This window comes from Gopherus evgoodei, chromosome 18 (assembly GCF_007399415.2).
Source record: "Gopherus evgoodei ecotype Sinaloan lineage chromosome 18, rGopEvg1_v1.p, whole genome shotgun sequence".
NCBI classification, from domain to species: domain Eukaryota; kingdom Metazoa; phylum Chordata; order Testudines; family Testudinidae; genus Gopherus; species Gopherus evgoodei.
In genome coordinates, this window is record NC_044339.1 from 5,096,070 (window position 1) to 5,236,041 (window position 139,972).

The following is a 139,972-nucleotide window of genomic DNA, read 5'->3' on the forward strand; positions in this document are numbered from 1 at the left end:
GGGAAGAAAATGAAGCAAGAAAGAATACTGTTGTGGGTAGGAGAATGGACATAAGGAGGAAGGGTAATAATAATAGGAGATATACCAATCTCCTAGAACTGGAAGGGACCTTGAAAGGTCATCAAGTCCAGTCCCCTGCCTTCACTAGCAGGACCAATTTTTTGCCCTGATCCCTAAGTGGCCCCCTCAAGGGCTGAACTCACAAACCTGGGTTTAGCAGGCCAATGCTCAAACCACTGAGCTATCCCTCCCCCCGGGTACTGTAAATACAATTCTAATAGGTGATACTGGTGGTAGAATGTCTGGGCCTAATCGGGTAAAGAATATGAGTAAAGCCAAACAGCAAGAATTAAGATGTTTGTACACAAGTGCGAGGAGCCTAGGTAACAAAATGGAGGAACTAGAGTTACTGGTTCAGGAAGTGAAACCAGATATTATAGGGATACCAGAAACATGGTGGAATAGTAGTCATGACTGGAGTACAGGTATTGAAGGGTGTGTGCTGTTTAGGAAAGACAGAAATAAAGGCAAAGGTGGTGGAGTAGCATTGTATAGCAATGATGAGATAGACTGTAAAGAAATAAGAAGGGATGGAATGGATAAGACAGATTCTGCCTGGGCAAAATCACATTAGGGAAGAAGGCTACTAGAGCCTCCTGTGTGATAGTGCTTGGGGTGTGCTACAGACTGCTGGGATCTGATTTGGATATGGATAGAGACCTCTTTAATGTTTTTAATGAAGTAAATACTAATGGGAATTGTGTGATCATGGGAGACTTTAATTTCCCAGATAGACTGGAGGACAAGTGCCAGTAATAATAATAGGGCTCAGATTTTCCTGGATGTGATAGCTGATGAATTCCTTCACCAAGTAGTTGCTGAACCAACAAGAGGAGATGCCATTTTAGATTTGGTTTTGGTGAGTAGTGAGGACCTCATAGAAGAAATGGTTGTAACCTTGGTTGTAACCTTGGTTTGAGCGATCATGACCTAATTCAGTTTAAACTAAATGGAAGGATAAACAAAAATAGATCTGTGACTAGGGGTTTTTGATTTCAAAAGGGCTAACTTTAAAGAAAAAAGGAAATTAATTAGGGAAGTGGATTGGACTGAAGAACTTAGGGAACTAAAGGTGGAGGAAGCCTGGAATTACTTGACGTCAAAGTTGCAGAAACTATCATAAGCCTGCATCCCAAGAAAGGGGGAAAAAACAATAGACAGGAGTTGTAGACCAAGGTGGATGAGCAAGCATCTCAGAGAGGTGATTAAGAAAAAGCAGAAAGCCTATAAGGAGTGGAAAATGGGAGTGATCAGCGAGGAAAGCTACCTCATTGAGGTCAGAACATGTAGTGATAAAGTTAGAAAGCCCAAAAGCCATGTAGAGTTGGACCTTGCAAAGGGAATTAAAACCAATAGTAAAAGGTTCTATAGCTATATAAATAAGAAAAAAACAAAGAAAGAAGAAGTGGGACCGCTAAACACTGAGGATGGAGTGGAGGTTAAGGATAATCTATGCATGGCCCAATATCTAAACAAATACTTTGCCTCGATCTTTAATGAGGAGCTTAGGGATAATGGTAGGATGACAAATAGGAATGAGGATATGGAGGTAGATATTATCACATCCAAGGTAGAAGCCAAACTCGAACAGCTTAATGGGACGAAATCAGGGGGCCCAGATAATCTTCATCCAAGAATATTAAAGGAACTGGCACATGAAATTGCAAGCCCATTAGCAAGGATTTTTAATGAATCTGTAAACTCAGGGGTTGTACCGTATGACTGGAGAATTGCTCACATAGTTCCTATCTTTAAGAAAGGGAAAAACGTGATCCGGGCAACTAAAGGTCTGTCAGTTTGACATCTGTAGTATGCAAGGTCTTGGAAAAAATTTTGAAGGAAAAAGTAGTCAAGGACATTGAGGTCAATGGTAATTGGGACAAAATACAACATGATTTTACAAAAGGTAGATCGTGCCAAACCAACCTGATCTCCTCCTTTGAGAAGGTAACAGATTTTTTAGACAAAAGAAATGCAGTGGATCTAATTTACCTCGATTTCAGTAGGCATTTAATCCAGTTCCACATGGGGAATTATTAGCTAAATTGGAAAAGATGGGGTTCAATATAAAAATTGAAAGGTGGATAAGGAACTGGTTAAAGGGGAGACTACAGTGGGTCGTACTGAAAGGTGAACTGTCAGGCTGGAGGGAGGTTACTAGTGGAGTTCCTCAGGGATCGGTTTTGGGACCAATCTTATTTAATCTCTTTATTACTGACAAGGCACAAAAAGTGGAAATGTGCTAATAAAGTCTGCGGATGACACGAAGCTGAGAGGTATTGCTAACACAGAGAAGGACCGGGATATCATACAGAAAGATCTGGATGACCTTGTAGACTGGAGTAAGTAATAGGATGAAATTTAATAGTGAAAAGTGCAAGGTCATGCATTTAGGGATTAATAACAAGAACTATTATTATAAGCTGGGGAGGCATCAGTTGGAAGTAACAGAGGAGGAGAAGGACCTTGGAGTATTGGTTGGTCACAGGATGACTATGAACTGCCAATGTGATATAGCCGTGAAAAAAGCTAATGCGGTCTTGGGATGCATCAGGTGAGGTATTTCCAGTAGAGAGAAGGAGGTGTTAGTACCATTATACAAGACACTGGTGAGACCTCATCTGGAATACTGTGTGCAGTTCTGGTCTCCCATGTTTAAGAAGGATGAATTCAAACTGGAACAGGTACAGAGAAGGGCTACTAGGATGATCTGAGGAATGGAAAACCTGTCTTATGAAAGGAGACTCAAAGAGCTTGGCTTGTTTAGCCTAACCAAAAGAAGGCTGAGGGGAGATATGATTGCTCTCTCTATATATATATCAGAGGGATGAATACCAGGGATGGAGACGAATTACACTGCTCTACAGCCAAAATGCTTCTGAAATAAATGTAGTCCAACTTTACTAATTCTGGGTCACTGAGAACAAAAATGATGCTTAAAATTGTTGATTGGCTCTAGTTTTCAAGATATGCTATTGGGTCAGTATATACGACCCTTGACTTGGGAATGGCGGAGGATAAGTGAGTTATAAAGGGAAGGGATCTCAATTTAAACCAGAAATGACTAAAATACATCTTTGACTGGATCTATGAATAAATCTATGACTGGGTTTGGACAGTACTTGCTTTTTAGGCAAAACAATGAATGATGCAATCTGAAGCTGGTATTGCATCATACATGATATGAATTGCATCATGTTATTCCTAGAAGTCATGGATGATGCAATCATAATGAAGCTTACATCACTCTGCTGAACAAATTGCCCTAGATCAGCTCTAGAAATCATACAGTGTCGTGCTCTCTTCTTTGTCAGTGTTTGATTTTGCAAAGGGACACATTTCTGTTTAGCCAAAGTGAGCAGAGATGCCTCATACTTGTGTGAACAGTGCAGATAACTTCTGCTATGTTTGTGGTTAAGTGACTTTTGCATCACAAAAGCGCAGTATAACCACTATGGTTAAGAAAGCCTATCACCTTTATTTTGGCTGCAAAATTGGAGATCAGGACAAGAGGTGGGCCCCACACATATGCTGCAACACTTGTGCAACAAATCTTCGCCAGTGGTTGAACAGGAAAAGGAAATCAATGCCTTTTGCAGTGCCAATGATTTGGAGAGAGCCAACAAACAGATCATACCAGCAATTGTTACTTCTGCATGATGTCTCCAGTTGGGAAAGGTGTGTCAAAGAAGAAAAAGTGGACTATACATTATCCAAACATTCCATCAGCTATACGCCCAGTACCCCACGGAGAAGGACTGCCGGTTCCTGATGCACCAGAATCATTCTCACTTGAGTCAGACGAGGAAGAGGATGAAACTTCTGGTCCTGAACCATCAATGTCACAGGACCCACATTTTCTCCCCTCCTCCTCCTCTGAACCACACCTCATAACACAAGGTGAACTGAATGACCTTGTCAGGGATTTGGAACTACCCAAGAGTAAGGCAGAGCTGTTGGGCTCCAGACTACAGCAGTGGAATCTCCTGGCAGGCTATCAGGGCAAATGGAGCCCATCACTGCTTGCAGACTATTGCTGGACAGTGACAAGAGATGCTCCATTTAATGAATACAAGAGACAAGCCAAGCAGCCCCGAGTAGACACTGAATAGGACTAAACTATGTACATAATAGTTTTTTGCCTTTTGTTTCATAATAAATTTTATTTATATAACCCTTTTGCTGATTTTTAAAGTGTTACATAAACAGGACAGGTGAAATATCATGTAAAGTAACCATAAACACATGAAAAGACCTAGGTTTACAATTTATGATTAAAACTCTACTATCTACACAATATACATAGACATAAAATGTAAAAACTTAAATATCTTAGAAACAGTAGCCAATCAGTTGTTTTAATTGTCATATTTGAATTCAGCACATCAAAATACATAATAAATATCATATTTTATCTCTGAAGCAGACGACTTCTCAAAAATTGTAGACCAGTGTTATTTAAGCTCAGTACCAATGTGGACACAAGAACAAATGGATATAAACTGGCTATCAGGAAGTTTATCTTGAAATTAGATGAAGGTTTCTAACCATCAGAGGAGTAAAGTTCTGGAACAGCCTCCCAAGGAGAACAGTGGGGGCAAAAGACGTATTTGGCTTCAAGACTAAACTTGATAAGTTGAGGGGATGGTATGATGGGATAGCCGAATTTTGGCAATTAATTCGTCTTTGACTACTAGCAGTAAATATGCCCAATGGCTTGGGATGGGATGGGATCTGAGTTACTACAGAGAATTCTTTCCTGGGTGGCTGGCTGGTGAGTCTTGCCCACATGCTCAGGATTTAGCTGATCGCCATATCTGGGGTCAGGAAGGAATTTTCCTCCAGGGCAGATTGGCAGAAGCCCTGGGGGGTTTTCGCCTTCCTCTGCAGTGTGGGGCACGGGTCACTTACTGGAAGATTCTCTGTACCTTGAAGTCTTTAAACCATGATTTGAGGACTTCAGTGGCTCAGACACAGGTTTGTTACAGGAGTGGGTGGGTGAGATTCTGTGGCCTGCATTGTGCAGGACAGACTAGATGATCTTAATGGTCCCTTCTGACTTTAAAGTCTATGTTCTTCTTCGAGTGATTGCTCATATCCATTCCAGTTAGGTTTGCTCGCGCTGCGTGCACGTTCGTCGGAAGACTTTTACCCTAGCAACACTCGGTGGGTCGGCTGGCGCCCCCTGGAGTGGCGCCGCTATGGCACCGGATATATACCCCAGCCGAGACGTTCTCAGCGGCGAGGGACTTGATCGCCTTGACAGACTCGGCACTGCCTCTACCCCCGGCACCGCCGGTGAGGGTAATTCAATCCATAGGCAAGCCAACCTTGATTAGACCACCCTCTGTCGGCACAGCGGATCGGCACCGCTCACGATCGCGGTCCCACAGACACTCCAGGTCCAGATGGCGCTGCTGCTTTCGACACTGCTCGCAGTTCCAGCACCATTCCACTACACAGTACCGATCAGACTCGCGGCACCGGTAGGTATCCCGTTCACCGGCTCACTACTCACGGCACCGCTCCAGATCTCACCACCGCTCCAGGCACCGTGCCTCCCGAAGCCATTCACGACGCCGAGATTCAAGATCTCGGTCGACCTCCCGGCACCGATCCGGTCACAGGTCCCGATCTCGCTCCCGGTACCGACATGCTTCCCGGCACCAGTCCCTGATACGTAGGGGAGCGAGGTCCATTGGAACGTCTGCCCAAGGCTTCTCCGCTCCTCCATGGCCATCCAGACACACGTCGGTGTCGTCCCACGTGGACAGCTACTATGCCCAAGACCGCGATTCGGATGTGCCCACCGGAGTTTTCCAAGAAGCCTGGTCTCAGGACCCAGGACCTCACCAGTGGTCCTTTTGGACACCTTGGGCGTACCACCAGGCCCAAGGTGCTCCGTTAGTTCCGGCCCGCTCTGCTTCATCAGAGCACCAAGCACCAGAGGCCACAGTTAGCCGTCCTCTTCCATCCCGGACGGAAGAACCGCTAGTCCACCCACCCGGTTCCCTGGTACCGCTGGAGCAGGAACCGGCGCAAGAGCAAGATGCCATACAGGACCCACTCATCCCTGGCATTGCATCTTCCTCTCCAGATGAGGCAGTGGCAGGGACTTCCTCCTCGGGGCCGCCTCCAATAGACCTAAGAGCCCATCATGACCTCCTCAGGAGGATAGCGTTCAATATGAACTTCCAGGTGGAGGAGGTCCCAGAGGTCGAGGTCTCTGTAGTGAGCATCCTGTCGGTGGATACCCCCACTAGAGTGGCTTTGCCCTTCATCAGGACCATCCAAGCCAATGCCGACACCTTATGGCAGTCCCCAGCCTCCATCCCCCCTACGGCAAAGGGGGTTGAGCGTAAATACATGGTACCCTCTCGGGGGTACGAGTACCTATATGTCCACCCTCCTCGCTAGTTGTCCAATCGGTCAACGAGAGGGAGCTCCATGGCCAACAGGCGCCAGCCCCAAAGTCAAAGGAGGCTAGGCGAAAGTACCTACTCGGCCGCAAGGTGTATTTGGCAGGCACCCTACAGCTCCGGGTGGCAAATCAGCAGGTTCTACTGAGCCGATATAGCTACAACATCTGGGCAGAGGTGGGTAGATTCACAGAACTACTCCCCCCAGGCTTCACTAGAGGAAGGGAGAAAGGTGGCCAGAACCTCCCTCCAGGCTTCACTAGATGCAGCCGACTCGGCAGCCAGAACTCTGGCCTCCGGTATCACCACTATCCCTGACGACAGACGCGTCATCTCTCGGATGGGGGGCTCACCTCGGACACCTTCGTACCCAGGGCCTCTGGTCATCACAGGAACTGGCGCTTCACATAAATGTCCGAGAGCTGAGAGCGATCTGCCTGGCGTGCCAGACATTCCAGCAGCATCTACATGGCCGTTGTGTCTCTGTGTTTACAGACAACACAACAGCCATGTACTATATAAACAAACAGGGAGGGACTCGATCTTCCGCCCTCTGTCAGGAGACCATCCAACTCTGGGACTTCTGCATAGCCCACTCGATAGACCTGGTAGTGTCCTTTCTCCCAGGGGTTCGGAACACTCTGGCGGATCAGCTGAGCAGATCCTTCCTGTGTCACGAATGGTCAATAAGACCAGATGTTATTCATTCGGTCTTCCAGAGGTGGGGCTTTCCCCACATAGACCTATTCGCCTCTCGCATGAACAGGAAATGCCAAGCGTTCTGCTCCTTCCAGGGTCTTTCACTGGGATCGATCTCGGACACATTCCTCATGTCGTGGAAGCATCGGCTGCTCTATGCCTTCCCACCGTTCCTGCTGGTTCACAAAGTCCTGATAAAACTCCGCAGGGACAGAGCGCACCTAATCACGATCGCGCCAGCGTGGCCCAGACAGCACTGGTACACCACACTGCTCAACCTGTCCATAGCCAGCCCAATTACCCTGCCACTCCACCCGGACCTCATAACGCAGGACTACGGCAGTCTCCGCCACCAGGACCTGCAGACCCTTCACCTCTCGGCTTGGCTTCTGCATGGCTAAACAAGTCGGAGTTACACTGCTCCGCTCCGGTACAACATATACTCCTGAGTAGCAGAAAGCCTTCCACTCGGTCAACGTATCAGGCCAAGTGGAAACGTTTCTCCTGCTGGTGTGAAACGCAGAATGCTACTCCCTCTGAGGTCTCGATTCCCACTATCTTGGACTACCTCTGGTCCCTTAAGCAGCAGGGCCTGGCGATATCTTCTTTGAAGGTGCACTTGGCGGCCATCTCCACATTCCATTCAGGAGAGGGTGGCCACTCCGTGTTTTCCCACCCTTTAGTTACTAGATTTCTCAAGGGCCTGGAGTGCCTCTACCCCCAAGTACGCCACCCTGCCCCTACCTTGGACCTCAGCCTAGTCCTAAACAGGCTTATGCTTCTGCCATTTGAGCCGTTGGCAACTTGCTCACTGCTATACCTGTCCTGGAAGACAGTTTTCCTAGTAGCCATTACATTGGCCAGACGGGTCTCCAAACTTCGAGCACTTACAGTGGACCCTCCGTATACTGTCTTTCACAAGGACAAGGTACAATTGCGACCACATCCGGCGTTCCTCCCTAAAGTGGTGTTGGCCTTCCATACCAATCAAGACATCTTCCTTCCAGTCTTCTTCCCAAAGCCTCATTCATCCCGATAGGAACAGCAGTTACACTCCTTAGATGTCCATAGGGTGCTCACTTTTTATATCGATTGAACGAAGCCCTTCCGAAAATCCCCCCAACTCTTTGTTGCAGTGGCGGACCGGATGAAAGGCCTACCTGTCTCCTCCCAGAGGATCTCCTCTTGGCTGACGGCATGCATATGCAGGTGCTATGACTTGGCTCATGTCCCCTCGGGCCATCTCACTGCACATTCTACCAGAGCTCAGGCTTCATCAGCCACCTTCCTGGCCCATATACCAATCTAGGAAATATGTCGCGCAGCTACCTGGTCCTTGGTCCACACCTTTGCTTTGCACTATGCTCTGGTCCAACAATCTAGAGATGATGCAGCCTTTGGCTCAGCGGTTCTGCACTCTGCCACATCTCACTCTGACCCCACCACCTAGGTAAGGCTTGGGAATCACCTAACTGGAATGGATATGAGCAATCACTCGAAGAAGAAAAGATGGTTACTCACCTTTGTAACTGTTGTTCTTCGAGATGTGTTGCTTATATCCATTCCAAACCCGCCCTTCTTCCCCACTGTCGGAGTAGCCAGTAAGAAGGAACTGAAGGGCCGTTGGGTCGGCAGGGGTATATATCCGGCGCCATAGCGGCACCACTCCAGGGGGCACCCAGCCGACCCACCGAGTGTTGCTAGGATAAAAATCTTCCGACAAACGTGGACGTGGCGCGCGCACACCTAACTGGAATGGATATGAGCAACACATCTCGAAGAACAACAGCTACAAAGGTGAGTAACCGTCTTATTCTAAATTAGATGTAGTCTTGCAAGATAAAGGGGAACTGATCACAGAGGTAAAAATTAATGGTAGCCAAGGTACAAGTGATCATGACTTGATCACATTTGTAATGTGCAAACAGAATAAAGTCAAAACCAGTAATATGTAGTGTGACGGGGCAAGGCCAGATGGCTATAGGAAAGTAGTGAGAAACAGGTATGTTAGCCCCAGGCTAAACAAATCCCTGTTACCATGGTAACCAAATGGCAGTTGCTCCAGGTTAATCAAGACACCTGGGGCCAATTAAGATCCTTCCAGAAAGCAGTGGAGACAGCTAGATTGATTGGGATACCTGAAGCCAATCAGGGGCTGGCTGAAACTAGTTAAAAGCCTCCCAGTTAGTCAGGGAAGCATGCATGTCAGGAGCTGTGGGAGGAAGATGTGCTGTTGGAGAGACTGAGCAGTACACACCATATCAGGCACAAGGAAGGAGGCCCTGAGGTAAGGGGGAAGTGGGGACTGCTGTGGGGAAGTAGCCAGGGACTTGTACGTGTCCTGTTTCTAAAAGGTCAGCTACCATAGCTGATACTATTAGGGTCCCTGGGCTGGAGCCTGGCATAGAGAGTGGGCCTGGGCTTCCCCCCTGATTAATCACTGAGACTGGGAGACAACAGAGACTGTGCAAGGAAGGATAGCTTCTCCTCACTGGCTTATGATGAAAATGGCTCAGTAAGCTGTGATCTTGCCTCCAGAGAGAGCAGGGCTACGTGGAGGGTCACAGTGAGCCTCTGAGGCTAGAGAAATCTGCCAGGAAACACAGGACCCACGGAGACAAGGACAGAGCTTTGTCACAGTATACTTTGTGCTTTAAAAGGGCCAATTTCACAAAGCTGAAAACAGATATCCTCCAAGTCAGCTGGGAGGAAGAAAGTAATCAGAAAAATATTCTTAAAAAGAATTCCCAATTATCATTCACATTTTACTAAATGACTCAAAAGCCACAATTGTGGAAGAAGGCCTTATTGGTTTAGAGGGGAAGTGAAATTGTGTGTGTGAATAAAAAAAACAAATGGAATAAAGGGAAAGTTGAAAGTAATAAATATATTTCAGAAGCTAGAAATTGTAGAAAATTGATAAGGGAAGCAAAGGAACACAACGAGAACTCTGTGGTTGGCAGAGTTAAAGACAATAAGAAGGTGTTTTTAAAATATATTAGAAACAAAAAAGAATCCTGGCAGTGGTGTTTGTCCATTACCAGATGGAAATGGTAGATTTATCAATAACAATGCAAAAAAGGCAGAGGTGTCCAATAAATAGTAATGTTCTATATTTTGGGGGGGGAATGGATTATGTAGTCATATAATGATAACACTCTTTCCATTCCACTAGTATCTCAGGAGGTTGTTAAACAGCAGCCACTAAAGTTAAACACTTTTAAATCTGCAGGTCCAGATAACTTGCATCTAAGAGTTTTAAAAGAGCTGGCTGAGGTGCTCACTGAACCATTATTGTTGATTTTAAGTAAACCTTTGAACACGGGGGAAGTTCCAGAAGACTGGATGAAAGCAAATGTTGTGCCCATACTTAGAAATGGTAAACGGGATGACCTATCTGGGCCTATCAGTCTGACATGGCTCCTGCTCAAGATAATGCAGCAGCTGATATGGGACTAAATTAATAAAGAATGAAAGGAGGGTGCTTAATGCCCCATCAACATGGATCTATGGAAAACAGAGCCTGTCAAAGTAACTTGGGTGGTTTTTTTATGACATTACAAATTTGGTAAGGCACTTGACTTGGTACTGCATGACATTTTAATTTAAAAAACCAGAATGATACAAAATTAACATTAAATGGCTTGAAAGGTAATGACCCGAACGGTCTCAATGTAATTGTAAATGGGGAATCAGGAGCGAGCAGGTGAGTTTCTCCAGCAAGGATCTATTCTTGGCTTTATGCTATTTAACATTCAATGACCTGGCAGAAAACACAAATTATCACTAATAACATTAGTAGATGACCCAAAAATGGGGGAATAGTAAATAATGAAGAGCACAGATTACAAATACAGAATAATAAAGTGGGTGCAAGCAAACCCTATGCCTTTTAATATAGCTAAATGTGTACATCTAGGGCGCACGGTGGGCCATACTTCCAGGATGGGGGATGCGGGGAAGCCATGATTCTGAAAGTTGGGGATCATGGCAGATAACCAGCCGAACATGAGCTCCTAGTGCCCAAAAGGGCTAAGGTTATCCTTGGATACATAACCAAGGGAATCTGAGGTAGAGAAGTTATTTTACCTCTGAATTTGGCACTGGCGCAACCACTGCTGGAATATTGTGTCCAGTTCTGGTGTCAAGAAGGATGTTGATAAATGGGAAAGATGTAGGTTTCAGAGAAGAGCCACACTCATTATTAAAGGATTAGAACATATGCCTTATAGTTAATGCTAAAAAATTTTCACAGTTATTTTCCGTAAAAGTCATGAACAGGTCACGGGCAATAAACAAAAATTCCCGGAGCCTGTGACTTGTGCGTTATTTTACGCAAAATGCAGAGTCCAGCAAGACCAGGACAACACAAGGCTGGGACGCCGCGGGGCTGGGGCACATGGCCCCCGCCAAGCCTGAGATGCCGCAGGAGTGGGGCAGGCAGACCTGGCTGCCCCCGCCGAGCGAGGGAGGCCACGGGGCTGGGGCGCACAGCCTCTGCCAAGCCAGGGACACTGTGGCACTGGAGCGTGTGGTCCCGGCTGCAGCCCGGGATGCCAAGGGCTGGGGCGCACGGCCTCTGCCAAGCCAGGGACACTGTGGCACTGGAGCGTGTGGTCCCGGCTGCAGCCCGGGATGCCAAGGGCTGGGGCGCACGGCCTCTGCCAAGCCAGGGACACTGTGGCACTGGAGCGTGTGGTCCCGGCTGCAGCCCGGGATGCCAAGGGCTGGGGCGCACGGCCTCTGCCAAGCCAGGGACAGTGAGGCACTGGAGCGTGTGGTCCCGGCTGCAGCCCGGGATGCCACGGGGCTGGGGCGCAGTCTGGCCTCCTCCTCCTGAAGCCCGAGAAGCCCCAGACTCGGTGATGGCCCTGCCTTGCCGGAGCTCCCGGGGTCCCCTCCCTGGCTCACCAAAGGGCAGCTGGAGCCAGCCCCGCTGAAGTCCCCCGTAACCCCAGAGGGTTTTTCTGAGCGAGGGGTGCAAGGAGCGGGGCCCCCGTCCTCCCCCTGTGCCCGGGCCAGGCGACCCACAGCCCAGCCCAGAACCCCCGCAGTGCGCGGAGAGCTCGGCCCGCCGGGGGTCCCCGCGCCCCACCCTGCCGAGCCCGGGACAGCGGCTCCCCGCGCCCCGCCAGGGGCCGGCTCTGGCTGGGAGAGGCCGCCGCCTGCCCCCGCCTCTGCCGCCGCGTCTCCCCGCCCTCCAGCTCCGGCCCCGTCACGAGGCCGGCCGCGGCGCTGCGCTGCCTCCCCTGCGCCGCCCGGGCTCCCCGCACACGGCGGAGCGGGCCGAGGGGCCGGGCCGGGCCTGCCATGGGCGCGCCGGGGCTCAGCTGAGGGCCCCCCGAGCCGGCAGGACGGAGCCCCGGGAGGGCGGCGAGCGGCTGAGGCCGCCGGGCCGGCGCGGGAGGAAGCGAGCGGCCGCCGGGGGCAGCGCCATGGAGCCCGGGGAGGTGAAGGACCGGATCCTGGAGAACATCTCCCTGTCCGTCAAGAAGGTGAGAGCGGCCGGGCCTCGTGTCCCGCAGCATCCCGGGCCGCTGGCCCCCGCCCGGCCCGGCCCCGGCTGCAGCACAGTCCGGTGGGGTCAGCTTCGCCCCCCATCGCCGGCCCCCCAGCTCTTACCAAGCCCTTGCCCTCCGCCTCTGGCTGTTGTTTACGGGAGGCTGGGCTGGGCTGGGCTTGGCAGGTCCCAAGTGGGCAGCTGCATGGCTGGTGCCAGCAGTGGGGACGCTGGTGTAGGCAGGACTCCCCGCTCAGCGGGGTTTGTAACACCGCCTTGTCCGGCGCTGAGCGGGGCTTAAACGCACACAAGTGCACTGGGACTCCAGCCCGCGGAGCTGCAATGGGGTTGGCCGCAGTGGAAATAATTTCCAAACCAACCCCCGGTTTAGACTCAGCCTTGACGTGCGCAAGTTATAAAAACCCGACCACAGTCAAATAGCAAAAGTCCCAGCTTGGGCTACAACTCAGCCCTCTGGCCACTGCATATGGAGCTCTACTTCCTCTAAGGCATCACTCTCCTCTAGTTATCAGGTGGCTATTTTTACAGAGCTTCCCGAATTCGTTGGTGTCTGACTTGGGCCCTCAGTCTCCAGCCTTCCTGTTTTACTCCACAGTATACATTAGTGTGAGATCAGAAGAGCTAGTTAATCCCTTGCCTGCTGGAACTCGGGTAGCACCCTTCTAGACCCTGGCACGGCCCAGACAGAGATCTGAAAATTCACCTTAAGCCTGACCTCCACCATCCTCGACTCTTCTCGTCCTGGTCTTTCCTGAGCAAGGCTGCTGATCGTTATGAATTGTCATACTGTGTAGCATGGGTTTCAATATCAGTAAGAGAGTATTGGATCTCTGGTTTTAACACCTCTCTGAGCCCTCTAGTCATACAGAAAGCTTACTTTAATATTTCCACCCGTTTGATTTATACAGAATAGCCAGGACTACACCCAGCATGCAAAGGCTGAAACAAATGATGAGTAGGAGTGAGGGAAAGCACCAGTGAAATCTAGGGCCAATAGTTCCAGTGCCTGACTCTGCTGCTCCTCAAAACTTCCTAAGCAATAACTTGTAAAAGCAGCAAAGAATCCTGTGGCACCTTATAGACTAACAGACGTTTTGGAGCATGAGCTTTCGTGAAGTGGCGACTCACTGACGAAGTGGGTATTCACCCAGGAAAGCTCATGCTCCAAAACATCTGTTAGTCTATAAGGTGCCACAGGATTCTTAGTCTGGATCTGAAAAGCAGCAAACACGGCTACCCCTCTGATACTAAGCAATCACTTGAAATTGACCTGATACTTCTTAGTTTTACTGTTTCCTACAGGTTCTGAATAGCAGCGGTGAAACGTGACCAGATTTTTGTCAGCTTCACATTGGGAGACCATGGGGCAAGGGCAGAGACACTGGAGATTCTGTGCTGCTGACTGGGACGTTCTGCATCAGGGCACATTCAGGTTTTAGAGTAGCAGCCGTGTTAGTCTGTATCCGCAAAAAGAACAGGTGTACTTGTGGCACCTTAGAGACTGGATTGGTCTTGCTTTGAGCAGGGGGTTGGACTAGATACCTCCTGAGGTCCCTTCCAGCCCTGATATTCTATGAAATTTATTTGAGCATAAGCTTTCATGGGCTACAGCCCACTTCATCCGATGCATGTAGCGGATAATACAGTAGGAAGATATATGTATACAGAGAACATGAAACAATGGGTGTTACCATACACACTCTAACGAGAGTGATCACTTAAGGTGAGCTGTTATCACATTCAGTGTGTTATCTTCACAACCATAAGGGCTAGAAAGACAGGGCTTGATTCAGATTTGATACTAGTGTTACTTGCTTGCCTTCAGTGGACTTTTGAGTTTCTCTGGTGTGAGATCAGAACCAGGCCCTCAAGCTTTTTCAGAATGAAAGGAGCCAGTGAATTGTACAGAAGTTGGTATTGGAGGTCCATTAATTTACCTGGGAGAGTATCCCACTGGCAAGTGGATTTGTGAAGCCCTGGAAAGGAGGCAAGAATACTTCTTTATTCCCCTCCCATTCAATGAAGTAATTAATGATCATGTGCCAAAGTATCATCAGTAGGTGAAAAATGTAAGGGAGTCAACTTGATTGGAAAGAGTAATTTACAAAGTTACAGCTCATGTAAGAAAAGTGACAGAACATAGACCAGTGGATCACAAGAAGGGCCTTGTTGAACTATCTTTTTCAAATCCTAGTGGAAGAATGTTAATTTGCCAAGAGAAGTTGTATCTTAGGTATGTAAAATGAGGGGGGAAATACCACAATGACACAATACCATACTTGTTTGAATGACTAAACATGGCAATTCTTGGTGTATTTAGCTTGCCAATTCTGCATCATTAAAGGCCAGGAGAGTTTTGCTGTTGACTGCAATGGCACAGCATCGAGTCCCAAACGTACAGAGGGATGGGCAGAGATTCAGAGTTAAAGAAATGTAAATTGTCGGCTTCATCCTGAGGGCTGCCAAGTGCCCTTGACTCCTGCTGACTTGTTGAGAGGGCCCCGCACTGGCAGAATAGGCCCCCACTTGCTGTAACTGGAGCAAGAATGCTGTGTATGACCTTTCTCCTTAATTGGCAGTGTACAACGGGCATTGTCTTTGGGAGTATAGGATTGTCTTCTGTTTCAAATCAGGTACCTGGGGGAATTGTGAGTGATGGGTTGATTTACTGTCTGTAGTTTGTCAGCTCTGTCTTCCCTATTAGATACCAGTTCATTCAAAGGAGTTTTTCTGGAGATTATTTGGACAACTTAGTGATATGGATTTCAATGTTTCTCTTTAGCTGCTCCTGCTTCTCTCCCTAGCACCTGGCAGGCCCAAGCAGGCATATGCACCCTACTTCCAGCTTCAAGAAAGGAATTATGTTAATTGCGGCAATTTATGGATTGTTTTTTTTAAATGAACATAGGACTTGCCAAAGCCACAAGGCCATCACTGCTGGGGTCTGAAGATCTCTGCACAGCCTCATGCAGTCAGTGACACCGCAAGCTTCCTCACTGGGTTCCTCAACCCTGGGATAGGTAGGGCACTTCTAGAGGTGACAGAGCAGAGTAGAAGTTGCCACTCTGCCATGGTAATTGTATGTACTGGGGCACTGGGTACTCACAGTACAGGAACAAATGAACGCAGTACAAATGCCTAGATTTCATATATGCTCCTGAACAACCATCAGCTGGTAGCCCCATGCAATCAGTGATGACCTTGGTCACATTCAAACTGGTGACCCAGATGTGTCCCATTATCAGAGTTCTGTGCCATCCTGGTAGCTGCAGACTCCATTGCAGAGGAGGAATTTGTTATCTGCCTGGCCCAAACTTGGTGCCAGGATGTGGATTCCCAGTGCTGCCACTTTCAAAAGTTAAGAAATCATGAGCGAGGCCCCAAATTGTGGTTTTTGATCCATCTCCAGGCGTGGTGTGACAATGGCAGTGTTGCCTACTTTTGCCAATCCATAACGTGGGTCTGGCCTGTGGTGCAGGAGCTCTCACTGAAAGACCCACCTGAGATCAGATCACACCACTGCCTGACTGGTGCAGGGGGCTTCCTGCTGCTCTCCAAGCTCCCAAACTGCCCATTTTTAATTCTGTCCCCTCCAGCCCTCTGTCAATTCTCTGCCCCTCAGCCCTGCATCAGTTAAATCTCTGCCACACATCTGCCCTAGACCTACATCAACTCGGCACCCCCCTCCAAGCCCCACATCTACCCTTCCCCCTAGCAGTCCTGCTTCTCCTATAGCTGTGGAGACTTTTCACCCCCGGGGCTTGGGAGAAGGGTGAGTGGGGAGGGAGAAGGGCAGCTTCAGTGGTTCTTCACCCCGCCACCAGGCTTTGGGACCAGCTCCAGTGTGGTGTTTTCCTTCTCCCAGGCCTGGTGGTGAAGGGGCTGAGAGGAGGACGAGAGATCAGCTGATTCATTTTTCATAAGAGAGGAGTGGGGAGATGGTGGTAGATCTTCCTTTCTCTGCTGGAATCTATCCCTCCACCCCCATCCTGTGGACGTGGTATCTGCTGCTCCGTCTCCTTCCTCTGCCCTTACCCCAAAACTTCTCTCTGCTCCTGGGATGAGCTTTGCCTGGATCCTGCAGCTGCTCGGATTGCCTGTTCTTTCCCAGGAGAGAAGTGGTGAAGGCAGCTGTTCAGAGCAGATTTCTTCCTTGGCAGTCTGATGCTGCAGCTTCTGGCTTCACTGGGAGGCTGCCTGCAGTGGCAGCCCAAATCCGGGTACTCTGAGTAATATGATGAGAACTGGAACCCACCCTTGAAGGGAGACAGTGGGGTGAGATGGCTCAGCGTGCCAACCTCCATGGCTTATGCTCTCTGGTCTACAGGGCCCGTTCCAGCACAGACTGATTCCTCCCAGTTACACGACATGATTGACTGAACTGACCACATGTACCGTACCATGTGGAGGTTAATGACTGTCTGGAATCTGCCTAGAATTGACATGGTTATCACCTTTATTTTGACAAATGCTATCTCAGGAGTTGTGCGGGGTGGGTGTGTGGCCTGCAGCATGCAGGAGGTCAGACAAGATCAGTGGTTTTCGAATGCAGATCGCGACCCAGTTCTGGGTTGCAGAATAGAAGGCAGTGGGTTGCGGCAGCTCTGGTCAGAACTGTTGACCGGGCCATTAAAAGTCCCGTTGGCAGTGGGGCCAGGCTAAGGCAGGCTAGTCCCTAACTGTTGTGACACCGCGCTGCGCCCTGGAAGCGGCCAGCAGCAGGTCCAGCTCCTAGGCAGGGGGGCCATGGAGCCGGCTAATGGAAGCTGGGGGGCGCTGCCTGCGGGCGAGAGCTGCGCAGGGCTGCTTGTGTGCCTCGGCCTAGGAGCCAGACCTGCTGCTGGTCACTTCCGGGGCACAGCACAGTCCGCGATGCCAGGACAGGCAGGAAGCCTGCCTTAGCACCCCGCTGCGCCGCTGACTGGGAGCTGCCCAAGATAAGCCTGCGCCCCAACCCCACTCCCCAATCCCCAGCCCCATACCACAGCCTGCACCCACAGCCCTGATCCCCTCCTGCACCCCAGCCCTGAGCCCACCCCAAACCCAGGTCCCCCTCCTGTACCCCAAACTCCTCATCCCTGGCCCCACCCCAAAGCCTGCACCTCCAGCCCACAGCCCTGACCCTTGCCCTAGCCCAGAGCCCCCTCCCACACCTTGATCCCCTCACCCCTGGCCCTGCAGCCCTCACCCCCGCACCCCAACCCTCTGCTGCAGCCACACCCCAAACCCCTCATCCACAGCTCCATTGGGTCGCAGGCATCAACACTTTTCTTCAGCTGGGTTGCCAGAAAAGAAGTTTGAAAACCCCTGGACTAGATGATCATGAATGTCCCTCCTGACCTTAAAGTCTGCGAGTCTTTGAATCCTCAGCATTTGCTATGTGTTTGCCTTTGTACTGACTATGGTGCCACTTCGCTGTGGTTTTTACTAGCCCTGCAAATGCCGAGCAGCCTCGGCAGCCCAGTTTGTGATTTGTGCCTACAGGCCAGCTCAAAAAGGGCTGGGGCTTTTTATAACCTCTTCAATTGAGACATTTTGTTGACTTACGGTAATAATCTATGGGTAGCAAAGTGCTCTGGTCCTTTCCGCTCATGCTGTTGACCTTGGGAGCTAGTATTTTTGTGTATTGTACCAAGAATCCTCTACTGACAAGTGTCCATTGAGTGATTTACACCTCGTTATGACGTCCAGAAGGCTTCACTTGAAACCTCTTGACTTATGAAAAGACCTTTCTCTCTTGTAGGCCCCTCACAAAAGGGGAGGTGACTCTAGAGAAAGTGTAGCTTCAAAATGTATCCTGTACCTTCTGCTGCCCTTTGAAAGAATCACCTGGAGTCCATCATCTGTATGAGGTTTTATTAATGTCAAGCTGCTGCCTACTTATTGTCCATGTTTCATCCATTCTATGTGCACTGTAGCCCAGTTCTTCAGCTGCATTTTTGTGTTCCCCTGATCCTGCACCAGCTGTATGTTGGCCCAGTCACCTGATGTTAGTTACAGCAGCTGCTAATTGTGCTGAAGGGAATGTAAATAGGATCACATCCTCTCTCTGCCGGTACTGTCCCCATCTGCTAGTGGAGAAAGCAGCAATGGTATTTTGAACCTACATAGTTCTGCAGACGGCTGGTGCAAACCTTTTCTCATGATGAGGATGACTTGTTAGGTGAAATTGTAACTGTATTGCTGTGAATCTGGTACAGTGAATGGTAACTGACATCCTTTGGTCTCACTGCTTCTGATCTACCATGGCTCCTACGCATGATGCCAGGTCAGCAATCTTCAGAGTAATCAGGAGGATGGAAACTCGTTGTCTGGGATAAAGAAATAGCATTTGAACAGCAAGCTCTTATCATTCCTTGGCTGTTTCATATTCATTTTAGCTTCAGTCCAGGATATCATATCACCAGACAGATTCAGACAAACGGGAGGGAATTCAGAGAAGAGCAACAAAAATAATCAAGAGGTCTATAGAGGCTGACCTGTGAGGCGACATTAAAAGTGCTTAATCTGTATTGTTTGACTAAGTGATGGCTAACAAGGTGAACTTTGAAGGAAGCAGACACCAAGACGGTAGAAGAATTACTACTTGCTGTGACTAGGAATAGTGGGATGAAATTGAGAGAGAAAAAACATCTCTAGCTGCTGGGATTCTGTGAAAGATTCCTGCAGTGCTGATCAGATTGATGAAAAATCAAAGGCTGCTTCTTTCTATAAAGAGACATGTTAGTACCTACATGATTTGCAGAAGCTTGTTGTTTAGCCATCTTGCTGTTGATCAGATTTCATTATTCTAGTTTTAGCAGTAACAGACTCCTGAAAACCAGTTAGCTTGTTCTAGCAGTGATTTCCAGCCTTGCTTGTTTTCTCTCCTGTGGAACCTGTGCCTCTGTTGTGCTCAAGAACTTGTGACTCTGTAACATCGGGAATGCTCTCCATTGCAGTCATGGGCCACCCCTAAGTCTTGATCATCTGTATCTGATAAACTGTACCAATGGCAGCTATTCAGACCTGGCTGTCAAGACTAGGGTGTGTTTCAGGCCTTATTTAAGATGCCAACCACATGTGCGATGACCAGTTAAGAGGCTGCTGTCTAGTACATGCAAACAGGTGTCTCCAGCACAAGTTAAAACCAATCTCCAGTTCATGTCTGGCTGCAACAAGGCTGTTTGTATAGATCCAGTGCAAACAATTGGTGCCTGGAGTCGAATCCGTCTGCCAGAACTAGCAAACCTAACCTAAACAAAGTCCGTTGGGTTTGAAAATCCACATGTGTAGGACACCCTGGAACAGGACAGTTCTAATGGAAGAAAATGACATGGGGGCGGGGGCTCGGGAGAGCTCCTAGGTAGATGGAGCCTGGATATGAATAATGAGACAGAAGTTGTAAGCTTCAGATTCCACCCTGTTGCTGAATGCTTAAAATTGTAGGGGCTTTGTGTTCTGTTCCAAGCTGTACAACTTCTACCCTCTGTGGGTTCAGCACCCTGTAATCAAGGCTCCTGTTCTGGTCCACCATGAACATGCATCTGTCTCTCTCCAGGCTGTTTTGTCATCAGTGAAAATTGTTTCTCAGGTGGTAATAAGCTATTCAGGGAAAGCCTGAGAGCAGATATCTGGACAATAGCACTATTGATTAGAGTGCAAGTTGTGTTGGTTACCTCTGTTTCTGGGGTGAGAAATAGAATGCTGGGATCATGGCTTTGTCACATGCTTGTTCTAAGAAATGTTGGGTCCGATCAGGTGACCAGAAGTGTGCACCTGCACCTGGATACCCCAACCTCTCCTGCCTATGCAAAAGTGAAGAGACTTCCAAGTTTTGCACGTTTTTTCATTTCACAGTCATCTCTATGACTCTTGCTGGGAGAAGCGAGTTTGGTTAGAACCCCGAAGATCAGAGGATTGATTGGCTAATTGGGTTGATCTTCAGGAGCAAAATGAGATTCTCCATCTCCCTAGTCAATTGAATCTCTACCTCAAGAACTGAGATCCAATAAAACAGACCGTAGTAATGACAGAGAGGGCATTGCTACGGGAGCTGTTCGCTGAAGAAACACCTTCTAGTCTCTTTGCTGCGTAGCTGGCCAGAGTCGCTTTGCTGTCCTTTGAAATTCACTTCATTTACTATAAAGCTTATTAATGAACATAAGACTGCAAACAGTTACAAAGGGATCTCACAAAACTGGGTGACTGGGCAACAAAATGACAGATGAAATTCAATGTTGGTAAATACAAAGTAACGCACATTGGAAAACATCATCCCAACTATACATATAAAATGGTGGGGTCTGAATTAGCTGTTACCGCTCAAGAAAGATCTTGTCGTCATTGTGGATAGTTCTCTGAAAATATCCACTCAATGTGCAGTGGCAGGCAAAAAAGCGAATGGAATATTAGGAATGATTAGGAAAGGGATAGATAATAAGACAGAAAATATCATAATGCCTCTATACAAATCCATGGCATGCCCACATCTTGAATATTGCAGGCAGTTCTGGTCGCCTCATCTCAAAAAAGATAGATAGGAATTGGAAAAGGTTCAGAGAAGGGCAGCAAAAATGATTAGGGCTATGGAATAGCTTCCGTATGAGGAGAGAGAAATAAGACTGGGACTTTTCAGCTTGGAAAAGAGACGACTAAGGGGGGATATGATAGAGGTCTATAAAATCTTGACTGCTGTGGAGAAAGTGAATAAGGAAGTGTTATTTACTTCACGTAACACACGAACCAGGGGTCACCCAATGAAATTACTAGGCAGCAGGTTTAAAACAAACAAAAGGGCGTATTTCTTCACACAGCGCCAGTCAACCTGTGGAAATTGTTGCCAGGCGATGTTGTGAAGGCCAAAACTATAACAGGGTTCAAAAAAGAACTAGATAAGTTCCTGGAGAATAGGTACATCAATGACTATTAGCAACCCCGTGCTCTGACTGTCCCTAGGCTCTGTTTGCCAGAAGCTGGGAGTGGACGATGGGATGGATCACTTGATGATTCCCTGTTCTGTTCATTCCCTTGGGGCACCTGGCATCGGTCACTGTCCAAAGACAGGATACTGGGCTAGATGGACCTTTGATCTGACCCAGTCTGGCTGCTCTTATGTTTTTAAATTCTAAGGCAGGCTGTGCCCACTGCCATTGCTCTGGTTCACCTTCTTCATTCTTGACCTCAACCCCCTCCCTCAGAGCTGCAATTGCTGGGCTTGGCCAATGACTAGGCAACTAACACTGATGCTGAGGCACTAGACAAGAGCTCTGTACCCCGTACTTCATCCCTCATGAAATCCAGAGTCACTCCTAAACCGTATTCTGCTGCGTTCTCACTGCCAGGGCGGATTAAGGCAGGGGCTTTAGGAGCTGCATCCCAGGGCCCCAGCTTAAGGGGGTCTCTGCAAAAATAAATCACAAGCAGCCATCTCCGACTCTGAGCCTCTAAAAGTCCTGCGGCGCAGCGGGGCTCAGGCAGGCTGCCTGCCGGCCATGGTCCCACGCTGCTCCCAGAAACAGCTGGCTGCTGGCACATCTCTGCGTCCCCTGGCAGGGGGGTGGGGTGGCGGCTCTGTACGCTGCCCCGCCCGCAGCACTTCCCTCATAGCTATGGGGGTGGCACTTGGAGTGTGGGCATCACATGGAGACAACCCTGTCCCCCTCCCGCCAGGGCCCAGAGCCAGCCGCTTCTGGTATTAGCGTGGGGTTATGGCAGGCAGCCTGGCTGAGCCCTGCTGCTGCGCCGCTGGCCAGAAGCTGCCTGTGGTAAGCACCTCCTGGCCAGAGCCTGCACCTCACACCCCCTCCTCAACCCGAGCCCCAGATCGGATCCCTCTCCTGCACTCCCTCCCAGACCCTGCGCCTGCCCCTGCCCCCCAGTCCCCTGCCCCAACCCTCTCCTGCACCAAACTCCCTCCCAGGAAAAAGACTTGTATACAAGGGCCCCACAAAATCAAATACCCTGTGCCCACAGGAGAGTTAATCCAGCCCTGCTCACTGCCAAGCCCCTGGGCCAGCTGTTAGTTGTCATTTTGGTCACATTGCTAGATTGAGCTTTTCAAACTCTGTTTATAGCAAACTACAGGCTTTAAAAATACATGGTTTCATTTCCACTGCAAAGGCTCCATACCAGTGTGGTCTAGCAGGTGACAGCCCTGCACGGGGTCAGTACATCTGTCACGGTGCTGGGTGAAAGAGCAGACTTGTGTATATGGTGCATCTTACCAATGGCTCAGGTGTACCACCAACCCAATTCCCTGGTCATGCTCTTGCTAACGATTGGAGTATTGTCTGTTCAGAGAAAGCTGCTGGCTCGCTAGCTTGGCTGAAGATGTTATGAGCCCCTCTGGAAGGGGCTGAATGGTGGGAAATGGAGACAGAAAGAAGCCCAGTGCAATTAAAGTTACATGATCAGCCTCCACTTCCAGTCATTGCACTGATATAAGCGCTTGTTTTGCAATCTTGTTGCAGTAGAATGATTGCTAATCTGGCACATCAGCAGGGAAGGGGCTTTATTGTTCCCCACTTCAAATCAATGGCCCTGCGAGAACACAGTGGTTAGAAGTAAGAGATGGCCCAGAGGTGTGGATTGAGTAGCCCTGTCTAGATGTTTACTTTGCTTTTTCAGAGTGTTTGTCTTGCCAGGGGATATCTCTGAAGCAGTACTCAAGAATTTCAAAGCCAGGTGAGCTGAGCATTCAGCAGCCAGTCAGAGCCGGAGACCACAGTTGAGTCATGAAGGTCAGTTCCAGGTGTGGAAGAAATTTCCAAATTCCAGTTTGGGTGTTGCTTCCAGTGAGGTTTTTTGTTCTCCTCTCCTTCTTTTCCCCCCATCTCCCTGGGTCAGGAAAGTTTCAAAGCTTCTGTCTCTTACTCCTGGGAGATAATGTGACCTAATGGTTAGAGCAGAGAGTCTGATGAGAGTCAGAATTTCTGTCCCAAGCTCTGCTATTCATTTTCTGGGAGAGCTTGTACAAATTGCTTAACTTTTCTGAACCTCAGTTAATACATGTGTGAAATGGGAATAGTAATTACTTATCTCACGGGGGTTTCTGGAACTTTTAAACTCCTTAAAAAACATCCTCCAGGCTTGACCAAGGCTGCAGTGCCATCTGGAGCTGTTCCAAAGCCTGGTATTTATTCATCATCTGTTTTCTCCTGGGAGAAGTGGAAAACCTTCCTTCATAAGCACCAGTGGTTTCTATGTCACTCAGTCTGTCTCAGGAATAGATGGCATTGACGCTAAGGACAGGGGCATGCCTTTTGTGAAGAACTTTGGTACCAATATTTCAGAAATTAAGAAGCCATTGATCCTCGCCTGCTTCTGTATTATCCATTCTCAGTACGCTGCCCACCTTCCGGCTGATCAGTCCTTAGAAAGGCTTTTGTTACTTCTCGTTACAACAGTTTCCATGTCTCTCAGTCCTGAAGAGACGTTCTTCAAACTTGCCATTGTGGTCTTGAGATTGTGGGCTGTGCTCACTACTACTTCTTACCTCTCCATTTGAGCAAAGGCTGCGCTGCATCCAGCTTTTGATGCCTGAAGTCCATGTTCTGTGTTGTTGCAGCCTGTAACATCTACATTCCAGACTTCTGAGGTGGGGGCAGCACCAAAGCTAACCTTGTAGCCAAGGCCAAAAGTTGGAAAGGAGGAGAAATCTCTATAGCTGGACATCCAGCATGTCAACTCCTGATCTCACCACATGGCAGATTTGGTTTTCCCATAGGCCTTTTAAACTTTCTCCAGGGTGCTCTAGGCTATGATCTCTCTTGAGGAGCTTTTCCTCCAAAGACCTCAGAATGAAATGACTTATCAAAACCAGTCCTCAGCATGGAGTAAACTGTGCTTTATCCACATGTTATCTTGCCAAAGGAACGGGGGTAGTGGGAAGAGGGCCTCTTCCATTGTACTCAATTTTTGCTCTACAGTAGAAGAGCAGTAAAAAAGTGGATTGAAAAGCTTCCCACCCACCAAGACTGGAGTTCAAAAGTCAATTTGTTTTTCAAGAGTTGGTCAAGTTACTATAAAGCGGTGTAGGGAATGTCCCATCCTGCCCTGTTCTAGGTGTCGTGCTGAATCTGTCACTGGTGATTGCAGAAGGAATGCACAACCCTCAGCTCGATTCTTGGCTGGTAAATGAAAAATGATTTTCAGTGACATTAGCTCCCCTCTTCTCTGAAGTTGGGTTATGTATGTCCCATCTCCTCTGCACCCCAGTTTACTCACACAAGTCCGCTATTCCCCACTGGACAAACATTTCTACTGTCCTTTGTTTCCAAACGGATCTAAATTTATATCCATATCATTATTTGGAACCTTGAGGACTTTTGTTTCTGTCTGGCTCCTCGCCTGGCTAGCAGGTGACATTGTTTTTGTTCGTAAGTGTCGCAATGACAGCGATCCGACCCTGTTCAGATCACGCTGTGTCCCAGCGGAACAGGGAAGCCAGGGAAGCCTTTTGGATGTGGACACCATTTACTTTGTCTATAGATAGCTTTGGCTCAGAGCTCATTTGAGCCAGCAGTCTGAACGGAGCGACGTCCTGCTCCGTCTCCTGTGTCGGCGTTGCTTATCGTGCTATCAGAGCTGAAGTTACCGGGTTAATTCCAGCATCTGCAGTGTGAATGAACCCAGGGAATGATGAACTGAACTGAACTGATGAGTGTGTGCGGGGAGGAGAGAGATGGCTAAGTGGAAAGCCCATAGAACAATATCTTTGAAGGAAATGCTACCACATTGTCAAAGCTTCCTGGCCCTCCTCCTTGTCCAACTGCTAGTGTCTATATTTAAGTTATCAGCTCAGCCCACAGCTACAGCCACAGACAGGAAATTACTTCACAGGAGAGTCACATGTGAAGGAGTATTTGATCACCACACTCCAAACAGTTTCTTTTGGCCAAGTGGCTAATTAGACTGAGAGGAGTTTGTTTTAAATTGTTCGTTTATGCTTTATAAGGATATTTGCAGGACACAGCTCAACAGGACATATAAAATGCACAGAGCTCTTTAAAGCAGGGGTGAGCAATACTGTGTGTCTTGTACAGCACGGAGCACATTGTTGAAGATCTGCAAGCGATAAGTGTACAGGTTATAAGTGTGGTATTGGTAAGTGCAGGTAGTTGGGGCTGGATTGCTGAAGGGTGGTTACATAGGGCTGGCACAGAGTTATTAGGGTTGTTCTGTTTATGTTTTTACCAGGTATACAGGTGGTGTTTGGAGACACCTTGGTGATCATTTTGCTAGCGCAGTTACAGAACCAGGGATGGGTGCTTATGATGATGATGATTTTCCACCTCGGGCTGTCTCTGGATAATTTTCAGCTGGTGGTGAGCCATGCCCAACCATTTCATTATCTGATTAAAGCATCCATGTTTCAACCTGTGTTAGCCAAAACTACCTTTAAAGGGTTGTCACTAGCTTGGTTCCCCCCCAGTCAGTGTGGACATGGGCTGGGTACTAACTAGGTCACAATCCCAAACTAGAGATGACCTCCAGAGGTTGGTCTGTACTGCCATGGGTTGGGTACCATGAATTTCAGCTAAAATCCTGTCCCACTCCACTTCCTTGATCCTACCACATCCTTTCCCTCAGCTGGCTCCCCCATGCTTTCCGAATTAAATCCAAGCTTCCCATCCTCCCTTTCAAGGTTCTGTTTAATTCTACCCCTGGCTGTGCCTTTGGTTTCCTTTCTTACTGCCCTCCGGTGCCTTCATTCATTCAAGCCTGCAGCCAAACAGCTTCCTTCACATCCTTTTCCCACTCCCGTTTTCAGGCCACTTTCCATGTTGTCTCCGACTCTGGGAGCTCCCTCCTCTAACCCACTGTCCCTGGTGCCCCCCCCCCCCCCCCAAAAAAAAACCATGTTTCTGCCAGGCTCACTAGGATTGACCCACCTGAGCTAGCCGGGCAGCTGCCCAGCTGTTTGAAAAATAAAACCCTATAATAATCCTAGTGTCTCAGGCCTGTCCTGTCTTGTCTCTTCATTTAGGCTGGAAGCCCCGTGGACTAGTGGCCACATGTGCCTTGTTTAGCACCAAGCCCTCGGCTGTGCTTCACTAAGAACTCTGTTCGATGGCTTTTGTGTGTATAATAGATGCTGTCTCCCATCCGTTGCACAGTGGTAGCACTTTATTCTGCCATGTGGAGGGCACCAGTTTAGTCACTAGATGCCCACTCCAGCTTGACGTGGCCTGGAACCGTTGTGGGCTTTGCAATCAGCCCCCAAGGGTGGCAGGATAGCATCATATCCCTTTGATGATAGGCGTGTGGACTGTGCCCTCCCTCCCAAGTGACTTCTCGTTGTTTTATTTCCTCCTTTCTTAAACCCTCCCAGTGTTGGTCCCACCTCTCAACTTAGATTGGAAACTTTTTGGAGAAGGAGTCTGGCATCCCTGCAAAGTGCCATGCACATCCATAGCGCTACGCAAGTAATAATCTGGTGACCGTCTCTGCAGCTGCAGCTCTGATGGTGTCTGCCCCACGCTGCCTGCTGGAAGAGGCTTCAGGAATGCAGGCCCAGTCCTCAGGTTGTTTGAAAGAGGGGATGTTCTACTTTGTTTCTGCAAGATCAAGGTTCCACTAATGTCTAACGCTGAGCAGGTGTGTTCTTCTTGGGTGTTGGGCGTGTCACCCATCCCTTGATGTATCTATGTGCCTGTAATTCAGCTGCACAGCTCTGTGTCCATTGATCCAGAGCGGTCGTGACAACTTCATGCAGTTCCCCATTATTGACCCCGGAAGTTCTTTCTTGTGGGTCTCCTGCTGGATGTGTTTGGTGTGGAGTTTTTGTGTGCGAAGTTTGGGTTGCATCCCCAGTGCTAACAGCCTAGCAGGCCCTAATTAAAATGGTGTGATTCAGAGGCCCTGAGTCACCCTTCGGAGGAATCACTGTGTGTGCATGTCTGCTGTGTACAGGCGCCCCACATTCACGGGGCTGGGTGCCGTCACATGACCATGAGCCTTTCAGCAAAAGCAGGTCACATGAGTGCGTCGCCCAGCTCCTGACATTACAGAGGAAAGACTCATTGCATGCACATGCATTTGCACTAGACTCGCCCCTGATGTCGCTGTAGATTGAATGTGGGTGTGGCAGAATGGTAGCAAAACAGGGCTTTGTACTATACAGGGCTACACCCCTTGGACAGAGAGTTATACCTGTGATATTTATCTGAGAAAAATATGTTTGTACCCATCCAGTTTGTCGCTGATACTAGGCTGCACGGGACCCCTTGGTGGTCTGTCAGTTGAGGAGTGCTAGCTTCCAGGGCAGTCTGGCCGCTAAGGAAGGGGAGGCTGCATTAGGAATCCTGCTCATGAAAGACTCTTGAGGCACCCGGTGTCAGTTCAAATAGAACCGCCTTGCTGACTTACTGCGTGCTGCCCATTGGAGCACCAGAATGCCCAACGCTGTTTTAAGGTGTTGCCAATGGACCGTGCCCTGGCACCTCTGCCACTGTGGTTCAGAAGGCAGGTTCCTCCTCAGGGCAGCTAAAGAAAATGCTGATGCCCTGTGTCAGAGGATCCTTAAAGAATGCAGGAAGCATGTTGTGAAACTTCTGTTTCTGCTGACGTTACCCTAGTGGAAACGCTGCAGAAACTCCTTGGAGATGTGTAGAAATCCGGATGAAAAATGCTCAATGGCCATCACAGTTCAGAGGCAGAGGAGATGATATAATCCTGGGGATTTGCTGACTGTTTACAAGCAGCAGGACAGTGTGATACAGTTCCCTAAATAAAAAAAGGTTGAGTTCTTGGGACTGCTCTCCAGTGCCATCAACGTAGCAGTGTTGGAGAGTCTCAAGCAGGCTGTAAGCTACGAATGGCGTTGGCTCATTTCTGGCTGTGCAAAGGAAGAACAGGGACGGAAACTGAAACAGTCTAAATTGGTTTGGGGAAAGAGGGGAAGAAAATGAGGAAATGCTTAAAATAGTTCAACCATTTGCTGCTGAGACCTGGATTCCTTTCCACACATGGGAAATTCCCATAATCGGGACAGTGAGGTGTTCAGGAGCTTTCAGCCAAGGATAATAAACCATCATGACCTTCCAGTGCTAGGTGTACATACGGAGACTCATTGCAAGGTGGGCAGGTGAGGTGAGATGGTCAAGGGAAGAGACATTCCCGACGAAGTGAGATAAAGATCATCCTTGCCTATGATAGAACCTCTCTGCTGGTGATCTCAAAGGACGTTACAAGCATTGCTACTTAATTATACCTCCTGACAGCCCTGTGAGAGAAGCGCCAAGTTATATATGTAACAAAACAAAAAATCATGAGTAAGATCCTCTGCTGGGGTAACTCAGCAAAGCTCCATTGATTTCAGTGGAGCGATGCTGATTTCCATCAGCTTGTATGGCCTCTGACTCATAGTTGGCTGAAAAATCATATGATAAGTCAGCAGAGGGCCTGATTTTTCTGGTTTGCTCAGCATCTGCTCCTTCCGCTTTCTCCCAGTCAGTGGCAGAGCCAAGAAGAAGAGCGGCAGTCCTGGCGGGACGTATGTTAGTGTCCTGGAAGGAGACCTGTCAGGACTCCTTGGATTCTACTCCAGCTCCCCCGTGTTGCATGAATTGTACGTAGCTGGGATGAGCCACGAACTTCTGCTCTCTAATTATGGGTCTGGCACCAACTTACTCTGTGGTAGGCACTTAACCTCCTTGTGTCTCAGTTCCTCGTCTCTAAAGTGGGGAAATGCTTGTACGTTGCGGGATGGAGTATTCCCTGAGCCTGTGCAGTGAGAGACCCATACTCTATGGAAGTGAAGTGTTGTTACTGTTGTAGTGGACATGGTGAAGGGAAGCCACTTTGGTAAAGAGAGCAAATGTCCATTTCATGCTTCCAGGGTGTGGCTTATAAATAAGGAGGGAAAACCCGAAGATGGGGAGTGCGCAGAATCTCCCAGAACGAGGCCTTTTAGGGAGAAACAGCAGAGTCTCCTGTATTCTGTTTAGTTGCAATATAATGATGAGTTTCCAGGTGGCTTAAATACAGACTGGAATGAGTCCATAACACCACTTGTTTGGTCAGGAATCCAACACTTTTATTCCCTTAATCAATGAACTCTGTACGTTCTGCTTGTCCCATCCCTGAGCAACCACCTCCCTCAAAGCACGGAGCTGCCATGGATAAATTTGTAGGGCCTATCAGAACCCACCCTGCTTTACATCTGTTGCTAAATGGGACCGTGTCTTTAAATGTGACTTTATTCCTGGCCCTTAGGCCTCCTCACTGTGGGAACGTGTTAAAGCGTTGGCTGTAGATAGTGTCTGTCATAGATGTTGAATAACTGAATATTATGCCGTTCGTCCTCCACCCTGGAACTGCCTATTAATAGCATAATCTTCCAGAGTATTTTCATCCATCAAAAAGCTGAGAAAATATGATTAGCTTTATGCCAAGGGGTGTGGGGAAAGGATTTGGAGGAATAAACTGGGATAAAGATTGAAGTGGGGTGTGAGTTCCAGGGGGGTTGAATGGTCTTTTTTCCAACATGAACGGTGATAGCTTTTTACCACTGCAGTCCTGCTAACACAGACCAGAGCCTGCAGGATGCATCGCGCTTACTGTACAAACTTCCAGAGAAGCCAGCGCCTCCTGATTACATTTAAAAGTAATTAAAAAGCTTTGATCCGTGTCTTAGTGGCACAGCCTTGTACATGAGTCATTCTGGTGGGGTTGTGGAGCCAGTCCTGCCTGGAGAACTCGCTGCCTTGGAAGGAACAAAGAGAACGACAGCACTAAAAAGCATCTGATTCCACCTGGGATCGAGCCTGTGACTAATCTGAGAACCACACCAGTGGCTTTATGGTGGGTGCCTTAGAATGATAGCGGAGAGCTCAGCCTGTGCCCAGCTCAGCTGAGAGCACAGAGGAAGATACATTCCCTGCCTCTAGGAGTTTCCATCTAGATTACATGGAACAGACAGACATACGCTGTGTGGTCAGATGAGTCAAGCTTCACGCTTCCATCCTAGGTTGGACTGGCTGCTCCGAGGCACAGCAGGTCTTTCTCCTGCTTGGGGGTAGGATTCCTTGGGTGGGATCAGTTCTACACAGGAAACCCTTGTTCTGCAGGGCTGTCTTCAGGCCTGGGATGTTGTCCTGAATTCTGTGATTTGTAAGGAAGTCTGCAGTGCAGTGGGGTTTTTTCAACGTTGAGACAAGACAACCCTTCCCCCCACCCCCCATCTACTTTGCTCTGTTACTCCAGCGTAAATCTGTACTAATTCCACTGACATTATTTGGGCGAGGCTGGGTTTACACCACTTGTACTGAGAGCAGAATTTGGCTCTGAATGGGAAGCAACTCCTAATTAATCCATAAACCAGTAACCATTTTAGATCCTACCAGATTTAAAGTCTCAGCTAAGATCTCATGCTAGAAAAAGCACTTAGAGAGAATCCTGCCCCTTAATCCATACAACCAAAGGCTTGTCTCTAATTATCTGAGCCTGACACTTCACAGCTACTAGCCACAACCTGGTGTCTGCCTGTCTAGCTGAGAACAGTGAAGCAGGGGCCACCTTGGCGCTAGATCGGAGGACTGCAAATTAGATGGGTCTGATGCTGGGACTTGATAGAATTCAGTCCTGGGCCAGTGCTGGAAAGGGGCTGTGTGCCCGAGGGATCAAATGTGGTTTTATGGTCTGCTGTCTTGTAAGCTGTCAGAGCTAGAAACAAGTGTTTTTGGCCACTGGAAAGCTGTGACCTGCGACTATTGCATAAAGCAGCAGGGCCAGCACTTCTAAACTGGCTTCTCTGTTGTGCCCATGTGGCACCGTTGGGATGGTTAGTGTCTGAAATGCAGGGGCTTTGTCCGTGTAGAAAATTCTGAGCACAAACGGGCTGCATCGAGGGCCCCTCAAAACCTTGTCTCAGCTTGTCTCCTGAACTGATAGCGAGGCTAATGGCTAAAATCACACTGGCATTGAAGCTGGGGGTAAAAAAAAGATAATAATCCAACTGGTTTTTAGCATTCATTATTAACTCCAAACTGCTGCCATTGGTCTGGAAACGGGGAACAGAACGGGAGAAAACGTCAGTGGCTGTGATGAATTGTCTGGCCAAGGCAAGTCTGCTCAGAATATGAGAGCTCCTTGTCTTCGGTCAAAGACTGAGTGGGAGGACTCTCTCTCTCTCTCTCTCTCTCTCTCTCTATGTGTGACATTGGATGGGCTCCAATGCTTTTCTGTTTGGGCAGAAGAAACAACATTTGCCATTTGTTGCACTTGATTTTGCAGACCCAAAGCATGACCAATCATATCTTCTTAATTCCAGTCGTTGGCTTCCTAGCCGAGCTAAGCAGGGAGACCTCACTTTAATTTTTCAGGGTCCCTCTTCTCTGGAAACTCTTCAGAGTCTGATCTGATATAGCTCAGAGTTGGAAAAGGTCACTGCAAACACCTGTAAGGCATGTGATTCCTTCATTTGTTACATAGAAATCGTGCTCGTGGGAGTCTGAGGTCGTAAGAATTAGAGCCTATTAGATCATTTCCCTCATTCCCTAGGAGCCTAGTTCAGGATCACATTGTGCAAATCACGTGGTTCCTCACTACCATGCTACCTGTGTCCTATAGGAGTAGTTAATATGAGGCATATGACTAAGATTAGAATGTAATCAGTAATCCTACTGTATGAATCTTGAGTATGTGTAAGAAATGGCCCCAAATAAGATGCTAAGCCATATGTATAATAGAAGACTGGCAAGTCAGCGTGTGAGAGAATTAGGATTTAGAGCTAAAGGGATTTCTAGTGTCTCTCAGTATTTTTTGCAAAAACAGAAAAATAATTTACAGTGTACTGCAAGAAATAAAAGGTCTGGGCCCTCTGAGCCGTCGGCTGGGATTCCTTGGCTGGAGCAGTCCCATACTGCAGATGTAGCCTCTCTCGGTCTCCATGTTCCCGTCCCAGTGAAAGTGCTGCCTGTGAAATTGCCTTCCTGCCTAAGTGCAACGGGAAAAGATAAAGATCCATTTTCAGGCCATGAAATCGGATCTTAATGGAACCCGGGGGCTGATGATGAAGACTCTTGTTTTATAAGCCCAATTATGCAACACTGTCAGAGACCAGTCCGGTGGGGTGATGTTTATCAGCAGCATTCTGTAGTCCAGTGGTTCTCAAACTATTGTACTGGTGACCTCTTTCACACAGCAAGCCTCTGAGTGTGACCCGCTCCCCCCAAATTAAAAACACTTGTTTATATATTTAACACCATTATAAATGCTGGAGGCAAAGCAGAGTTTGGGGTGGAGGCTGACAACTCGCGACCCCCCATGTAATAACCTTGCAACCCCCCTGAGGGGCCCGATCCCCAGTTTGAGAATCCCTGCTGTAGTCCTAGCAAGCCGTGGGAGAATGTGTGGAGTTCAGATCCTCGCTAACGAAGAGCCCTTTATCAGTATCAAAGACAAACAAATGTCTGACTTAAGCCAGTAATAGTAAGGAAAGGGGTCCTGCCTCTCTCTGTCCTTAATCTCCTCTTGTGATTCTTTCATGTTGCTAAGGTCTCTGATCCGTGTCTAATCTTAAAGTACGTTATGTGGTGCTGCAATAGCTAGGAACAGCCCTAGCTTTAACGGTCTTGTCTCTTCTCTGTTTACACCGATATCTGGTCTGATCCACTGGTCATTTAGATCCAGTGTGATTATCCAGATGGAGCTCAGCTGGATTTGATGTAGTAAAAAGTGTTGCTAGCCAGTAATATAATGTTCTTGTCTAGTTCCTTTCATCTGGTAATCCCAAAATGTCTCTTATGACTGGGACTGGAGCCTCACGACACACCTGTGGAGTCGGTGATGATTCTCCATTTTATACCTTGGGAAATTGAGACACAGCGCGGGAAGGGGACTTGCCAAAGGCCATACAGTGAGTCTGTGGCAGAGCCAGCAATAGCATCCAGACCCCTTGATTTCATCATTTCGAACTGGTTTTGTAAACTGTGAACCATGTAATCATGATTTGGTTTATAAACCCTCTGGAAAATCTGTGTCTACTGGAACCCCCAACATACCTTTTAACTCCAGTGCAGAGAGGTCTAGCAGCATGACCGTTGACCAACATGTTGAGTTGCATTTTCTGAAATGAGCGCATGTTTCTGAGGGTTATTTTGTTCCTCCCAGTGCTTCAGGGTGCTCTTGAAAACAAGTTGCTGCACCTCTCTGAGCTAGATCTAGGTGTGACTTATTAAATTGTGGTTTCTTAATGCTTTTCTGTAGTGCTTACGGAGTTTCAAGGAGGGTATTCTGTTGCCTGCATGATTACCAGCGGTGATAGTGTTTAGTGTATGTGAAGATTGGGGTAGAGATGGGCCATAAGCAACACCTTCGATCCAGACACACACATGCACTGCATCTGAGCTTTGCGACAGACCTGCTGCTAGGTTTGGAGAACACGCTGAGCAGCCTCCTACGCGTGTTTTAATGTGTGTGAGTGGAGGCTGTTGATATCACGGAAGGCGGCTCAGAGCCATTCTTTATCGAGGTGCTGACATCTGCAAGAACAGCGGCTGATGGTGAGAAATGACAGGATAAACTTTGCTCTGTTAAAAGCTTGCGTAGAACCCATCTGACTGTTCATGTGGGCAGACTGAACTGGAGCTGGGCACTTAAACCAGGCCGTGGCAGCTGCCATCTGAGTCTCTCTGTTTCCCAAGGCCATGGCAGTTCTGTGACTAACCAGGAGGCATTGTGGGAGCAGTGCAAATGAGCCTGCCTTTTGAAACCCGTCAGTGTAGAGCCAGCCTCTAGAATCCGATTCTGTTCTTTCCCCGTCTAGCACATTCGGTGTGGACGATCTCAGAGCACTTTACAGACCTTAAAAACTGAAGTCTTGTTACCGCCCTGGGTGGCAGGACAGTATCGCTACCTTTGTTTTATAGATGGGGAAACTGAGGCACAGAGGCAAAATGACTCAACCAAAGTTGCACAGCGAGTCAATCACCAAGCTGGGGATGGAACCCAGATGTCCTGGCTCCTGCCAAAGTCACAAGACCATTTTCTAGGCATGTGGGTCAGTCTGAGGCTTAGTACAGCCAATTAGCTGCAATGATACTTTACTGATTACAAAGATGCATGGCCATCTCGTTGCATCTGTGTAATAATAGTAATACTATGCGCTTCTCCTGGGCCTGTAACCTGGGGGGCCCTAACTGCACCACAAACATTAATGAATTAAACTCCAGCCCCTCCCTGGGTATTATCCCCATTTTATAGATGGGGAAACTGAGGTGGTGATTTGCCAGTGGTGCCCCAGTAACTCTGTCAGAGCCAGGACCTGAACTGCCAGTCCTGCGCCTAACCCAGAAGCTCAGCTGGTTGTCTAAAAAGGGAGAATTGGATTGATGTGTCATTACCCTTTGGAGAGATGCTTGGGGAGAGCTCGTGTTCCGTTTGAGCAGTTGTCCTATTGAATGATGAATATTGGTTTTATCGCACATGACCGGCTGTGAGAACCGTTACCTACACATCAGAGTTCCACACGCTGACTTTGTCCGGTGCTGAGCTCTGCTCACACCCCCGATAACCTGGTTTATTTAGTGACTTCCCCGGGCAGAAAAGCAGAGGGGACTGACCAACAGAGACACAACATCCACACCCAGTGAAGTGCCTGTCTCACTAGTGTCAGCGCAGCCATAGGCTCTGACTCTGTGGGTGCTCTGGGACTGGAGAACCCACGGGGAAAAATCGGTGGGTGCAGACCCAACCCAGCTCAACCCTGCCTCCGCCTCCTCCCATGAGCACGCCGCCGAGTCCTGCTTCTCCCCCCTCCCTCCCAGCGCTTGTGCTGTAAAACCACTACGGGGAAGGAGGAGGAACACGGCGCACTGGGGAAGAGGCAAGGTTGGGGCAGGATTTGGGGAGGGGTCCAATAGGGGCAGGGAGGGGGTGGAGTTGGGCAGGGGCAGGGGAACGCGAGCACCCACCAGCGCCAAGGAAAGTTGGCGCCTATGAGTGCAGCTCTTGTGAATCCAGTGAAAATTGTTGCCATCTCTCGCCCATGCGCACATATGGCATCTGCAGAGCAATGTTCTATAGATGCTGTTGTACGTCCATAAGCTATTTCAAGGCCTCCTTTGTGACACTGCAGATAACATCCAGTTCACCTCTGAAACCATATTTGAGGCACTGCATTCTGATTTGTTGGGTGGTTCGGATGTTCTCACCGCAGTCGCAGGAAGCAGAGTCTTTGATTTTCAACTTGTGCATCAAGTAGCCACATCACCCATGGCTGGGTCAGTAATAATATGCTTGTTTGGAACGGTAGATGAGGTCCGGAAACGTTGCCATTCCCTGGATGGATCCAGAGGCCTGGGGAGGTCATAATGCCATCTCCAAAACCAGGCAATTAAACAGGCTGTTTATTCAGTACTTCTCATTAAAAATGGGTCAAGATTGGCCTGTGTTTCCAAGTACTGCTGACTCATAAAGCACTGAAGTGAATGGCTGGTATCCAAAGCATAAGGAATATATATTTAGACACAAATACATGCTGGAAACATGCAACGACAATAAAGAAATATGAATCCTGCTGAGAAATCCCCTTCCCTTTAAAAGCACAGCCTTGCTGGCTGACCTGTGGTGCATGTCTCTGTGCCTCTTGGAAAATCGCCTGCCAAACGTACACATGGGTGCAAGCTGGTAGGTTTTTCAATGTGCTCAGCAAGCCATGGCACAGACCGAAGGAGAGTCTTGCAGTCCATTATGTCATCTGTCTGGTAGGGCGCTAAGGCCGCGAGGAGATAGGTGGATGCAACCCCAGTGAAGTCTGATGGAATTGCACTTGTTTGCCCCAGATCCAAATGTGGCCCTGAAATTGCATATGGGTGAATTAAGGGCTTGGGGTTTCCTTACGTCAGGGAGGGTCACTGAAGGAATGTATGACTATGGCCCTAGAGATTGTAATGTAATTGACTGAAACTTGGAGGGTTAGTCCCCTACTCGGTAGCTGACACCATCTCTTCTGTTTTCAGTTGCAGAGTTACTTTGCAGCCTGTGAGGATGAGACCCCAGCAATTAGGAATCATGACAAAGTCCTGCAGCGACTGTGTGAGCACCTGGATCACGCTCTGCTTTATGGGTAAGACCTACCATGCTGTGGGATTATGCATTCAGCTGGCCTGTGCCCCACCCAAGTTACAGAGCTGGGCTTGAAGAAGGGATGGGTGTTCAGGAAGGGGAACAAATGATTTCATTATGCAGTATCCTAGTGGGATTTCCCCAGATGCATATTTTGACTACCTGCTTCTAAACCCCTGTGTCAAAGTCATCCTAGCTGGAAAAAAATACTGCAGGGCACCAAGATTAGGGCCCCAACTCTTGTTTCCTCCTTTTCATTCTCTTCCATCTTTTGTCTTTCCCTCACCATTTGAAAGGTCTTGTCCTCTCCTCCTCCCATCTCTCTGAATTTCCTCCCCTTCTCCTCTCTGTTTTTTATTCAGAACCAGGTGCTTGGGTTTTGAAAAAGTTGTCCCAATTAGGAAACCCTCTGTAGCTCATCTTGTCCCAGCCTGACACTGAGACACCTTGAGTGGTGCTCCTGTGACACGACATTCAAAGTGAGGTGGTTTCCAATATGGACTATGGAGAGCACATCCCTCCCTCCACTCTTTCTAGGCAATAACTTACTTGCTTCAGGGTCTGAAAGCGATGAATTCTTTCCTTTCTGTTTCCATTCCCCCAGGCTGCAAGATCTCTCTTCAGGCTACTGGGTGCTGGTCGTTCACTTCACCCGCAGGGAAGCCATCAAGCAGATAGAAGTCTTGCAACATGTGGCCACCAATTTGGGGCGCAGTGAGTATTTTATTCTTCGCCTTCTAGAGCCACTCTCTCTGTGGGCAAGTCGCAGTTCTGGGAAAGCTGGCACGAGATCTGAGTCGGCTTTAATTGCTGTGTGTGAGATTCTGGTCTGTGTTCGCACCTGGCGTATGCAGGAAGTCTGTGAAGCAGGAGCCACACATGCGATCTCTGAAGCTAGCCCTGTGATACAGTCAGGAGTCTCCTCCATGTTTGCCTTGTCCAGACCAGGAAGTGCGGGGTCGTTGTGTGGTGACCATGGGTAGCACAGGCTGTTTGTTACAGAGGTGTGTAGATGACCTGGAATGAGACAATTTTAATAAAAAATACTGCAAGCCCAGTTACCAGCTGTTAATGAAATGCCCCAATCCCCCATTTGGATGCTCATATCTGGGCATAGAAGCCCAGAGATCACTTGGGCCCTAAGACCTGGTTGAAACATGCAAATACAGATTGAAGTATCAAAATGCAGGATTTGGACAGCACCAGCACTGGAAAACTGGGCCGGGCATGGCAGTAAAGTGTCTTATATGGTGTCTCCTGATTGTCCCCTTTTGGGGTTTGCACACAGATCTCGTAGTCAGGCTTTTCTGAATCAAAGGTCTGGATGTGATTCTAATGCATCTTTGAAACAAACCAGCCAGCCAGGCTGTGGATTTGGCTTGTAGGAGAGATTTTGGCAGGATGGCCCTAGGTGATTTGGATAGGCCCCTCCCATTCTGTCCCAGAAGGTTACTGTGTAGCTCCACAGGTACTGAAGCTCCTTTTACTTTGAGACAGACAGACAGGAAATATGTGAAATGTGCAGATTTTTTTCCCCTTTATTAAAAGTACATGGGACCTTTTTCACATCAAGGCCAGCTTTGAGCAGGAGTGCTGTCGAGAGCCCCACTGCTCTACCTGCTTATCCCTACTCTCTTCCCACCACTTCCTCCCTGCCCCAAGGAGAGGGGAGGAGAGCAGAGCAGAGCAGAGCACATCCATCATCCTTCAGTGAAATTCACCTCTCTTTCCGCTCACACATTGTCCTGCAGTAGCTCCTGATTGTCTAGTATCCTGCTCATTATTTGAAATGATTTAGGGAGTGATTCTTGGTCTGTTAGTCCTGCCTAAGCCATTCATTGTAATTATTCGCCATCTGAAATAACAGCTGCTATAGCTTTTGATTGCACTTGTTGGGCACACTGAACTGTTTCTGTTTTGTGATTGGTTGAGTACAGCTCTCTTTAGATTGTCGCTTACGCTGCAAACACTCATGATCATGAATCTGAAATTAATTTCCTGCTACTTCTTTCTTAAAATCCCTGCGTCCAGGAACATTCCTGCCAGTGAACTGATTCACTGGACTATTCATGGCATATGAATGCAGATGGGGTTTGAACAGCCTCAGCAAACTGGTTTAAAAATATGAATGAATATTTGTAGGTCCCCCCCCATCTCTCCCAGTATTTGCCCAGCTCTGGAAAGCAGGGTCTGCTGATAAATAACCTTTGATGCTTGTTTCAGGTCGAGCGTGGCTATACCTGGCCCTCAACGAGAACTCGTTGGAGAGCTACTTAAGGCTGTTTCAGGAGAATCTAAGTCTGCTGCATAAGTACTATGTCAAGTGAGTAGCACAGTCCTCTCAGCCCTGCCAGCTGTCTCCTGGGCTCCGCTGCTGGTTACATTTTCCTTTTAGGAAGCTAATCTCCATTTTGCTTGAAACAAACTTGCAGCAAATCAGGTTCCACTCCCTCTCCCAAGGTCTTTGGAAATGCTGAGTGCTCGCAACTGGGTTTCTAGGGAAAAACTTGGCCATAGACCTCAATTGTGCGGGCACTAGATTGACTAGTGCTGCAGATGGCATGCTGGGGCACTGTGCTATCCCAGGCAAAGAGGACGGTGTGACTGCTCTATGTAAATGTGTCTGCAGCCCTGCCTGGAGCGAGCCAGTGGACCTGCTCATGGAGTTTCAGCTGTATAGAGCCAGTCTCTCATGGATGATGGTGTATGGCTGCATGGCACTTGCTTGTCATGGCCAACACATCCTTCTAAACATTAACAAAAATATGGAGTATGTTGGAACGTGATTGTCTTTAATATACTAGACTAGGGGTAGGCAACCTATGGCATGCCTGCCGAAGGCGGGCACGCCAGCTGATTTTCAGTGGCATTCACAGTGCCTGGGTCCTGGCCACCGATCCGGGGGGCTCTGCATTTTAATTTAATTTTAGATGAAGCTTCTTAAACCTTTTAAAAACATTATTTACTTTACATACAACAATAGTTTAGTTCTATATTATAGACTTATAGAAAGAGACCTTCTAAAAACGTTAAAATGTATCATTGGCACGTGGAACCTTTAATCAGAGTGAAAAATGAAGACTCGGCACAGCACTTCTGAAAGGTTGCCAACCCCTGAACTAGACAGAGACCAGTAAGGCGGGGATAAGGCATATTCTCTTACTTCCTTTATTGACATTTGGTAACATTTTTAAAGGTGCATAAGTGACCTTAGGAGGCGAAATCCCTCTGATTTTTCAGTGAGGCTCCCAAGGGACTAAATCATTTTTGAAAATCAGACTTAGGCTCCTAAGTCACTCAGGCCCCTTTGAACACTTTACCGATAGCAATTATTATGTAGTTTATGATCCTGGCAGCCTCTCTGTATGTGTTCACAACTGTTTTTGGCTACTGCAGGTACCTCCTGAATGTCACACCTGCTTTGTGTTACTGTACTTTGCTTCTCGCTGTCTTGAATGACTATGACCCACTCTCCTGCCCCCCTCCATAGATGTGCAAAGGACCATAACTGTTTTTATTTTGCAGTGAGGGGCACTAGAGGGCCTGCCACTTGACCAATGCTTGTGATGAATTTGGTAAGCATGTGGGCGATACATTTAAAAAAGAAAGCTCACCAGCTTCTTGGCTAGTTTGATGCCCTCACTGCAAGTCAAGTAGATGTCTCTTGATCCTCAGGGTTTGCAAGGAGACTCCTTGTCTGCCTCTTTCATCCAGAGGACAGATGGTTACGGCATGCCCCGAAGGCTGATCTTAACTCAGGAAAGGGCAAATGTCTAAAGGAAGTGCAGCCGGCTGCCTCTCCTGAGCCTTGAGCCTTCAAGGGAAGTGTGCTGCCTTCACAGCCATTCAACCCTGGTTTGCTTCAAGCACAGATACCAAAGAGAAACCTTGACGTGCTAAAAACAATGTGATCCCACTTCGGCTGTCTGAGTCTCAGGTTGTTTACAGGGTTAGCTCAGGGTCATGTCCTGGAAACCAGATGGGTGGAGAATGTGTTTTGATTTGTAAGATCATGTGCTCGGTGAGGACACTCGCAGCTGTTTTGTCTCCATGCCAAAGCTGAACGTTCTTATATTTTATCTGTGTCACAGGAATGCCCTGGTCTGCAGTCATGATCACCTGACCTTGTTCCTGACGCTGGTATCTGGGCTGGAATTCATTCGCTTTGACTTGGATCTGGTGAGAATTACTGTCTTTGCTGATGGATAGAAAGACTGTAGAGCAGGAAAACCCCATGCACCATTTGAAGCTTGGGCCAGCTTAATAGTTAATAAACTCTGCCCCTTGGCTGTCCACGGCGCCTGCCAGAGAGATGCACCCTCAGAGTTTCTCTGCTGCAGTAGCTCAGATATAGCCCTTGGTCAGAGGCATCATTCAGTTTCACAAGTCAGCACTTCTATAGTTCTACAAAATACGACATTCTCCACCCTGGGCACGGCTGGGAGAAGGGAGCATAGGGCTGTCATGTTGGGCAAGGAACGGGTGCTTCTACTAAGGGAAATTTTTGCCAAGCTCTGGCAAAGACTCAGGGCTGGTGCAAGGACGTTTCGTGCCCCAGGCAAAGCTTCCACCTTGCGTCCTCCCTGAGCCGTGCGGCAGCTCCCTACCCCCCCCCCCCGAGACGCCCCCCCTGTGGGGGATGCGTGATACATAAACACGAGCATGAGGGCAGGATGGTAGAAGGCACAACAAATGGGAGAAGGAAATGAAGTGGGGGAGGACGGAGGTGGAGATTTGAATTGGGGGAGGGAGGGAGAGGAGAGATGCTGATAGGGATGAGCTGACATAGGGCCTTCCAGGTGGTGAAGGTGGATCTCAGGTAGTGAAAGACCAATGAAAGTGAGTCAGTGAGGGATTTCCAGGTTGGGGGTTTCTAGGAACCAAACATGTAGGTTCCAAAATCCCTACTTGTGGGGAAAAGTGACTGTAGAACTCAAGGAGCTAGAGCCCATCATGTACATGGATGGAGAGGAAAGAATGGATGTTGTTCCCCATGCTGTGCTGTTATCTAAGCAGCATTGAGTGTCTGTAGCCACTCGGCTGCCTGTCCACCCTAAAGCACAGTGCAAAGAACACTAGCCCTAAGGAGAGGAAGTGGTCATGATGGCGGATTGTCTATTGACCTTGCTGCATATGCGTTTAGAATACCATGGCTGTGAAGGTTTCTGTTTCTGTTGTGAGCTTCGGACATGAAGCTACACTGAAGCTTTCACTAAGTCCATTTGAGGTGTGATGTTTGGTTCCCTTTCTCCACTGAGTCTCTTTCCATCTGCTACTCTGTGGCTGGCACAGGTTTGCTTCCTGCTGCAGGTTCAATTTCCTGGTGGTGTCCTCTTCCTCCTCCAGTGTCCGGCCAGCGCAAGTGGCCTGCTGCTGGATCAGCAAGTCAGTTTTGTTCCCTTGGCATCTGTGTGCTATAAGAAAAGAGATTGTGTTAGCCAGAGTCAATGACTAGAGTTCCATGTATACGTGTGTGGAAATCTATGTCTGGCTTGCATTTCCTAGGGCTCCCTTTGTAGCTCTGCAGTGATGAGAACAAAATATTTGCCAACAGCCTGAGGGATAATGAAGTCATTCAAAGCCAGCAAGGCTTCCTTCTCAGTCAGGGGGGAACTTTTCCAAACAACGGTTCAGTCCCCAGCAGAGACTTAGTCAGATCATGAGCTACTGTACAACCCTAGTCCCCGTGCAGGAGTCTAACGTCGGGGTGCTTCAAAGGCAAGACTGAGGAGCGTTGACAGAGCTGTGGGAAGGGCTGGGCTAGCAGAGGGGTCAGGATTGAGGGGCATTGGCCGAGCTCGGTGGGGGAGCCCAGGAGAGGAACAAGAACCGGTCCTGCAGGGTCAGGATTGATGTGCAATGGTACATCTGTGTGGTGGAAGCTTGCTCGGTGCCGTACACAATTTGCCTGCTACTGGCTAGTGCTTTCAGAGTGAAGTTAAAACAAGGCACTGGAATGTCGTCATCTCTGCTCATCCTTTCGTTTATTAACCATGTGTAACCAGGTTATTTGCACATCTAATGTCATGTTTGTATTCCACACGGCTGCCCATGTTAATAATGTCATCACTGGCCGAGTTGTCAGAGGAAAGGCTGCGTCTGACGCAGTGACTCTCCTCTCTGTGGCTCTGCTCTCAGGACGCCCCTTACTTGGACCTGGCACCATACATGCCCGATTACTACAAGCCTCAGTATCTGCTGGACTTCGAGGATCGCCTGCCAAGCTCCATCCATGGATCAGACAGCCTGTCGCTCAACTCCTTCAACTCGGTCACCTCGACCAATCTGGAGTGGGACGACAGTGCCATTGCACCTTCAAGTGAGGGTAAGTGGCTACCCAGGGCAGACGGAAGGGGTGCATGTGCAGTTTCTGTTTGCACAAGAACCTGAATGCTACAGAATAATGAGAGAAAAGAGACAATACCCAACCCAGCAGAGATCTGATTGGCATGTCTTCTCGCTGGGGCTATGATTAAAGCTTTGTAGCTGGGCACACTCGTGCCTTCCCATATATCCAATAATGTGCTGTCCCATTTGCTAAGAATCCACTGACTCAGTGGGCCAGATGAGAGACAGGCTGTGGGAACGGGTGATAAGGAGCCGACTCTAGAGGCCAGGAACGGGGCCCCTAGTTAGCACTCTGCGCCACCTCAGTCTTGCATGCGGAGGTGTGGCCTGTGGAGACTACAGGTCCCAGCATGCTTTGCTCCATCTTGATCCAAGCTGCCAGACCCTCCTGCCTAGACTGAAGATAAAAGTTTTTCAGCCCACATTTGTCTTTGATGTTTTCTTTGCCTCAGGGCACCTTCCAGTTCTTCAGCCTTAAAATTCTCCCAGTGCTACAGGGAGGGATGCTCCTTTTTGCAGGAGCTCACTGTTATTCAGTGGAATTCTCTAGCGAGGAAGGTGGAGCGGAAAGGCTCTGATTCGGTTCAAAGCCCAGAGGATGGACACCCGTCTCCTTGGTTTAATTGCTCCCATAGATCCACCTGACCTTGGGCAGTGATTGCAGGGAGGCCGGGTTTGCGTCTCCCTCTTGCAGATTCAGCAGCTACTTCTTTCAGGCCTGAAGAGCAAAAGCCAGTCTGCTTGGGCATAGGCCTCCTGCTTCAATGTGGCATTCAGGTCATCGATCTACAGAGGTTCATGTGTAACAGTTACACATGCATGGTGGGTTAAATGGACCTGCGAGGGCTGTTCCCAGCTAAGCAAGGGAAATAAAACTCCAAGCATTAGTCCTCTGGGCTTTTTCTCTTGTCCACAAAACAAAAACAAAATCAGCTGAAAAGCCCTGGGCAATAATTCAGCCAGCTGGCAGGGGGCCTTGTCTCAGGCCCTGCTCTGTGAGGCTCTGGATACAGAGTCCATGATTAGGCCAGCTTGACAGGACTGGGATGACCTTCCAGTCCCTGTTGTCGGTTTGCAAAATAGAAACAAGGATATTTACAGATTTTAAGGGAGGAGGGTGGCCCAGTCGGGATAAATGTCTTCCGGCTACACACAGCAGTTAAGTTCACAGCAATATTAACGAAGTCTTTCCTCCGTTCTCCAGCAGGCTTCCCGACATCCACAGTACAGCCAGCCTGTTGTTACTGTCAGAAGGCAGTCAGGAGCACTGCTGAAAGCCCCAGCCGCACAGGTCGGAGACAGGGCAGGGCAGAGGGCAGACTTAGCAGTAATTAGTCCATTCTGTATTGATCTCCAAGCCCTTGTTCTCTGCCATTTTACTGGAGACTTGGCCCAGACTGCTGGCTCACAGCGTGTCAGGTCTCCATTGTAGGTGTAACCCACCCCCGCTCTGTCGCCATCCGCAGAACATGTCTGGGTCCCGGGAATACTCTTTTTTTATGGAATGTCCATTCGTCTGATATTGCTATTGTGTGGCCACAGTGGTTAATACGGTACCCAAATAATCTTAAGAGTTAAATGCAGGAGACGCAGCTGTGAGGTTGAAACTCCCAAGAAGTTGGAAGTGTGGTTGAGAAATGGGAACTGGGAATCCCAGCTGCTAGGTGCCAGTTTTGGCTCTGGCACAGATTCACTGCGTGACCCTGGTTAGTGACCGCTCAGCTCTGTGCCTCAGTTTCCTCATCTCTAGACAGGGATAATACTGGCTGTCTCATCCCCCTCCCACAGTGATGTAGGGGACTCAGTAAAATAAAGTTTCCAAAGTGCTTTCAAACCGTTGGCTGGAACGTGCAATCAGCACACAATGTTATTTACATGGGCTTGCTGCAGGATGTCAGGTGTTGGGTTCTGCGTTATATATGAGCAGCCCCTATTCCTCTCAGTGGGTTGTTGACTCTGAAGCATAACAATAGCAACTGGACATTAACTCACTAACTGTTTCACTGCTGATCATTGTAATAGGAACATCCAGCTACTCTGGGATTGTAGGTGGAGCTTGTTCAGAGGACCAGTTTTTCCCCTTCGTCTAGCCCCTGGCTTTGTAAATGTTACTGAATTAAATATCTCAATACCTCTGGGAGGCAAGTGTAAGTGGGGAAACTGAGGCACAGAGAGGGTAAGTAATCGCCAAGCTGATCCCTCAAGTCATTGGTGGAGCTGGGGTTGGAATTCCTGGCCCCCAGCCCAGTGCACATGCCATTAGGCTATGCTACACCAATCATCCGTTTTCCAATTTTAACTTTACAACCCCTAGCATAATGGGGCCCTGATCTCTGAGGGGGGCCTCAGAAGCTACTTTAATACAAACAACTGTGATGAGTAAGGCTGACTTCCTTTTACATACATGTTTCCTAACCAGTTTCTCATTCTTTTCAGATGATTATTTTGTTTACCCCTCACTGTTCACATGCTCCCCCTTTCCCCCATCCCTGCTGACTACTTGTGTTTCTAATCCTCCGTTTTATCCCTCATTTTTGTAGATTATGATTTTGGAGATGTCTTTCCTGCAGTGCCGTCCATACCCAGCTCAGCCTGGGAAGGTGGGACATAGTCATCTGTTACCATGTTTATCTCTTCTGCATCCTTTCCATACCAAGCTTGCTGCATGCTGTGGATTTTTTTAAAATAAGAACGAATATTCTAATCTTGGTGGAATTCTGTAGCAGCAGAAACAAGCTCTGTGTTGAATGGGTCTTCTGACCGCAGAGTTGGAGTCAGATATTGTGTCTCCTACTCTGTATGCTTGTGTGTGAGGTTTCCCTCCAGTTAGTGAGTGCCCCACAGAGATTCTGACATTACTATACATCACAGAATGTTGTGACTGTTTCTCCTGATTCTTGCACCTGGCATATGTGTCTGACCGATGGTTTTAAGATACTCTGCTCAGGACACTTGGAGCTGAAGTTTCTATCAAGTGAAATTGAATTTGTTTAATAAAATTATTAATATATTATCTGAGCTGGATTAACAAGGGAATCTTTTTACCAGACTAATAACGAAACCCGTTAAATGAAACTGACACACAGTGATCAGGGAACATCCCAAATGTATATCAGGTAGTGATAAACTAAAGTACCAAAGCATTCCTTCTCAGTATACAGCTGTATATTTCCTTCATGTGGTAAAGAACAGATGTGTTGATGAGCAGGTGTGTGCCTGGATGTTGCAAGAGATCTACATTCATAAATTACCCAACAGGATATTGCAAATGGCTTCTGATGGAATTTAACTTTAAATAGATTTTTTGTTCATTTATAGGCAAGTTGTTTTTTTTTCTCCCCCCCCCCCAGGCCTTGACTTAGGCTTTTCTCCTGGGTTAAAATATCTATCAAAGCCATAACCTTCAGCTAATGACCTTATTTCGTTTGGTCATTGTTCCCTTTTTTAACCCTGGCTGTCAGCAATCTTTATTTCTTAGAGTAAAGGGCACATCTTCATTTTATAGAAATCTGTTCTGCTTTCTCTGCGTGGAATACATCATCTCCGCTCACATAAAGACACGACTAGACAGCTCTGTGTATTGTTCATATATAATTGGATTAGGAAATCTGTCTTCTTTACTCATGGAGGAAATATACGTATATATTTTCTGTCATTTCTACCTAAAAGCTTGATAGATTCCTTCAGCTGAAATTTTTTTGTATTATCATCATCAAACCGATACCTCATACAGCATTTTGGTAAAGATCTGCTTGAATTCCATTAGGATGGCTTTTGGTCTCTAACATTCCCTCCTCTCTATAAACTTTCTCTCTCTCTCTCTCTCTCTCCAAGCACAACAGACACTCTTTGGTTTTCAGAGCACACTGAGTAGCTGAAAACAAAAAAAACACTGAACCTTTTCCTGTTGCAGTTGCATGTGGTTAACACAGGGTCTGTCCTAGCTCTGGAGTTCTCTGCAGCCAGGGTACTAACAGCGTCTGCTATTCTGACCATTCCTGGAAAGAGTGGAATGAAATAATCTGTAGATGTTTCCTCACAGCCACTGTTCCCTCCAGCACTTCCTACCAAGGGGTCCTGGACCTGTGATTTCCCTCCCCCCAAAAGCCAATGTTCCCCCCACCTTTACTCACAGCAGCTCCTTCTGGAAGAGGCTGTGAGCTTTTTAGCCATAATGTTTTGATTGGGCCCTTTGGTTACCATGGATGGAAGAAATTAGGTTTGATGCAGCTGTGGATTGCTGGACAGGGGATATTGGACAGCACTCCTGGTGGCTGGTTTTGGTGTTGGTGTGTAGTAGGTGGGCCTGGTGCTGTACGTATTATCAATTATTATTGTCATGTCATCTCCCCTTTCCTCCCTACCCCCAGCCAGGCAGCATCCAGGGTGTCATTTTATGGCAAGCCTGATTGGCTTTGAGAGGTTGTGATTAATTCTGGTGTTTCATACCAATATAACAATGGTGTTTGTTCCCTAAACTTGTAAATACACTTTGAAAATGCAGAGAATATTAATTTCATTTTTAAAATAAGAAACAATGGGCTACTTAGTAGTCTGTGTTGTTGCGTGGGCTGTGGTTTAATCCTCCTTACTGTGCGAGATCTGTGCTGCTTCTATGAGCAATTTCCATTCATGCCACTATAACACAGCCCCACCTGTGCAGTCTGATCCTTGGGGGCATGGTGCCACCCATGGGGGTCAGATTGCAAGGTCAGGCACTGAATCATAAGGATCCGATTTTGCAGTACTGATCAAACCTCACTGCAATAACCTTGCTTGCATCAAAAAGACCCTTCTCTTCTACCTTAGCTTACTAAATGGATTTTTAGCCATATACACAAAAAGCAAACAGTTAAGAATTTGTACCCCTCCGTTCATCCTTCCTCATTTAAATGGACCCTGTCAGAATAAAATCCTGTATTTTAGACAAAACCAAATAACCTTATTGGTAATAAAGGTAACAAATTGGTGGCTGAAATTGAAATAGAACTTAAAAAAGTCATTTAATTTTTCTGTTTTACTCAATTTGGATGGTGAAAATTAGGGTGACCAGACAGCAAGTGTTAAAAATCGGGACAGGGGTGGAGGAGTAATAGGAACCAAAAATCGGGACTGTCCCTGTAAAATTGGGACATGTGGTGACCCTAGTGAAAATAGACCAGTCAGTTTTACTTTTGCATCTATGCAATGGTATGACAGGGCAATGCTTAAATTTAAACAAAAACACCATTTCAACATTAATATTCACAAACCGTCTCTTAACATTGGATTTTATAAAAACCTGTTTGTTTTCCTAATGCAAAACCTACCTGTCAAGTGTAAATTACTGGACAGAGTCTCTTAATTCTGTTAAGCGTAGCAGGCTATTGTTTCTGTTTCTTGATTCGCTGAGCCCAATGCTTTAGGGTGTGGCTTCCACTGCAAACACTCGTGATCATGAATCTGAAATTAATTTCCTGCTAACACTTCCTTAAAATCCCTGCTTGCAGGAACATTGATAGATTCTTATCTGGCCTAAGAATATCTGTCTGAAGGGCATGGTAGTGTTCCTTTACCTGACTTGATTTTGTGGACAGATAACCCTGAGTGAGAATTGCGCGAGTCCACAAATCAGTATCTTCTGTCGATTACCACTAACATCGGCCCAGCCGGTTGTACTAAAACTTTTTCGTTCCCTGTGTCATTTCTTCTCTCTTGCTGCTGGATGAGTGATGTATTTCTCTGCCCACCCCGCAGACTCCTCTGTTTATTGTCTATCAGGAGGAAAGTAGCATCTGCTGTAACGGTCTATCCACTGCAATCTCAGAACTTCTCTTTCCAAAGCAGAGAGCTCCTGGCAAAGGGAGTCTGCGCATTAATGGAACCTGAGCTCCACAGGGAAAAGGCAGCTAAATCCACCACTACCCCTTTGTGGAGAACTGGATGCCCCTGCTCGGATAGTTTCTCTGAACTTTTTCTCTGATTTCTCATCAGAAACTTTGGTGAAGTTAATGAAGCTCTTTTTTTCTAGGGGTCTTTAAATCACCAGACCTATAAGATCAGAAGGATAATTTCTTTACTGGTTGGCCCTGGTTTGCAGTCACTGTGCTACCAGCCAGCCAGTTAAGATTGGTCACATCAGTCTTGGACCCAGTCAGTGTTGCTCCATAAGCTAGGGTGGTGGTGTTGAACAATGCAAGATATTCAATCCACAGCAGCTCCTCTGGTCCCTGCCATCCCTGGGGTTTCTGCACAGCAGCTCAGAGAGCAGCTGTGGCTTGGTCCTGAAGAAGTCAGTGTAATTGATGCTATTCAGGTCTTCCTCTCACACGTGCCCAACTTGCGAGGGAAGCTTTGCACTTCTCCAGCGCTGCCTGTGTATGTTTGCATGGCCCTCCTCCCACTGCACCTGCGTTCTGAGCCCGTTGAGGCTAGAGGCAAATGGCACCTTGGTCAGGCACAAACATCCTCTGATTCCAGTGTCTGCAGGTTGTTTCCCCCAGTGTCCAGTGGGTGTTTCTGAGCCTCCTGCAGGCAGCTGCCATTTACTGAGGAGCACAATGGAACTGAGGTCTGATTTTTCTCTATTGCCTCGCCTGTGATGTACCAGTGCGGATAGACCCTCCTGTACCAGGAGCTCCCATCAGACTGTGATCCTATTCAAAGGCTGCCTAGACAGGCACTGTCTGAACATTGAACTTCTGTTTTCAGGCGTTACTTTCCATTTGCTGGGAAATGCCGTCTGTGGCACTGATTCCGTCTGTGGCACTGGGCTCTCTCCTACCTGCCCACATATGCCCTCTCCCTACTGAATGCCCGCTGCCTGCAGGAGACTCCCAAATGCTGATCCTAATGAGCAATTTGATTAGCAAGTCAGAATGGTGCTCTGGGCCGGGACCTTTCGGAGTCCGCATTGCGCGCCATGCCTGCAGCCTCACTCTATCCAGGTCCAGAAGCTCAGTGGGGAATTCCTGCTCCCGTAATAGCAGCTGACTGGGGTCCTGGTTTTTCCCCTCTTCTCTTTCCCAGATGGAGACCTAACAGACACTCTCAGCTGCCCGCACTCCGTGGCCTCTGATCTGAATGGCAGCAAGTCTTCCATGAAGAGTCCAACGCAGCGCTACAACCCCTTCAACGAGGAAAAGGCTGAAGCGCTGTCCTCCGCCGAAACCACCCCTGCGCACACCGCCTCCCTGGAGAGGATGGACACCACGACGGAAGGCACAGACCAGCTGGAGAGCGGCACGGAGCTGGAAGTCATCAGGTCGGTGCCATGCCTCCCAAACACAAGGAGAGGGTCTGCAAGTTAGTTGTGGGAGGGAGCCAGCATTTTCCATGTGCTCTCACTTGGACAACCGGGGGGTTATTGCTGGAACTGAGAGCCCGGCAGGCAGAGATTCTGGGTTCTTGTTTCATATCTCCGGGGCCAGACTTTCCAACATGCTCAGCACCCATCAACACCCATTGTTCTCAGTGGGGGACGAGGCAGCATTCCTCCATTGTTCTCAATGGGAACTGCCAGGTGCAGACGTGTCTTGAAAATCTGGCCTTCGAATTTTAAGAAACTGATGCTATAGCATGGGGAACAGAATGGAATATCGTCAAACGAGAGCCACAGTTGTGGTCCCCTGGGACTAACTTTCCGATCCTTGAGCATGCAGGGCTGGCACTAAGAAAACAATCCTTTTCAGACTGATTTCATACGTATTAGCCGCTTTTTATTCCTGCTGCCCATCTCAGGTACATCTCCCGTAGTACCCTCAGCACAGCACCCTGCATTTAGCTTGGTGCATATCAGCTGTTTCCTGGTGCAGAATCTGAACCTTCTAGGTCTCCTCCATCCTCCTCCTGCTAATGGCATCAGCTGATTCATTCCTTCATTCAAGGCTGCCAGGCCTCTTCCCCTATGGCCTCGAGATGCCTGACCAGCCTAGAAACAAACCCCATGAAGGACATCAGTCGGTGGAGGCTGATTATATGCCACCCCCTTGGTAGGCTGATGAAGATGCCGTGTGCAGGGTGGCCTTGGCACAGTCTGACCTCTGGCTAGGAAAGTCCACCTGGTGAGAGCTATAGATTTCTAGGCACAAGCTGATTTGCTGTAGATGCATCAGATCTTGTTCCTCCAGCCCCGGGGAAGCTGGCTGACAATTTATCATCAGCAGAGAAGCCACGTACTGTTTTAAACGTTTATCCTTTAAATCTGCACACCTGTATTGCTTTCTTGGCCTGTGAATGTCTGATGGGGGGTTACTGTTTGATAATACCTCTCTCCAGAGCAACTCCCAAGTGATGCTCCTGGCACACAGCAAGTGCCGCGGGCTCTCCAGTGATCACAGAACCTCTGTTTAGTTTCCCATCAGAAAGTCAATACTTCCAAGAGCCCAATGAGGGCATTGATTGAGACCAGACCGAAGAGGAGGGTGACCCTACTGAACCACTAACCCCCCCTGCAGTAATACCCTGGGTTCTCCCCAGAAGTTTCTTGCCCCTGTTCACCCTGTGGTGTCCCAGCCTGGTGCATGTCCAGCTACCTGATAGCTGGGGGAAAGGGCAGTGGTCTCACAGAAGCAAAGAAACAGCTGCTACTTCTGACCTGCCAGGCTTTCTCCAATGCTGGGAGGCCAGTGAGAGGGTTCGGATTGCATTCTGCTTTCTCTGGGGAACCTCCCTATGCTCAGCACCCAGCCAAAGGGAACAGGATAATAGGTGTTCTGGCCCTTAATAGCAGCAACCCTGACTTTGAGCCTGTTCATGTCTGTGGCACAAGCACCCAGAACGCCACCTTCCACATTTGTATGAGAACCGCAGTGTCCAGAGTGTCTGGAACTAGAAAAAGGATCAGTGTGGTGGGTGTACTGCTCCCTCTACTGGCAGCTAGAGGCACTCCACAGTTATGTTGAATGTCCTCTATAAACTGGCACCTTAGAGTAGAGTGGGGCAAACGACGGCCCGCAGGCCCCTTCCCTCTGGCCCCCGAGCTCCTGCCGGGGAGCGGGGTCAGGACAGGCTTGCAGCCGATCCGGCCCCGCGCAGTGAGCGGGGCTGAAGCTAGCCCCTGGACCCTCCCCTTTTGCTCCCCTCCCTCCCTGCTGCCCTCTCCATCACAGTTCCCTCAGCACCTGGGCAGCGCAGCTGCAGCTCCGGCCAGGTGGCACGGCCATAGCGCTGCCAGACCTGGTGCTCCAGGGGGCCGGGAGCAGGGGAGGTTCTGTGGGGGGGCGAGGAACAGGACAGATTGCAGGGGGGCAGTCAAGGGGCCTGGGCCCTGCTGCTGGGGACAGGGCCCGCCTCCACCCTCAGTATATCTAGCCCATCCCCAGGAGCCAAGCCCAGACAGGGAGAGCAGCCAAACGAGCAGGGGAAACGCACTGGGAAAGGACTGAGCCCCTCTTTCCCCCACCCCACAGGTAATGTGGGGCAGGGACAGCAGGGAGGGTTGGACAGGGGCGGGAGTCCCAGGGGGGCGGTCAGGGGGCAGAGAGCAGGGGTGTTTGGATAGGATGCAGGAGTCCTTGGGGGGCAGTCAGGGGTGGGGAGTAGGGAGGGTTGGATGGGGGTGGAGATTCTGGGGGGCTGGCTAGGGGGCAGGGGCCAGGCCATGCTTTGCTGTGTGGAAGTAGACAATAATGATCAACAACTGCATCTTGTTTATACATATTCCTTCTGATATCTTACTTTTCTCCGCAGTTCCTGCTACAGTCTGTGTTCCATTCTTATCTAACACAAGGTCGAAAAACAGTCTCTCTTACAGCTTTTTCCCCACTCACTTTCCACTTGCCCAGGCCTGGCCTTGAAATCTCGCGTTATTAGAGCTAGTGTTAGCCTGACTCTTTCTCTGTTCCTAGAAACTAAGATATCTGCGTTCAAATTCCCTTTATCCTTTTATCTACTTCCACAGCTGTTCGGGGAGGCATAACCTCCCCTGGCCTTCCCTACCCGGCCCGCCATACAATTTCTGTATCCAATGTGGCCCACCCCTGCCTTAGCCACTAACAAATTTATTTGGGCATAAGCTTTCATGGGCTAAAACCCACTTCATCAGATGCACAGAGTGAAAAATACAGTAGCAAGTATAAATACACAGCACCTGAAAAGATGGGAGCTGCCTTACCAAGGGTGGCGGGGGGTCAGTGCTAATGAGGCCAATTCATTTAGTGTGGATGTGGCCCATTCCCAACGGTTGACAAGAAGCCACATCCACCATGATTGAATTGGCCTCGTTAGCACTACAAAAAGTTATTTTCCCTGTGTTGATATTCACCCCTTCTTGTCAACTGTTGGAACTCATAGAATCACAGAATATCAGGGTTGGAAGGGACATCAGGAGGTATCTAGTCAACCCCTTGCTCAAAGCAGGACCAATTCCCAACTAAATCATCCCAGCCAGGGCTTTGTCAAGCCTGACCTTAAAAACCTCTCAGGATGGAGATTCTACCCTCTCCCTGGGTAACCCATTTCAATGCTTCACCACCCTCCTAGTGAAATAGTGCTTCCTAATATCCAGCCTAGACCTCTCCCACTGCAATTTGAGACGATTACTCTTTGTTCTGTCATCTGCTGCCACTGAGAACGGCCGAGCTCCATCCTCTTTGGAACCCCCACTTCAGGTCATTGAAGGCTGCTATCAAATCCCCCCTCACTCTTCTCTTCTGCAGACTAAATAACCCCAGTTCCCTCAGCCTCTCCTCATAAGTCATGTGTTCCAGCCCCCTGATCATTTTCATTGCCCTCCGCTGGACTATTTCCAATTTGTCCACATCCCTTCTGTAGTGTGGGGACCAAAACCGGGCACAGTACTCCAGGTGTGGCCTCACCAGTGCTGAATAGAGGGGAAATAATCACTTCCCTTGATCTGCTGGCAGTGCTCCTACTAATGCAGCCCAATATGCCATTGGCCTTCAACTAGGGTGGAAGTGGCCTTGTTACCACGTGGGGGGTCAGTGCTAAGGCAACTCCCATCTTTTCATGTGCCGTATATTTATACCTGCCTTCTGTATTTTCCACTCCATGCATGGCTGCCCCTCTGAAACCTGACTCCACAAACTGGAAACCAGCTCTAATTGCCATGGTTTTGTCCAGTGGATTTGAGACCATTCAAAGTCCTTCTCAGTTTTGCTCAGTGTGAGCTCATGGTACCTCCTGCTGCTGGTGGAGGGCATGAGAGAAGCTGCTTTGAACTGGAGATGGTTCTTCACTTCCTGGCTCCCCATTTCAGATTGATGGGGAATTACACCCTCTCCCTTGTCAGAACACTGGTCCCCAAGAATGTCACATTTTCTGCCTTTCTTGAGAGGCCTGGCATGGAGACAGGGAATATTTTGAATGCAAGTAGAGAGGCTACAACAAATCCAGTGGGCTGGCCGGAGGCAGGGAAGGCCAGTGCTTAGAACAGGCTGAACGAGAGTCGGGAGACTTGGATTCTTTCTGCCACTGACTCTCACCTAGTGTCCTTGGGCAAGTCACGTAACTTTTTTCTGCCTCCATTTCCCCATCTGTAGCAGGGACTAATACTGCCAAGCTGACAGGAGTGTTGTGCAGCTTCAGTTAATGGCAGCAGGGGGCAGTGTGGTTCTTGGATGAAAGGTGCTGTGCTGTGCGTCTTCCTGTTCAGCTCTGAAAATACACCCCTGGGCTTTTCTCCTCTAGCCCATTGTTTGTGCAGTAGAAAAACTACCCCACTCATATGAGGAATAACCTGGAGCGCAAGAGGGAGCCCAGGGTTCCCTCCCATGGGCACAGAGGGCAAGGTTAGGCTCTGGTAACATCAGTGCAGGTTTCTCCCCTTGCAGATTAGCTAAAAAGAAGAAAACCGGCAAGAAAAAGAAGGTGAAATTGGAGGAAATGGTGAACCCCCCTGCCCCCAGTGCCACAGCAGCTGGCGGGGATGGTGGCCTGAACAGACTGAGCGAAGGAGCTGAGCTGAAGATAGACAGCACGCCGCCCTCTCCAGCGGGCCAGGAGAGGCCAGGAGAGAGCAGCAGGCACTCAGCCCTGAGCCAGCTGGGCCTGCGGATCCCAGAGATGAAGGACACCTCCATGAATAGCGTGGGGCAGCCCCTGAGCAAAGTGATCGACAGACTGAACGGGCAGCTGGACCCCAGTGGCTGGAACTGCCCTGTCGAGCCCCCTGAGCAGTCCTTTCGGACTGGCATACCAGGGGAGTCCCCGGATGGGCCGCCCTCTGGCAGCTATGGCGAGGGGATTTCGACCCCCATGGACTTCTACCGCTTTACCGTTGAGAGTCCAAACTCTCCTGCGCCAGGTGGTGGCAACCATGACTCTGCAGGGGCTGGCCAACCGCCACATGTTCCTGGTAGCCCTGAGACTGCTGGACAAGAGGAAGAAGGAGGAGAGGGAGAAACGGCTGGGGCGGTAGAAAACGCTCAGGAGGCAGATAAAGCCCAAGCCAGCGAAACGGAGACTGGCCACACGGAGGCATTCAGCAGGCTGAAAGGAGACCAGCCCAGTCCCTCTCTGAGCAGCGCTGATGACTCGGGGGTGGAGGAGGGCCAGGGCAGCCCATCGGAAATGGCCCATCCATCGGAGTTCAGGTAAGGCAGAGGGGAAGGGGGTATCTTTGCAGCAGCCCGGCTCCGACTCTGAGGAGCTCGGGACGGGACCTGGAAAGCAGCAATGTGGGGGAATGGCTCTCAGGATGAAGTTTTCCCTCCATGGGCGCGAAGAGAAGCTGTGGGTGACAGTTTGCTCCCCTCCTTGGTCTGAAAGAGCTGGGAGTTGGGGGTGATTTTCGGGCAGGGTGGGGTCTGCCTTTTGGAATTGGGGGTTTCTGTAAGAGTTGGCTCCTTTTAGCTGGAGTTTGCCATTGGCTTTGTCTGGGTGCTGGGATTGGGGTGTTGAAATGATTGACTAGGGTGCCCAGGACAGGGATAGAGGCCTTGATATGAACTGAACAGAGTAACCCATAAACCAGGGGAGTCCCAGGTTTTCCCTCTGGGAAGGCAGGCCCTTCTGGGGAGTGCAGGCTAGGCAGGGGCGGGGCGCAGGAGGTAGGATGGGGGGGTTGGGGGGGAATAGCTGCCTTACCCTGTATAGTCATTGCTCCAGTGGGTGGCCACCTGGCCACATCCCCTGCCGGCCCTTGGCACAGTGGCCACAGAAGCAGTTCGCAGGTGAGTGGCAGGTTCGGAGCTGAGCTCACCCCAGGACTCCAGAGCGTGCAGTGCCACCTCATCATCCCACTGCAGGCTGGGACCTGGGGGCCTCCACCACTGCATCTCTGGGCTGCACTCGGGGCCCCTGAGATATGTCTCCCTACATATCAAACCCTCCTTCCCACTTCTCTCCTCACTCAGGGTGGATAACAACCATCTATTGCTGCTGATGATCCATGTCTTCCGGGAGAATGAGGAGCAGCTGTTCAGGGTAAGTCTGGCCACGTGGAGGCAAACTCTTTCCTCAGCCTCCCTGGTAGCAGCTGTGGTGCCGAATGTGGGTTATTGAAGGATGAGAAGGAGGCATTGGCATTTGGGAACTGGTGGGTTCCTCTCCATACGTATTCCTTATCTGTCCGGCAGGTCCCATCTGCACTAGGAAAGCTGCCGTGGGGCTGGGCTCAGTAATAATATCATTAGTGCATGGCCCAGTTACCCCACGTCTGCCTTCTGGAGCAGGTGAGACTGGGGCATTTCAACGGCTGTGGCGCAGTCCGGGAGCATGGTTATTTCACGGGTTGGTCTCATCTGGGCTAGAGAGCCAAAGTGCACGTTAGCCATGTTGGAGGCCACCGCGTGCTGCCCAGATCCCGAAGCTCGTAGCTGTGCACAGTGCAGGCGGAGCTGTGGCCCGGCTGCGTTGTGAGCCGCGAGCTGGGAGCTCTGTTCTTTATGAGGCGTCTCTCTCCTTTTCTCACAGATGATCCGAATGAGCACCGGGCACATGGAGGGGAATCTTCAGCTGCTCTATGTCCTGCTGACGGACTGTTACGTTTACCTGATCCGGAAAGGTATCCCATCCCAGGGGCCTCTCTAAATTACCTTCCTGGGAGGCACTATGGAGGCTGGCAGGGGGCTTTAGGTTCAGCAGGGGGGTTACCTGTAGATGTATTGTGAGGGTGGCGTGTGGAGTACATGCCCCACAGGTCCATACACAACCAGCTGGCTCCAGGACAGTCGTAATGCTACTTCTCAGCTGTTGGGGGAACCAGAGAGGTGCAGACCTGCTTAGGTAACAGGCACTGTACCTCACCAGCTAGTCTGCCAGGGACAACCCTTCCGGCCCCTGGAAGTTCAGATCCCCTCCTCCTGCTCCTCAGAATCCCTGGGCTGCTAGTTCTGCAGACTGAGCTACGGCTGCTAGGCGGTGGGCGAGATCTGGGCAAATCTCTGTACTGCGTTTTGGGAGTGTCCTCCCCACCTGCTCATACACCTGTCCTGTGCTAGGAGCAGCAGAAAAACCGTACTTGGTGGAGGAGACCGTTTCGTACAATGAGCTAGACTACATCTCGGTGAGTCCAGGCTGAACTCACAGCAGCTCATCCAGGCCTGTCGCTCGCAGGGCGTAGCAATGCGCTGGGGAAAGCAGAGGAGATGCGCAGGAAAATGCCTCTTGCTTTGCTTGGCTTTTCCAGTCCCGGGGTCTGTCCCTCCTTCTCTCGCTGTTGGGACGTGAGAGCATCACAGAGGTACCAAGAGGGGCTTTGTGCCACTCAGAAGCAGCAATTCCCAATGGAGTCAGGAGTGGTTGGAAGATGCTGAAGAGTGAATCTTCACTGGCCGGCAGATTTGCAGCCTCAATGCCAGCGACCTAACTGGAGGTGCAGAGGGCAGCACCTTTGCCTCCTTGGCCCTCTGGTGCCACCTGTACCTGCCAACGTCATCCCATCCCAGCTGTTGCTCTGTCACTTGGGCTCCGACACAGCCCCCGCTGCTGGCTCCCGCTATGGCTTTTAGCCAGTAGTACATCGGCCTTTCCAGGGCACGCTGGTGCCTTTCCAAAGCCTTGTCCCCATCCTGCTCCTCTGCCTCCCTAATGAGCCTCCCTAATTGTGTGTTACCACGGCAGGTTGGCCTGGATCAGCAGACAGTGACGCTGGTCTGCACCAATCGTCGGAAGCAGTTCCTGCTGGACACCGCTGATGTGGCCCTTACAGAGTAAGCAAGACTGGAGTGCGCAGATGGGTTGCTCTTTCCATGTGCCTGGGGCTACTTCTCGGCCACTTCCCTTAGATCTGTGAAATGACTTGTGCAGCAAATACAAGTGATTCTAATGAAGGGCAGCGTTGGGGGCGGGGCTGGATCTCACAACCGCTCTCTCGTTGTTGTTTAAAAGTCCCAGGGCTGTTGCTCAGATTTGAGGGTTGGTTTAACTACAACAGTTTAGCCCCACAAACGGTTTGACTTTGATTGCATTAAAAGTTGTGAAATGCTCCCAACTGGTTGACATGGTGCTGTCTGCAGGGCCTGCTGCTTTAAATACCCCTCGAATTATCTTTGCACTGCTTGCGTGTGTTTGGTTCCCAAGACCCACTGGGGTGACTGTGTTTTGCTGTGAATGGCTTTGCCTGTTCTTACTGCAGAATGAAGGTTTGACATCAGCCTTCTCCCCCATGATCAGGGGGACTGGCCCCAAACAGAACAGGGATGAGGACAAATTGTCGGGTTTTGAGTTCCCTGGCAAATCTGCAGCTCTGCTCTCAGTGTTGGGCCAGGGAGAAGGTGGTTTGTGCCCTCTTGGACTCTTTAGGCCCCATGTGAGCTCTTAGGCAGCACTCTGGACTGCTCTATCCTAAGCCAGCCGACATGTTCTGTTTTCCTTCCCAGTGGGTTACTTCAACAGGGCTTTGTAAGTTCAGGGCCCTGAGAGGAGCATTCTCAGGCTCCTTCCCAGGGACTAGCGGCTTCAAAGCTTCCATTTCCTTGGACTCTTACTTTATATCAAGACCCTTTAGCACCTTTGGGCCCCCATCCTGCAGTTGGAACCATGTAGGTTGAACCTTGTGAGCCCCCCTGCGATATCGGTAGGGGGCATGGGTCTGCCCTGGCGGACCTGACTGAGTCTGCACTGTCCTTTCTGAGCTGGCATCCCAGCTGTCCTTGTGAATTGTGCTCCAGAGGGGGGCGAGTCCGAGAAGTGACCTCAGCAAAGATCTCTGTTCCCCCCTCCCCCAGGTTCTTCCTGGTCTCCTTGAAGTCAGCCATGGTCAAAGGCTGCCGAGAGCCACCGTACCCCAGTATCCTTACCGACGCCACTATGGAGAAGCTGGCGCTGGCCAAGTTTGTGGCCCAAGAGTCAAAGTGCGAGGTGAGGTGGGAATTAGGGATATCTGGAAATATTTTCTTCACTGACGTCTCTTCTTATCCATGCACCTTCGCAGAGAGGGGCTTCTTATTGGACTCCTGTGCTCTGCTCTGCAGTGCCCTCTTCCCACAGGCATTAACCGAACTGTGCAGATCAGTCCTCGCCGCCTGTCCCTGTGGTCTGTTCGCTGCTCCACACCACCCCAGAGGTGGCTGCAGTTTCAGCAGCGGGGTCCTTCAGTGTCCCATCTATCCTGCAGAGGGCTGGTCTGAGTTCAGTTGTTTGGAACCGGTGGAAGGTGCTCTGCGCTATATTAATCCGTGTGCCATGTAGTCTCTGGCAGGAGTGACTCTCTGACTTGCTGCCCAGTCCTTTTCTGACCAGGCCCTTAAGGCTCTCAGCCAGTCCTGGAGATGTGACTCCTGCAGTACGGGCTCCCCTGCCGCTGTCCCTGGGATTAGCCCCATTGCTGTTAGGCCTGGGAGATTGGTAACACTTTGCTCGGTCTGTCTCTCCCAGGCTTCCGATGTGCTCGTGCGCTTCTATGGCCTCGTTCACTGGGAGGACCCCATGGATGAGGCATTGGGACCGGCCCCTTCCCTTTACGCATCTCCTGAGAACTCAGTCACTAAAGAAGGCATCCTGCATTACAAGGCTGGGACTTCGTACCTGGGGAAGGAGCACTGGAAGACCTGCTTTGTGGTGCTCAGGTGGGGGCTGGGACTGTGTTTACAGGGGCGCGCTGACAGGCTTGGGGTGTGGAGTGCTGAGGGAAGGCAGTGCAGTGGGAAAGCCTCATTGCCTGGCACGAACGGCCTTGGCTAGTGGAGCCTGGACACCCTGGGGCAAGTTCAGGATGGAAAGACACCGACCCGTCAGCCCTTATTGACCTTAGCAGATTGGCACCATAATACAAGGCTAACTTTTATCCAGGAGCAGGAGTGGGCCTTCTCCACACCCCTCAGACCTTCAGATCTCCCCCACAGCTGCTAGATCGGGTGTTGTTTGGAGCCCACTATTGTTTCAGCTCCAATAAAGCCAAGTGACCCCTCGAGGCAGAGCCAGAGCTGGGACTTGAGTCCAGTCTTGGTCGCTTATAGCAGCAGCCCTGGGAGCTAAGCCCCCTGGGCCAACCTGCACGTGATGTAAATTATACTCTTCTTGCTGCCCTGTTAATGCTGTACCATGATAGCTAGAGATAGAGAGAACCCCACAGATCATTGATCCTGAAGCCCAGGAAAAAATCCCCTCATCGAGACTGTATCCAATATCCAGGTGCAGAGCTGACCTGTGCTTCCTTAGCTGAGGGACACGGCTACAGCTACAGCCAGCCTTTCGTAGCATCCGTGTGGCTCAGTCCCGTCACAACCTGTGCTGTGCTACCAGCAGGAATCCAGTGTCTAGCAGGGAGGGAAGTTTTTATGACAGCTGCTGGGCTAAAGTGTGGGGAGGTTTGTGGTGCTGGTCAGGCAGCACTAGCTGAGTTATCTACTTTTGTCTTGTGTTTCCAATCAGCAGCAATGGGATCTTATACCAGTATCCAGACCGCACCGACATTATCCCTCTGCTCTCCGTGAACATGGGGTAAGTGGGCATTAAGCATGTTAGCTGTGGTGCAGTACTGTAGCAGTATTCCTCTCCCTACTGAAGTTGTACCTGCCATAGGCAGCTGATTGTGTCACTTGGTCTCATTAGAACTGACCTGCGGAGTGAGCTGGGGTGTGCTTGTCTACTGGAAGGGATGTGTACGCTGAGTACATCTGTTACGTCTCTGCACCTCCCAGTCTCTCTCACCAGGAGAAGGCAGCAGGACACATTTAACCTGAAGCAGAGAGCGGTGGATGATCTTGGATGATTGGTAATGAGAGCTGGAGCCTTTCGCCTGTACTTCACCGGTTGAGATCCCCCAGCAGCAGGGATAGAAAGTCAGTGAGACCTGAGGGGCATTTGGTCCTGTGTAAAATGAGTTGGGAGGCAGATCTCAGGCCAGTCCCTAATGTGCAGGGTTCTGTGCTCAGCATCAGAGACCACCATTGCAGACAGCCTCAGGCTGAAGGTTGAATGAGCCATGGAGACTGGAGTCCCATGGAGTCCCTGCAGGTTGAGGCCGAGGTACGTAAGCTCGGCGAGATGAGGCCACTTGCACTGTGCTGGAGATAAAGGACTCCATCCATTTCCCAGGACTGTTGATCCAGCGCAAAGATCATTTGAAGCATAAGTCTGCTGGGGATAACTAGACAGGAATTCCCCAGCAGGTGGCAGGCTGTTAGCAGTGATCCCAGGGTACAGAGATCGGTCGCTCTCTGCTGAGACCTGGCTGAAATACAACACGGCAGAAACTTTTCTCTTTCTGTGTAAAGTCAAACTTGGTTGGGATCTGGAAGTCAGGACTCCTGGGTTCCATTCCTGGCTCTGCCACTGACTCCTTGTGTAACCTTGAACAAGTCTCTTAGTGCCTCGGTTTCCCCATTTATCGAAAGTGGGTTATTGTTTGAAACTTTGGACCTAAGCATGTGCACAGGTGCCTGTGAAGTCCAAGGGAGCCCCAGCCTGTATCTGAGAGCAGAGTATTCCCGTTAGCAATGCTGTGTGCTTTAAAGGCTGGTAAGGACAGGAATACCATCCTCTGACAGCAGAGCATGTGACTGGAGGCTTGTTTATGTCCTGCCTGTTTTACATGCCCCAGACCCTGGCGTCTGACCCAAATGAAATACATCAGACTGCCCGCAGTGCCCAGCAAACCCAGAAGCCAGATTTCTAGACCACAGTGATCAAAACCAACACAGCGACTTGCACCTGGGAGACCCAGTGCTGCCCACAGGGCCTGGGTGTGCTGGACTCACCGGGGCGCGTTTCACCGAGCACTGAGCTTGCATTCTGTGCTGTCTGAAGCTTTGCGCAGTCCTCAGAGGCAGCCCTGACCAGAGAGTGTTGCGCTAACCCAACGGGAGGTGGCAAAGGTCTGGGGTGATGGTGAGACCAGCGACACCACGGGATGCCGCAGACTCTGAGCTACCTAGAGACAGCCCAAGGCAGGCCTGAGTCATTGCTGCAACAAGTGCTGCAATGGTACATCCACCCCACCATCCGCAACCAACATTCCCTCCGGTCTGAGCCTCAGCCAGGCCGTCATCGGCCTGGCCCCTGTTTTGGCCAGACACTGAGAAAGCCAGGAATCGACAAGGCCGAGATCAGGAGCCGTATGTCAGAGCTAAGAATCAGCACAGCCCCAAACACCCCCCGGGCACTTCCAGTGGCTTCTCATGTGCATTGGAGTGGGGGAAGAGGAGAACAAAACCCAGAATCACCCCACCTGAGGGGTCCTCTGGCTGACGGAAGGTGAGGAGCCTCAGCGTGTGAGAGGAGCATCTGTAACACCTGATGATGTTGGGGCATGTCCTGCCCTTCCTGGAGCAGTGTGCCCAGGCACACGGTGGATCTGGGCCCTTTGCTCTCCTACCTTGTGGTCGTCTCTGATCTCTGCTTTCTGATCTTTTCAGGGGGGAGCAGTGTGGCGGGTGCCGGCGATCAAACACCACGGATCGCCCCCACTCCTTCCAGGTGATCCTGACCGACCGCCCTTCCCTGGAGCTCAGCGCCGAGAACGAAGAGGAGATGGCAGACTGGATGCAATACTTGTGCCAGGCTGTCTCCAAAGGGGTGAGCAGGTCCCCACGCGCTCGCTGATCGGTGTGTGGCACAAGGCCACTTTGCATCATGTCAGGCCATGATCTGTTTTCCTGATCCTGAATGGAAACCTGCCAGCCAATGAAACTTTTTGTGTAGCACTCTGCACCTAGCATGCAAGGGGCGTGGGGGCGGTGCGCTGCGGTCCAGCAGCATCCTCTCTAAATTACACACAGTTTTGTCCATCTGCTTCACATCCATCCCATGTGTAAAGGAGCCAGGCTCCCCGGCCCCCTCCCTAGGGGTTCGTTGGAACACCCCCCCCCCCCGATTGTAGCTGATAATTCTGAAGCAGAACCCTCTGAGGTCACTTTCCATATTGGGGCAGTGCATGGTCCTCGGTCCCAGGTTTGTAAAGTGACTCTGCCGGGAAGGAGACCAGGCTCAGGAGAGGCTGGGGGCTCAGTCTCTGGGGCAAGGAAGCAGCTGGTGAATCAACCACTGCTTCCCCCTCAGCCAACAGAGCGGCACTGGCTTCGAAGCACATCTGTCTGTTCAGCAACTTGGCCAGCCCCTCCCCAGAGCATCTGAGCACTGTCATTTGTAGGGCCTCTGCGACTGGACCAAAGGGGCAGCTCTCGGGGATCCTTAAAATAAATAATGAGATGGGGCCTTGTGCACAGCCCAGGATTTGAAGCTGCAGAGGAGAACGGGCCAATGGAGAGCAGGCAAGATCCTCCGCTGGTGTAGATCAGTGCGGCTCCATTGAAGCCAGTGGAGCTGCACTCATTTAAACCAGTTGTTGTGGCTCTGGGCCGGGCAGTGGCTTCTATCTCAGATGCACAGAGCAGCATCTGGAGAGAGACCTCTGCATGTATGTTAGGGCTGGATGAGAAGCAGAGAATTGTGGCCTGCAGCCAGCAGGGTGACTGGTTCTAATGGTTTACCCTCCGCCCCTCCCCGAACAGGTTATCCCCCAGGGCATGGTCCCTACGCCCTGCATCCCCTGCTGCCTTGTCATAACCGACGAGAAGGCCTTCACCTGCCACGAGGACTGCCAGACGAGCTTTTTCCGCTCGCTCGCCACTGTGGAGCTGCCGGACGTGGCCGCTGTCTCTACGGAACCCGGCAAGGAGTACTGTATCATAGTGAGTGTGGGCGCGTGCCTGGGCCTGACTGGCATACAGGAGGGGAGCTTGCTCCAGTGAGTAACCGCTGTGCCTCTGTTGGTGTTTAGGAGTTTGCTCGGGATCGCCACCAGTTCCTGCCCCCCTGGGTCCTGTACTTTAGTTGCACTACGGAACTGGAGAGGTTCCTCGTGGCGTTGAGCACCGTTTGGAGAAATATCTACCAGGTAAACAGGCCCAAGGCAGCACCAGCTCATTGTTTGCAGGGTGAGCTGCCTGCTCCTGCATCCCTAGCTGGGTTTGGAGGCCTGATTCAGGGACAGGGTGGGGCTGTCTGGCCTTGCAGAGGTTGGCCTGCATCTGCCTACAGCTGGGTCGGGTTCAGACTCTCGGCCTCTGTGCTTAGGGTGGGAGAGCAGCAAAGATCCACTTAGCCCCCATTCCTGCCTTCTGCGGGCCGGGTTTGGTGGCCGTGGGGAGAGCTGTGTGCCTGCTGAGGGGGCAGCAACCAAGTGGTGTGCCCAGGGGAGCCATGGGCCATACCCACCGCTGGGGATGTCACATGGCTTTCCTCACTGGAGGCTGCAGCTCACAGCCGGCATTGGAGACAAGTCAGCTGTGATGTGTGTCCCGGGTCCAGTGGGAATTGGACACTAATTTACACCGTCTAGCGTCCACTCAAGACAGACTCTGTCCAGGGATAACAGTGGGGGCTGTGGGGCAGGGCTGGGGTGTGGGGACCCAGAACCGGAGTGGCAGTGAGTGAGGGGCATTGGGGTGAAGACTGGAATAGTAGGGAGGGCTGCAGGGGAGGCGGGAGAAGTGTCAGGAGAGCTTGGGAGGGAGGCTAACCGTGATACAACCCATTCCCCACTCTGCCAGTGCTGTTAGTCCTGCTCTTTCACAGACACTAGTTCATCTGTAGAGCCAAAGCGGTTCATGGTGGTGGCAGGTTCCTCAAACGGCTACGTGCCGCCCACATCCTGGGCAGTAACCCCGGGGTTCCTCGAGCCTGACGCAGCCCCTCGCTACGTTACAATCTCTGCCACTCCGCTCCAGTGACCTGTGGCTCTGCGTGTTCCAGGTTGATCTCCGGCACAAGGCTATCCAAGAAGCCTCAGTCAAGAAGAAATGCGAGGATGCCTTGAGCCTGATCCACAGCGCCTGGCAGCGCAGCGACAGCCTGTGCCGTGGCCGGGCCTCCCGGGACCCCTGGTGTTAACAGAGGGAAAGACACAACCCTACGTTATAAGAGGCCCAGACTAACCTACCCACCCCGACACTAACTCTGGGGGGCAATCCTGTCCCTTTCCCGGTGCAGGCAGGCGGACTCTCTTTAGCAAACAAGCTTACGTTCTCCTTGGCAGTGTTTGAACTCGCTGCAAGCCCGGGGTTCGCAGTGCTGTCCCTCTAGCTGGGAGCGTACGAGTGGATATCCTAGATCGGCCGAGCGCTGCCTCTCAGCGGTAGCAATGGCGGAGCTTGTGCTTGTTGAACGGAAGCCTTCACGCTGCACCATGGTACGTCGCTTCTCTGCTGCGTCGCAGCGGGACCATACGGTACCAGGCCCACAGCGTGGGGACGGCACTGGAGATGGGGGAGCTTCATCTAGATCTACCACCATGCGTGGATACCTGCCTCAAGTTCTTTGTGCAGAGGGCCTTGCAGAGACTCTGGCCGGGTCACCCTGCTGCCTCCGAGCAAGTGACTCTCTCTTTAAAGGAATGATAACCTAATATTAATGAGGGCAGGGTGTTCACTCGTTGCATCATTGGACACCAGACGGGTCCAAGCGCTTGTACTGACTAGTTGTTCATTTTAGAACACGTTAGGTTGTAAATGTGGTGAGACTGGAACAGTAAATAGCTGCTGCGCATGTTTTATCCTTGCTAATACAATCGCAAACTAATGCACTGCTTCACCTCAACGGGTGCTCATCCCCCCTGCCCCCCCCCCCAACACTTCTCCTTGACCATTTGTGAGCTGCATGTGCTGGGTCTTCTCTGCCCAGGAGATCTCTCTGGTATTAATCAATCTCTGCCCAGGGCACATAACCTGTCCCATCGCAGCCCTACAAAGCCACAGCGAGAAACAAAGATGTAGCTCGGGTGGAAGAAGTTGCCAGCTCAGTTTTTGGGCTGCGGTCATGGGTTCCTGGGTCTGATCTGATGTCTAAAAGGGGAGAGAATGGGAGAAGCTGGAGCATAGGGTTGTGCTTGATCCAAAATTAACCCTCTTCTGGATGCACAAGCAGCGTGTTCAGCATCAGAGATGTTGGCTGTTGGTATGTAGGCCCCTCTCTCTTCCCCCCACTGGCTGCTGCTGGAGTCATTAGGAGATTTGACAAAGGTGAGGGGGAGTGTGTGGGAAATACTGAAGCAAATCCAGGTAGCATAATGTGGGAGGAGCAGAGAGATTTAGACACATGGGGATTGAGAATTTCAGAGTATTCTGGAGGATTTAGACAAACACCTTCCATTCATTTAACTGAAATGTGTCTAAATCTCCTGGATTGCTTTGCAAATCTCAACTTTGAGAGAGGTGGTACAAATATGGGAGTTGGGGGTGGGGCAGGAAGAGGGATCAATTAACCCTTTGTGTGCAAAAGCAAATCCCTGTCGTCTGGGGCCATGTAAGGTAACAGCAATTATCCACTATAGAGAGTGGTTTGGGGGTTTTATTTGTTTGGGGATTTTTTTAATAAGTTGGGAGACCTAATATAATATATATTCATGGGGCCTTTTTTCCAGGAGGTGAACTATGTGACTGAATGTACGTGTATATACATCTGCTTCCTCTGCCCCAGAATAAATACTCATTGGTAACTCGGTGTCTGCCCTGCTGACTTCTGGCTAGCTGGAATTCACTCGTTGGCAGCTGGTTTTCCTCTGTGGCTCGCTCTAAACCATCATGGGTAATCTGTGGGCCAAGATCACAGTCAGTCTGGGGTCTGAGGCTGGTCCTGTTGCTGGGACGAATGAAGGGCTTTGAGAACCAAGCAGTGGGGTGTTGAAGATGGACAGTTTGCCGTGAAGGGCTCTGCCCACAGACTGAAACCGGAGACCTTGAGCCATACAAGGAATCTTGAAAAGAAAAATCCCTGCCTCCTGTTACTGTTCTTAGCTGGACTCCCCTGGGCCTGACCTAGGCTTTGTCTGCGCTGGATTGTTGCATGGCTTCCTAGACCTGACAGACTCTGGGGTGCATGCAGGTCCGTCAGTGTAAGGGTGCTTCCTACTGGTACAACGGTTCCCCTGCAGAAAGGGGCACCTGCTGACTGGGTAGAACTAGGCACCTGTGTCTGCACAATCACATTCCTGACCTACGAGGAGAGCAGGCCTTGGAATAGACCTTCTGGGTGTGCTGTAACATTGCCAGTGGATAGACAGCTCACGCAGCTGCTTCATCAGTGTTTGACCCTCGCTCGGCCTCAGGTGAAGCAAGCCCAAGAGCAAACGTTTGTGAAATGGCTCCATTCGCATTCCTGGTCGTGTGAGTTAATGTGGTTTGGCGATTGGCTAACAAGCGTTACAGCCTGGCCAGTAGCTGTAGGCTAGGTGCAGTGCTAGATACATCCAACTGGCTGGGTGTGGGGAGAAATTCCCTTTTATTGGCTATTTTTCTCCTCCCCCCCCCATCCTATTTGTTGTGTCAATCTCTGGCTCAGCCCCCAAGTGAATCACTCTGCTGCATTCGCGCCGCGGGCAAGGGGGGTAACAGATTTTCCTGAATCCAGCTGCATGTTTTGCTATGGGTGGTTTTATGAGACAGGCATTTAACCTCTTCTCAGAGCACAAGCACTGGCAGCTCATTTTGGATCACACAGACGTTGCAAATTTGACCCTCGCTCCCTCTCACACGGCAGATTAACCTTCACCCAATTACACTCCCTCTGTCCAGATTTCGGCTTCATTTGGGCCTGGCTACAGCTCAGGGTCTGGACTGTCTGTCTTGGCATCTGCTCCGGTGACCGCTGGTTTGTGCTCCTGAGCCTGCTCTACTTCTCCTGGCGGGTATCGGAGCTAAGGGCAGAGCAGGGTGGCCCTGGCTGGTGAGGGCTTTGACCTGGGTTTGAGTCCCTACTCTGCCACAGACTCACTGTGTGGTCTTTGGCCAGTCACTTGGGCCCAGATCCTCAGACGTGTTTAGGCACTGGTGATTTTAGTGAAGTTAGGTACCTAAATACCTTTGATGACCTGGGACTTAATAATAATTGCCCTGCCCTGCCCTGCCTCCCAGGGGGGCTGAGGGGATAAATACATTTGAGATTGTTAGGTGCCCAGATACTGTGGTGATGGAGGAGACGTTCCCTCCCCCAGAGAGACATGTTCTCAGCAGAGGCGTATTGATGAGACACGTGGCTCCCTCTGGCAAGAAGGGAAAGGGGAATTGATCTGGACCCTTTGATCACCCCCAGTCTGCCTGGTTAAGGGGTGTTTGGAGCTCCCAGTGTTCCCCGCCCTTCCTCTCCAGGAATGCAGGGAACTGGGCCATTGCCCCCCGCTGACCACCGGGGCACTACGGTAACATCCCGGATTAACCCTTTCCACCCTGTTTGTCTGACTGCTCTGTGGGCCGTGTCGAGGATTCATTGGGGGCAGGAGTCTAGGAGGGATGAGGGGAGTGTCATCAAGTCTGAACTGAAAGTCAGCTGGGTGAGGTAACAGACAAACATTCTCCTCCGCTGGGAGCTGCTGATCAATTTACCAGCTTGTACTGTTAGTCACTTACCCACCCACAGGGCCTGGGAAGTGACTGGACTCAAATAAGGGACCATATGCACCTGCTGGCTAAGGCAGAGGCCTGGGAATTAGAACATCTGTGGGCTCCTCCTGGCTCTGCGCTGCTTTAGTGACCCTCTGGGCAGGTCTCTTCCCCTCGCTGAGCATCAGTTTCCCCATCAGTATAATGAGGATGACACAGACCCCGCAGGCATGCTGAGAGAATTAAAGGGAGGTTCTGCTCTGTAAAGTGACTGCAGAAATGCACAGAGCTTCAGCGAGCACTGTGCATGTAGCTTCCTCTGCTTAGTGGGTGGGGAACAACCGTATCATGCCACCTGGCTGATCAGCCGTCCCCAGAAGATGACGCTCCCTTCCCTGAATTCTCTTCCGTCCCTGGAGAGCTGGCATCTGAGCAATGATGGAATACACGTCGGATGGAATCACATGTTGGTTCCGGCCTAGAATTGTCCTGTTGTTGGGCATGCTAATCAGGTAACCGCAGCCCAGAGCCACAGCCGCAGTTAAGGTTCTAGGTGCCCTTGATTTCAAGGGAAGTTGGGAGCCCCAGAACCTTTGGGGATCTGGGCCCAAGCCTTTTCTCCTTCCGAAACAAGGCTGTTTTGCAGGAGTCCCTCAGCCTTGCGACATGCTGCTTCCCAAATCCCCTCAAGTGGTTCCATCTTTTATTAGCCGATGTTCATCGTGTCATAGTCCTGGCAGAGGAGTAGCCCAGCGTGAAAGTTATAAATGGCCCTTAGCAGCCTGCCTGCTATTGACTTTCAGTGAGAATTACTTTGATTAGCTTCCCTGCTGGTGTGGGCATGCTCAGGAGGAGGGACCCCCACCAGACGGCATCTAAAAACAAGCGTGAGGTGCAGGATGGATACCAGCTTCTGCCTCTTTGGAGTTTGGGCACTAGTCTTCAGAACCCCTCCCCGGTTGGCAGCCCAGCTTCTCCCCTGTTAGATCACAGGGAACATGGAATTGCTCCAGAACCGCTCTTGAACTCAGAGCAGAGCTTACCCTAAGTCACCAGCAGCGGGTGACGGGAGACAGAGGCTGCTATTTTCATGGCATTTCTCTGCCCTTTGGAAGGTGCATCTGACTCTGGAATGTGCCGGGTGTGGGGACAAGGGTATTACTAGAAACAGCTGCAGGGCAAAGCACAATCCAGCCTGCTGCTCTACAGGAGTCTGCAGCTGTAACCCTGCAGGTTCTCACCTGGAAGGCAAAGCGCCTCGGAGCTGGATGAACTAATGCGCCGAACTCTCCTAAATGGCCACAGTACCAGGAGAGGGCAGCAACTGAGCCAGTTCAGAGGGGAAACCACCTCCTCCCGCATCCCCACCTGTGATGTGAGGATTTAAAGCACAGATGGCGCCTGGGCACAGGATCTGTGAAGTGTGGAATTCAAATTCCCAGCCAGTAATAGATCCCCTGGGAGCCAGTGACCCTCTACCCTGTTTTACTGTATTTCAGCGTCCTGGGTGCACCACTGGAAGGAGAGAACGGCTCTGTGTTTAGCAAACAGTTAAGGACCAGTCAAAGGGTCACCCCATGAAATTACTAGGCAGCAGGTTTAAAATAACAAAAGGAAGTATTTCTTAACACCACACAGTCAGCCTGTGGAACTCCTTGCCAGGGGATCTTGTGAAGGCCAAAACTATATAACAGGGTTCAAAAAAGAACTAGCTACGTTCCTGGAGGTTGGGTGGGTCTATCAATAACTATTAGCCAAGATGCTCAGGGACACAACCTTGTGCTCCAGAACCAGGTGTCCCTAAAACTTCAACTACCAGAAGTATCTGGCACTAGCCACTGTCAGAAGATGGGATACTGGGTCAGATGGGCCAATGGTCTGACCCACTATGGTTGTCCTTATGTAAAATGGCTTTCCAGGGACACCCTGGTGTGGACTGAATGATATTCACAACCACCACTGGGGTCTGCCCTCACACCAGACTAACTTCACAGATGTCTGTGCATTCATGCCTGCATTACACTGGTGCTTGTGAGAAGAGACTCAGGCCCCATGAGAGGTAGTGTGGCTTAGTGGATAGAGCCCTGGGCTGGGATATGGGGTCTAATCCCAGCTCTGGCACTGACCTGCTGCGTGACCTTAGGCAAGTCACTTCCCTGCTTGGTGCCTCAGTTTCTCCATCTGTGTAGTAGGGATAATGATCCTGAGCACTGTAGTGACTGATGCTGTAATGATCCTGAGCACTTTGACAGTGACTGATGCAACACAATAGATAAGAGTTAGGGGTTGTTATTAGAAGCCTGGAAACAGCACCTACTACAATGGGCCCTTACTGGGGCCTTTAGGTCAGTAGTTCTGAACCAGGGGTAGGTGTGCCCCTGGGGGTATGCAGAGGTACATCAACTCACCTAAAGATTTGCCTCATTTTACAACAGGCTACCTAAAAACCTCTAGCAAAGTCCGTACAAACTAAAATTTCATACAGACAAGGACTTGTTTATACTGCTCTGTATACTGTACACTGAAATCTAAGTACAATATTTATATTCCAACTGATATTTTATAATTATATGGTTAAAAATGGAGAATGTAGGCAATTTTTCAGTCATCGTGTGCTGTGCCACTGTATTTTTGTCTGATTTTGTAAGTAAGTAGTTTTTAAGTGAGGTGAAACTTGGGGGTACACAAGACAAATCAGACTCCAGAAAGGGGTACAGTCATCTTGAAAGGTTGAGTCACTGCACTAGGTGATAGGAACAGTGACTGCAGGAGCCAGTCTGCGGCAGTAGCAGACATGTGGGGACCACTGGGCTTTAGTTGCACAGAGCTGGGCCTGGCTTCAAGGGGATCCGTCACCAGCGACAACAGGGCAAGCCCAGTAGAACTAGGGAGATCCTGACTCTGGCGCTAAGGCCTTGAGCATGGAAGTCCATAAGGAGGCTGGTGATCTCTAGTGTCTGCATCGTCTCCCAGGGAGCGCTGTATGTGTGGGGATATCTCCCCCTGCTGCACATCACGCTCTGTCAGACATCAGCAAACGGACCCTCAGGGAACAAAAGACCCGACTCGGCCTTGTGCATTGGTGGCTAGCAATGGGGAAGGAGCAGCCACGCCTGTGTGCTTGGAGCAGAGAGGCTGCCGCTCTCCCAGCTCAGGGCTGGGTTTGGGAGCTCATGTTCGGGCACAGCTCAGGGGCTGTGGTGTGTAGATTAATGTTCCCAATCGCCTCCAGCAATAATCACCCTGGATCCCTGCACTGCCCACAGGCCAAGTGCCAAGAGGGGCTCTGCCAGGACCAGGGCTCAGGCACAGATACAAAGGTAGCCACTAGCCAGGCAACACGATTGCTCAGGAGATCAAGGCTATTTCCCGGTTGTGTTGGCTTCCCTGCAGTTTGGCCTTTGCTTTCCCATGTCATGTATTTGTTTCAAGGGCATTTGTCTATCAGGTGTCGCAGTCGCTGGCTCCCTGACAGGCACATCTAGCCAATAAAGCCCCATCAGCCATTGCCCTCGCAAGACGGATTCTGTTTGTTCAGTGCTTTGAGTTTATAAGTGCAAAGTATGATGAGGTACATTCAAGTGATAGCGGCTAAACACTACAGTGAGTGGGGCTATATAAATTCCTTAGGCAGAGCGAGCTGGAGGCTGATTGAGGGGAGATGGGGTGAGCAGGACTTGCCTAACAAGCGCACGACAAACCAATCCGTTTCTGACTCACACCTAGGGCCACGAGTCACGTGCTGTTTACTTACCCAGGGCACGTTCCCTTCCCCCCCCCCGCCCATGACATTGTAAAGCTATTACAGTAGTGCTAGTGCATTGCTCAGCTATGGGGGGGCAGAGCCTATTTGCTAACAGCTGGGGAGGGTCAAGGACCTGCTATCCCATGGGACAGACCATGGGCCTGCGGGGGGGACCTTGAGCGTGCATCAAGTCCAGCCCCCGGCACTGGTGCAGCTCTTGTTGTTTTTGCTTTGCTGGCCTGGCTGAGGTCGGGAAGGCTTGTTTACCATGACAGCAACTTGTGTCTGGCAACCGCCACGTACTGCATGTGCAGCAGCTGCTGTGAATGTGTTGGGGGGTGGGAGCCCAGCCAGGGACCTAGGTGCTAGCAAATGTTCCTCCAGCTGGAAGCCACACGTGGGAAAATCCTTCGGCCTGATGGAGATGTGCCCCAAGGAGCTTGGGCCCTGTATGCTCCATGCAGCCATTGTGCTGCAGGGCAGCTGAGCAGTGAGTTGTAAACAGGGCTCTCAGTAAACACAGCCTCAAATCGAAAGCCCAGCCCAAGACTGAGCTCTGGGGGGGAGCAAGGCTGAGAAAGTTCCAACCACCACCATCATCAGGACATAGCCCTGGTGGCTCTCCAGACTCAAAGCACTTTGCACCCAACCCCACCGATAACCTAGGGAGGAACAGACAAGCTGTGTGACCTCATGGACCCTTTGAAACCAGCTCACAGCCATAAGAATGGCCATACTGGGTCAGACCAAAGGTCCATCCAGCCCAGTATCTGTCTACCGACAGTGGCCAATGTCAGGTGCCCCACAGGGAGTGAACCTAACAGGTAATGATCAAGTGATCTCTCTCCTGCTGTCCATCACCACCCTCTGACAAACAGAGGCTAGGGACACCATTCCTTACCCATCCTGGCTAATAGCCATTAATGGACTTGACCTCCATGAATTTATCTAGTTCTCTTTTAAACCCTGTTCTAGTCCTAGCCTTCACAACCTCTTCAGGCAAGGAGTTCCACAGGTTGACTGTGCACTGTGTGAAGAACTTCCTTTTATTTGGTTTAAACCTGCTGCCCATTAATTTCATTTGGGGCCCCTAGTTCTTATATTATGGAAACAAGTAAATAACTTTTCCATATTCACTTTCTCCACCCCACTCATGATTTTATAGACCTCTATCATATCCCCCCCAGTCTCCTCTTTTCCAAGCTGAAAAGTCCTAGCCTCTTTAATCTCTCCTCATATAGGTTCCAAACCCCTAATCATTTTAGTTGCTTTTCTGAACTTTTCTGAACTTTTTCTAATGCCAGTATATCTTTTTTGAGATGAGGAGACCACATCTGTACGCAGTATTCAAGATGTGGGCGTACCATGGATTTATATAAGGGCAATAAGATATTCTGTCTTATTCTCTATCCCTTTTTTAATGAGTCCTAATATCCTGTTTGCTTTTTTGACTGCTGCTGCACACTGCATGGACGTCTTCAGAGAACTATCCACGATGACTCCAAGATCTCTTTCCTGATTAGTTGTAGCTAAATTAGCCCCTATCATATTGTATGTATAGTTGGGGTTATATTTTCCAATGTGTATTACTACTTTACATTTATCCATATTAAATTTCATTTGCCATTTTGTTGCCCAATCATTTAGTTTTGTGAGATCTTTTTTAAGTTCTTCACAGTCTGCTTTGGTCTTAACTATCTTGAGCAGTTCAGTATCATCTGCAAACTTTGCCACCTCACTGTTTACCCCTTTCTCCAGATCATTTATGAATAAGTTGAATAGGATTGGTCCTAGGACTGACCCTTGGGGAACACCACTAGTTACCCCTCTCCATTCTGAGAATTTACTGTTTATTCCTACCCTTTGTTCCCTGTCTTTTAACCAGTTCTCAATCCATGAAAGGACCTTCCCTCTTATCCCATCACAACTTAATTTACAAAAGAGTCATTGGTGAGGGACCTTGTCAAAGGCTTTCTGGAAATCTAAGTACACTATGTCCACTGAATCCCCCTTGTCCACGTTTGTTGACCCCTTCAAAGAACTCTAATAGATTAGTAAGACACGATTTCCCTTTACAGAACCATGTTGACTTTTGCCCAACAAGTTATGTTCTTCTATGTGTCTGACAATTTTATTCTTGACTATTGTTTCAACTAATTTGCTCAGCACTGACATTAGACTTACCGGTCTGTAATTGCCAGGATCACCTCCAGAGCCTTTTTTAAATATTGGCGTTACATTAGCTAACTTCCAGTCACTGGGTACAGAAGCCGATTTAAAGGACAGGTTACAAACCATAATTAATAGTTCTGCAACTTCACACTGGAGTTCTTTCAGAACTCTTGGGTGAATGCCATCTGGTCCCGGTGACTCGTTACTGTTAAGTTTATCAATGAATTCCAAAACCTCCTCTAGTGACACTTCAATCTGTGACAGTTCCTCAGATTTGTCACCTACAAAGGACGGCTCAGGTTTGGGAATCTCCCTAACGTCCTCAGCCATGAAGACTGCCCCGCCAAGGGGTTTGAAATATTTACCAGAGCTCAGCTCTGGTTGAATTGAATCCCTGCTATCACTACTCTCCTCCCACCACCCTTTGCTTCTCTATGTAGTATGACCAGGCTGGGTGAGAGGCCTTCTCCTTTGCAGTCCCTATGGGCTGGATCAGCCTCGCCGTGTGTCTCTGCCTGAGTAACAGTCCAGCTCCTTTTGCATTTCACCTGAAAGGTTCTCCTGGCCTGACAGCTCATCCTCTCTCCAATGGACTGGGGGAGAGTTAGCAAGAAGTAAGCTCTGGTGAGGGAACAGCTCCCAGGAGGGATAGCTCAGTGGTTTGAGCATTGGCCTGTTAAACCCAGGGTTGTGAGTTCAATTCTTGAGGGGGCCACTTAGGGATCTAGGTCAAAAATCAGTACTTGGTCCTGCTAGTGAAGGCAGGGGGCTGGACTCAGTGACCTCTCAGGCTCTCTTCCAGCTCTATGAAATAGGTATATCTCAATGTATTACTATTAATAACCCTCTACAGCCCAAGTGAGTACCTAGGAGGTGGCCAGGCAATTCCTCGGGCCAATCATGGCACGAATGCAGCATGTGCAGCGAGCATGAACAGTGACGGTCAAAAATACCTTCCCAGGCAGCAGCTCAGATCCTCTTACTCAAGATCACTTTACACCATGGATGCCAAGAATCGGACCAGTGCTTTCTAAGGCAGCCTGGTTCCTGAATCACCGTATGTCACAGGCACTGGGCAGACCCGTGTAGTGTAAGGGGCCACTTGAGTGCCCCACCTCAGCTGTGCCCATCATAGCAGGGTCACCCCTGGGCAACCTGCACCCCCATCATGCCCCAATAGACTGGGTCACCCCAGGGGAGCCTGAACTCTGACTGTCTCCCACACACCAGGTCACCTTGGAGGAGCCCACACACTGCCTGTGCCCTGTTCAATGGGTCACCCTGCACTTTGCACTGTGAACGCTGGGTCACCTCAGGGGATCCCGTACCCCAACTATCCCCATTCAGCGGGTCATCCTGTACCCCAACTGTGCCGCATATGCCGAGTCACCTCAAGGGATCCTGTACCCCAACTATCCCCATTCAGCGGGTCATCCTGTACCCCAACTGTGCCGCATACGCTGAGTCACCTCAAGGGATCCTGTACACCAACTATCCCCATTCAGCGGGTCACCCTGTACCTCGACTGTGCCACATACACCGGGTCACCTCAAGGGATCCCGTACCCCAACTATCCCCATTCAGCAGGTCACCCTGTACCTCTACTGTGCCGCATTGGCTGGGTCACCTCAGGGGATCCCATACCCCAACTATCCCCATTCAGCGGATCACCCCATTTCCCCCACATTCTGCGGGTGACCCATCCCCCTTCAATGGGTCACCCTATACCCCCCCAGCTGTGCCCCTGCACACGGGGTCACACCCTGACTGCCCCCCCTGTAACCCCACAGCAGCACCCCGGCTGTGCCCCCGTCCCGGCGGCGGATGCCCTGCTGGAGGGAGCCCCCGGGCCGGCCGCGGGGCGTGTGCGGGCCAGGCCCGGCCCTGATTGGCCGGGGGCGGGGCAGAGCCGGGAGGGGGCCGCTCGCCCTGCGCGCTGGGGCTGCCCCGCGGGGCCGGGCTCCTAGCGGGGTCCCGGCTCTCGGCCATGGAGCGCGCCCGCCCGCCGCCCGCTGCCCCGGTCCCGGTCCCGCCGCACGTGGACCTGGTGCTGGGCGCCGCGAGCTGCTGCCTGGCCTGTGTCTTCACCAACCCGCTGGAGGTGGTGAAGACGCGGCTGCAGCTGCAGGGGGAGCTGCGGCCGCGGGGCACCTACCGCCGGCACTACCGCGGGGTGCTGCAGGCGCTGGGCGCGGTGAGCCGGGCCGACGGGCTGCGGGGGCTGCAGAAGGGGCTGGCGGCCGGGCTGCTCTACCAGGGGCTGATGAACGGGGTCCGCTTCTACTGCTACTCGCACGCCGAGGACCGCGGGCTCACGCAGCAGCCCGGCGGGACCGTCGTGGCCGGGGCCATCGCGGGGGCGCTGGGCGCCTTTGTGGGCAGCCCGGCTTATCTGGTGAGTACCCGCCGCAGGCAGCCCCTCCGTGCCCCCGGCCTCCCCCGCGGGCTGGGAGCGGGGCAGCCGCTCGCTGGTGCCGGCCCTCCTCGTTCCCTCCTTCGCCAGGCTCCCGCCCGGTCACCGGCCGGCAGGATTCCCCTCCGCTTCCCCTCCCGAGCAGCTGTTGGGCTGTGAACCCAAAACCGCTGCCGCGGCCGGCTCCAGAGGGGGCTGCATGGCAGTGCTGGGGAAAGCGATACTGTGCTGGAGTGTTTGGAGACCTGGCCCGCTGCGCAGAGGCTGTGGCAAGCTCCCCTGCTACGGTGTTTGCAGGAGGAATTCTGTCCCGGTGCCGCCAGCCTGAGTTAGGGGGAAGGCAGGTGGCTGGGTGGGGCGAGGAGGGGACACGACTCGGGGTCACTGCAGTGGCAGCTCCATGGATTGCCCCCTCAAAGCAGAAAAGCGGTGTGATTTTCCAGAAGGGCTGAGGTGGGGGCTGCGCTGCAGGGGGTGGCTCTTGGGGGGCAGCTGGGATGCGCTGGTCACAGGGTACCAGGCTAGTACCAAGCTGATATCCCAGGAGACCAAACTACATATCGGGCCACATCTCTTCAGGGAGCACTGTTACACGTGGCTATTCAGCCCACAAGCTGGTAGCTCTGTCTCCTCCCGTGCCTCTAGGTGGAGAATCACCCCCATAGCAGAGACTCTTGGTCTGGAATGTCTCGGCCCCAGTTGCATTTTGCATGGAGATTTGGGGCTTGTTTGAACCCCAAGTGCAACCCACATGGGTGAAACTGATGCAAATGCTCGCACAAACCCCGCCCTGCCAAAGCCCCCAGAGCTGTGCAGGGACAGCAAGGGCTCCCGGTCACACCAGCTGTCAACATTGGAGAAGGGCGGGAATCTCGCCAACAGGCCTAGAAACAAAACAAACCGTCTGAGACCACAGAACTGACCAGAAACAAAAGCGGGAGGGGAGGTTAACATCTGAGACTGAGCCAGTACCTCAGCCCGATGTTCTTTGAGAAGTAGCACCACCCTTCCCCATAGATACACAAGGGAGGGTTAGAATTTAACAGGAGCTAGCTGGACCCATTCTCCTGCAAAAAGCTTTTAACTGTATCCTTGTCTCTGCTGCTGGAAAAGCTCATATGTTTCCTGAGAGGAGCATGGGGTCCCCCCCTGCTTATGATTTCCCTTTGACAGAAGTGGCAGCTCCCATCTGGATAGCACCAGGGGCTCTAATGAGAGAAAGTGGTTCAGCAGAAGGGGGTGGGGGGAGACGAGGGCTCCTGCCACCTGTAAAAGTTGTTGTGAACGTGCATCATGTTGATTCTGCATCGTGTGTCAGCATCACTCAGCGAGTGGCCTCCAGTGACATTTCTGGGTCATTAAGGATCCTGTTCCCAGACTGGCCTGGGGTTCCTGTGAAGCACCTGGTTTATGGCCCTCTTCCTAGCCTTGTCTGTATGAAGAATTCCCAGAGCGCCCCCCACAGCAGTGCCAGAGTGATGGCTCACCGGGGCCTGCAGGGGACTATAGCTGGGAGAGCAGCTGGCTGACTCTTCTGGCCCGCAGCCATCGCCCCCACCTGCCCGTCCCTGTCAGCCCATCTGTGCATTGCTGGAAGGGCTGGAGTGTTTACAGAACAGTTTGGGTGGGGTGGGTTCCATGGGGCAATGAGTTCTGGAGGAGACTTGCAGTGCCCCGGGCACCTGGGTTCGATCTTAATAAGGTCGGGGGAGGGGGTTGGTCTTGGCAAGTCCCTTTCCGTGTACCTCGCAAAGGTACCACCAAATCTGGTATGTTCTCTGCCGGGTAGGTCTGGGAGTGAGCTAGGCTGAAGCAGAGCAGGTCACAGCAAAGGGGCCTCTGTCGGAGTTGGGGCAGACTAGGGAGACTGCGGGTCAGGATTGAGAGGCAGTAGTAGAACTGTAGGGGAGAACCCAAGACAAAAGCAGAGGGGCTGTGGTAGGACTGAGGGGCTTGGGGTAGCTGTTGTGGACAGCTCAGGACTGGATCAGCCAGGCTTCTGTAGGTCAGGCCTGGGGACATTGGCAGAGTTGGGGTGTGTGGGGAAAACAGATAAGAGAAACTGTTCGGCCTGGGGTAACTGCTCTGGGTGGGGATGGAAGGGTTATGAGAGTCGGTGGAGGGGAGACAGGCCCATGGTCACACAGCTGCTCAATCTGGATGGTGATTTCGGAATCACATCTGCTGAGCTCACAGTAATTGTGAGGAAATCAAATGCCATCTGCTTTTACCAAAAGAAAATCAAAGCTGGGAGTGGACGGAGCCCCACTCATTGGCTTAGCAGAGGGAACGTGTGCTGTCGGGTGAGTCTGGGCAAATAAATTCCTTCCCTGGTAATAAACCCATGTGACCCGTCGGCGGTGCCAGTTGGTCACCAGTCAACTGATCCAAAAGCCACTTTAATAGCACTAGATCACAAGCTCTTGATTGGTTTCTAGCATGTCAAAAAGGGAGTCAGCTGAATGGGCATAAGGGTTTCTCTAGTGCTTTTCATCCTGGAGGATCCTAGTGGCATGTACAGGAATTGCTTCACCCACTACTGTAAATGCAGCCATCTCGGGGGTGGGATGTGGTAGCTGTTGAACAGCGCACAGCAACATGATACAGCTGTTGAGGAGAGGAAGTGAATGAAAGCACAGGGGTATTCAGGGAGGTGAAATGTACTTAACCAAAGCAGAATTTGGCCACAACGCTGGGGCTCATGCCTCTAAGCTAACAGGTAGATGCCTAAAGTTAGGCTCCCAAATCCATATTTAGGTGCCAAATTAAGTAACCTGATTTTTAAAAGCACTGATCCCCCAGCACTTCCCATTGATGCTGCTGGGTGCTCAGTACTTGACAAGCACCGTGCTGGGGCTTAAAGACTCTGAGGGAACAGCGCTGCCTACTGGAACCCCAACACCATTTCCAGCAGTTCCCCTGGTCCTCCTCAGAGGTCTGACGCAGCTCAGTGTAGGAGCCGAGGACTTGTGACATGGATCAGACCAGGGGTCCAGTTACTCTAGTGTCACGTCCCAGCACCAGCTGCTTCAGACGACAATGCAATAAACCCTGTAGTGGACCCATGGGGGGTAAATTAGAGAAGAAACTTCCTGCCAGTCAAGTTATACCCTTGTGAGGGGAGCATGGGCAGCCCAGGGGGGTTCGGGGGGAAGGATGCTGACTCCCGATGTGGGTCACAGCAGTGGTGGCACTTGGATCGTTGGCAGCAGAGGACTTCGGTGGGAGGGTTTGGGAAAGGACCTCCTGGACTTGAGGTCTGTGTGATGAGGCTGGGTGGGGCCCATGGAGGGTGGGTGCCTGGTTGTTTCCCCCATCACTAGGACAGGTTGCAAGTTAGGGTCTGGATCTTCGCTCCCTTGCACTGGAAGAGACTAGGAGGAGCAGGAGTGTGACTCCTGCCGTCCACTGGGGCCTGAGCCAGCCCCACCACATGGGTGTCTAACTTGCTATGAGGGGCTGGGTGCAGCCTGGCAACTTGCTCCTTTCTAATCTGGCCAATTCCCTTTAATTGTGGCAGGTCAAAACACATCTGCAAGCCCAGACGGTGGCAGCCATGGCTGTGGGGCATCAGCACAAGCACCAGGTGAGCAGAGGGTTCGGGGATCTGCCCCGTCTTCCCTGGAGCAGTGGTTAATGCTAATGGTGGGATGAGGAGTGTTGTGTGCACAGGACGCTGCGGGGACTGCGTGGCTGTGCTGGGTGTCGAGTGGGCGTTGTGTTTATGTCGGTGTTGGGATTCGAGGGTGAGCTGCCGCTGGGTCTCTCTCTCGCTCTCTCTTTGGGCCCCTCTTTTTAAATGGCAATAACACCCCCTCTTTACACATCATATTACCGCCCTGACCCCTCTGGCTCTGAATCGGGATATAGAATTCTTTCTGGATCTTGTGATCAGCGTGAACTTGTGGTGCCTCTGGACAGCTTGATCAAAGCCGAGTTTGGTTTATTGGTTCACGGAAATTTAACGAGCAAAGAGAAACAGGGTTAAAATAATAAAAGTCTAAACGTGTTCTGTCACCTGACCTGAGCCTCTCCTTGCCGGTAGGTTCCACGTAAAGCACCCAGATGTGGGGAGACAGGTTGCATCTTGTAATGGCTGCATCTTGGATAGTCTGTCACCACATCAGTATCTCTGTCCCCTGCAATCACAGGCTGTCTTTTTATCCCTTCCACAACCCAGTCCCACCCGGTGATCCCCTGTGGTTTTGTGCTTGGCACCTGAACCTGGCCAGACTAGTTTCTGCATTTCTCCAGACTTTCTGCTCTTTGCACAGTAGCTTCTTGGTGGTGTCCCACTGAGCACTAGGGGATTGATTGTGTCTTCAGCCATTGTCCATGGGTTCTGCAGGGTTTAACCCTTAGCTGCCTTTTAGCCAGCAACACCTCAGCATCCAAACCCACAGAGATTATGTGCAGATATATTAGAGTCATAAACATTGATACAGAGAATTCCTATGTTCTCCACAGAAGGAGGATGTGCAAAGGGGGTCTGAATGTATAGCACTATGGAGGCCGTGTGTGTGCGTGCATGTGAGATGAGTATGTGCGTGTGTGTTTTTTTGTGTAGTAAATCCAAGTGAGCCTGCATGGATGTGTAAGTTTGCCATGCAGTACATATGGGGTCCATGTGTGCAAATCTAGTGGAAATGCCTGGGTGCCCATGAGAACGGCGAGGGCAGTGGATGTGTGTGCCTGAGTGTGATGTGTGGCAGATGGATACTTGGATGTGACATGAATGGTGCGTGTGTGTGCATGTGTCCATGACACGTGGTGAATGTGTGACATGTAGCAGCACATGCTGTCTGCATGTGCTGGATGTTCTGTTTGGCCTGTGACATGAAGGACCCTGGCACCTGAGTGGAACAGGGAACCACTGAGTTTTCATGCCAGTTCCCCTGGAACGCACTGGTCCTGTTCCCTCCGGGAGCCCCCTTTGTCGAGGCTCCTGGTACTGCCTTGCTCTGTACACAGTGACTCACTCCCATTAATGCTCCTGCAGATGACGACACAGAGTGTTTTTCAACAAGAAAGTTGCTGAATGGCAGGAACGGGCCTGGGTGGGCGAGGTTGGGGGGGGCACGGATTGTTGTCATGGGCCATTTGCTGTTGGGAACTCTGGTGACGCTGGCTCCACCAGGCTGTTTGTGTTGCTCTGCGCGGCAGCCACACGCAGCAGGTTCCAAAGTCCTCGGTGCTTTTACTGGCTCCACTCCTGCGGCGGTGGAAGCAAAGGTCTCCTTACGGGCTGGAGGCCCAGGATGGCCAGGACACTCTGTACACTCTGTCCCAGGCTGTGGGGCGTAGCCACGAAGTCGCCTGTAAGGGGACTCTGTAAGTGGAATCCTGGGGCTGCCCCACTTATCTCAGATACTGATTTACAGGCACATCCTCTGCCAGGCTGCGTTCTTGGCACAGGCTCGCTCAGGTGGCCGTGAGCTACATCAGAGCTGCTGACTGGATGCAGCAGGCCCTGCCCACTGGGGCACTGGATCGACCAGAGGTTCCCCCCGTCCTCCCAAAGATCCCTAAATCCTCCTGTTTTGTGCCACTCTAATATCCCCTCACCTGTTTGATTCTCTGCCTAGGGTGTCTCCAACGCCTTTGACACCATCTACAGGAAGCAGGGGCTCGTGGGCCTGTGGCGGGGTGTGAACGGCGCTGTGCCTCGCGTCATGGTGGGCTCTGCGGTGCAGCTGGCCACCTTTGCGTCAGCCAAAGAGTGGGTCGAGAAGCTCAAGGTGAGCAGTGGTGGGAGGGGCTGCTTGGCCCCTAAGAGGTGAGAGATGGGCAGGGTCACGGAGCCTGGCCCTGGAGTAGTGTTGCTAACTTTCTAATTGCAGAAAACCGAACACTCTTGCCTTGCTGTGCCCCTCTCTGAGGCCCCGTCCCCACCCCACCCCACCCCTTCTCTCAGGCCTCACCCATGCTCACTCCATCTCCTCCCTCTGTCGCTCGTTCATTTTCACTGAGCTGGGTCAGGGGGTTGAGGTGCAGGCTCCATCTGGAGCTGCAGGCTCTGGGGTGGGGCTGGCCATGAGGGGTTCTGGGTGTGGGAGGGGGCTCCAGGCTCCAGCAGGGCATTGGGGTGCAGGAGGGAGAGAGGGCTCTGGGCTAGGGGTGCAGGCTCTGGGGTGGGGCCGGCGATGAGGGGTTCAGAGTGTAGGAGGGGGCTCAGGGCAGTGGCAGGGAGTCTGGGGTATGGGCTCCGGGCGTCGCTCACCTCAGGTGGCCCTGGCATTTCCCAGGGACAGAGGAAGTCTGCGCGGCTCCCGGGAAGCAGTGGCATGTCTCTCCAGCTCCTAGGCGGGGGGGCAGCCAGGGGGGTCTGTGTGCTGCCCTCACAGCTCCCATTGCCTGTGCTTCCCCCAGCTGTCCCCCTGGCTGTCCCTCCACCTAGGTGCTGGAGGGACATGCTGCTGCTTCCCAGGAGCCATGTGGAGCTGGGCACGTAGCCTGACTTAGCCCTGCTGCAGCCAACCAGACTTTAAGCGGCCCAGTCAGGGGTGCTTATCAGAGCTGCCAGGGTCCCTTTTCAACCAGGCCCTCTGATTGAAAACCGGATCTCCCCCCCACCCCGATTTATTAAATACCAAAATAGGATTTAAGTGGTTTCAAGTAATAACAGACAGAACAAAGTGAATTACCAAGCAAAATTAAAATAAAACACGCAAGTCTAAACCTAATACAGTAAGAAAGTGATTACAGATGAAATCTCACCCACAGAGATGTTCCAGAAAGCTTCTTTTACAGACTAGCCTCCTTCTAGTCTGGGTCCAGCAATCATTCACAGACCCGTGGTTACTGTCCTTTGTTCCAGTTTCTTTCAGGTATCATTTGGGGGTGGAAAGGCTATCTCTTGAGCCAGCTGAAGACAAAATGGAAGGGTCTCCCAAGGATTTAAATAGACTTTCTCTTGTGGGTGGATACCCCTCCCTCCCCCTGTGTAGAATCCAACTACAAAATGGAGTTTTGGAGCCACATGGGCAAGTCACATGTCCATGCACGACTCAGAACTTACAGGTAGCAGCCATTGTTCACATGCTATCTTGAGCATCCACAAGTAGATTTCTTATGTGAATCGGAGCCTTCTAAGATCATTGTCTGTTAAGTGTTTCTTCATTGGACACCTAACTTGTAAATTCCTTTCTAAAGAAGTTGCCCAAATCCCTTACTAAGGCTACTTAAAATCAAACAAGTACACAGCCAATATTCATAACTTTAAATACAACAATGACACATGCATACAAATAGGGTGAATAGATTCAGTAGATCATAACCTTTGTGGAGATATGTTACATGGCATATGTAGCATAAAACATATTCCAGTTATGTCATATTTACATTCATAAGCATATTTCCATAAAGCTTTATGGGGGGCAGCGTCACAGTGGACCTCTAAGGCCTGTCATTTAAGACAAGCAGCCACGAAGCTGCAGCCTGGTTTCCAGGGCCATCTGTGTCCCAAGGTCCCTGGTCCAGTCGCTTGCAGTATCGCTTTAGAGATGATGCTCATGCCAGGGATCCCCACCCAGGGCTCTCCCTGCTTTAGATCCCCAAGACAGAATCTGTCCTTCGTGCATGGATGCAGCCACCCCCGTGGAGTGACCCCACTCCTGGGAAGCAAACTCAGGGCTCCAGCGGGGCAGTGCTGAGCCAGGCAGCTTCTTATTCATTCATCCAGGCTCTGCAGACAGTGGGGATCAGGGAAGGAAAGGCAGCTGCCGGCAGGGGAAATCTCTGTTCCGGCTCCCTCTGTTGTAGGAACGCCCCAGCTGTCTTCCTTGCAACCGATTCATTCACGTGATACACAGAAATAGCCCATGACACACGTGAGCTCCCCTGCTGTGCACGCTCCAGGATGGACTGGTGGGAGCCGGGTCTGGTGTCAGTTTCACATCGGTCTTTGTTCCCTTAGAGACAGTGGTGCCTGTTCTCCTAATCAGGTCTGACTCAGGCCTTCATGATCAGCAAAGCAAGCAGCTGCTGGGCTGCCAGGAAGGCCAGAGGGCTGCCAGATTTAGCCCTCTAGCCCAGCTCCAACTCCCCAGAAGTGGGGGTGGGTGGGTGAGGCTGTCTCATAGCCTGTCCTCCCCCCCACTGGCCACTCAGGAGCCTCCCAGACTGACAGGCCTGCTCTGCTCCTAATGTAACTCAGAACAACACAGCGCTCCTGTCCTCGAGTCGATCCCTCCCCGGCCCCCAGCGCTGACTCCGTGCTTTCCCACCACGAGATCAACAGGGCTCTGTTGCGGGCAAACGTGCAGGGAGGCAAGCGGAACTGATGCGCTGTTTAAAACGTGCTTTGTCCTGGCTTTTTGCCTGGATCATCAAAGCTAAAAATAACAGCGGGGCCGGGTGAGCAGGCGGGGGCAGGCCTGCTGCTCCCAGCCACAGACAGGTAAACAGCTGCCTGACGAGGGCACCTAGAGGTCTGGGCCATCTCCCCTCATGCTGTCGGTGTCAGTCGCTGCTTTAACGGGCCCACCTGCTGCCCCCTAGCGGCTGGAAATTAATTGCACCTCTGTGTCTCTAGAGACGGGTTCTCGGGCACATGTGGATCAGCGTTTCGTCATCCTTGCGGTTCAGGATTTGGATCCAGGGCTCCAGTTCAGCCCATTAGAGAGATGGGGGGGCGGGACCAGCCAAGTTTGAGGCGGATCAGGCTCAGCTTTTGAACACCTCAAGGTTCAGGGGTGGATAGGGTGTCAGATTCAAGGGTTTGGTTCGACCCATGGCACAGAAGGGAGCATTTGTGAAATTTGGAGCCAGCTTCATGTTTCTGGCCCTGCCCAGGAGCTCAGGGGTGTCTGGATTTGGGTTTGGGCCTGGGGCTTTCCCCACCCTCAGTGGGCATGGTGGGTCACCTCGAGGAGTGCTGGATCCCTAGACAGCCTCATCTTTCCCCCACATTTACCTGGCCTCCTCCCTGCACATGCGTGTCAGCTCCGTTGCTCTGGTGATGGTGACGTTCTCATTCTCATGGCAACACTGGAGCAGGGGATGAGTCTAACTGGTCCCCTGTCTGGCAGTGGTTCAAGGAGGGCAGCTGGATGGTGGCCTTGGCGGGAGGCATGATCAGCAGTGTGGCGGTGGCCGTGGCGATGACTCCCTTCGATGTGGTCAGCACCAGGCTCTATAACCAGCCTGTGGATGAGCGGGGCATGGTAAGTATGTCCCGTAGGTGGGAGGCCAGATCCCCATTTACTGATGGCAGGGCTGTACAGGCAGGCTGCCGAAGAGCTGGGCTTGGATCCCAGAGGTTCCTGGCTCGCCGCCCTGTGCTCAGTCCACTAGGTCGTGCTACCTGGAGCATCTTCATGTGCACCAGTCTACTGAACGTGCCCAGTTTCACAGCATGTAAAAGCAAAATCCACACCATGCTGCTCAAGGCCAGGCACAGGCAGCCAGCCCCAGACTAAACCAACACCACCCACCTCCTAGCTGCTATATGCCAGCCCCACAGTGAGTGACCAGCTGAGCCATGCACCCTCCTGAGTCCGGCTGGAGTAATGGGGCAGTGAATCCCAGAACAGTGGGGCCTCTTTGGAGATCACCCTGCTGACAGCTCCCTGGCCTTCCAGTGCAGGGCTGCTCATTTGAGCATCTCTGCTCAGCTGACCTTGGCCAAGGTGGGGCCTGGCTGCTGGGAGACCCAACCCATAGAAGGGCTCCAAAGATGAGAGTCAACAGTTTTCCACCCAGACGCCGGTGCAGATGGGGGAGAATCATTGGGAAAGCCTCCTGAAGCTGGCTGCACCCACGTTCGGCACTAGGTGAGGAGCATGTGTCAGTGTATGTTGCAGTAGTCCAGCCTGAGAGCTCACAAGGACATGAGAACCCTCGCCAGGTCCAGATACAGGGTGAACGGTTCCCAGTGGAGATGGAGGAGACCTGGTGGCATTTGGCCCCATCTCATCCACAAAAGTGCAACATCTCGCAGGTTTTCATTTGAAAAGAAAGGACCCAGATTCTGCCCTCAGTTACTCCGGCGCATCAGTTACTCCGGCGCAGGCTGGTCAGTCTCACTTTGGGGTAACTGGCAACACAGTCTGGCTTGTTAATGGTGCTGTTATTGAACCATGGTGTTTCAATACTTTATCTGTTTCAATGCAAAACCCACCCTGGTGGCTCCAGAGCATGAGTGCCAACCTCAGGGCAGACTGCTAAGAACCAGGGCACAAACCCCAAACTGGTTATGAGGCCTATACCTACAATTCTCAAGCATCAACAGCTCAGACGCTATAACAGCCTGACCATGGAGTCACAGACAGTCCCCTTGGGTACGCTGATCTATCTTGCTACCCAAGCCTGCCTTTGTGATAGATGGTCCCCTACACCAAGAATCACTACAGAGTCAGGTTATTCCCAGTCCCAAAGGACCAGTCACTTACTCCAGGTCAGTTGCACCTTAGATCTTCATACCGAAGACAACGCTTGTAGACAAACCTGTAATAAACGATCTGAGGATTTACTAACCTGGACAAGGAAATAGGAGAGTTACTTACGGGGTTAAAGCAGACACATACAAATGAGTTGCAGTCTTAAGTTTCAAAAGGTAATAGAAGCTTCTGTAATAAGCAGGCTTTGTGTGTCCGTTAGGGCTAACCCATGGCAAACACTGGGCATCTTTTGCTTTTATGCTTAGAATTCCTTGCCCCTTAGCATAAAAGACACAAGTTTCTCCTCATTAGGGCTTTTTATTCCTTCCCCGCTTCTGCTCCAAGTTGCAAATTCAGCTGGTGGAAGGAGCTCCGTTACAAGTTTCCTCCTCATGGTGGGGGAAGGGGCCTGGATCTTCACTCCCTTGCACTGGAAGAGACTAGGAGGAGCGGGATGTCCGCTGATGTTCCACAGTGCTTTGCCTGGCGTTGATGGGCCTCTTTCGTTGGGCAAGAGCCAACACCTGTTGGAAACTAGTATTTCACATTCGTTAATGCTTGTCTCCTGCCTGATGACTTACAGCTACACGGCAAACGTTCTAACGGGGGATACGGATATTGTGAGATGAATGCAGGCAGCTACTTACAAGCATTTCATAAAATCTAAAGACATTTCTATAACTAACACCTATTTAACAATACTGGCACACAGAGGAACCAGACTGGTATGTGTTTGTCACTGTTCCATTGAGACCTAGGGGCTGTGCACTGCAAGCGCCACAGGCTGTTATTTGGGAGTGGGGTGGCAGAGGGGGGACGACTACAGAATAGAACTGCTTGTGCCTCAATTTTTCTATCAGTAAAATGGGGCTAAGTAGTGTTGGCTTCCCCCAAAACAACTAGTATGAGGACTAATTAACCACTGGCTGCAGCACTTGGAGATCCTCACAGAAGGGGCTCAGAGCATTGTGAATTATTCGGTTTATTGAGCTCTCGGGGAGGGGGGGCAGTTTTCAGTAGCGCTCAGCACTAACATGCATGGCTCTTCTGAAAATCTGGCCTGGCTTGGATGTTAAAGCCAGAGAAAAGCAGGAGTAGGGAGGCAGGGTTACCTCTGTATACAGCATTCGACCATTCCTGGAGCCTCTGGCCAGTTCTGGTGTCCACACAGTGAAAAGGATGTTGACAAATTGCCGAGGGTCAGAAAGATGCCACAGGCATGCTGTGAAGTCTGGGAAACTAGCGAGAGATGAGAGAAGCTCTGGCGGTTTCATTTCACGAGAGACGGTGAAGAGGTGACTCGATCGCAGTCTGCGTGACTACGTGGGGAAGGGATTTCTGGTAGTAGGTAGCTCTTTTAATCTAGCAGAAAAAGACAATGAGATCCAGTGGCTGGAAGCTGAAGCTAGACAGACTAGAAATAAGGTGCTTGTTACTAGCAGGGAGGAATTAATCCTTGGGAGTGGTGGAGCCTCCAGCACGCAGCGTCTGTCATTCAGGACTGGATGTCTTCCTAAATGAGAGGCTGTAGCTCAGCCAGAAGTAATGACCTTCCTGCAGCAATAACTGGCAGGTTCTCTGGCCTGTCTCAGACGGGAGGCCTGACTAGATGGTCATTTTGGTCCTTGCTGGCCTTACAAGCAGTGAGTGAGTTACCATAGCATGTAGACCAGACCCATGTATATTAAACGTGAGCGGAGTCCTGCGTGTGCTGGGGCAGGTTTTTGATGCCTCTCCGTGTCTTCTGTCCCCAGGGGAAGCACTACCGAGGGCTCCTCGACTGCTTTGTGCAGATCTCCAGGAAAGAGGGCATCCTGGCTCTGTACAAAGGGATTGGTCCTGCCTACCTCCGCCTGGGGCCTCACACCATCCTCAGCCTGCTCTTCTGGGACGAACTCAGGAAGCTTACCTACCGCCACCAGCAGCATGGAGTTTAAACCCCTGCGGCCATGTGGGCAGATCCTACCACGAGATCACCTGCACGTGGATTCGTGGGTCTCTCCGTCAGCCTGATGGGACCAGAACTGGGGGATGGGGGGATACAGCAGTATAGAAGCCCAGACAGTCAGCTCAGGACTTTCAGGGGGTGCTGAAATTCCCCATATTTGTAGGGTTTCAGGAGAGAGGAGCTCTGTCTCCAACTCCACTGCCTACAATAGGCTCCCACCTGCAGCCACCCCTCAGAGCGAGAGCGGGCTTCCATCCAGGAGCGCTGGCCAGCTGCTGTGGAGCGAGAGGGAGCTGTCCTCTCTGCGCATGCCTGGGAGCCAGAAGGTCTGCGTTCTGATCCCAGCTCTGACTCCCTTCTGGGGCCTTGGACAAGCCCATGTCCCTGCTCTGTGCCTCAGTTTCCCCATCTGTGACATGGGGATCTTCCTAGATGCCTCTTCAGAGGGCAGTTGTGAGGATTAAATGACCTGACGTTCTGCAAAGTGCTTTGATGCTGTAAAGAGCTGGGTAGATACATGTGCCAGGTGGATTCTTGCCTGGTAAACTTGGCCTTCGAAGGACTTAAGGGGCCCAGTGCCGTTCCTAAGCGTCGTTCAAGGAGGTGTTCCCCGGTGCAGGCCTTGGCCTTCTTCCCTGAGTAAATCGCATTTAACCCATTGTACCAGGAGCCACTGCAGGGAAGGGTGGACTGTCACGGACAGGGTACAAAGATTTTAGTCTGGAGGCAAATCCTGCAGCAGAGCAGCGGTGCCGGAGCAGTCTGTCCTGCAGAGCACGTACCCAGCAACGCACAGTCCCAGCATGGTGCCAGCCTTGGTTGCCCATGCACTGTGCCCACCCTTGTCTTGCGAGAAGTTCCAGGTGCTCAGACAGCAGGCACAGCACAGGAACGAAAATCAGCTGGAAGCAAAGTGGTGAGAGGCTGCCCCCAGCTGTGGGGCAAGGCGAGGAGGCAGGCCTGGGTTTCACGGTGAATTTGATTTGCTAGTTTGAGGTTAACTTTTGGCACTTGCTTCTCCTGTCCTTGTAAGGCAGGAACCCCCACAAATCACCACCTCCCCCCAGCCCTGCTCAGCCAGATTCCAGAGATGATTCCCCCCAGCTCTGCTCAGCCCGGCTGCACCCAGAGGTGCAGGCTGTGCTTGGTGTTCCAAGGTCCTTGCACGCAGCCGGGGGCATGTGCTGGGGGCAGATGCTGTGCCGCAGGCTGGGTCGTGGGACCTGCTCCTGCCTTCCCCAGGGGGCAAGCAGAACATCTTCCTGAGCAAGGGGGACGTCTAAGTCCTGGGCTCTGACAGTTTGGGCCTGCCACATCTCTAAGCCTTAATCTCACCCTGCCCTAGTGACCGGCAGGCACTGTATTTCTGGCTTTCTATCAACTGATGTGTTAAAAAGACAACATTCCCTGAAGTTACTCATATTGAGACAGTGCTGCCCACTCTGTGCAGGGGTCACCAGCTCCCAGCACTGCGTTCACTTCTACTCAGCAGATGCTGGAATCTGAGCCCCAGCTCCGGGCCGCTTGCCACAATCAAATAAAAGATTTTTTTCTACTTTCTTATTTTTACATCTCTCCAGCGGGTTTTCATTTTGCTGCTGAACCAGGTTCCTTCCCTCTTCCCCGTGCCAAGCACCTGCTTCTGCTGGGAGTACGCTGCCCAAATCGCCCTCGCATCACCCCCATCTCAATGTGCTGCCAGTGAACACTGTGGGGAGGGGAGATTTGGGGATGGTTCTCCCAGCTGGACATTTCAGGTACCAGCAAGTTTGAACCGAGGCAGGAGCAGCTCTGGTTTTGCCACAGGAACATGGCAGCAGTGGGCTCACACCCGGAAAAGGAGATGAGATCCCTACATCACTAAGGAGCTGGGAGCTCTCGTGACAGATTTCGATTCCCTCCACCCTTGGGCCAGCACCGCCATAAAAAACCCTCCCCAGACGACGGCACCAAGCTCCCTGGCTCAAACCGCCCCCCTCCCCAGCCGATACCCACCCCCAAGGTACCAGGTCTGCCCTCGCACTTGGCCTTCAGAGTGGCAGTAGGATGGGGTGCAGGCTGGGAGCTGAGCTTTTGAGAATCTGCCCCTTAGCAGAGTCAACTTAAACAATCACCCCGAGACTTGCTCTGAGCAGGGGGAGCCGAGGGGCCGGTAAACTGCTGTCAGCCTGTGGGTCCTGCCTGCACAGCTTCCCCAGCCACTGTAGCTGCCCAGGTGGGGCAACTGTGCTCCCCATAAACACAGTAGGGCTCATTGCCCCCCTCTGGTGACTAGACTTGTGCCTAGAGATTTATGGGCGTGCTACTACCTGGAAACAATCAGCTCAGGCAGTAATGGTGTAGGCGTTCGCTCGGGGAGCTCCAGGCTCAACCCCCACTGGCAAAGCTCAGCCACGGGAGGGTGTTAGAAATATGCCAGTGCATGCAAGGTTTAATGACTGCACCGACACTAGAGAACTGAGCAGCACTGCAAGGCCCTGCAGCGCAGGGTTGGCAGTTAGCCAGGCAGGTTTGGGGACACTTTCGTTCCACTCCCATACTTGCCCTGTATGGGAGCAGCAGGCACCCTGCCCTGTGGCCGAGACAGACCCTGCTCATTCTGGCTCCTGCGTTGGCACCAGGAACAGGGATTCTGCAACTGGAATTTAGTGATCAGGTCCCCTGCATGAGCCAGACTTGAATCCAGCTCCCCCACTGCCGGGGTAAACAGCAGGAATGACAAGTATCCGGAGGTAGCTGTGTTAGTCTGTATCCACAAAAACAACAAGGAGTCCGGTGGCACCTTAAAGACTAACAGATTTATTTGGGCATAAGCTTTCGTGGGTAAAAGGTTTTTTACTCATGAAAGCTTATGCTCAAATAAATCTGTTAGTCTTTAAGGTGCCACCGGACTCCTTGCTGTTTTAGCAGTAATGACCTATCTCTGGCTCTTGCTGTCCAGAAGGGACCCTAGCTGGCTGACTGTGTATTTTTTGGGGGGAAAGGAGGTGATCAAATCCAGAGGGGTGCTCCAGGGGAAAGTGCAAAGAAGAACCAGTGAGATGAACTGGGCCCATCAGAGCAAGGCCAGGCACTGAGCCCCTTGCTGGGGAAGTGGAAGGGCAGAGCCCGGACTTTGGTGTGTGAACAGGGCAGTGCCATGCAGACAGCACAGGAGTGCAAAGCCAGAGAGCAGCAGAACTGGGCAGGGAGCAGCCATCTGGGGGGCACGGAGATCAGTGCTGGAAACATGGTGCCCACCAGGGGCCGCTTAAGCTGTTCTGTCGCCTACACCTTTAGAAATTAGCAGTGGAGCCCCGGCACCTCCCCTCTGCCGCTACCACTGCTCCCAGACCTGGTGCTGCTGGGTTGGAGGCTGATGGGTCAGACCCTGACCTGGGGCTGCAGCAGCCACTGTGCCCCAGTGACAGATGCCAGGATGAACTGGGCCAGGCCAGGATGAAAACCCCCCTCGGCCTTACCCAAGGCCCTGCAAGCCACTGAGCCCTCTGGGTAGACAATACCCTCACCCAGGGCTGCCCTGCCCAATGGCCCTTTCCAGGCAGGTTGGCACTAGCTGCCCAGGGCCCAAGAGGGAAGCGGGGGACCCCGCCTGTTCCAGATGAGCACCTCGCTGTCTGGTTCATAGCCAGGACACGGTGGCAGCACCCCCAGAGCCCAGACACCATGGAGTTGAAGCAGCAGCTGGGGTGCCCAGGCAGCAGAGCCCATGGGGGCTGGGCACTGACATGGAGCCAGGTGGAGACCCAGCTGCACTCACAGTGCTGCCACAAGCAGCCCTGAGCTGCTCAGCACCTGAGCCCCGGCCTTACCTGTGCTGGGGGCAGGAAGCACCTTGGGAAGCGGCAGGGGGGGCTGCTTCCTGCTCCTCAGAGCCCCAGCTGGCAGCTGAACCTGCCCTCAGGCAGCCCCACCCTTCATCCCTTGCACCAAGCTGCCTCCCTAGGCACCTGCTAGTCGGCCTCAGGTGCCCATGCCAGGCTGCACATGCAGCCGGCCAATCCCAGTAGTGGCAGCAGGGCAGGCACTGTCAGGCATTTGTAACCCACTTGGGAGTGTGTTACGGGCCCCTCGGGGTTAGGCATCGCTCGTAGCCCCCAGCTGTGGCTCACGCTGTAGACGCTTTTGCTTTCAGCTCCAGAGAGCCCTAGTTCAATCCCAGGCACATTGGTGTGAGTGTTCACGCAGGGGCTGGGGTTCCATTTCCAGCCCCGTGCCCCAGGCATTAAACTGGTTGCTGGCCCCAGGCCTAGCTCACCTGGGTCCCTGTGGACTCCTGCTGCAACCTACTGGGGACATGCAGGAAATGTGACCAATTATACTTCATAGGCATCATACCTCCATGTGCCCAGCTCCACTCGTGTGTGCCTTGGAGCAGAGGGCACAGAGCTCTGCAGAAAGGGGCACGGCCCATAGAATCACCCCCTGGTGCTCTGCCCTGATGCCACCAGTGAGTGGTGCGGAACCTCCCCCGCCCCCCATTCAGTGCTGGGTTTCCCCCTCTGAATGGGCCCTGGGGCCAGCCCTAGATGGGTTGCTGCTCTAGCCAGTTCCCCCTCCCCTCTGAAAGTTGGGGGGAGCACTCTGAAAAGGCCAGGACCATCCCTAATTGGTCTCCAGCTAGTGGGAGGGGGCTGGGCTAGAGGTGCTTAAAATGATGATGCTTTAGGTGGCTGCTTATGTGGCCAACACCCATATCAAACCATGAGTAGCCCCATCCACTCCCTGCCCTGTCTGTCAAGCACCCAGCTTGTGCCTTCTAACTCCCACACCCCCTAAATCACAGTCCCACCCCATCTCCCTTGCACCAGCAGGAAGTCTTGCAGGACAGAAACCCTTCAGAGCATCCCAGGGGCAGCTGGGCTGTAAGACCATGGATGTGTGCTGGAGCAGACCAGGGCCAGTGCAAAGATGTTTCGTGCCCTAGGCAAAACTTTCACCTTGTGCCCTCCCCTGTCCCCGAGCCCCTGCCCTGAGGTGCCCCCCCACAGCAACTCCCCCCCGATCTGAGATGCCACCCCCCTGCAGCAGCTCTCCACCCTGTGGCACGCCCTCCCGCCGCCTCCTCGAGCACGCCATCGCCACTTCACTTCTCCCACCTCCCAGGCTTGCGGTGCCAATCAGCTTAGGCGCCGTAAGCCTGGGAGGCGGGAGAAGTGAAGCATCCACGGTGGCTCAGGGAGGAGGGGGGGCAAGGGTGAGCTGGGGCGAGGAGTTCCCCTGTGTGCTGCCTCCCCCCTTACTTGCTGCAGGCTGCCCTCCCCACACTCCCCTGCCCCAGCTCCCTCCGCCTGAATGCCGGCGGCAACCAAGGTGGCCGAAGATCCGGCTGCCACGGTCATTGCCGAAGAAAATGGCGCCCCTTCACCCAAATCCTAGCACCCTAGGCGACCGCCGAGGGCGCCTAAATGGTTGCATCGGCCCTAGAGCAGACCTACCCAGCACCAAGAATAACTGACACAAACAATTAACCCTCCTGCCCCAAACAGCTCCATGTGCTATAAGGGATGGGGAGGGGGCACTATCCAAGCTGCATTGAGCTGTAGGAAGAGATGACACCTGGCCTCTAGGTGCTCTCGAGGGTTTGCAGACAGAACTGCACCTCCGAGCATTGGGGAGGGTTTCCAATAGCAGGGAGCGAGGTGGGGCAAGGATTTGGGCTCGTGCCCCCACAGGTGCTCTGCTCTCCTAACCCTAACCCTAAAGCCCCAGCTGACTATGATTTGAAGCATGTTCCACTCACGTGCTCTACCATTAGGCCCAGCCAGCAATGAGCCCTGCACAGTGCATGGCTGTTGGCATTGACCCACACAGAGCTAATCACAGGAGCGGGGCCTTCAGAGTGCAGCTCTGAGGGGGTTAAAGTATCAGGGCATCACAGTAATGACTGGTTACTTTAACTAAGTATCAACAAGTCCCTTTCCCTCAGTGTCTGGCCACACTGCCCGAAAAAAAGGGGGGTTAATTCAAACACCCAAATGCCATTGTGATGAGAAACCGACTGAGAAATGCTATATTGGACCATTCACACCTTCCACTCTGTGGCTGGGATGTGTAAACGGAGGGTGGTTCTTTGCCATCCTCTTCTCCACATAGATCCTACCTGGCTTGTTAGAAATCCCCACACAGAAGAGAGCTGAAGAAAGGAGATGAGGGAGACAGAGACCAGCTTTTACTCTAGTTTCTCTCCCATGTATTGTCTCCCGCCCCCACACTTACGTTGATTAACTACACAGATGGGGGGCGGGGTCAGGCTTAAAATTACTTTAAGAAAAGAACCAGTATTTTCCCCCAGGTGAGCATCAAAACCTGAGATGATACAACCCAAAAGGGTTTTTTTTAAATCTGGTACTTTTCCATGTTTTGGCTGTTTCTGTTTCATGCTCAGAGTGGGAGTGGGTCAGTTTTCATGCACTAATAACAATATCAAGTACATAAGGGGAGTTTTAATCAGAGGGTCTGGAAGCACTTTAAAGAGGAGGACGAGCAACATTTGCTGCATTTTACCCATGGGGAAACTGAGGCACAAACAGCAAAATAACTTTGAGTTGGTAGCAGAACCAAGCACAGAACCCAGCTTTTCCCCTCCATGTTGCCACTGGGCCAGGATGCCTTAGGCTAGCAAAACACTGCAGTGTTTGGGTTGTGAAATTAGCAGGGCGAATGCTTTGTGCTGAACAGAAATCTGTTCTGTGGCTGGGAATTGGCCAAGTTCTTTAGCCCAGCTGCAGAACTAACTTGCCTGGCTGGGTCCCTTTAACACAGGAATTCCAGGCAACCTTGTGAAGAGCCCTTCCCATTCCCCCAGCCCTCTCTGGCCAGCCCATTGCAGGCAAGGCACATAGAGAATGATTTACCAGCACCCTAGCCCCCTCCTGGTGCCTCTTATCAAATTCCTCTCTACAGACCTTTGAGACTGACATCAGCCGGCAGAGCCCAGCTCCCCACACCTGATTCCAAGCCCGCTCAGAGCTGGTGAAAAATGGTCTCCTTTGAGTTTCTGGCCTCCTGGGTCCCCGGCTTCCCTAGCTTGGCCTGGGGTTCCACCCTGCTGGACTCTCTCTTGCAAGGTGAGTTTAGCCCTTTACTAGCTTCCCCCTCTGGTCTCCTTGGCTTCCCCAGGACCCACCTGGCTCTTTTCTCCCCTGCAGGGCTAATAGGAGCCTGTGCCGTGTCTGTCCTCTGCAGCCTGGTGAAGATTTATCTCTACATCCAGTGTCTGAAGTAAGTGGGGGAAGAATCACTTGTCCCAACAAAAATGATTCCCTGAGCAGCTTTGATTTCTTCCAAGCCCTTTCTCCTGCTCCCAGGTCCCACTGCCCTGCGGGTTCAGTTGAGATGGGCACACAAGCTGCTTGAGTGCCATGTGGTGAAGAATGGACTCTGATGCCTGGCATTGAAATCCAGGCAGGTCGCACCTCGCTGGGCTGCAGTGTGACCCTGCCGGGCTGTCTGGAATGGCAGGTTCTGGCCCCTGCTGGGCTCCTGCCAGTCCCCTGGTACCGGAGCGGCCCCTGGGCCTGGCAGAGGAAAAGCTGTTTGAGTCTCTAGCTCTTTTTCCTTGGGCCTAGCCTTGGATCTGATTGCAAAGATTAACGGGCATCTGGGGTTAGGCTGCCCCCAGGCCCTGTCCCTGCCCCCCTCCCCATGCTGTTTACTAGCCTATACAACAAGGGTGTGACACACTTCATGCCTTGTGTAGGCCCAGCTCACTGCACACATCCCTCGTTCCCCCAGCCCAGATCCCTGTGTACTTTCCCCTCCTCCCCTTCTACTACAGGGACTCCCTGCAATCCCCCTGCTCCTGCCCCATGCCAGGGGCACAGGGTGTCCCCCTGCCCCATAGAATTGTCTCTCTGCCCTGCATGCCAGGAGCTTTCTGTACCCACATTCCCTCTTCCCCATACCCATGGCTCTGTGGGCCTCCCTTCCTCCCATCCAGCTATTATTAATTCCTTCTGTCTGGGCACTGAGTCATTCTGGGGGTCAGCATGTTAGCCTCTATGGGGAGGATGGGCAGAGCTGGGTGTGACGCCTGATGGCATTAATGGCTGCCCCCCACCAGCTCTTTGATCTGTAGAGGATTGCAAGCCTGGTTGAAGCTGCTGGCTCTGCCAGCCATGTGCCAGGGTCTCCCCACTTCTCCCTTTTGGTTTTTCTGAACCCCTCCCCCCGCAAACACACACATGTTCAGGACCTCTCTTGGCTCTGCCAATGTGTCAGATCAGGCGTATCCCAAAGGATCAGCTCCCTGGCTGGCCCCACAGTCCTAAGGCTGCCTCTGGGGGCCAGCAGGGGCCAGCTACTAGTTACACTTGGGGAAGGGGGGAAGACTGGCCAGAAAAGAAGTCTTTGTGCCCCACCCCGCAATGCACAGGCCACTCTTAAGGTTGCCAATTTCGGTTGACGTTAATTCTGGAGGTTTCATTCAATGAAATGAATCCTGGCTGGCTGGCAACCTCTGCTGGTCGAGCTGCTCAGCCCTTTCTGAGAGGGACCCACTAGCGCCCCTGTGCTGGGAATTGGGTGTCTCTAGGTGTCTATGGGGGTGCACCCCAGAGCCTTTGCCTGCCGCACAGGGAGGAGAAAGCATCAAGCTACCCTTGCACGGAGGGCTGTAGCCTATTCAACCCAGCCCCAGCTGCTTGTGGAGGGGGTCCCTTCCCTTGCTCCAGCCTTGGGACACCTGCCCCCCACCCCAACACTGCTCAGGGCAGACCTGCCGTCTCAAAAGCCAAAGGGGAACACCCCCCTCCCTGGCCCTGAACCCACCACCAGAGTGGACCTGCTCTCCCCCATGGCCAGAGCCCAGGAGATGATCTGTGAGGAGCTGCTGCCAGGGAGGCTGGGACAGGGGACCTGGTGTAGCTTGAAGAGCTCTGGGAGAATGGGTGGGTAGCTGGGGTGGGGGAAGAGTCTGGAACTGGGTTTCTTCAGGGTTATTATTTATTTTCCGGCTGAGGGGGCCTATTGTGTGGCCAGAATTCTAGAGTTGCTGCCCGTCAGGTGGAGCCAACCCTGGGCAGCTTTTGTGTGCCTGGATCTCTTGGGTCAGACCCGAAGATCCACGAGTCCTGCTGCTCTGTGAAGATCTCCTGCCCCTCGTTCACAAGCGTACAGTTGAGGCGTGGTGTCTTTGACTCAAGCTCCTCTCTCCAGAGTCAGCTGCATCTCACTGGGGCTCGATGTGCATAGCTGGCCTTTGTGCATAAACTAGAGCAGATGGGTAACACTTTGGGATCCTGAGCTGCTGCGGTAGTTATTAGCTGCTTGGAATGGAGGACTTGGGGCGCAAGGGGCATTCTCCAGGCAGGAGAGGGGCCTGGATGGACCTAAGGAGAAAGCAAGAAAAGCTGCTCTTGGTTGGAGTAATGGGGGGAAACCAATGGACATTCCCACACTCTGGCACTGCATGGAGGGGTGTTACCAGAATCTGGCTACAGGGCTGGGCTCTCAGTTCAGCTGCTCCATTTCTTTGAGGGTGAAGGTGGTTGAAGGTTAGCTGCCTGGGGCCCAGACTTCCCCTAATGCAGCCGGAAGGAGGGATTCCCAGCACCCCGAGGACTGATCCTGAGCCAGCTGTGCCCTGAGCTTGTGTCTCTCTGTTCCCAGTGACCCGGACAGGCAGAAGGAGAAGGAGACCATCCGCTCCCAGTGGTCCCTGCTGGATCACGTCCACCTCCTTCTACTGACATTGATCTTCACGGTGGTTGGGTGTCGCGTGGCTGCTTTGGTGGTGCTGGAGTTCTCCCTCAGGGCTGTGTCTATGCTGCTGTCCCTGAATAAGGTGAGTTGCCGTCTCTGGGTAGGGGGCCTGTGTAATAATCTCCTGATACTCTCTGTAGTCATGTATGAGCCATTGTTGGGACCAGACCAGGAGGGTGGATTCCTGATCTATAGTCTCGTGCACTGTAGTAGTAATTCACAACTCTGACAGGACACTTTCCTTCAGTAGATCTCAAAATGCTTAATAAAGGAGGTGTGTGTCATTTATCCCCATTTTACAGCAGGGGAAACTGAGGCAGAGTGGAGTAGGGACTTGCCCAAAGTCACACAGAGCCAGGAATGGAACCTAGCTCTCATGAATCCCAGTTCAGTGCTCTATTCACTAGGCCACACTGTGCACGGTTCTCCATCTTCCATTTGCCTGTAATATTCCTGCCCCAGGAAGGGTCCAGCCCTAGCTGATGACCTGATGAAGGATGGAGTCTATGAACACCCCTGCAACTGGCCTGAGGGAGATGCTGCAGAGCTGACTCTGATTATGTCTCCAGACCTCGCTGGTCTGAGGACCAAGAGACTAGAGCCAGGAGTCAAACGTTGATCTGCTGAGTGGCAGCCCAGGGCAGTAGTTTTCAAACTGTGGAATGGAAGGCAGTGGGTCGTGCCATTAAAAGGCCCATCAGCGGTGCTGCCTGGCTAAGGCAGGCTAGTCCCTACCTGTTCTGACACCATGCTGCGCCCTGGAAGCGGCTAGCAGCAGATCCGGCTCCTAGGCAGTGACGCCATGGGGCACCATGTGCTGCCCCCACCTTGAGCCCTGGCTCCACATTCCAATTGGATATCAACAATTTTATTCAACTGGGTTGCCAGAAAAAAAGGGTTGAAAACCACTGGCCTAGGGTACTAGCCGCTGGACCACCCATCCTGGACAGAGTAAGATGACACGTGATTAGAAGCATGTGTAGGCCCAGAGGTTTTGCTCATCAGACTGTCCTGTGTCTGGGCTGCAGTGGAATGGGAGAACCTACCAGGGTTGGGAGCGCCTCATTTTTACCAGTGCTCCTCCGCACGAGGGTCTGCAGCTCATGAAACCTCAAGGCGGAGGTCTACGAAGTCCTAACTTATGGCCACAGGCCATGTGGGGGTGTGGATGTGGAGGAGAGGACAGGCAAAGGAATGTTGTGCCAAACATTCGAGGGCAACTGAGAACAAAGGAGCTACCTGTCCTGGGGCAGTCCCTTAGCTCAGGTGGTAGGTGGGTAGCTGAAGGAGCAGCGTCCTGGACCCAGCGCTGCACAATGTGCACCATACTCAACTGTCTTGTTACACCACCATTATCTTAGCTGCGGTGTAACATTACTCGCCCCAAGTTGGCGGCTGCTGTCTGACGTCTTGAGCGGTTTCCATTTGCTGTGCCGGGGAATTAGACCAGCCACTGAATTTTGGGCTCCGCCTCGAGGAACATGTATCAATAGCCATCCCACAGGCGTGTAGCTAACGTGCTGCATTTCCAATGCTCTGCTTCCGCAGGGGGCCCACAGCAGCCAGTTGTACCTGCTGTGCCAGTACTCCCTGGGGTGCGGCATCTCCTGCAGCCTCAGCTACCTCCTGGAGGGAGCTCCTCACCGCAGCTCCAACCTGCTCCTCAGCTTGGGCCTGGCTGGCCTGATCACCTGCTACATCTGGAGGCTGGCCCGGCACATCTGCACCATGTACGAGCTGCACAGCAAGGAGCGCTACTGCGGGGTCTGCATCTTCCTGCTCACCTCCTGGCATGGCATCCCCACCCTGCTCTGCAACGCCCTCAAGATCACCTTCGTAGTGGCTGACCTGGCCGCTGTCGCACTGATCAATAGGGATTTCCTCACCACCTCGGAGGCCATACGCTTCTGGACGCCGCTCACCATCTGCTACACCCTGCTGGTCATCTACATGCAAGGTGAGGTCCCCATGGCAGCTCGGAAACCAGCTGAGCTCCTTCCTGGCCGGATGCTCCTAAGGCCCCTAGGTTTTTTTGGCAAGGGGATTTGTTTTGTGCACTTCCAGGCAAGACGGAGGAACCCCCTGGTCTTATTCGTGGGGACTAACTGCTCAAAACGGGACCTTTAAAACGGAGCCCTCCCAATGAGCAAGTCCAGCTGTTGGACGCAGGACAAGGGGTCAAGCTGCCCATCAGGGTATGATCAGCCAATGGGAGCTTGTTCTGATGATGTGCCACTTCTGTTTTGTGCTTTGTTGGTGAAGCGAGTGTGGTGGGCGGGAATGTTTGGAACCAGAATGGGACCGAATTCTCTCCTGCTGCTCGTGTAGTTTTGGTAGTGCTCAGGTGTGTTTCTCTCTCATTCTTAACCTCCCCATTTAGCTTTCCTCTTGCAATGAAGCATCATCCTGGAAACTTTTCCCACCACCTCGAGCCACAGATTATAAATCCAGAAGTGACCGCTGTGATCCTCTCCTCTGACCTTCTGCCTAGCTCAGGTCATAGGACTCCAGCGCCTACGATCCATTCTCCGATTTCTGCCAAGGGCGGAGATCTGGACTGTCCTGGGCAGCAGCTCAGGAGCATGGGTTCCTGCAGCCTCTTCCTGGAGACAGAACAGACGCCAGTTTGCTCTTCCATGGCTGCAATGCAGCTGCAAAGCTCCCGGTGTCACATAGGGCACGTCTATGCTGGTGCGTGGTACGGGACCCTCAACGCGCACTTCAGGTGGCTAGCCCTTTCCACCACTCGTGCCGCCGCAGCTACTCTTCTGTTCTTAGCACGCTACTTTGATCAAAGCTAGTGCAGATATGTCTGTCCGAGCTGGGAATTACACCTCCAGCGCCAATGTAGCTGTATCCAGTGTCTTAGGAAGGGACCATTTTCCTGGCCATAGCAGCCACGTGACATGGCTGAAGTTGCTGCCCAAGCCCAAAGGGAGGGTAGGAAATGTTTCATGCCATGGCCATTTTGTTCCTGACAGAGGAGCAGAGGCATAACCCCAGCGAGCAGATGGTCTATCAGACAGTGTTTGTGAGGATGGGAGGCTTGCTCATCCTCCTAATGACGGTGGGCCGGTGGATGGACATCATGAACATCTTCATCTCGCTGGTGGGTGAGATCTGGTGCCTGGTTCGGGCAGGAATCATGCTGGACGTCTGCCGGGCGCAGGTGAGACTGCCCACGTACCGTACACGCATGCTGCACCTGGAGGAGTACAAGGGAGGCCAGAATGGTCTCCTGCGTTCCTCGGGGCAAATCCAGCCCTGCCCTGTACAATCTAACCTCCAAGGGACTGTGAGTCGGCTTGCAAGGGCAGAACTGTTCCACTGCCTTGGAAATCTCAGGAGTGTCTGCTTGGTGCTCACATGATGGGCTCTGGGCCTCACCGACTCTGTTGAGGGGGAGAGGGAGGAATTGTGGAAGTGAGGGGAAAGGAGAAGGATGTTAAGCACAGCGGGTCGACGGGAACAAGGATGGGTAGCTAAGGGGCTGCCGCGGAGGCAGGAGGATGAAGCCGGCAAGGGCTCAGTTCTCTGGGGTGGAATGACACTGACTCCAGCAGAGACATGGGCCCCGAGTGTCGGAGGGAGACAGGTGGCAGCTCCTCAGGGCACTCCTGTCTGGGGAGTGGGCTAAGGCTGGGCAGCCAAGTGAGAGCCCGAGCGAGCTCCTGGCTAATGGGCGCGGATAGCTGCCCGTTGGCTTATGCCTGATGTTGCTCAGGCAGGCCGTGAGTGCAGGCTCGTGGCTGGAGAGGCTGTTCGTTGTCTAATATTTGTGGTGGGGGGGGTTGCTTCTCAGCAGGATTTTTCTCAAAGGTTCCCAGAACCCAGTTCCAGTTCCAGGCAGCCCCAGCCTAGGCCTGAGGCCCATAGCAGAAAATTCAGCTCAGTGACCAAGTCCTCAAGTGGAGGGGCTGGAGCCGAGAGGTGAGGAGGGGGCTGCCATGTTCCAGCGATGGCAAGAAAGGCAAAGTCCCAGCAACCGGGACTGAACTGTGACATTTTAAACTCCAGGCCATGCCAGCTGACACGGCCTGTGAATTAAGCCGCATGTCCTCCAGTAGCAAACCAGATTCGGGGGCGATCTGCTGAGGACATTATCAATGGACAGTTGTTTGCACAGTCCCAGGTTAACTGTCTTGATGACTCTTTGCTCCCCTCAACCCCCCACACCAAACACACTGCGGTTGGTCGATGTGCACTGGTCCCTGGAAATGGGGAGGCCCCATATCACCTTCCGGGCTGCATCACATACTGGAGAATGGGAAACCCTTCCCCCACCACCCCTGGATTTTAACTTTCCCTGCTGGCTCTTTCCAGATCATCTCTAGCTTGCCCCAACCAGCAGCTCTTGGGTGCTAGTGATCCCAGCCTCTCCCGGCGCCTGAGCTTGCAGTGCTCGTGTCAGGAGCCAGCTGTCCCTGGATCAACCCCAAAGCCAAGTGTCTTGCCCACTGAACTGGTACATAAGGCCAGTTATGGAGGTGGGTGGTGGGAGGAGCTTGGTCAAAGCAAGACGGGGTTGCTGCTGTCTGAGTTTTTGGTGGCCTGAGTGGAATGAGTTGGTGGCCAGCTGGATCCATGCACAGGTGTCCCCACTGCCTAATGCTCAGTCCCCATCGGCTCCCTGCTCAGCAGCTGCTAGAGAGTGAATGGGCATGGGCCTTGCTCTCCTCCTGGAGGTTGTCCCTTCAAGTCAAGGCTGAGGCCCCTTGGCGGGGCAGCAGGGGAGACAAGCTGGGGGATGGAGGCCTGTTAATCCAGCACCTACACACTTACTGTAAAGAATTCCCTCCTACTTCATTGCCAAGGAAGTACCCCTCCTCACTGGGTGTTGGTGCAGATGGGGGCTCCCTCTCAGCTCAGAGATGTGCCTCCCCTCCATGTGCACTTCCTCAGCGCCCCTCTGTGCCAGGGGCTGGGGTGTCACTCAGTGCCCGTTAGCATCTAGCTGTCCTGGGCGCACAGAGCCATTCCTCTGTAGCCTGTTCCTCCGGGGCTCTGAAGGAGACGAGCCTGCACCTGGGCTGGATGTTTGGTAGCAGGGGCTGGCTCAGCTGGATGGGATCTCTGAATTGCTGCCTTCGGGGCTGGAGCTGACCTTGAAATCGAGCAGCCCATGATGGGACTGTCTGGACCTCCTGCTCCAGATTTGCCTCGTCCCCCTGGGCCATGGGTTTGCTCTGTCCCATTCAGGCTCTCTCTGATCTTGCACTAGCCTCTCCTTCAGAACCCTTGGGCCACGTCCTCTGGGGCTGTGATTGCAATGAGCAGCCTGGGCTGGGCTCCGGACACCGTCCCAGAATGAGACGGGAGGCGCAGTGCCCCTCAGCTTCCCTGTCTAGTGAGTTAGGTGGAAGAGGGAAATCCATGGACTTTTGTACTGTCAATTGTGTGGCCATACGTGAGAATAAAGTGTTTAAAACACATTGAGCTGGAGGGTGGGTGGCTAGAGTCCCGTCCCTCATTACTGCGCTTCTGACTGTTTATCACTGTCCTTGGGGAGGGTCCTGACCTGATCAGTGGCAATCAAAGTGACAGGAAATGTTTGGAGCTATGTGGCCTGATGTGCTTCAATCTTCTCTTCACTCCCCACCAGCCTGCCCTACCCCTGCCCTCCTCTAGCCCAGCTGATTAGGAGGCATAGTTCAGTGGTTTGAGCATTGGCCTGTTAAACCAGGGTTGTGAGTTCAATCCTTGAGGGGGCCACTTAATGATCTGGGGCAAAATCAGTTCTTGGTCCTGCTAGTGAAGGCAGGGGGCTGGACTCATGATCCTTTGGGGTCCCTTCCAGTTCTATGAGATAGGCATATCTCCATATATATTTGTATCTCACTAGCTTTGGCCTATCCAGGCAAGTAAGATAATGGGTGAAGGTAACATCATGGGCCAGAACAACACATCAGTTCTTGGGCTCGTGCCTTCCACATCAGGCGAGGGTCCTGCAGAACTATTTCCACTCCTGCTGCCACCTGCTGTAAACCAGGACTGGAGAGGGAACGGACTCCAGGAGCGGGCGGCTGAGTAGATAGTGCTGGCAAGCCTGGCCTGACTGATGGGTCTCATGATGGCACTGCCTGCCTGGGTGAGATGGGGGCTGTGAAATTTGGGGGGGAGTTAATGTCTTGGCTGGGAAAGAAGCTTAAATTAAAAAAAATTGTCTTCTCTTAAGTGGTGCTGAAGGGCTCCCGCTCCCTGTCTGGAAGGGTTATGGGGGTGATTTTATTTTAACCCAAGCCAGCATGATTTGCTCATTTTACGCACACACGCCCCACCCCAGTCCAAAGCCTGGACGCATCATGTTTCTCCAGCAGGGATCAGCAACGGGAAGATTTTGGCCCTAAAACCTTCCGGCTGGGATCTCCGTGCTCTTCACCAGCCCGTGGGAGCAGGTGCTACTGGCCTCATTGCACATGGGGACACTGAGGAACAGAGAGTTTGTGACCTTACCAAGAGTCGGGGGCGGAGCTTGGAACTGGCTTCAGGCTCCTGCCTCCTACGACTGTACCCTAACACCATGCCTCCTTCCTGTCCCCGGGAGGGACAGTCCCAACGACTAAGGAATGGGTCAACTCAAGGGCCTTAGCTACGAGGAACGGCCCCACTCAGCCTCTCGAGCCTGTGAAATCCAGGGTGAAAACTTGCCTCCCTCTGCGCTTACTCCACCATTCAGCGCTGTGAAGTTAGGCTGCGTGCAGGGCCAGCCACGGCAGGGTCCCATGATGAAGGGCCCACGTTCCCGCAGAATCACAACCTGCATTTTACAGCTGGAGCAGCAGCTTGCCCCAGGCCGCACAAGGCAAAGGCAGCAGTGGAACCCAGAGGCCTATTACAGGCTTTAGCTGCAGGACCATCTTCCCCTTCAAAGCCCCCTTCTCCTGGAACAACTTACCCTGATGTGGATCCATGCCCTGCCGATGGCTCTGCACCGCCAGTGCCCCCCTCCTTTGTGCTCGTGGCCAGGTAGAAGGAGGAGAAGGAAGATGACCATGAGCCCATGGGCAGAGGCAGGTGTTCCCAGCACGGGGGTAGCAGAAAAGACTGAGGGGAGCTGAGGAGGGGCTGGGGGAGCAGTAGCCAGGGGGCTTGTAACAGGGAGGGGAGCTTGTGGGTTGTAAAGTGCTATCACCACCTGGTATCAGCGCCACCCCAGTCACTACTGTATCCCCCGGCCCGCTTCCTGCAGCCACCCAGCTACTGAGGCCCCCACCAGTGACTGTATCTCTGATGGGCATCACCCTTCCAGTGGGGTTCTGAGCACTGGCTGGCCAGGATGTAGCCCCTGGCTCTGAGTGCTGGGATCAGCTGGTTCTCCCACAAATGCAGAGCAGGGACCGAGGCCAACCAGCTGGCCACGGGGTGTCACTGTTGCTATTCACGTGTCCCAGCAAAGGGCTGCGTCAGCAGCTGCTGGCTGGGAATGAACCTGGGCAGGAACAGATCCAAGCTGGACTTGCTGTCGAGTGATGCCAATGCAGAGTGGCAGCGCAGGCCCTGGGGGCCCCCCCACAGGTCTGTGGTGCTGTCAGCCCAGCCCACTTCTGCTGCTGATTCCCCTCAGCCTGCATCAGCTTATCACATCTGCTCCTCTGACAGCAGCATGTGCAGCTTGTGGGGCTGGCAGCACAGCTGGCCAGCTGCAAAGGGGGTGGGCTGAGGATCCCCCTCATCATGATGAAGAGCAGCATTTGCAGCAATGCCCACTCAGCCTTAGAAAGCCATGTGGGGACCTTGGGAAATTTGGGAATTGTGCCCAGCTCTCTTCATGGGCACTGACAGTTCTCCCCGTGTTCCCCGGGGGCTGGCAGGAATCCCTGCTCTAACACCGAACAGCACGCATCCCAGGCTCTCCTGCAGGGCCTGTAGCTACCCGCTGCAGAACAGTGCCCTGCCAGCGTAACACTGACGGCAACATTCCTTCCCCAACCCGCACCCTGCCCGGACTTGTGCCTACACACGAAGGTGCAGGCTGGTGGGTGAAAGGCCTTAAAGGAGGCTGCAGTCATTATGACAGAAATGGCTTTGCTTTTCTGTTCCTGTCAATCTTTGACTTTATATCCCCTGCCAGCTCATCGGGCAACACTAGTCCTGTGCACATGCACTGCGTCTCGCATCTGAGGATCTCAAAGCATTTTTATCCCTGTCTTACTGATGGGGAAATTGAGGCACAATGCAATGACATGACTTGCACAAGTTTACCCAGGGAGCCTGTAGCATAGCTGAGGCTAGAATCCAGGTCTCCTATATGCCAGTCTGCTGTTCTGACACCTAGACTGATCCAGCCCATATGTCACTGGTAACATACAATGTCTTAGGCCCTGGACTCAGAAGGTATGTTTGGCTCTGGTCCAGACTCCAGCAGTGGGCTAACGCTGAATCAGGGTGAGAGGTCTGCATTGATATCCAAAGGAGCCAAAAAGCTCACAAGCACATCTCATGAAATTTCAGCTTAGACAGGTGGAAAAATGTCACAAGAGGCACTGAAGAAAATATTGCAAGATTTGCCACCTTGAATGGTGGGGCTCTTAGGAGCTCCACTGTCCTACTGGGATTTCTGCCATCTTGGGACAAAGGTACTGAGAACGACAGCACCTGACCTGTAGCTGTAAAACAGGCCCCTTCTGCTGCTGGTTCAAACCTGAATTCAACGCCGTAGGAGCAGGTTCAGAGCCAGGGACTTGATTCCATAAACTCCAGCATATCCTGACATGCCAAGAGGTTTGGAGTGAAGGTTCCAGTCCACTACTGTTTTTTTAAAGGCAAGATTAGAGATGTTTGGTAACCCACTGTCTCTTTAAGAAGTGCAACGGTCATGTGATTGCCAGTAGACACACGCCCCTTTGAGGCCCATAAAAATGAGACTTTGTACAGCTACTTTAAGAGAAGTGCTGGGTCCTGCAGTGTAGAAAGACTGCAATTGCTCTGGCGTGGAGAGGTGAGAAATGTTGCTTTACCTATCAGCATGGTTAGTAGAGCTCGATGGAAGATGGGGATGGATAAGGTTGATTAGTGGCAGGAAGTTGAATACCAAAAATTCTGGCCAAAATCCACAATATTTTGGTTTTTAGAAATGTTGCCCCATGGGTGTTGTAGGTCAGGTGCCTAATACATTCCCTGGTTGGACTATGTTCCCCATGATACACCCTGGACTCCCCTCTTGGAGAAGTCATCTAGTGTGTCATGGAGAGTCCCTGGCTATGGTGCAACATGGGAGATGTAGTTCATCCAGGAGCCTGGCCCATAGTGGAAAATGGAGACATGAGGCAATGGGATAGCATTGTCCAATTGAAATATTTCTGGGTTTGTACAAAATTTTTTGGTGTTGAGGTGATCAGAGTTTGTTTGTTTGTTTTTTTCCAAAAACAAATCAATTTGTTTTGTGGAAAACAGACACCTATTGTGAAAAATGCATTTGTTGAAATCCCAGTTTTCTGTCAAAATAACCATTTAGGTGGTAAAAGTTTACAACAACCCTAACGGTGATTTTTTGATGTGCATTCACCATAAGCAAAAATGATGTGTCTGCTGTTTAGCAGAAACTAAATGAGTATGTATTTATTACCCAAACTGTCTGGTTAAGCCAATCTCTGTTTTAATATGGTAGCGGATGGAGGGATTAAACCAAATCAGACTTGAAAGCTATTCATGTCTAAAACCAGAAACAGACCCCAAACCAAAACATCAGTTCGCAACAGTGACCGAGCTCAGTTGGCAAGGGTCCCCTGTTCTTTGCAAACAACTCTCATCTCAGACCTGACAAACTCTTTACACCCAACACATGTCCTGCAGGGATTTATCCAAAGGCTAACATGTAAAGTGTCTACAGAAAGCTTGTAATTTAGCAAGAATCATGATCGTTGCAAGATGTGTGTATGGGTAACACTCAAGAAATCATGTAAAAATGTTGGAAGTCTGCTTTATGGTCTTAGAGGTAAATGTTAGCCCCTATGGGTTAATCTGTTGTGGTGACGGCCCATTCAAGCAGGAAGGAGTTGCCACCCTCGCTGGTTAGCTGGTGATATAATGCAAGGCTCCGATGTCTATCCCAAGGCCATCAGAGAAGTGCGTGAGTGGCTAACAGCTAGCCACCAAGGGCAAGGCAGCCTCCCTTGCAGTCCTGGGGACCCAGAGAACCGTCACAGGCTCTGTAGGCTGGAAGGATGGCCCTTGTGGGTCAGGAACTAGCCTGGGACTTGAGACATGGGTTAAAGTCTCTGCTCTGCCACAGACTTCCTGTATGAGGAAGTCCTGTAGCCTCCCTGTGCCTCAGTTTCCCATCTGTACAATGGGGATAATAGCCCTGCCCTGCCTCGCAGGGGGTGTGAGGATAAACCCATTAAATATTGTGAGCGGCTCCACGTAAGTACCAGAGATAGACAGGGTGGGGATGTTTCGGGAGCCTCCCCTTTGGCTTTGGTGTTAGGACAGGCCTGTCTTCTGGTTTGGGTGTGGCCAAAATGTCACCTGGTCCTTCCTCCCAGCACTCAGAGATGCTCCCGAGATCAGTCAGCAGCCTCCTCCCAGTGTGGGAAGATGGCCAGGCTGAAACGGGAGTGGGCAGCGTCAGTGGCTGATGTTAGCTGGCCTGAGCCTGTCCAGTGTGTTAGCTCGACCCTGTCTCCTTGGGGCTGAGGAGGACCCTGTCTGGGAAGGGTGTGGATAGTTTCTCAGGGGCTTTGCTCTGGCCCAAGCACAAACAAGGTGGCGTATGGGATGGGACAATGTCCAGCCCTGCTCTAACCTCTCTCCCCTCCCCGCCAGGGGTGCGGACGAGGGGTTGCACATTGCACACAAGAAGCAAAGAGCGCTAACGACCGCCTTCTATTAAAGGGAACATGACTGACTCCCTTGCCCTGCACAGCTGCTGGGCGAACACAACTTTCTGCAGCCCCCCTTCCTCTCCCTTTGCACCCCTGGTCTGCAGAGGCCCTGCCAGTCAAGAGGCTGCCAGCTCACGAACGTGGCCTACCTCTTAGTCACAAGAATTTGGGGGTTCAATGTCCGGCTCTGCTGTGTGATTTCACCTCTCTTCTTCCCCCCCTGCCCTTTCTCTGTGTAGACAGTAAGCGCTCTGGGGAGCCGGCCTCTTGCTATGTGTCAGGGCAGTGCCTGGCACAATGGGGTTGTGACAGACCTATGTTACCAATCTGCCCAGGGTGTCAGGTAATCAGGCTGAGGCCGCAGGATCTTTAGAGGAGGAGATGGAGGAGCACCCCAAGTGACTAAATTTTAAAGCTTTATTAATAAAATAACAGTGGTGAGCACTGGGAATGCTCCCATGTCACTCAGAGGAAGAAAGAAAGAGTTAGTGCCCCAGCCCTAACCCACTTTCATACTCAAACATGCACAACCCGAGGCTGGCCAAGCCTGGGTATAACGTAGGAAGGGTGGACGAGAGTTCTTGTCCCGTGCACAGGTTGTCCAGGGTTCGCTGTAATCTCCGACTTGCTTTGGCTCTCGAGAAGGTTTTTAAGTCCTGGGGTTTTTTGGGGGGTGTTTCATTCAGGGACCTCTGCTCCTGGTGCTCTTTGTACCAGTCCAAACGGGCTCGCTGTGCTTTCCCAAAACACCAGCTTGAGAGACTTTGTTCTCCCCCACTCCTCCCAGTTGGCCTTCGCCATCTTGCTCGTTTTGCAATCTTTGCAGCCCTGCTCAGCTCAGCTCTCCTTTTCTCACGGCTGACTGGAGTTGGATAAATGTGAATCCAGCTGTAAACTTCTTGTTGAGCCCATGGTCTTGGACCAGGGCCAGCGTCTTATCTTCAGACAGAGCTCGCTGAAGTGTCAAGTTAACCCGTTCTCTGCTCTCTTCCTCCTTCCTCTTTGGCCTTTCGCAACCTGCAAAGGAATCTTCCACTTCATACTCACACACCTTTGACCCTCTCCCAAAATACCTTGCAATGCTTGCAACCACGTTAGCAACATACAAAGCTAATTTGCCTCCCCATGGGACCCCTTGAGGGAGGGAATCCTTGGGCCTGTGACAGGGTTCCAGTCTCAGATAAATAAGAGTCTCTCTCAGTCTACTGCTGACTCTGCCACTAACCTCTTATGAGGCCTCTGGATATGTTCATTTAGCCTCTTTGCCTTCGTTTCCCCATCTGAGTAACAGTGATAGTTCCTGTCTCGCAGGGCCATGGAGGACTTTGTCCTTTGTGTTTTCCAGAGAGTTTTAAAGATGAAATTATGTGCATCACTACTGCAATGCAGCCACCTCTGGGGTTGGGGGAGACAGAGTGGCTAACAGAGCGCAGTAACACTACAAACATGTAAGAAAGGAACTCGCTCTAATGCATCACAAGAAGGCATTAATAATGGATCATCCTCTGTCCATAGGAACTGAGGGCCTTGCAATCTTTAGCGCATTTATCCTCTCACATCCCTGTGGAGCTGGGCAGGGCTGTTATCTGCACAGTGGGGATGAGGACCCGAGGCCCAGACCGGGTATGTGACTTGCCCAAGGGCACACGTGATGTGTGTCAGAACAGGAGCATTGCTACAGCCTAAGACCTTCCTTCCTCCCAGTCAACTCATCCCCCCCCAAAACCACAGTGGCCAGCAATCTTTTTGGTGGTGACTTTTACCCCCAAAAAGCCCAAGACAATTTTGTCGGACTCATTTGAAACACCAAAGAAGGCAGCAAAAGTGCAGGGGTAGGCCTCAGGACTCCTGGGTTCTCTTTGTGGGTCTGTCATTGACTCTCTGTGTGACCTTGAGCAAATCACTTAACGGCTGGGGCCTCAGCTGCTGCATTCGTAGGGAGGTGATAATACTTGTCCTCCTGTGAGATCCATAGATGGATTGCACTGGAGAAGTGCTAAAGAGTTAGGGTGACCAGACTGCAGATGTGAAAAATGAGAGACCCAAAAATCGCGACTGTCCCTATAAAATCGGGACATCTGGTCACCCTGTAAGGACTTGACTCTGGCTGGAGCCCTAGACAGCAGGTCAAGTTAGTTCCTGTTTTTAGTGGCCCATGTGTTTCCTGTGCCCTTGAGCATGACCCCTCTGCTTCCCAAGCCAAGAGCAGCGAGCGGATGCAGACACCGCAGCCCTTTCTTCCGGTGCAGCGAAAGCTTTGGCACAGATGCAAGTAAACACCACTCCCGTAGCGGCAGCGCAGGAAGTGCCTGCTATTGTAGCCACTTACCAGAAGTGCCACCGAGTTGATTTGCAGAAGGCTCTGAAATGGAAACGTCGTAAACCACCAGAGCGGTGACTGTGCTGTGGAAACAGATTTACGCCAGGGATGGCTTGGGCTCCTGGTGTCAGTTTTTTTTTTAATATTAATAATAATCCCTTGCTCTCATATAGCTCTCAAAGCGCTTTACAAAGGAAGAAAGGATCATTATTCCCATTATACAGATGGAGAAACTGAGGCATAGAGGGGCAGTGACTTGCTCAACATCACCCAGCAGGTCAGTGGCAGAGGTGGGAATAAAACCCAGCTCTCCTGAGTCCCAGGGCAGTGCTCTAACCACTAGCACGCACACAGTCACTGTCTAAAGTTTTAAATCTGAGAGCACTTTTAAAATGTAAGCTAAGCTTTGCAGCTCATAACCTGATAACCTGATTCCAGCAGTCGGAGCTTTACAAAAACCACTATATCTCAGGAGAGCTAGCTCCGCTGTGTTTTCATCCCTCATGTGGCTGTCATAACTGTTAAATAAAAGCCTCCTGCAGAAACCCAAAATAACCTGACCCCTCAACAATACAACACTTCTCACCCCAAGACCACAAGAAGGGAGATAATGCCTGCATCTGTAATTTTCACTCCATGCAGCTGAAGAAGTGAGTTTTTTACCCATGAAAGCTTATGCCCAAATAAATCCATTTAAGGTGCCACTAGACTCCTCATTTCTGTGGATGCAGACTAACGCAGCTACCCCCTGATACCTGATTACTTGATTTGAGCCTGGGCTAGGAATAGCAGTTGAGAAAGAGAGAGAAGGAATTGAACTGTGCCTGCAAGATCCTCAAAAGCCTCGATACAGAGACACGCTTCCCTCGGGAAATGTCAGCTTGCCCTGGGCAATCAGAGTGCAGACTTGTTCATGTGCAATTGGATGGCGCACATAGCCATAGCAGACTTACTCAGGATAGTTGGAGATAGCAGCTTTGGGTCACACACGGTCCATCCTCGCACGCCTCCTCGTGCAATGTCACGTTGGTGTGAACACAGGCCTCCTCTGCTGTAAGGGTCATTGGGACTGTGAACGGCATGTGGTGTGATCACGCCACCTGCTGGTGGAGGCCCATTGGTGTAGAAAGATGGTGGGAGAAACCTACAAGCTGACAAGTTACTGCATAAAAAAGTAGGTCTTATTCCAGTGATCTGTTCCTTCCTATATTCGGATGCATAACTCCCTGTTTTATTTCTGTGAGCCCTGCAGAAGCCAGCGCACTGCTGGGAAAGTGGCCTTTCAGTTCCTAACATTTATCCCTGTGCTAACAGGCTGGTGGTAATGGGATTGCAGGGTGTCGTTGTTGGGGGTTTTACCCTCATGCATCCACTGTGTCCCATGTTTGTTGATTAGCATCCTCGGCTGCAGCCAGTCCACCCACTGCAATGGCTACTCCCAAAGATACGGCACACCAGAAATCAAGGATCAAAGACATGGGGAAATTCTAGCAAAACAAATCCGTGCTATGCAGCAGCATCTGCGAAGCAGGTAGTAAAGCTACTGTTACCATTGTATGGGAGTGGGACAGAGGAGTGAAATAAACCAGCAAATGAAGGAGCGAAATACCAGGCTGTCAGGGAGAACATACCCAAGGGGGGATGAAGACCCTGTAACTGCGACGGTGGAAATACCAACAGGCTCGGATGGCGTGCCCTCTCCAAAGCAGGAACATACAGAAGCCAGCCCTTTCTGCCCTGTGTAATCCATGCTAACAGAGTGGCTATTCACCCCTCTCTAGTGGCTGGGCCATGCATAGAGGTTTATGGGTCTGCTACTGCCCCTGAGCTAAATGGCCTGTTCCTTTGAGCCCAAGCAGTGAAGGTTTGCGGTTTGAAATATCAGGCTGTCTACAGGGCTAACTGTGGGGAGGGTTATCTGGTCTGTGCCATGCAGGAAGTCAGATTAGAAAATCTAATGGTTCCTTCCGGCCTTGAAATCTGTGACTCTAAAACAGGATGTCCTGGGTTCACAACCTGCGGATAACCTGAGCGTGGGGAAGGGAGCAGTCCAGGCTTCACTGCATGTCCCTGAGCCATCCAGCCAGTGCAGGGAGGTGCTGTGTACTGCATTTTACTGTTGCTTTGACAAGGATACTGGCTCACTGCCCACCAGTGCTTGCTAATGGCTCTGTCAATGCAGGGAGCCTGGCCAGAAGCTCTCCATGATGCTTAGCAGGTGCTCCATGCTTTGGTGCCGGCGATCTGCATTCTGCTGGCGGACCCTCCTTTCACTCTTCTGCCACTCCTGCACTTTTTGACTTTCATTACTTGAATGCTGCATTACTGGTCTCCTATGTTTAAGAAGGATGAATTTAAACTGAAACAGGTTCAGGGAAGGGCTACTAGGATGATCTGAGAAATGGAAAACCTGTCTTGTTAAAGGAGACTCAAAGAGCTTGGCTTGTTTAGCCTAACCAAAAGAAGGCTGAGGGGAGATATGATTGCTCTTTATAAATATATCAGATGAATAGATACCAGGGAGAGAGAGGAATTATTTAAGCTCAGTACCAATGTGGACACAAGAACAAATGGATATAAACTGACCATCAGGAAGTTTAGACTTGAAATTAGATGAAGGTTTCTAACCATCAGAGAAGTAAAGTTCTGGAACAGCCTCCCAAGGAGAACAGTGGGGGCAAAAGACGTATCTGGCTTCAAGACTAAACTTGATAAGTTGAGGGGATGGTATGATGGGATAGCTGAATTTTGGCAATGAATTCGTCTTTGACTACTAGCAGTAAATATGCCCAATGGCTTTTGATGGGATGTTAGATGGGGTGAGATCTGAGTTACTACAGAGAATTCTTTCCTTGGTGTCTGGCTGGTGAGTCTTGCCTACATGCTCAGGATTTAGCTGATCGACATATTTGGGGTCAGGAAGGAATTTTCCTCCAGGGCAGATTGGCAGAAGCCCTGGGGGTTTGTCGCCTTCCTCTGCAGCGTGGGGTACGTGGGGTACCTTGCTGGAAGGTTCTCTGCACCTTGAAGTCTTTAAACCATGATTTGAGGACTTCAGTGGCTCAGACACAGGTTTGATACAGGAGTTAGTGGGTAAGATTCTGTGGCCTGCGTTGTGCAGGAGGTCAGACTAGATGATCATAACGGTCCCTTCTGATCTTAAAGTCTATGATTTAGCAGATCTCCCTCCTAGACCTATGCCAGGAAAGCATCCTGCTGCACAGCTGTCTGGGGAGAGGGAGATTGCATAAGCCTGCATCTTCCTCTGAGCATCTCAGACATTGCTTTGCATCTCAGCAGAAAGACAATGGCTCCATAGCGCAGCGCTGCCCTGTGCTCAGGCAGTGGCTCAGAGGGAGAGTGCCCCCTCTTGACCTTCTGCTTCACACAGATTCTCCTAGGACATCTCCCATCCAAGCGCTGGCCCTGTTCAGTACAGGAGATCCAATGGCCTCACAGCACCAGAGGTGAAAGTAAGCTGGCATGCACCGGTACAGAGGACCAGTAAGAAAAGGAGACTGACCGAGGGAGGGAAAGAGAAGCCTCCTCCCTGCATAAGAATAGTTTGAACTCAGCTGTTCCCTGATGGTTCAGCCCCCAGGGCTAGGTTTCTGGCCTCCTTGTTAATTTCACTCACAGTAGCTGGGGGGAGGGGGTCGAGGGGAGGGTGTGTTTGACCATGGCAGAGGCAGTCCCTGTCAGCCCCTGGGGATGAGGGGAATCTCTCCTACTAATAACACAACAATACAAGCATTTGGCTGCATAACTTAAATCCTGAGCTAATAAAAGCAGGTGGAAGGGGAAAACTCACTGTCGCATTGGTTTCTCGTCTCCTCCCTCCGCCTCCTCCAGCCAGGCTGCAGACAAGGCTCTGAATTCCTCCCCACTCCCCCCAGCAAGGGTTCTCCTCTAGGCTCTAGCTGGCAGTAGACTGGCTGAGATGCCTGCTATTGCTGCCTGCAAAAGAACAGTTTAAACTCAGCTGTTCCCTGAGCGGTTCAATGCCCAGAGTTAGGAGCCGTTTCTGGCATCCTTGTTAATTTCACTCCCAGTTGTTGTTGGGTGTGTGTGACTATGGCAGGGGCAGTTCTTTTCTGCCCCCGGGATGAGGGGATCTCCTGAACACAATCAAAATCGGGAACCATTTCCAAGTTCAAATCTATCCCATTCCCTCCCCAGCGAGGATCATGGTTGTGATGCCAAACTGCTTGCAGATCCTCTTTGAAATGTTACTGTTTAAAAAAAAAAACACAAACATGGAGAACATGGAGGAAAGATGTGTCATGATGAGGGTTTATTTTGGGCAAAGCAATTTTGCTAAAGCAACTAAAGATTTACAGGGAAAGCAAATAGCCGCATAGACAAAACCACAAAGGGATTGGAAGGGAAAACTGAATATTCAGCAAAATTATTGGGCTTCCTTTGAAAGAAATAGTAGTTTTCATTCCAATCCACCCTCTTTCTATATTGATTTAAACACCTGAAATGTCCTTAGGAAAGCGGGTGCAATCTCAGATCTCTTTTTGTTTTGTCCTGTCTGCAGAGTGCAGAGGCTGAAATTGATAAAACTTTCTTTAAATATCTTGTATATTTCATGAAGGCTATTCCAGTTGTCCTTCATTCACCCCTGACTTTCCCTTCCTCTTCCCCTCCGCCTCCTGGCTCCTTCCCTGGCTGGCTGTGGTTTTTGCCTTGGTTACTTACTCCTTGGCAGACCCAGCCCAGCGGCACCTGCTGGTTCTCTGCAGGCAGCAGCCCGCAGGGGCTGGTTGCTGGGGTCGCTGCTGGTCAGTGGCAGGCTGCAGCTGCATTGTTTGTGACACATTCATACACATACATACAGTATGTATGAATGTGTGGGTCACAAACAATGCAGCTGCAGCCTGCCACTGACTGCCCCGACCCCAGCAACCGGCCCCTACTATTGTATTTTAGTAGTACTGGAGATCCCCTCATCCAGGGGGCAGAAAAGAACTGCCCCTGCCATGGTCACACACAGCTTCCCCCTCCCCCACAACAACTGGGAGTGAAATTAACAAAGAGGCCAGAAACCTCTCTTAACCCTGGGGGCTGAACCATCAGGGAACAACTGAGTTTAAACCGTTCTTATGCAGGAGGCAGTCTCCCTGCTGCAAGCTAAAGGGAAGCCTCTGCAGCAGCTGCTGAATGACAGACAGGCAGAAAGCACAGAGCCTAGCATGGGCAGCCTGGCTGGAGGAGGAGGAGGGAAGACACAGAGAAAAATGTGACAGTGAGTTTTCACTTTTTCAGGCTTATTCCAATAGTAAAGTTTTATTACAGACAGTGCTGGTAGTAGTAATAGTAGCTTTATTTTCTCTATCTATGTCATGCAAAGGGAGGGATCCATGAAGTATGTAGGAGAGGTGGGTGCGATTGGACCATATGGGTAAGAAATGTAAATTACTTTCACCCCTGCCCAAACCCCAGGGCTCCCAGCTGCCTCTGCAGCTGGTAGCTCCGGGGTTAATTTAAAGGGCCTGGCTCCTCGCTTTAGCCGAATCCCTGAGCCCTTTAAATCCTGATTTAACAGCCCCAGGATTTAAAGGCCCCACCTCTTCCGATAGAGGCCACGCCTCTTCCAGTTGAGGCCCCTCCCCCTCCGCAGGACTCTGGAGTACCGGTAAGTCCTTTAAGTTACTTTCACCCCTGCACAGCACCACCTACCTGTGGGGAGAACTGGGGAAAACTCTTCAACCAAAACTTTTTCAGACAAAAGTGCAGATTCGGTGACCCCAAAACACTTAACAAATTCACATCTGTTTTGACTGGGGGGAAAAAAGAAACATCCACCCCATCCCCAAATTCCAGAATCAGTCAAATTTTAAAAATTTCAATTCAAAGTGTCTGTTTCGAAATGCTCATTGTTTCTTTAAAGTTTAAAACCTGTTCAACATCTAAACAAAACGTTTTGTTCAACTCAATTTTTTTTAACTTTTGACTTGCCAAAAAAATCTACATTTTTTTTTCTTTTTGGTTTTGAGTAGCCAGTGAACCAAGAAGTCCATTACTTGCCCAGTCCTGCCTGCAGTGCCTTCTTTCCTTATGGGCTCTGGACCTGCCCCATCTCCATCTCTGCAGAACCAAACCTTTGGCGGTTTAGCAAGCTTCCCTTGACCTCATCACTGTCACCAGAGACAAGAATCAAGCCCTGTGGGAACTGGCTGCTCCTAACCAGACAGAGCAGTTTCTGGCAGCCAGAGCCATAGAGGTGACTAATCAATCTAGTGTCAACAGCTGACACAGTTCAGCTCCACTCCAGCTGCATCCTGTCAAAACCCCGGCAAAGAAAACCAATCGAGAGACGCTGCAGGAACAATGCAAAGTTGGGCAGGAGGAAGGGGGGGGCCCAGGATGGGTCCAGTGCAGTTACCACAGTGTAAACCAACAGCCAGGGAGACTGTGTGCTCTGAGCTGGTCCCAGCAGGCGTGAGAGCAGATTAGGGTGCCCCCTGCACAGCGCAGAGCTCACCAGGGGATTTGTCAGAGACCAAAGGTTTTCGTGGTGTTGTAACTCGACTTCATGAACACAGCTGCGAATGGGAGGGCGGCCCCTTCACAAACCTGCCGTAGGAAAGGAAGGTTTCTTCCTGGGTGTGGTTTGGAACCTCCTGGATTAGCACTTGCAGCACCGTTAGTTCTATCTGACCCCCCTTGCCATGGATCTGAGTGCCCTGATCTGTAAAGGCTGTATCCTGCGAGCCAGGGCAGGACTATTATCCCCAGAGGGGAACTGATGCACCCAGACTAAGTGACTTACCCAGGGTCATACAGGAAGTCTGTGGCAAAGCAGGGAATTGAACCTGGCTGTGACCACTGACTCATCCATCCTTGTGAACTGACGTAAAGCAGCAATGTGAGACGTGGTGTTACAACAGCCAAAAGCCCAGACTCAGCCCTGAGCTGTTAGTGAATGAAACCAGGGTCCGTTCACTGGCTGGGGAAAATAAACCTTCCTCTAGCTCAGCTGCCTCCTTTGTTGGGCACAGACCGAGCCGGGGAGCGGTAGAAATAACACTTCGTGAGCCTGTATTTTAAGACACCATCTATGGCCTTTGTTTTCCCATGTTAATTCCGCCACCCCACACTCAGCTATGCTCACTGCAGTTACTGCTGGGGCAGGACCCAGTGGTCAGGAGAGAAAAGGGAATCCTAGACGACTCATCGTTTCCTTCGGAGCAGGAAATCCAGCACCTTTAGCTAGATTTGGCTTCCACAGATCGTGCCAGGGCCCTGCACTGATGCATGTCGCCAAGGGTTCCACGCGTAACGCCTGCTTTCCTTGTGTCCCTCAGGCATACAAACCCATCCCTGTCATGTTCGCATCCCCTGCCTGCCCCTATCCCCTGCCACTGCCGCCTCCTCAGGATCTTGCCTCTCGGAAGAGCAGGCTGGCGTGCCATGGTCTCAGCCTCTGGCAGCAGAAAGGGTTAATCTATCCCTGCTATTATCCACCAGGGCCCACAGGGAGGCAAGGCAGGGAACAGCCTGTTTTCCTGCCGGAAGCGTAAGCTCCTTGGCCAGATGGCAGAGCTCCTACCCCAGACTCGCCACACTACACTGGAGTAGCTTCAGCTCCCTCTCAAGCATGTTCATCTGGGCAGGCTGCAGGGGACCCAGCTCCCAGCCGAACCAACGCCCGGAGCAAGAGAGAGGTCGTCCGGGCCTGCCCAGCTGGGAGGTGCAGCCAGAGGGCGGGATCACTGGATTAGAGAGGTGAGGAAGAGGAGGGCTGCTGCAGCTCAGACGAGGCTTTAGTCATTGAGTGCATTGTCCTGGCCTCCTAGCATGACCTCCCCATCCCACTCCCAACCCGTGGTAACGCAGTATCTTTACGACCTGCTTCATGAATGCCACTGCTGAGCATGGATGTGCTTTGCTAGAATCCCCATTTCAGTGGGGTTGAAATCCTGGCCCCTGCAATGCCAGTGGCCCAGGGGCCACCCACGCAGTGGGGCTGGGGAGGTGCAGGGGCAGACATGGCGTGGGGAGCGGTGCACCATGGAGCAACAGCCCTCATGTGAGCATGGGCCGGAGCAGAGCTGGCCTTGGCACCCATCCCGAAGGAGCAGGTCTGTAGCCTGGTGGGCAGAGCGATCCAGTGCGGGCTTTCACCCCCAGTGAGGGGGCTGGGAGAGCTGAGGGCCAGACTTCGGGGCCCAGCTGCACCGGCTCGCAGGGTGGGGCCAGCTACTGGCAGAGGCTGAGGGAGCCCAGAACTTGCCTTTTGTTTTACCCTTTCCCTGCTAGCTGGAGCAGGAGCATTATCCCTGCCCGCGCCGCTCCTGCTCTGGGGGAAGACTAGGCCCAGGGATGCAGGCAGTATGCTGGGTCCTGCAGGAGCTTCCAGCAGCTCAGAGGAAACCAGCGTCTCCTCAAAGGAGACAAAGAAACTGACCGTGCACAGGAACCAGACGCCTGAGTTCCCGGCTCAGGAGCGCTAACCCCGGGGGTGTCTGAGCGGAGCACTTACTGCTTGTCCGTTGACATGGACACAGGTACAGTGAGGCTGGACTCCTGATCTCTTCCCCCATGCACAGGCTTAGACGGTGCTGCTGGGTTTCCCCTCTGCCTTGCATGTGGTTGTGGCTTAGCTGTTAGCAGGGCTGTCTGAGAACAGATGCTAACAGTCAATCAGCTGCCCCAGTCATCCTAGTGGGGAAGCCCTCTGCCCACTCCCTCCCCACCCCCCAATTATAACTGGTTCTTACAAGGAGACTGCTCTGGGAGTGGGAGGGGCACTACAATTTGAGCTCCCTTTAAATGCTCCTGTGTCCGTTTGGAATGATCCCACCCCTCATGTCTAACCAGCAGCCCAGACTGTCTCTCCCATTATCATCCGCTTCGAAGAGGCTATTGCAAATATGGAGCCAAATCCAGCACGTCAGCCTCCAGCAAATCTCCCGGTGCTGTCAGGAGGAAGCGTGATGCTGAGTGAGGATTGAAGGGTTTGGCCTTTGAGGGTAAAAAAACCTTCTGGCAGCACAAGAGTGAGCTAGCGGGCGGCGCCTAGCTGGGGGATGCGCCTTTGACTTCGAGAGCTGTTGTTTCTGACTAGTCAGTGCGATTGCTGGCTGCAGACGGGGGTTCTGACGGGCGGCTGCTCACAGGGCAGCCCAGGGTGAGGGACGGTGAATGGGCTGTTAGCATACACGCATTTGCCAACACGCTGCAGAGACAGGGTCCAAGCCCGTCTGGTCAGACCAGAGAAGCGTTGATAGGAAATCGACAGCTCTGCAGAGGACATGCTGATGGCATATTGGATTTGTATTTAGGGAACCTAATCTAAATTTCCAAGAGCCCCAAGTGCTGCCTGCAGCCAGCCTTGTCCCAGCAGACAGAACCAGAATTGCCCCATTACCCATCTGTCCCCTCGTCCTCAGCCACCTGCTCTGGCTTTCCATACATCTCTCCCCCTGCTCCCTCCCCTCCTGTTCTGTTCTGGGTTGTTATACCGCACTCCTCCCCAAAATACTGTACTCCGGGTAGCGCTCAGACTCAACCCCCGCATTATCCCAGCTTACGCAGCTTTATAAGTACCCTGTGCTGGCCAGTGGCACCCCTGGAGCACCCATCCTCTGACCCCTTTACTGGCTTCCTGCTTAATCACCCTCCATTACCTTCCCTGGCTTTCTGTCCATCCCCTCCCCATCATCCTCTGTCACCTTCCCTGGCTTCCAGTCCATGCCTAGCCACCTCCTGCGCCACCTTCTCTTGGCTTCCTGCAGATCTCTTTTAAAGCTGTACCTCTCTGTGGACTCACTCATCTTTCCCATGACCCTCTGCAGCTGGGTCGCTCTTCCTTGGGCTACTCGTTTCTGGAATGGTCTCTTACACACCGCCCCCGCCCCCTGCCTCCTCACTGAGTCACTTCCTTTAGGCTGCCTCTCACTGCAGATCATTTTGCGGTGCTGCATGCACTCCAGGGCTGGTCCCCGGGGCCACACCACTCAGCGAGTACTTCGGTGGGAACCACTGCAGCACACAGACTAGCAGCATGTGAACCCGGGTGGCACACTGGCACTTGCAGGAGCTGATCCGTTCAGCCTCCGTTATCTCACTCCTGAGGATATTAGTTAAAACCACCAGCACCCGTTGAAAATGGTGCCAGTATTCAGTTCAGTTGCCCTGTACACACATGCCCATGAGCTATCCTTGCTCATTTTCCCCGATTCACTGCCTGCCCCAGGGCCATACTCATCAGGGCTGGCGCTGGGTCGGTCCCAAGGAGACGTGAGAGTGTAGTGCTTACTGAACTCACTCCCTTTGATCCACACAAGTTGTATCTTAAGTTTCTACTTGTTATGAATACACTGACAACGGTACCTCTGTGTAGTGTATCTTCAGCAGCTGGAAATGTGGATGGAGACCCCCCCTGCCCAGCCCCCCATGGCCACCCCAGCAGAATGGCTGAGCCAGCTAAGGAGAAGAAGGAAGAGGACTGGAGAAGACATGTCCCAAGAGATCCTGCAAGTCTCCAGTGCTTCACATAACGAGCACAGGGCTGAGAGGTTCACCCTTGCAGACAACATGGACGGGGCAGAGCAGAGAGGAGAAGTAGAGGGATGTGCAGCAGGCACTGCTTGTGCTTCTCAGGCAGCAGACAGACATGCTGCTGACTCTGGTGGACCTGCAAGTTCAACAATCCTCTGCCCACTTCCCTCTGCTGCCCATGGGTGGCTGATGACCCGGCTGTTGGGGGAGGCTACCCCCGACCCCTCCCCTTGTGCCCAAGCACATAACCCTCCCCATCTGCCCCCTCCCCTGCAGGAGCCCAGAGCACCCCCACTGCAGCTTCTGGCCCCAGCCCCGATGCGCCAGGCTGCATGGCCGCGGGGACCAGTCCTGGAGTGCTGGTCGGCTGGGCCAGCACCATCTGCCAAGTCCCTGTGGGAGGCAGGCCAGCCAGCCTAGGCCAGCCAGGGCAGAGCACTGGGAACTGCAGGAGGGGGCCTGGCCTGGGGGCAGAGAATGGGCAGGGCCATGCTAGGCTGTTTGGAGAGGCACAGCCTCTCGCTGTCTACAATGCCTGCCTGCCTTGCTGCAGCCTCTAGAGAACTGCATATCAGGACCTCCCTATATTCCACCCCCCACACCTCTGCCTTCTATGGGGCGTCCAGGGCTGCTGCACAACTCCTACCACTCCACTCTGGGGGAGAGTACAGACAGTCACAGCCGCACATATGCCAACCGTGTCTTTCACAGTTCAGCATTTGTGCATCTGAAATAGAAATGACTGGTCTTTTCCCCTTCATTTATTACGTTATAAATGAGTTTCTATCCACGGTGTTATGCAATAAAACCGTGGTTTTGGAAACATCATTCATCTTTATTCACAGCCTATGCTGGCTGGCACTGACATCATTCACAGACAGCATCGAGAGGGGTACTGGCAGTGTTGTATTACTGCCCACACAGCACTCCCCCAAGGGGTCATACAGCGCTGCAGAAGAGCAAGGCCAAGCAGAGCACACAACAGCAACACACACTACTCTGACTCCCTGCACCAAATAGCTCTACACTGAGCTCTTCTTGTGCCTGGCAAAAAATCAGCAGGCAGCCACTTCACCTCCACCTTCCACACCGGTGGAAACGTTTCCCCCTTTGCTTCACAGCTATTATGCAGGACCCAGCAGGCAGCTACAACCATTGGACCTTTTTTTCCCACTGACATCAATCTCGTGAGCAGGCAGCACCAGCGACCCTTCAGCCAACCAAAGGCACATTCAACTCTCATTCTGCACCCACTCCACCTGTAGTTGAATCTCTCCTTGGTGCTGTTGAGGTGGCTGGTATGAGCTGTGGGACCAAGGGGTAGGCTGGGTTTCCCAGGATCACTGTTGGCATTTCAACCTTGCTGATAGTAATCTTCCAGTCAGGAAAGAAGGTCCCTGCATGCAGCTTTCTGAACAGTCTTGTGTTCTTAAAGCAGGTGCATCACTCACCTTCCCTGACCAGCCCCCATTGGTGTTAGTAAAGCCTCCAGCAGCCCTTTCTGTTGATGCACTCTGTGGCAAGGTGCTGTGGTGCTAAAATAGGGATATGCATGCCAGCTATCACCCCACTGCAGTTTGGGACCCTCATTGCTGCAAAGCCAACCATGTCCTGCACAGTGCCCAGAGTAACACTCCTGCGCAGCAGAAGGCAATTCATGGCTGTCAAGGTAATATTCCCACTTTGAACTTTAGCGTCCAGAAAGTGGGGACCTGCATGTACCCCTCTAAACTTATTTCCTAGCTTAGATCTGATAGCGCTGCCACCAACCAGAAATTCCAGTGTCTGGTACACTCCCTGTCTCCCAAAAATCTTCCCTGGGGGACCCAAGACCCAAATCCCTTGTGTCTTAAAACAGAGAGAGAGAAAGCATTCCCCCTCCTTTCCCCCTCCCAGACTTTCCCTGAGAGATACACTGATCCAAACTCCTTGGATCCTAAAACAGAGAGGAATTAACCTTCCCCCCACCTCCTTTTCCCCCACCAATCCCCTGGTGAGTTCAGACCCAATCCCCTTGAGTCTTACGCAAGGAAAAAAATCAATCAGGTTCTGAAAAAAGAAAGCTTTTAATTAAAGAAAGAAAAAGTAAAAATTATCTCTGTAAAACCAAGATGGAAAATGTTACAGGGTAATCAGCTATACATAGACTAGAGGGACTCCTTCCCCCCCTAGCCTAAGTACCAGTTACAGCAAACAGTGGTAAAATATCCTTCCAGAAAAATACACGTTTGCAAATTAAGAAAACAAACAAAAACTGATCCGCCTTTTCTAGCTAGTACTTACTGTTATGAACATGAGGGACTGTGTTAGAAAGAATGGAGACAGATCTGGTTGCAGGTCTGGTCCCTCTTAGCTCCAAGAGAGAACAAAGAACAAAACAAAACACAAACAAAGACTTCCCTCCACCAAGATTTGAAAGTATCTTGTCCCCCGATTGGTCCTCTGGTCAGGTGTTAGCCAGGTTCACTGAGCTTGTTAACCCTTTACAGGTAAAAAAGACATTAACCCTTAACTATCTGTTTATGACAATGGCCCTGCACACTCGCACCACAACAGTCCCTGCGGTGGATTTCCTGACTCCAGTCGGTAATCTGGCATTGCAAGTTTCCACAGTGCGATTGCCACTTGTTTCTCTATGAGTGCAGCTCTCATTTTGGCATTGCTGCGCTGGAAGGCTGGGGCGAGCTCTGCACGCAGATCCAGGAATGAGACCTTGCACATCTGCAAGTTCTGCAGCCACCGCTCGTCATTCTGTACGACAATGTGATCCCACTAGTCACTGCTTGTTTCTTGGGCCCGGAACCAGCACTCCACCAACAGAAGCTGCTCCGTGAGCGCCGCCAACAACCATGACTTGTTTCTTTCTCTGTCCCACAACAATCTAGCCTCCAGGAAATCATGTTCTGGCAGCTCCCCTTGCAGCTCTGCAAATACTGCAGGATCAGGCACCCTTGGCTTGCAACGCTCAGCACAATAGTGAAGAGTTGTGTGGGATCCATGGTCCTGTTGCAGATGGCGGACAGCAAGAAGGGACACACGGGTTTGTTTGGGTGATTTTGAACAGAGGTGCGAAACATTATGGGATGCAGATGAAATTATGGGATGGAGAACACTGCATTATGGGAAGTTGAGCCCATGTTGCCAATCACCCCTAGGTGACTTCTTTCGGCCCCATGAGGCATTGTAAAACCTTCTCAAAACACCCTGTGCTACAGTGGTGATGAGTTACCCAGTAGAATAGCCACCCCCAGTGCACCGCTGTCTGCATCAATACCAACCCCCCTAGCGAGGACGTGCACTGCAGACCCAAACAGCGCAGTGTGGACGTGCACAAGTGATGTAATAACTGCAGGGAGTGTATGTCTGTCACTTAGCTGGACATAATTTCATACTCTAGACAGGAGCGGCGCCAGGGTTTTTGGTGCCCTAGGCGGGGGTCCTTCAACGCTCCCAGTAGGTGGCAATTCGGTGGCGGGGGGGGGTCCTTCCGTGCTCCCGGTCTTGGGGGCACTTCAGCAGCGGGTCCCGGAGTGAGTGAAGGACCCGCCGCAGAATTGCTGCTGAGGACCCGGAGCACAGAAGGACCCCCCACACACACACACCGAATGGCCGCCGAGGGCCGCAAAATGCTGCCCTCCCAAATCCTGGTGCCCTAGGCGACTGCCTAGGTCGCCTAAATGGAAGCGCGGGCCCTGACTCTAGAACTGTCAAATCAGTTAGGAATGGATTTAAAAGACAAACTGACCTCAGCCTGCTGAAAACTGAAATACCTGTCCAGGAGCCTCTGGCACTAACTTAATTGAAGTGGTTTAAAATCGCACCTTTGTGCAACTTTCTCATGTAGATCTCTCCTTAGATCTTGGGGGGAGGGGGAATTAGTGCCCCTCTCCCTTCCCCCCAGCTCTGCCCCAATGAATCACCCTTGGTGCCTGCATGGAGCCTTTTCTTTGCCAGCCCCTGTCCCGCCCAGCCCCGCCAAACCTCCGGGATTTAAAATGAAACGGATCCAAAGAGCGAAACAAAGGAACCAGGTGGCGAGCGCGTCTGGGCAGCGGCGGGAGGGAAGGAGCCGGCTGCGGGGGTGGCGCCGCGGTGCAGGGGGCGCGGGGGGACGCGCCGCGGGTGGGCAGGTGAAGGACGGGCCGGCCGGTTTCCTGCGGGGCCGCGCAATTCCCCACGCAGCCGTTCACCTTTTATGGTAAAGCGGCGGGCGAGGAAGGGGGGCGGGGGGGCAGGGGCGATGATGTCAGTGGGGCGGCTCTGCCTTGGCTCCCCGACCCCCCGCGGGAGGCGCGGCCGGGCAGGAGCGCCAGGGCCCGCGGGCAGCCGTGCGCCGCGCAGCGCCAGGGACCGGCACCGGCGCACGCAGCCGAGAGGGACCCCGGGCAGCCGCCCGCCAGCCCAGGTGAGGGGGGACAATGGAGCCGGGCTGGGGCGGGGCTTTGCCCCCCTCGGCCGCCTCCCGGCCTTGGCAGGGGCCGCAGGGCAGCCTGGCACCCGGGCGGGGACCCACCCGGCGGGCCAGGTCGCAGCGCGGGCAGATGGAGAGGCCGCGGGTGGGGCTGATCGGAGCGGGGCAGCGCCGGCGGGGGGCGAGCGCTCCCGTCTAGACTCTAGGAAAGCGGCCGGGAGTCGGGGGGGGGTGTTACCCGCCAGGGGGCTGGGCAGGACCCCCCCCTTCCCCGGGCTGTGTTTATTGTAGGACTCCTTTGTCTAACCCTTTGTTTTTCAGATCTGCGCATTGCTCCAGCCAGGCGATATTGCTGGAGTGACTGCGGGGGGGGGGCAGGCTCCTGTCTCAGCGCCCCGGGATTTGAGGGGGCGGGCTGTGTGGCACAGTGGGGGCCGGTCTTTAGGTGGCTGTCCTCACCCAGCGGAAGGCACTGGAGGTTATATTATGGGATCACTGTTTGGGTGCAGCTCAAAGATCATCTAGTCCATTCCCCCCCAGCACACACACTGGCGGGGCAGAGATAGGAGCCATCTGTAGTCCCCATCCAGTGCCTGGGGAGTGCGGGGCTATGGGACAGCTGCTTTACATGGGCTGTTCCATTAGCTGGATGCTGCATCTGGGGGGCTCAGCTGTCCCATTCCAGCCCGTGCTGGAGGGGTTGCTGAAGACGCTTGACATGCTGCTGCGACTGTCATGAAGCGTGCGCCGGAGGCAGGTGTTAGCTCCCCGGGCTGTTGGGGGCCTGGTGCATCTGAGCATGACTGTCAGTGCCAGGAGCTGATCACTGGGCAGGCTGAACGTGCCCACTGTGCTGTAATAACTGCCCCTGGGGCACAACGGCACTGACCAGTGGGCAGGAGACAGGCTTCCTTCCCAGGCTAGGAGGACCCCAGCAGAGCCAGCGCAGCCCCCAAGAGATCCCTTAGTTGTTGATCGGGAGTCCCTGTTGGGTTGGAGACCTATAACACATCCAGTCACTGCAGTAGACCCCATCCAAACAGCAGCTGCAGTGAGCTAATAGGCTGGGCTCTGCAGGCTGTCTCCCTCCATCCTTTAAGGGGGCTGATAACCTTCTGACCCGCCTGTCTGGTTGGTATCTGATTCCCCTAGGAAGGAGGGGACGTTGCTGTGTGGAGCATGAGGAAGCCGTGAGCTCTGCAATGAGGAATGTAACCAGCATATGGTTCATATTAGTCCCTCGGTGCCCTGCATGCTCTGTCCAGCCAGCCTAGCCGTTCAGTAGCCAAGGGGCAACTTGGCTTGTTAGGGAGAAATCTGATGGCTGCCAAGGCTAGGGTTTAAGTAGTAGGGTGGAGCCTGGCCATGAGATAGTCTTCAATAACCTTAGTTTGCTTTCACAGACTCTCCCGGAGGTAAGAGCCTCACCCTTCTTTCCCCACCTTAATCAGGTGCTTAGTCACAGGAGCCTTTAACACACAATCACTGTGTAACTAATCTCTAGATAAGATACAAATCTGGTACCATTGCCTTGCTATCTGAGCATGTCCCCCACTCTAAGGGATTTAGCCTGCAAGGTCTGGCAGGGCTGTTATCCCTGTTGTACAGAGAGGAAACTGAGGCACAGCTCCACCAAGGGATTTAGATTCTTACCTCCCATTGGCTTGCCCAAGGTCCCACAGGCAGTCTGTAGCAGAGCAAGGAATTGACACTGGTCTCTCAAGTCCCAGGCTAATACCCAAGATGCTGGGCCATCCTTCCGAAGTTATTGGGGATTTGTGTGATAAATTGTGGGAGGGCCCCCCCCAGAGGACCCCCCCACCTCTCTTGTGCACGTGGTATGTCCCCTGTGAAGTGCTGGTATTCCAGCAGCAGGGCACCTTGCATGGGGATTGGAGGGGAGGGACTCAGGATAAGGACTCTGTGGGAGGGGAGGTCTGTTTCCTGCCACGCACAGATGCTTAGGCGCCCTGATGCAATGGTGATGGGTGCCAGTGTGAGAACATGGGCAGACGGACTGAGGGTGGAGGGGGGCAGTGGTTGGTTTTTAACGCTAGGGATCACGAGCACACGGGCCCTGCCATGGCCTAGGATGTCGAGTTGTATTGACTGACTCCCCTCTGAGGCTGAGCACAAGTGTTTATCCCCAGTACCGGTGGGGATGAGTACAGGCTCTTTTTGCTCTAGCTGCAGGGCCTATTCCAGGATTATTGGAGCAGCCGACTGCAGTCAGGCAAAATCATCAATGGCAGGAGACTCCACTTTTCTTGTGCCTTGTTTCTTCCTGAAAGGCAAAGCAGAAAAATCTGGGGAGGCCTGAGTGTTTTGTTCCATTCCTCTCTCGGTTTCCTTTGAGAATAAATGCCAGATGCAGTTTTTGCCCCTGGGGGCTGGGCAGGGCACTGCATAAACATGGTTCCAGATGAAGTGGTTTCCAGCCTAGCTTGGCCAATCAGTAAGGGAGGAGCTGTACAATCCAGTGCTCCATCCCATGCCGTCGGTGCTAGAACTGATTGGTGTGCAGAACTTTTGTTATAACGTAAAGGTGCTCTAAATGGTGGTTGGGGCAGGCAGGCACCGGAATGTCAGGTATTCTGGGAATGCGTGAGTGGTCACCCTCGTGCTGGGCCCTATGGGATAGGTGTTTCAAGACTCCCAGAATGCACTGGTTCAGCCATGGTTGCAAAGCACGCTAGGTGGACACACCAAAACGGTTATGTCAAGCAGGAACCTGCTAGACCATCGAAAGGACCAGCGGCACCACCAGCTGCTTCCTGCCTCTGATGCCCCTGCTGTGGTTTCTGGCTTTAGCATAGGCTCACCCTGTGATGAAGCATAGTGGCTTGTAAGGGCTCGGAAAAGAAAGCTTGTGGCCTGACAGCCTTTCCCCCTTCGCTCCCCCGGGTAGCCCTGGGAAAGAAACCCCTGCCTCTACCACAGGGTTTTACCCTAGCCAGCAAGGGTTAAACAGCTAGGTTTGCTCTGTGGGTGGAGGGTAGTTAGGAATTCTGTAACCAGCTGACCTTGCCTGAGAGCCTGGAGTGCTCGCTCCACCTGGAGAGTGCCAGTGGCCAGGTTTAGTTGCAGCTCCTGGGTCGATCCCTGAATAACATGAAAAAATCCTTTTTTATAGTTGCCACAATTTCCAGCCCTTGGATGCTGGTGCCAGCCACTGGAATCATCCCTCCGCAGCCAGCTCCGTGCACCTCCGCTCCTGCCGACGACCAGTGTGACCTCATGAGCCTGGTTGCAACGCCGCTCACTCAGATTTGGCCCAATTTGCGTGAGTGGCGTTGTGATCTAGTGCCTCAGGTCACAACGCCAGGGCACCCTTTCCAGGCTGTTTTTGTCAGTGGAGAACAGAAGTGCACGGAGCTGGCTGTGGATCGGCTGGTCCCTGCTAGTGGCATCGGCGTCCAAGGGCTGGCAGTTCGAAATGAGCCCCCTGCAGCCTGGCCTGGTAGTGAGCAGGATGGGGGCCGGGGGAGTCTGTGCCACCACAGCTGGGACAGGGGTGCCCGATCCATGCACTCCTGCCCCCTCCAGGCTGCAATGACAACTCCCTCCTGGGGAACCCTGAGGGCAGGGAGCAGGGCTGGATGTGGGGCAGAAAGAGGAAAGCAGGGCAGGGCGTAGGGATTTCTATTCTGTCATTTGAGGTATTTTTTTAATATAAATGTACTAAAAAGAAATAAAAGCACATATTTCATGGGTAACATGAAATAACCTGAAATTCTCCCCCCAAAACTGAAAGTTTACAAAAGATAGAAGGAATTTCCGGGGGCTCACTGCTTGTCTCTCCCAAGCAGCCGGCCTGAGACCCCCGACAGTGGAGCCCGAGGTTGGTCAGGTCTGGTAAGAGCCTAAATGAAACCCAGCGGCCAGGAAGAGGGGAGATGTGGACCTGTACCTCTTTTATTGAGCTGGAAGCCTGGGTGCAGTTATAGGAATGTGGTTGCTGTCAGACTGGCTCAGAACCAAGGTCCATCCAGCCCAGTGTGCTGCTTCCCACAGTGGCCAGCAGCCGGGGTGGGATGATCCGCCCCTCACTTAGTCTCATCCTGGTCTCTAATAGCTAGATTGGTTTGGAGCTCTGTCCACACAGCCAGATGGTGCTATGGAGCGGGAGCAGTGCGGGCCCTGGGTCCCATTCTTGCGGGGCTGGCTCTCTGAGGGGAAGGTGATTCCTGGGGGCCGGCCCAGCCAAAAAGGACCCTAGGGGCTTGTCTACATCAGAAAGTTGCAGCGCTGGTGAGGGAGTTACAGCGCTGCAACTTAGGAGGTGTACACATCTGCAGGGCACCACCAGCGCTGCAACTCCCTGTTTGCAGCGCTGGCCGTACTCCCGTTTTGTCTCGGGTGTAGAGGATCCAGCGCTGGTGATCCAGCGCTGGTAATCAAGTATAGACACTTACCAGCACTTTCTTGACCTCCGTGGAATAAGCAGGTATCCCAGCATACCTGAGGAAGCCTCTGGTAATCAAACTGGTCTCCTTCCCCAGCTTGCTCTCGCGTTCCCCGAACCCCGAGCAAGCAGGTCTCCTTCCCTGAGGTTTGCTGGGTGGTTCCGGGAACGCGAGAGCAAACCGCGGCGAAGCTGGTCTCCTTTCCCGGTTTGCTCTCTCGTTCCCCGAACCCCCAAGCAAGCAGGTCTCCTTCCCTGCGGTTTGCAGGGTGGTTCGGGGAACGCGAGAGCAAACCAGGAAAGGAGACCAGCTTCGCCGCGGTTTGCTCTCGCGTTCCCCGAACCACCCTGCAAACCGCAGGGAAGGAGACCTGCTTGCTCGGGGGTTCGGGGAATGCGAGAGCAAACCGGGAAAGGAGACCAGCTTCGCCGCGGTTTGCTCTCGCGTTCCCCGAACAAGCAGATCTCCTTCCCTGCGGTTTGCAGGGTGGTTCGGGGAACGCGAGAGCAAACCGCGGCGAAGCTGGTCTCCTTTCCCGGTTTGCTCTCGCGTTCCCCGAACCCCCCTTGAAGCCGCCCAACAGCGCTGCAGTGTGGCCACATCTAACACCACTTGCAGCGCTGGTTGCTGTAAGTGTGGCCACTCTGCAGCGCTGGCCCTATACAGCTGTACTAATACAGCTGTAACAACCAGCGCTGCAAAATTTTAGATGTAGACATGGCCTAGGACTCTGCTCCAGCCTAAGCCCAGATATCTACACAGCAATGGAACAGCCCTGCGAGCCCGAGTTGGCCAGCACAGGCCAGCTGCAGGTTTCTAGTTGCTGTATAGACAGACCCTCTGTGTCTCAGCCCGCCACTTAGTAAATGAGGGGGATCTGTCCCGCAGAGGGTGATGGGCAGCGCACTGTGCATGTCAGATGTACTCGGTGAGACCCCCGGTGGAAGGCAGAGCAGGGGCTTGCCCCTGGGTTTAGTATATCCCAGATGAGGGCCTTAAACATGGGGCTGTTGGCTATTCTGGGGTGTCTCGCTCTTGTTTTTGTGACCCAAAACTTGGAGGATCTCATTTTTGTTCCCAAGCAAAACAAAAACAAGTTTCAGAGTAGCAGCCGTGCTAGTCTGTATCTGCAAAAAGAACAGGAGCACTTGTGGCACCTTAGAGACTAACACATTTATTTGAGCATAAGCTTTCGTGGGCTACAGCCCAGTTCTTCGGGTGCATAGACTGAAACATATATTGAGGAGATATATATACACATACAGAGAGCGTGAAAAGGTGCAAGGTGCAGAAACACGTTTGGAAACCTCAGCACGTTTTGTAAGCTGGGTGGTTGTTTATATTCCAGCGAACCCTAGCATCAGTTCTCATCGCTTTCAGCGGTACTGTGGGCAGCCAGGGTGGGGCCAACACTAAGGTGAAGGCCCCAGCTTTAAACAGATCCAATGACTCTTGTGCTTCACTGCTGGGGTGCCTGACTTGAGCTCCCGAGAGCTGGTGAGGACCCAGCACTCCAGGTGAGAGCCTCTGAAAAACCTGCCCCAAGGTGTCTCCTATTGGACACCAGGAATCGGTGGCTACCCTCATGGGTGGCAAGTTTGTAGAAATTTTGGTGGTGCCCAGAACCCAGCCCGCAACTCCGCCCCCCAAAACTCTGCCCCCACCTGCCTAAGGTTCTGGGAGGGGGTTTGGGGGAGGAGGTCTGGGATGCAGATCCTGGGCTGGGGATTAGGGTACAGGAGGGATGCAGGGTGCAGGCTTTGGGATGAAGTTAGGGTGCTGGGTGCAGGGTCCGGGCTGGGGCAGGGGGTGAGTGTGCAGGAGGGGGTGAGGGGTGCAGGCTTTGGGACAGAGTTTGGGTGCAGGCTCTGGGATGGGGGTGGGGGCATAGGAAGGGGTGAGAGGTGCAGGCTCTGGGAGGGAGTTTGGGGGTGGGAAGGGGTATGTGGGAAGGGGGAGGGGGTGCACCCTCTGGGAGGGAGTTTGGGGATAGGAGGGAGTGCAGGGCTGTGGGGCTGAGGATGAGGGATTCATGATGCAGGAGGGGGCTCAGGGCTGGGTCTGAGGATTAGGGTGCGGGGGGATGAGGTCTCTGGCTGGTGCTGAGGGGTTCACGATGCAGGAGGGAGCTCAGGGCAGAGGGTTGGGGTGTGGGGCGAGGGCTGTGGGGCTGAGGATGAGGGGTTCATGCTGCAGGGGGCTCAGGGCTGGGGCTGAGGATTAGGGTGCGGGGGATGAGGGCTCTGGCTGGGGATGAGAATTAGGGTGTGGGAGGGATGAGGGCTCTGGCTGGGGATGAGAATTAGGGTGTGGGGGGGATGAGGGCTCTGGCTGGGGATGAGGGTTTGGGGCGTTGGAGGGGCTCAGGGCTAGGGCAGGGTAAGGGCAGCCTGCCTTGCCATTAGTGTAGGGCAGGCACTAGGACCCTGGCGCAGCAGACAGCAGTTCTGCCGGGAATCGCTCTACTCCCACGAGTAGGCAGTGCTTAGGCAGGGGAGAAGCAGGGACCCGGCGATGGTGGGTGGTGGCAGACAGGGGCTGGGACCTGCTCCAGGCAGGGACGCGGCGGGGGCGGGGAGACCCGTGGGGCCCGATCCAGGCAGGGCTGGGGGAGAGACCCAGCTCCAAATATTGCTGGAGCAGGGCACCCGGCCCTGAATATTCCTGGAGCCCGAGCACCGCAAATGTATATAACCCGCCGCCTATGGCTACCCTAGAAAATGTGGTTGACCCAGCAGGGATTAGAACTCAGAGTTCCTGTCTTCCAGGCCTGTGCGCGGGCTGGTCAGATGAGAGACAGTAGAACGGTCATGAGGTGAAACATCATCTCCCCAGGGTCTGGGCTCAAACCTGAGCCAGCGCCCAGGCTTATGATGCAGCGTAGATGTACTCTGAGTGTAGCGCTCACCCATTTGACGGAGATCCAGCTGACCCTGAAGAAAAGCTTGGCTTACTGTGCCAGGATCAAAGTCCCTGGCAGCCTCCATGCAGCGCAGAGGTTGAGCCATCTGCACAGCTGTCAACATCTGCCAAGCAGCGAATCTCTCTCTAGCGTTTAAGGAAATGTGTGTGTATCCTTCTTAAGAAACTCAATTTAATCATTTCCCCCAAGAGAAATTCCTGTGGCATGTGAATAAAAACAAACTGGCCTGAATTCCCTTCCCACCCATTCCGACTGCAGGGAATAGAGGAGATGATGTGTTGGCTTCAAAGGGGCAGGAGTGCAGTGGGCACGTTTGCTTCCTTGCTTTTAAACAGGGGCATTAAAATCTCTGGATTATGTTGTATATAAAAACACACATGATGTGTGTGTCTATGTGTGCGCACACGCACGTTGTGGATATCTTCAAACAAATCTGAAAAAGCCTTTGTCATCTCTGGATCATTTACTAAATTCAGGGAGGCTGGTAATCATTCCACAGCACCCCCTTTGCAAGCAGCCTTTAAGTAGGAGCGTAACTTACATCCAGTTTAAGGCCCTTTTACTGCAGTCAAGCAGTGTAAAGGGGTCTTAGATTGGGGTGCCCAGTGTGAGACACCTAGGTCCTAGCTTTCAGAGGTGTTCACCATCCGCAGCTCCCAATGACTCAGCTGTTGGCCCTCACGCGCTCTGGAAATTGGGTCAGGACTGTCTGAAGTTGGACGACCGAAATTGGAGGGACCCTTGAAAATTCAGGCCTCTAAAACTAGCGATGAACCAAACCTGAAACCTTTCACCCCTTTGGAATTTCAGTGTGTGTGTTTGGAGGCAAATCCTTGGATCATCGCCCACTCTTATCATCTGGTGCCAAGTTGGACCCAGAGACCCATTTCCTAGTTCTGTGACTGCAATGCGTCTGGAAAGGATTTCAGCCAGTCAGCCATTTTAGGCTGAGTTGCATCAGTTGCTGAGAAGGTCTGTGCCACTGAACACGAACCTGACCCCTAGCCTTGACTGGGCCTCAGGCCCTGAACTGGAGTCCAGTGCTAGCATGAGGGGTCTGGACACTGTCTCTTCGGCCCCTCACTGATCCTATACAATGGCCATCTAATTCAGTAACTCATGAGCTTTGGGCTGACGGGGAATACATCAACCTGTCCTCTCTATGGTGCTGCTTGGTAAAGGCCAGACAGACCTTTCCCCGTCTTTTTATTAATTCTTGATCCCATGGTGGGACTTGCTGCAGACCAGTAGAGATGACTAGCTCTCTGATCAAAGATAATGCCGTGAGTCCGAACCACCCTCCTCCCTGCCATCCGTCCCCCTGCGGCTAAAGGATCCTGGCATCAGAACAAAATGCTTATGAATTTTACCGCATGTAGCTGTATCACTGGTTCAAGTCCAGCCCGGGTGGTGGCTCCACACCGTCTGATGGCTCCACACGTGTGAACCAGGGAATCCATGGAGAGGTGGCCAGGACGGATGCCAGCGTATGCGCAGGGGCTTGGCTCACGCCCCGTCCAGGGAAGGAGCCAGAGCCAGGACCCCCCAGGCGGCTGGGTAAGGGAGCTAACAGCCTGACGTTCCACTAATCCCTAACCCTGGGCCTCTGGGCCGGAAGGCTGTACAGACCCCGAGCCTTTCATCTTTCCCACCACAGCCGCAGGGGGATCGTAAGTATGGAGGTTTCTGCCCTGTTCTCTCTACCTGGAAAATGACTTCCTGGCCTGGGAACATCCCCGGGCTTATTGGGAATGTTCCTGGAAATGTTTTAAGGAGGCTTGTCCACCAGTCCCCCCTGTGGGATCGCAGGCAAGCGGCTTCCTCTCTCTCTGCTGATGTCCCCCTCTGTAAAACACGGGTGGTGCTGTTTGCCTCTCTCCCAGGGGCATGTGTTCACGTGCTGTGAGTTGCATGGATGGAAGCTGCTAGAGGTGGGCAGGGGATTCTAAGGGCAGCACCACCTCTGGATCTTACCTGTTAAGGCTGTGCAATGGGGCAGTTCCCTCTTCTCTGGGCCTGGTCCCAGGGCTGCCCCCAACCCCCACAGTCTGCTCCTCACAGCTCTCTGGCAGGGCTGGAAGTTCAGGTGTAGGAGGGTGTGTGGTCTAGCGGTTAGAGCAGGGGCCTGGCAGTGAGACTTCCTGAGTTTCTCTCCCAGCCTTGCTGCTGACTGGCAGTGTGATCTTGCCAAAGTCGCATCCCCCTCTCTGGGCCTCAGTTTCCCCATTTGTCAAAGGTAAAAAATACATTCTGGCTTAAGCAAGTTGGGCGGGAGGGAGGCCTAATTAATTACTGTTTGTGAAAGGATGTGAGATTCTCCTGTGCGAGATGCCAAGAAAGTCCATATCATTTTCCGTTTCATCACACCTTGATCCCGCAGCCACAGATTAATGCGCATGTTCACAGGTGTTCAGTTACTCAGGGGCATAAGGATTTGCAGGATTGGTGCCCTAGTTTCTCCAGAAAGGGCTGGTAGGCTCTATGGTCCCAATCCACCCATCCTGATTCCAGTTCATCCTGCTCACTGAAATAAACCTGCCAGACCAGGCCCCGTCTCAACAGCTCTTCAGTATGCGCAGGAAAGGGCAGGGGGATTATGTTGTCTTGGGCTCTTTTCTTTTGAGTGAAAATAAAGGAAAGGAAACATGAGAAGTGATATTAAAATATAATACATTGATGGACAAAGGGCTTGTTTAAATCCCATGAAAGGAGCCAAGTGCAGAGCAAGGGACCTCCTGCCGTGGCCCGGTGTGACACAGTTTGCACACGCGTGGCTCTGCAGCACGTATGGTCTGTATAGTCACCAGCTGCTCAGAGGTTCCCCTGGCATGGTGAAGAGGGGGAGGGGGATTCTGCCTTAAAGGGACATGATCCAGATAAACAGTCAAAGCTTTAAAACAACTTGACAATGCCTGAGATGGCTCAGACTAGAATCAACCCCCCCCGTGTCCCACCCTAAGTGCCACACCATGGAACCAACACTTCCCAGTTTACTTTCCGTCCAGGATGCTGGTGGGCTGCTCTTCTGCACTTTGCTCTGCTTGGAACCGTGCGTGAGCCGTGCCCGCTGAGTGGAGCCTGCTATGGCTGATCCATTGAGGGGCACCATGTTACAAGTGAGATTAGACTGTCCATCACCCCTGGGCTGTCCTTTCTCCTTCTCAGCTCCAGTTGTTTTGGGTCCCTGTTCTAATGGGAAGGTTTACATTTGAATGTGACTTGCAAAGGGCTTGTGCCTATCCTCTGGTCCTTTACAGGGGATGAAGAAACCCCGACAGGGTTTTATTTAAGGCCCCAGCATGCCCATATGAGTTTAACATTAGAAAGTCTATTTCTGTTTAGCCTAGAAGTCTCCATGGTGCCTGGAGTACAGGGGGACCCAATGTCCTGATTTTATAGGGACTGTCCTGACATTTGGGGCTTTTTTTTTATATGGGCACCTACTACCTTGCACCCTCTGTCCTGATTGTTCCCATTTGCTGTCTGGTGACCCTACTGGAGTCGGAGTGAAATGAGGACATTGTAAGAGCGAAGAAAGTGAAAGCTGAACTCTTGAGAAGAGAGGACTTTTCATCAGGCCTTTGAAAACACACTCTGTTTTCGCTAACGTCTGTTTCATGTATATGATCAATTAGCACTTCGGAGGAAGGAAGCCATGGTTAAAGATGTGAACCCTCTACTCCTCCAATTAAAGTCCAGCCTTTGAGATGTCCAACAGATCCTCCAGAACAAAACTGTTCCGGGTTTTCTTTTTCCATAATAAAGGCAACAATTCCAATTAAAAACTATTTCCGTAAGTCATCTACAAGTCCCGCCCACTGCCCTTTGTATGGAAATAAATTACATTAAATTAAATAAATCCTGAAACTATTATAACTCTTTATGCAGAACTGAATGTCCCTTTCGTTCTGCATGTCCCAGCTACCAATGGTTTACGCCAAGGGATGTCATCCATTTTGAAATAGGATTCTAGAGAAAACCTGTCACTTTAACATTAGGTCCGTCTCTTCTGAGGCAGTTTATATGGTTCATAAGCGTCAGGGCTGGGATTTCTGTTCACATCTGCCCAGCACTGATTATAACTGGCTGTGCCTTTTCCCCGACAGGCTCTGTTCTGGACTGACCACAGCCGCTATTGACATCACTGCGGCTAGTGCATGCTGGGAAGGCGGCTGCTTCAGGAGAGGAATTTTGCCGACTTGTCAGAGGAAAGTAAAACCTGGTAAGAAACTACAAATGTATTTCAAATTCCTGCTCCGTGTGGTTAGCAGGACGTCTGTCTGGGCTGGCTAAGGCGGCTAGCTGTGTTTTTGAAATACATGGGCCAGGTTCTGGCCCCGACTCTGGCTGTCTTCGGCCACTCCAGCCATGCAAAGCAGAGGGAAAACCAGCAGAAGCAGGTACCTAGGCATTCACCTTGACTACTGGCAAGTCACTGACTCTCTGTCTTGCGTCTCCATGTTAATAATGCCATATGAGAGGTACAAGGCGGTCTTACAAGACCCTGCATTTCCCTAGTGCTCTTCAGTGGGGATCTCAAAGCACTATCCAAAAAAACCCGCTAGTGAATTGAGCCTCACGGATCTCCCTCCATGAGACTGGTAAGTATCATTCCCCCCATTTTACAGATGGGGAAACTGAGGCATAGATGGATGGGGGAAGGGACTTGCCCAAGGTCACACAGAGAGTCCAGAGCTGGGAAGAGAGTCCAGCTCTCTTGCCATCTTGGCTTTCAGCCCTTGGCCTCTGCTGCCTCCCTCTTGTGAATCACGTTTTGCTCAGGTGAAAGGTGCTCTAGAGATGCAAAGTCTCCAGCTACCTGTTCCAGCACTTGGGGCCACCCGTGTGCTCCTGAAGATCACCGGAAGAGGAGGCTTGTGTGGGTCAAAGAGCTCCTACTGTAACCAAGCTATCAGCCCAGTCAACAAAGGAGCCTTTCATCACATCGCCTGCTCACTGTTTCATCTTCCAAGGGCTGAATTTCCTTTGGAGAGCTCAAAGGAAAATTCCCCTGCCCTTTCTGTGCACTTTACCGTATCAGTGCACTTCATTAACCTGGACGAGAAACTGGTTGACATAAGCGCGGGTCTCCCCATGCTGGCATGGCTCTGCCTCCCCTCCATCACACAGCCTCGCTGGTTTCAGTTGCCCCTGATTAGATGCAATGGCTTATCCTCTCGTTAACTCGTGGGGATCGATTTCCAGCACGGCATGCAAGGGGGATTTAGCCCAAGGGCTTCTGACGATAGCGGTGGCTTTATCCCCAAAGATTATGCCGAAAAGCTCACCCTGTAAGTTTCTTCCGCAGCTCCTGCCGAGTGAGGGGGATGCTGGGTCTCACGATAATTTACAACAATGCGGATTAGTTTAATTGAAGAGCCATCTGCTGCCCCACCTCTCACCAGGGACACTGAGATTGG

The 139,972-nt window shown here is 51.9% G+C and overlaps 4 protein-coding genes and 2 long non-coding RNA genes across 26 annotated transcripts in view; 5 read left to right on the forward strand and 1 right to left on the reverse strand.

The window, feature by feature from the left end:
• The first annotated feature begins 12,565 nt into the window (after window positions 1-12,565).
• Window positions 12,566-66,916, forward strand: PLEKHM2 (pleckstrin homology and RUN domain containing M2). Of its 9 annotated transcripts, XM_030537955.1 has the most exons (23): window positions 12,585-12,673; window positions 27,014-27,279; window positions 29,134-29,319; window positions 36,645-36,751; window positions 37,355-37,464; window positions 38,974-39,073; window positions 40,842-40,929; window positions 42,889-43,075; window positions 44,303-44,389; window positions 45,639-45,698; window positions 50,107-50,341; window positions 54,870-55,631; window positions 56,394-56,463; window positions 56,953-57,043; window positions 57,480-57,544; window positions 58,102-58,190; window positions 59,208-59,340; window positions 59,857-60,047; window positions 60,856-60,921; window positions 62,838-62,997; window positions 63,933-64,112; window positions 64,202-64,318; window positions 65,176-66,916. In XM_030537955.1, exons 3-23 carry the CDS (start codon window positions 29,293-29,295, stop codon window positions 65,311-65,313), a joined length of 3,063 nt encoding a protein of 1,020 aa, XP_030393815.1. In that variant the 5' UTR covers window positions 12,585-12,673; window positions 27,014-27,279; window positions 29,134-29,292; the 3' UTR covers window positions 65,314-66,916. The 9 variants fall into 9 exon arrangements, with proteins under 9 accessions (XP_030393822.1, XP_030393814.1, XP_030393819.1 ...); XM_030537956.1 differs by lacking the exon at window positions 29,134-29,319; XM_030537954.1 differs by lacking the exons at window positions 27,014-27,279; window positions 29,134-29,319 and having other exon boundaries at window positions 12,567-12,673.
• Window positions 66,917-76,699: 9,783 nt separating this feature from the next.
• SLC25A34 (solute carrier family 25 member 34) lies at window positions 76,700-91,021 on the forward strand. The gene is made up of 5 exons (XM_030537890.1): window positions 76,700-77,107; window positions 80,646-80,711; window positions 82,711-82,863; window positions 86,155-86,289; window positions 89,259-91,021. Exons 1-5 carry the CDS (start codon window positions 76,700-76,702, stop codon window positions 89,439-89,441), a joined length of 945 nt encoding a protein of 314 aa, XP_030393750.1. The 3' UTR covers window positions 89,442-91,021.
• A 5,343-nt stretch (window positions 91,022-96,364) lies between these two features.
• On the forward strand, window positions 96,365-104,570 carry TMEM82 (transmembrane protein 82). 2 transcript variants are annotated; one of them, XM_030537562.1, is made up of 6 exons: window positions 96,365-96,522; window positions 96,604-96,676; window positions 99,065-99,239; window positions 100,706-101,114; window positions 102,139-102,326; window positions 102,960-104,570. In XM_030537562.1, exons 1-6 carry the CDS (start codon window positions 96,435-96,437, stop codon window positions 103,089-103,091), a joined length of 1,065 nt encoding a protein of 354 aa, XP_030393422.1. In that variant the 5' UTR covers window positions 96,365-96,434; the 3' UTR covers window positions 103,092-104,570. The 2 variants fall into 2 exon arrangements, with proteins under 2 accessions (XP_030393422.1, XP_030393423.1); XM_030537563.1 differs by having other exon boundaries at window positions 102,963-104,570.
• A 3,460-nt stretch (window positions 104,571-108,030) lies between these two features.
• LOC115636791 lies at window positions 108,031-123,640 on the forward strand. 5 transcript variants are annotated; one of them, XR_003997056.1, is made up of 3 exons: window positions 108,031-108,095; window positions 113,697-113,831; window positions 118,306-123,640. It is a non-coding gene; the product is annotated as an uncharacterized LOC115636791 (long non-coding RNA). The 5 variants fall into 5 exon arrangements; XR_003997057.1 differs by lacking the exons at window positions 108,031-108,095; window positions 113,697-113,831 and adding an exon at window positions 117,908-117,941 and having other exon boundaries at window positions 118,306-120,816; window positions 122,655-123,640; XR_003997058.1 differs by lacking the exons at window positions 108,031-108,095; window positions 113,697-113,831 and adding an exon at window positions 117,908-117,941 and having other exon boundaries at window positions 118,306-120,034; window positions 120,569-123,640.
• LOC115636792 lies at window positions 110,384-113,698 on the reverse strand. The gene is made up of 3 exons (XR_003997060.1): window positions 113,254-113,698; window positions 112,310-112,383; window positions 110,384-110,997 (listed from the first exon to the last, which is right to left on the reverse strand). It is a non-coding gene; the product is annotated as an uncharacterized LOC115636792 (long non-coding RNA).
• A 2,055-nt stretch (window positions 123,641-125,695) lies between the features above and the next one.
• The window catches only part of FBLIM1 (filamin binding LIM protein 1), a 30,956-nt gene continuing 16,679 nt past the window's right edge, over window positions 125,696-139,972 (forward strand). Inside the window, exons 1-2 of one of the 8 annotated variants that reach the window (XM_030537356.1) lie at window positions 125,696-125,878; window positions 138,659-138,774. In XM_030537356.1, the coding sequence (XP_030393216.1) occupies window positions 138,710-138,774 (65 nt within the window). In that variant the 5' untranslated portion in view covers window positions 125,696-125,878; window positions 138,659-138,709. Of the gene's footprint in view, window positions 125,879-126,763; window positions 126,844-126,924; window positions 127,011-127,133; window positions 127,218-138,323; window positions 138,346-138,658; window positions 138,775-138,807; window positions 139,844-139,972 lie in introns of those variants that run through there. The other 7 variants (XM_030537357.1, XM_030537359.1, XM_030537355.1 and 4 more) reach the window with 7 other exon arrangements.

Excerpts from the sequence above, each read along its gene's own strand:
- SLC25A34 (XM_030537890.1), top strand. The coding sequence starts at position 76,700 with ATGGAGCGCGCCCGCCCGCCGCCCGCTGCCCCGGTCCCGGTCCCGCCG. Across the intron at positions 80,712-82,710 it reads GGCATCAGCACAAGCACCAG|GGTGTCTCCAACGCCTTTGA; the intron begins GTGAGCAGAGGG and ends TTCTCTGCCTAG. Across the intron at positions 86,290-89,258 it reads CTGTGGATGAGCGGGGCATG|GGGAAGCACTACCGAGGGCT; the intron begins GTAAGTATGTCC and ends TTCTGTCCCCAG.
- TMEM82 (XM_030537562.1), top strand. The coding sequence starts at position 96,435 with ATGGTCTCCTTTGAGTTTCTGGCCTCCTGGGTCCCCGGCTTCCCTAGC. Across the intron at positions 101,115-102,138 it reads GCTGGTCATCTACATGCAAG|AGGAGCAGAGGCATAACCCC; the intron begins GTGAGGTCCCCA and ends TGTTCCTGACAG. Across the intron at positions 102,327-102,959 it reads TGGACGTCTGCCGGGCGCAG|CAGGATTTTTCTCAAAGGTT; the intron begins GTGAGACTGCCC and ends GTTGCTTCTCAG.
- PLEKHM2 (XM_030537954.1), top strand. The coding sequence starts at position 12,614 with ATGGAGCCCGGGGAGGTGAAGGACCGGATCCTGGAGAACATCTCCCTG. Across the intron at positions 12,674-36,644 it reads TCTCCCTGTCCGTCAAGAAG|TTGCAGAGTTACTTTGCAGC; the intron begins GTGAGAGCGGCC and ends TTCTGTTTTCAG. Across the intron at positions 44,390-45,638 it reads TGAAAGCCCCAGCCGCACAG|ATTATGATTTTGGAGATGTC; the intron begins GTCGGAGACAGG and ends TCATTTTTGTAG.